The 144,179-nt window shown below is 44.2% G+C and overlaps 3 protein-coding genes across 8 annotated transcripts in view; 1 reads left to right on the top strand and 2 right to left on the bottom strand.

Annotated features, from left to right (window-relative positions):
* The window catches only part of PPP1R3B (protein phosphatase 1 regulatory subunit 3B), a 15,020-nt gene extending 12,444 nt beyond the window's left edge, over positions 1-2,576 (bottom strand). For 2 of the 5 annotated variants that reach the window (XM_035140904.2, XM_035140902.2), the window contains exons 1-2: positions 2,324-2,462; positions 987-1,087 (exon numbers count right to left, since the gene is read on the bottom strand). Coding sequence is in view for 3 of the 5 variants with exons in the window: in XM_035140902.2 (XP_034996793.1) it covers positions 987-991 (5 nt within the window). In the remaining 2 variants the exon portion in view is untranslated. Of the gene's footprint in view, positions 1-986; positions 1,088-1,761; positions 2,082-2,323 lie in introns of those variants that run through there. The other 3 variants (XM_035140905.2, XM_035140903.2, XM_035140901.2) reach the window with 2 other exon arrangements.
* Positions 2,577-36,315: 33,739 nt separating this feature from the next.
* On the top strand, positions 36,316-111,771 carry TNKS (tankyrase). 2 transcript variants are annotated; one of them, XM_035140373.2, is made up of 28 exons: positions 36,316-36,916; positions 44,295-44,519; positions 46,652-46,747; positions 62,474-62,510; positions 63,182-63,257; positions 69,587-69,757; positions 71,758-71,852; positions 72,995-73,061; positions 74,173-74,359; positions 75,215-75,336; positions 78,543-78,634; positions 78,732-78,810; positions 83,567-83,738; positions 86,125-86,204; positions 86,788-86,933; positions 88,366-88,531; positions 93,109-93,328; positions 93,525-93,634; positions 94,572-94,760; positions 95,457-95,694; positions 96,550-96,632; positions 97,128-97,248; positions 97,821-97,918; positions 99,236-99,310; positions 100,449-100,554; positions 101,680-101,866; positions 102,562-102,718; positions 105,357-111,771. In XM_035140373.2, exons 1-28 carry the CDS (start codon positions 36,361-36,363, stop codon positions 105,441-105,443), a joined length of 4,038 nt encoding a protein of 1,345 aa, XP_034996264.2. In that variant the 5' UTR covers positions 36,316-36,360; the 3' UTR covers positions 105,444-111,771. The 2 variants fall into 2 exon arrangements, with proteins under 2 accessions (XP_034996264.2, XP_034996263.1); XM_035140372.2 differs by lacking the exon at positions 69,587-69,757.
* Positions 110,315-133,176, bottom strand: DUSP4 (dual specificity phosphatase 4). The gene is made up of 4 exons (XM_035097269.2): positions 132,552-133,176; positions 124,542-124,678; positions 121,075-121,294; positions 110,315-118,563 (listed from the first exon to the last, which is right to left on the bottom strand). Exons 1-4 carry the CDS (start codon positions 132,925-132,927, stop codon positions 118,178-118,180), a joined length of 1,119 nt encoding a protein of 372 aa, XP_034953160.1. The 5' UTR covers positions 132,928-133,176; the 3' UTR covers positions 110,315-118,177.
* Positions 133,177-144,179: the final 11,003 nt, after the last annotated feature.

Below are 144,179 nucleotides of genomic sequence, written 5' to 3'. Positions count from 1 at the left end.
CAGAGAAATCAGCGGCTTGTGAAGCCTTATTACAGGAGATTGCAACCAACACAGCAATTGGCAAGTGTTTCTTACATTCATAATTATATAGACAATATAGGGCGGCACAGAGTTAAATTTTTTAACTTTTTTCATGGTGGTGTGCCTCGTGATTTTTTTCATGGAACAAGTGTGCCTTGGCCCAAAAAAAGTTGAGAAACACTGGTTTACAAGGTAGAAATGTCCCACCATGCATAGGCTATCAATGGCTACTAAACACGGTAGCTTGTGCTCTACCTCCACTATATAACAGTTGTTGATTGAGAACCGCAAGTCAGGAGATTACTATTGCACTCAGGTCCTGTTCTCTTCTATCTGCCTTTGGTTGCACAGCTTGAGGAGAAGGTGCTGGTCTATTTGAGGCTCAAATTGGTACACAAATTGCTTCTTTTTGGTACAACAATTGGTACAATAATTGCTTCTTTTTCCCAGGGAACTGTACTTCTAGAAGTAGGGATTATCAAAGTTCTCAGCAGAGTATAACCCTCAAAATTATTTGGGGGCAATTCATGACTACCAATATTTAAAAAATTCCTTCAGTAGCACCTTAAAGACCAACTAAGTTTTTATTTTGGTATGAGCTTTCGTGTGCATGTACACTTCTTCAGATCATACCAAAATAAAAACTTAGTTGGTCTTGAAGGTGCTACTGAAGGATTTTTTTTATTTTGCTTCGACTCAGACCAACACGGCTACCTACCTGTAACTGCTACCAATATTGTTCAAGTCTATCCCTGACCCTGCAATGGCTTTTACAGCCTGCAATCCTAAACCCATTCAACCTGTAAGTATACCTGATTGAATTCAACAGGGGCCTGCTTACTTTTCAGTAGGCGCTACAAAACTGTGCTGTTAAATGAGCTTAGAAAAGCGAGAAAATGGATACTGAAAAGGTTCCTCCTGTGCGCAAATAAAATAAAATTATAATAGTATTCTGTTTTACATACCTCATAAGGACAGAGGTGGTTAGCTGTAAAGATGCTGCAAGATGATCTGGGCTGGAGGTGCACCCAGATTTCACAAGGCACAAGCGCTATAGATTCATTGCCTGGAAACAGCAGGACAAGGCAGGGTTAGCAGAACTCCAAAACTAATGCCAGGCCCCACCCCTTCCTCCTCCTTTACATTCATGCCAACAAGGCAACCACCTTCCAAGTTCTACAGAGATCAAAGATATAGGCAGAGGTACCTATATCATATTCATATTCACACACCCCCTTGCACACCTTCTTCACACAGGAGTGGATTCAGAGAGGAAATGTGTCTAGAGGTAAGATTGCAGGCTAAATTCCTAGGCAAACTTGAAAGCCCTGCTGAATTCAATAGGACTTCTGAGCATTAAGTGTTGGAAGGCTTTCGATAATCTCAAAGCAGGGGACAAACGGCACCTTCTTGTTTTCCAAAGTTTCTAGTCGCAGTGGCTTCAGGCAAAAGCAGGCATTATAAAATATTGTAAGCCAATCTGCACCATTTTTTTAAAAAAGAAAAACAACCTTTGCTACAGAAATTATCTCCGGCAGGTGCGCCTCTTCGAAGATAAACCATTCACAGCCCCGGTTTAAATTTTAAAGGTCCTCTCAGGCATGACTCATGCGACCTGATAAGGCAAGCTGTTGTCAGATCGGGTCATCTCTACCCTATAAAAGGAAATCCTGAGAGGGAGGTCGAAAGAGACTCCAGGTTCGCGCCTTCCAAGGCCGCTTTTGTTCCACGACGACTCACCTTTACCTCCACTGTGAAAGCAAGCTCGGCGCTTTCATTCCCCGTGGTTTTTTTTTTTAAGGACTGAATCAAAAGCGGAAAACAAAGAGCACACAACAAAGCAGAGTCCCACTCCCCGCTTTCATAGCTGCCTCGCCAGGTGCGCAGAGCTTTAGCCTCGGGGGATTCTCTCTCTTTTCGCGGCTCAGGGAGCTGCAAGGCTGGATCCAGCTCAAGAGCTGAAGAGATGCTTCCTTGTGGCCCCGATTTCAACGGGACTTGCTCTCTTCCAAGTTGCGCGCAAGCCTATTTGCGCTTCCTCGGAATCCACACCCACCCTCCCTCGCGCGCGCGCACACCCACCACCAGGCAAGCGCGCATAGGACCGCCGCAGCCCATTCCTGCGCACGGTTACGCGGAAACCAAGTCCCTTCTCTGCATAGGATTATTTTTTAAAAAAATGCATTCCTGACATGGCTCGCTTGGGGGCCGACCTCGGAAGCAACCGCTGGACAAAGAGAGAGAGTGTTTGTGTCCTTCCTGGACACCTGGTTCGCCGCATTTTCCCCGCCCCACCCCATACCTGGAGCCGCAGGGCCGCGCACCGGCTTCCCGTGCTTGCAGCAGTTTCACAAGCTGTCCAATTCGGGTCCCCTGCACTGCGCGGATGCGCCCTGCCCACCCGCCTGCCTGCCTGCCTTGCTCGGCCGGGGACATTCGGTTCCAGCGCGCACGCGAAGCGAGCGCCCCCTCCGCTCCCTTAAGAGCGACCTGTTCGGCGGCCAGCAGCCCCGGCAGGGGAGGAAGCAGCGGCGCGGCCAATGGACGGCCTCTTAACCCGCCCTCCGCCAGCCAATGGCGGCGCAGCTTCCCCGTGAGAGACCAGGAGGATGGCGCGTGGACGCCAGGCTGGCGGGGAGGGAGCGGCGGCAGCAGCCCCGGCAAGTGATAAAGCGCATCTGTAGTGCACGGGGGGCTGGGAATGGGATGGAGCAGAACAGCCTGTGCCAAGCGGGGCCCACTTCCACCCCAGGCCCGCGCGCGTTTTAAGGCCTTCTCTCAGACGGAGGCGTTGCTCTTTGGTGCCCAAGGCCTCCCTTTTCCTAATAAGCACAACAGACGTTGAAGAGCGCATTTCCTTTTCCCAACTGGACGCACAACAAGAATCCTGGGAACTGTGGTTTGATCAGGGTGCCTGGGACCTGCAGCTCTGGGTGGGACAAGCTAAACGTTCCCGAAAATGTGTGGCGCTGGAGTTGTGCGACCCTATTTGAAGTTAATAATAATAATTATTTATACCCCACCCTCCCCAGTCAAAACCGGGCTCAGGGCAGCTAACACCAATAAAATTACAATAAAACATAAAAAGCAATTAATTAAAATACAGACTAAAATACAATAATAAAATTTAAAATGCAGCCTCATTTTCAGTAGTCCATAAATCCAAGCCATGAGGGAGGAAAACACAGGGGTCAGACGAAGTCCAGCCCAAAGGCCAGGCAGAACAGCTCTGTCTTGCAGGCCCTGCGGAAAGATGACAAATCCCGCAGGGCCCTGGTCTCCTGTGAAAGAGCGTTCCACCAAGTTGGGGCCAATACTGAAAAGGCCCTGGCCCTAGTAGAGGCCAATCTAGCCACCTTATGGCTCGGGATCTCCAGAGTATTGTTATTTGTGGACCTTAAGGTCCTCCGCGGGGCATACCAGGAGAGGCGGTCCCGTAGGTACGAGGGTCCCAAGCCGCATAGGGCTTTAAAGGTCATAACCAGCACCTTAAACCTGATCCTGTACTCCACCGGGAGCCAGTGCAGCTGGTAAAGCACTGGATGAATGTGATCCCGCGGCCGGGACCCCGTAAGGTTAAAAAAAGTTTTAAAAGTTAAAAAAGTCCCCTCAGGATTCTCTGGAGGAAAGTACCTGTGTCAAATATATATGGTGCCTATGCAGCCAGTGTTTCCCAAATGTGGGTCTCCAGCTGTTTGTGGGTTTTTTTTGGGGGGGGGACTACATTTCCCACCATCCCTGACCATTGGTCATGCTAGCTAGGAATTAATGGGAGTTGTAGTCCAAAAACAGCAGGAGACTCAAGTTTGGGACACAGTGAGCCCAGAGTGTGATCTGCATGGGAATTTCATAGCAAGTACAGTACTTGTTTTTCGTTGTAAAGGTAAAAAAAAAAAGGTAAAGGACCCCTGGACTGTTGATATCCCAGCACACGTGGGTCTCTTTCCAGGACAGCTTTCATTCTCCCAAGAAGCCTGTGAGGTGGGTTTCTCTGGGAGTGGACCAAGGTCACCAAGTGAGCTTTTCCCTCACCACCCCAGTGTTTTTAGCTGTTCCTTTTTTATCTGTAAACTGCCTTGAGTCCCTGTCAGGGAAAAAGGCAGGGTTACAAGGGACCCAGGTGGCTCTGTGGGTTAAACCACAGAGTCTAGGGCTTGCTGATCAGAAGGTCGGCGGTTCGAATCCCTGCAACGGGGTGAGCTCCCGTTGCTCGGTCCCAGCTCCTGCCCACCTAGCAGTTCGAAAGCACATCAAAGTGCAAGTAGATAAATAGGGACCGCTCCGGCGGGAAGGTAAACGGCGTTTCCGTGCGCTGCTCTGGTTCGCCAGAAGCAGCTTTGTCATGCTGGCCACATGACCCGGAAGCTGTCGGTGGACAAACGCCGGCTCCCTCGGCCTATAGAGCGAGATGAGCGCCGCAACCCCAGAGTCGGACACGACTGGATCTGATGGTCAGGGGCCCCTTTACCTTTATAAGTGGGGAAAGATTCAAACCTGGGTGTTCCCAATACTAGTCTTGACATTCTAGTTTAAGTATGGGCAAAGGGCTATAATAGAGATAATAAAGCGTGGAATTGGCACCACATCTGACCCTGCCTTTTCTCCACATGCCACAATCTAGGAGGGAGGGATAACATTAATCTTTGTCACGAGCAGTCGAGTATTTTGAGCTAGCCCTGACTGAGGGTTATTTTTACATCCCAGCTGGAATAGCTCAGTCGATCGAGCATGAGACTCTCAATCTCGGGGTAGTGGGTTCATGCGCCACATTGGGCAAAAGATTTTTGCCCAGTGGGACTAGATACCCTCATGATCCCTTCCCACTCTACAATTCTGTGATTCTGTATACCCAGAAAGCATTGTAAATAACTGCCCAGGGGCCAGATGTCTGATAAGATGGCAGCCGCAATACTTGCCAAGATGAAAGACAAATTGAGCGCTGGATAAATTTGGTGTAGCTGACTGTCAATGTTTAGGGGTTTGTGTGAATTCCAGGCTCTTGCACCTAATGCCAACCCATGTATGTGCCATCAGTTTGCATTGATCCCTGTTCTGAGGAGCTTACAGTGATTTGGTGTAAAAACATCTGAAAACGACCAATGGACTACGAAGTTTTCAGGCAAGGATTGCACCAGAGTGGAAGGCAAATAGAAGCTGATCTTGTCAACAAAGTGTAGGATGGATGGGTCAAGAAGCATGCCAGGATCAGAAGCAAGGAGTCAACCTTTGGAGTAAGCGGGGAGGCGGGGAGAGAGAGAGGGCAAGAACTGCAGACAGGAAAAACAGGACAAATATCTGGAAACAGGGCTGGCCTGGCCCTATCATTTGGCAGAGTAAGGTGGCTGCCTCAGACGGCAAATGCTGCCAGATGGCAAGTGGTGGTGAGTTGTTGCAGGACAGAACTCTGTGTGCTGTGCAACCTGCCCTGTAACCCTTAAGGTAACCTGCTGCCTTCATGTGGTATAGGATTCTGCCCCACCACCAGGGTTGAAATAAGATTACAGTATTATTATTATTATTTATTACATTTGTATACCGCCCTTCATCCAAAGATCTCAGGGTGGTTCACAACATAAAAGACAAAAGAAAACCACAAAATAATTAACAGAAACAAAAACAAAACAAAGCGATAACACCCTCCAAAAAAACACATTTAAAAGGCTGGGTTGAAGAGGAACATTTTAGCCTGGCACCTAATAATGTATATAATGAAGGCACCAGGCAAAGCTCCCTGGGGAGAGCATTCCACAAATGGGGAACTACTGCAGAAAAGGCCCATTCTTGTCTTGCCACCCTCCAGACCTCTCATGGAGGAGACACATGAAGAAGGGCCTCCGATGGTGAACACAGAGTCTTGGTCGGGTCATGTGGAGAGAGGCAGTCCTTGAAGTATTGCGATTGTTATGAAAAAATGTACCCCAAAAATGCGTTGCCTTTTAGGAAGGACAGACGCGGGTCGGAAGTTCAGCTCCGCCAGGAAAATGACAGAGACCACACGATGCTGTCAGGAAAAACAAACTGATCCTTTTATTACAGAAAAGAAAGAACTACAGCTGTAGGGTCCCTGCCTCAAAGAATGTAGGAAGGGAACCCCGGGAAATGGTGAACCTCCCTCTTATACCCTCCTGTCCCCACATGAAAATCCCTTTACTGGGAGGGAGGGGAAGGACAAGGAGGATGGGTGGTGATGGGATTAACTGGGTGCAGAGACGACTATTTCTTCATATGGTGAGATGTCAATCGCTCTCCTCCCGTTGTTGATGAGTTTCCCTTTGTTTGATCAGTCTAGATGGGAATTGAGGTGGGGCCGTTCCTGGCGATTCCCGAGGGGTTGGGGTCCATCCGGCAGGTGTTTTCCTCCAGGTCATGGAAGGATGGACTACGTTGAAGATGACATTCTGTTTGAATAAAGTTGTTCCAGCTAATCCCTCTATTGTCCATGTGTCCTTGAATGGGTATAGGGTGGTAGTAGGGCAAGGTTCAGGTGGGTTCATACAGAAAATATACCTGGAAAACATACCTAATACAGGGATTTCTAATTAAAAGGTAGCAGTCCTGACATATACAGTTCTAAGATATAAAACAGTAATTCTAATACATAGGGATACTAGGAATTCAAATGCAGAGGGATACTAGCCTATATAAAGCTGCAATTGTAATACTGAGGGAGCGTTGGAAGGCACATAATGAAGAAACGTATAGTGGCTACATTAATGGATGCGCATAAGGGTTTCACAATAAAAGGCACCCCCCATATGATTTTATAACACGGTCCTGAGCCTTTTTAAGGCTTTATAGGTAAAAAAAAGTCAGTCTTTTGTATGCAGAATAGCGAGAAGGACATCTTTCCTTTGCCGCAGGTAGCGAAACCTATTGGATCAGTGTTATGTTGAACCCAGAGACTATGCAGCACAGAGTTATGGAGAAGACCTGGAACGAGAACATTGCAGTAATTCAAAACAACTCTTCTCTTTGGCATAGACTTGCCCAGTCATTAAAATAGACTTTTTTTATCTGGCTTTCAAGCGTTCATGTGGGCATTGGAACCCAGCCTGTTTTGATTTGGCCTTGGCAGATTAGCTTCCCAGTGTCTTCCAATGTTCTGTCCAAGTAGGACTGGCATGTACTATTGACAGTGTCCACTGCCCTTTGGACAATGAAAAGGCCCACAGTGTGTTGGTAAGGGTGGTGTGATTTCCCTGGAACAATAAATATTAAATGCTATATTATGATGCATATGCATCTATGGCCTTTTAAACTGTGTGTGTGAGAGAGAGAGAGGCAGATTTTGTTTGTTACTACGATATGTTATTTTTGTGTTTTTATATTGTAAATTACCCTCTGATCTTCAGATGAAGAGCAAGATAGTAATGTAATCAATAGTAGTAATACTGTATCTTTCCCCTTTTTTCTTTTTTAAACTGAAAGCAGCCTCTTGGGTTTCAGCAGCTGTTTAACCCTTTCTTTTTGGGGCTTCTTTGGTGCTCATAATTCCCCTCCCTGCTTTTCACCTCCTGCAGGGAAACAAAAAATCAGGCATCTGCTTCTTCTGCCCTGCAGGGACAAAAGCAATTTATCTTGTGTGGATTTGAAAGAGGCAGGGAGAGCGAACGATTCAGAAGGGAAGGAGCCATTTTTCCATGGAAACTCAAAAGCCACAGTGGCTGCTTCAACCTGAAAGGAGAATAGAGGAAGCAGACATAGTGCTGCATGAAAGGTCCATTGTGGCCCTAAGTTCTCAGGTGTTTGAATTCTGCTTCCTTATTCTGAAAACAGTTTGAGTTAAAGCAACATTTTAAATGGCATTTTTACTATGCTAGCAGTGTCATAACTGTAGGGAATCTCTTGAGTAAATCTGTGCTCCGGGGCCTGTTGATAAAGATGGTAGGTATGTTTATTGAGGACATCTGTTTAGGCCAACTAGAATGCAGATGGCCAAGACATATCACTGGGACATCCTTCTCACTACCTAGAGCAGGGGTCAGCAAAAAGTTTCAGCAGGGGGCCGGTCCACTGTTCCTCATACCTTGTGGGGGGCCGGACTATATTTTGAAAAAAGAGAGAGAGAACAAATTCCAATGCCCCACAAATAACCCAAAGATGCATTAAAAATAAAAGGACACATTCTACTCATGGAAAAACACGCTGATTCCCGGACCGTCCTCACGCCGGATTTAGAAGGTGATTGGGCCGGATCCCGCCCCTGGGCCTTAGCTTGCCTACCCATGACCTAGAGGTCATTGAAGCTTGGGTATATATTTGATGGACATCCTGCTGTCTTAACTAGGCTTCAAATGAATGCTCTCAGTCTTTAGTGTTCTGTGTAAGCTTCTGCTCTGGAGTATTTTTGAACTTGATGCCCTCCAACCCACTGGCAAGGTTATCACATATATTTATTCCTGACTGTAAATAGCTAGGGCTGCCAACAGTTTTCCTGTTAGGTCTTTAATGCCTTTAATGGATGTGTTAAGGGCAGGCATTCAACAGCAGAATCACACCTCAGCATGGAGGTGCCATAGCTTAAGAGTAGATTGGCCAGGAAGCCATGAACTCCCTAGGTGGCCTTTTAGTCAAAAAAATACAATATAATAGAAAAGAAACAATAGAAATACAGTTAAAAATTAATATAAACATTTAATGTTTGACTTCCTTTAGTAATGTATTCTTTTGAAATATTTTAAGATATACCGGTAGATATATTTGTTAACTTGGTTAACAAATATAAATGTGCACCTTGTAGCTGACCTCCTTTGTAATGTTTTATTTTGAAATATCTAAGATAATATTTTATTTCCATGTTAATTATGTTGCTTTAAAGATATACTTTGTATCTGGCTTTCTTCAGTGCAGTAATGCTTTATTTGATGTTTTAGCGTGTTGTAAACTGCTTTGAGTTTAAGGGTTTCCCCCCTTAAAAATATAAAGCCGTATAGAAATGAAATGAATATTAGCAATAATAATGTGGGCATGTTGTGGACCACCTGAATGAAGCTTGTGGACCACTGGTGGTCCACTTGACTACAATCTGGGAACTCCTGGCATTGTGGCGAGAGAATAGTGTTGAACTAGTTCATTTTGTTGAACTAGGAGTGGGGAGACCCAGGTTCAGTCTGCACATATTTGCTACCAAGGAGTGTGGTGGAGTCTCCTTCTTTGGAGGTCTTTAAGCAGAGGCTTGACAGGCATATGTCAAGAATGCTTTGATGGTGTTTCCTGCTTGGCAGGGGGTTGGACTGGATGGCCCTTGTGGTCTCTTCCAACTCTATGATTCTGTGATTCATATCAGCTGTGAAACTCTCACTGGGTGACCTTGATCCAGTATCTATCTATCATCTATCTATCTATCTATCTATCTATCTATCTATCTATCTATCTATCTATCTATCTATCTATCATCTATCTATCTGTCTATCCATACCTGATGTTTCATAAGGTTATTGTTTGCGTAAAAGTGGGTGGATGTCAGGGACTGGACTGAAGGGGACAAGATGGAAGGGGAATTGTGGAGATTGCCCCCCCCCTCTTCTCCTGAAGTTTCCAGAGAAGAGGAAGGCAGTATTGATTTACAGCAAGGGTTTGAGGAAGGTCACAGCGCAGAGACAGGCGAACAGAAGAGTTGGGAGGTGTTAGGAGAAGGGGGAAAGGAGGCAGAGCCAGAGCAATTAGCTGACACATTGTCACTGGAGAGTATTTCTGACCCCCCCCCTTCTCCCAGAACTTGGCTTTCGTTAAGAGTGCAAGAGCAAAGGACCCAGAGACAGTTGACCACGGGTGGACACCTTACGGGGAAATGCTGTTGCTAGGAAGGGAGGGAGGAGGAGCTCAGTGGGAGCAATGCCATTTCTTCAGCATTATCGATAGGCAGACTGCATTCTTTGGTTTCTTGCTATGATGAATGAATAAACTCATTAGAAAAGACTCTTGTTTTTCTCTGCTTCTTGTTTTTCTCTGCTTCTTGCTGCCACTGAGGGAGGGATATAATTCCCGAAGCCTGACAGTGGGTGGGAAGCATGTGTGTCTCTTTGGAGCTCGTTAGAGAAAAGGTGTGAATGTACAGTACTTAGTCCTGTAGACTAGATGGACTCTGAGTTTCTCGAGCTTCCTGGGATACAAATGGGATCTGAAAGAAGGAATCTCTTTGCCTCCTCCTCCTAGATGGCTCTGTTGCAGTGGTGTAGCAACCCTTGCCGGCAGTCGGGATGTGTCCCACCAATTCCTGAGATTGCCCAAAGTTGTCCATCATTTTTTGGGAGATCGCTGCCGCTTCCTGCTTTAAACCCTTCCAAAATCATTAGAGGACTTAAGGTCCTTCACATCTGACCTCGGCCAACAGGTATATTTACCCATTTCATCACCACTAATCAATGATCATTTTAGATGGATGAGATAATAATTTATTCTTGAAATGTGGAAGAAGATATTCTGCTTTAAAGCTTTTAAAGTTCAAACTCATGTACTATCAGAGAGTTTTCCTCTCATTGCTTTGTCAGAATTTTCATTCTGCTGGGCATATTCTGTATCTTAATTTTTTGGCCTAATTCTCTGGGTCGGTGCAAAGAGATTTCTGCATTGCATCATAATGAACAACTGCCAGCTTTCTGAAATCCGGCAGCTATTTAAAGAGTGGCCAGATCAAACAGGGCACTGCCTCAAAGTCACTATTTGTGACTGGAGAATAAATTGACAAGGTTTCATTCACCAACACAGAGCTTGTACTAAATTGATATCTACGTGGAGGCTGATTAGTCAATTCTAAACAGGGGTTGCATAACATGAGCATGTCTTTTAAACAAACATTATTTGGTTCCAATGATGAACTGACTTGCTAATAAAAGGTGGGGGTGGGAAGAGGCTGTTCTTCCTCTGCGCCGTAAAACGACTGAGATCCTAGCATGCTTTTTCAAGTCAGTAGCTGGAAAACTTGTTCAGAGTCTTAGTGAAGGCAGAAGGCCAGGCAGAGTGGCTCTCTTACACCTTCTCATTGGTGGCCTTGTGTCTGCAGAACACAGAAAAACACATTCCTGCCACTGACTACTAGTGGAAAGGATAAAAACAGAACTTGTGACATTGGAGGAAGAAGGTTTGTTCCCTGGTATCTAGATGCCATAGCTGTCAAGTTTTCCCTTTTCTCGCGAGGAAGCCTATTCAGCATAAGGGAGAACTTGACAGCTATACTAGATGCACCAATGATTTGACTTGGTAGAAGGCATCTTCCTGTGTTCCTATGGACAGCAGAAGCCAGTTCCTGAGCAGAAGTAGACTCCCAGACCCATGAAAACTGGGCCTTGAACTTTCATCAGCAAGCACCCTTAAACATGGTTGGTTCCAATGGAGGATATTGAAGTGGAAACATAGGGGAAATGCTACCAATGACTCTCTGGACTCAGTACTCTTGTGAGCCATTCTGATCCTACTGGATTTGCCTCATGCTTCCATTATTAACTGTAAAAAGGTCATGTTGAAGCTACTATACTGCAGGACATAAGGGAAGCTGCTCTGCCTCAGTAATAGAGAACAGGCACCCCCCCCCCCGGAAGAGCGATTGACTATTAAACCACTCTGAGAACTGCAGGTTTGTGAGAGGAATAGGTGTCTTCTAATAACACACGGGTTATTAGACATGGGTGGCACTGTGGGTCAAACCACAGAGCCTAAGGCTTGCTGATCAGAAGGTTGATGGTTCGAATCCCCGTGACGGAGTGAGCTCCTGTTGCTCGGTCCCAGCTCCTGCCAACCAAGCAGTTCGAAAGCAAGTCAAAGTGCAAGAAGATAAATAGGTACCGCTACAGCAGGAAGGTAAATGGTGTTTCTGTGTGCTGCTCTGGTTCACCGGAAGCGGCTTTGTCATGCTGGCCACGTGACCTGGAAGCTCCCTCGGCCAATAACGCGAGATGAGCGCGCAACCCCAGAGAGTCGGTCACAACTCGACCTAATGGTCAGGGGTCCCTTTAATAACACAGGACTGCAATACCTCAAGGACCGCCTCTCTCCATATGAACCGACCAGGACCCTGCAATCATCTTCTGAGCCCCTTCTTTGTGGGCCTCTCCCATGAGAGGTGTGGAGGGTGGCAACATGAGAACAGGCCTTTTCTGTGATGACTCCCCATGGGCGTACCCAGGATCAAAGCTAGGGGGGGCACACCAGCCACGCCCCCCAGCCACCCGATTAGCTAGCTGGCAATGACGTGGCCAGGATCCCCCCAGGAGGCATGGTCAATGTGCACGCCCCCAGAGAAAAGGGGGCCGTTTGCAAGGCAGCACACGGAGCCACCTGCGCTTGCACTCCTGCCTTGCCTTCTCCTTTAATGGCAGCAAAGCTGCCTCCATTGAAGGAAACCTGGACCTGGGCTAACATCAGCCCACACTCTTTCAAGTCACAGCGAGCACAGCACAGAAAGTGCTGCCCCACAATGCTCCATGGCACTTCATTTGCATGTATGCAAGCAGGCTGAGGCGGAGCACAGCAGGCAGCGCCCTTGCCTGTCCTCTCCAGCTGCCCTGCTTCTAGGGGAGGGCAGCTGCCCCCCTGCCCCATGCTGGGTACGCCTATGTAACTCCCTGTTTGTGGAGTGCCCTCCCCAGGGAGGTTCTTCTGGCCCCTTCATTATACACCTTTAGGCGCCAAGCGAAAGCAACAACATTCAGGAATTTTATTCATTCAGGAGCAACATTTCTCTCCCCTCACTAGTGCTACTCTAATAGCCATTCTGTGCTTGTCTGGGGATACTATAGGCATTGTTGCACTCGAAGTTACTTCTTACCTGCACCTGTGAGCCTGCATGACTCTGCACACCACATAAAATAGATTGTGTAATATGTACTCTGATGTGATGAGGCAATGTGAGAATTTGCAAGATGTTACTGCAGACGAGTTCCACTTGAATTTGTTTGAGGATGAAACTCTACTTGGCTCCAAGTTCATACACCTCCCGCAATGCTTATCTGGTTGGCGGGAAGCCTGTGAATTTGCTTGTTAGTTATCATGTAGTTCCCTTGGCACTGCCAAGTCTTGTTGACCAGTGAAGCTCTCAGTCATGCCACCACTTCTGTCTTTTTTAAAAAAAACACCCAAAAAGCAGCTGTTACAAATGACTTATACTTGAATAACAGTCACATGGTTTGATGAGACTGCTAGTTTTTTTAAAGGGAGTACATGTAATTGAAGTCAGTGATTATTTTTTGGCACAATATTCTTGAAAAGAATATAACCCCAGTTATGCAAGAAAGCTAAATGCAGGATTTTCTGCTTCTGTAGCTGATATTTCTAAAATAAGGGTCATTTTGGCCTTCAGGGGGAAAAAATGGGCTGGTCAAAAAGCAAACAATACTAAATAGGCATTTTTCTTAGCTTCCTATGGAGCGTCTCCATACCTCAGCTAGGGGCATAGTTGGGGGGGAGGGGCAGCTGGCCCCCAATCAAGTAAATAAAAAAAATACTTAACTAAAAGTAGAAATAATCAGAATATTTGAAATTGAAATGCTCGCTGAGGTCACTTGGATGATGTGGTGCATTCTAGCGACGCAACTGGCAACTGACTGAGCGATAGGCGTAGCTTCCATGAACTGACCAATCGTGTCACAGGTAGGCCGGTTCTGGAAACTTCTCATAGTTTCTGGCATTTTCTCCTGAGCGCCTGCACCTGCAGGGCCTGTCTAGAAATGAATTGGAAGTTTCCCACAGGCTATACTGCAGAAAGCCCTCAGGTCTCCTGCATGGCCCCACAGTATGCCAACATCTTCTAGGCGGATTTAGAACAACGTTTCCTAAACTCCTACCCACTCAAACCTCTCTTGTACCTGCGATACATTGACGTGTTTTTTTTATCTGGACACATAGTCAACAGACCCTGGACACCTTCCACCAGACATTCAATGAATTTCACCCCACCATCAACCTAACAATGAACCAATCTATGCAAGAAATACACTTTTTGGACACTACTATAAAAATACAGGATGGTCGTATAGGCACCACCCTATACCGAAAACCAACTGACAGACAAACATATCTACATGCTTCTAGCTACCATCCCAAACATACCAAACAATCCATTTTGTACAGCCAGGCCCTACGTTACAGCTGCATCTGTTCCAACTCTACAGACAGAGACTCTCACCTAAGAGAACTACAGCAAACCTTTTTAGAACTAAAATATCCACCCGATGAAGTTAAACAACAGATCAACAGAGCCAGACTGATACCCAGAGACAACGTGCTGCAAGACAGACCCAAAGAGAAAATAATAGAACACCACTAGTTATCACATACAGCTCCCAAGTTAAAACAGTACAACGCATCATCAGAGATCTACAACCTCTACTGGACAATGACAGCTCTCTTTCTCAAGCTCTGGGAGGAAGACCTTTCATTGCCTACAGACAGACAGCCAATCTTAAACAACTCCTCACCCACAATAATACCACCACCAGACTTAACATGGACACTGGTACCAGAGCCTGCAATTAACCCAGATGCCAACTTTGCTGCCACATACACCCGAACAACACCATTACTGGCCCCAACAACATCAAACATATCATCTCAGGACTATTTAATTGCTCATCTTCTAAGTTTTCAAATGACTGAAGATTTTGACAGATTTTTCTGAGCACTTGGGGCCGAAAGAAAACCATTTAAAATAACTGTTGTTGAGACATTTCATTCCGAATTTGCTAGACGGAGCCAGACAGAGGATGAGGACAGGTGGATGTCCTGATCCCCCATAACATAATTCCTGGCTACGCTCATGACCTCAGCGGTGAAACACATACAGAAGGTCCCAAGTTCAATCCCAAGCATCTCTGGAAAAAAGATCTCTCTCTCAGATCCTGGAGAGCCACTGCTGGACTAGGTGGAGCCAATGTTCTGATTTCTTAAAAGGCACTTTCCTACCTTATCTTATTCCTAAAGCCTAGGGAAAGAAGTATCATGTGACATCGCTTCCTGCACCAGGAAACTGAGTGTGGTGGCTTTGCTTCAGACGTCTTCCTTTCCTGGACATTGCTGTGGAGGTGAAGCAAGGAGATACGGGGCTGCAGTTCTTGGCAACAGGCATGTTGCCTCACCTTGCCTTGGGCTATGTCTGAAAATTCCAAGGACCAGTAATGTGAAGACTTCTGCAGCAGCATCCCTGTGGGGCAGGGATGATAAACCTCTGGCCTTTGGGTGTGGTTGGATTCTATCTCCCCTGACCATTAGCCATGCTGGCTGGGGCAGAGAGCAGTTGAGCCCATTGGTGATTGTCCCTTCCTCCTGTAATGATGTTGGTTGCTTCTGTAAAATAGTGGGTAAGAAGGATGAAGACACAGCTCTCAAAACAACCAGCTCTTTATTCTAGCTCTGAGTCCAGACTGAACAGTAGCTTAGCCAAGTGGCTTATATAGTACTCAGTAACTTGCAACAGTAATAAACTTCCCCTAGCTACCCAATCCGTGAACAGCACTCTCAATCCTTCATTTGCATGTTGTGGACCTGAGTGAGAACTGCAGCCACAGTGGGCAGGGTAAGAACTGCAGCCATGGTGGCCAGAAGGAGTACTGCAGTTAACTTAATACAGTACATAACACCCATTGTGGACCTGAGTGAGAACTGCAGCCACAGTGGGCAGGGTAAGAACTGCAGCCATGGTGGCCAGAAGGAGTACTGCAGTTAACTTAATACATAACAGCTTCCTTTTTTTTTTTTTAAAAAAATATTTTTATTAATTTTCCAATTAAAACCAATTATATCACATTCAATATTTCAAATTATACACATATATATATCAATCAAACCGAATGTTATGCCAAATCATCTAAATAATTTATTTTTGGGTTCCCATGCTTCAAGAAATTGGGAATTCCTCGCAACTGTCCACTGCCGTCTTATTTCTAAAGTTCAAATCGTCCTCCAAGCTCATAATATTCCAAATCTTCCCCTTACAGTCACCTAGATGTTTTCCACTTTCATCCGATTGTTCCAGCTGCTGAGATAAATGTCAAACGAAGTTTCACAGATGTTCTTTCTCCTGTGTGAGTTAATCAGTCCAGCCTCCCCATAAATCTTCTTAGTGGAGCTCCCTGTTGCGACGGAGTAGCAGCGCCATCTTAAAAGGCTCAAATCACTTTCATTTTCTCTCATAGCCATGAAGATTTACGATTTATTTATCTTTATAGAATTTACAGCTTTTTCAGGCAGGAGACCCAAACATCCAACCATGAACTCTTGGTAAATTAAAGGATCTCCTTGCCCTATAGCTGAACTTAGCTTCAGGTCGCTGCTCCAATTTAAAGTGCGTCACAGCTCATAAATCCTCCGAACGCGTCCAGAACTCCTTCCGTCTGACTAGGGGGGGGCTTTTCTCATCGGCAACTTCACATCTTGCTATAAAGTTCAACTCACACAGTCTTTTGCTTCTCTTTCACTCCAAACAAGCCAGGACATCGCGTCCGGGAAGATACGAGGCAACAATATGAAGAAAAAATAAAAACTTGCTTCCCTTATCGCTCCGTCCCCATCAATCCTTCTTCCAGATGCCGTACATTCTTTGACTCCTCTCGCTCAGCAGCATAAAATTCTCAGCAGTAAACAGCGCTTCTTCCCCTCCTTCTGAAGTATGTCCATAGATTTAAGCCTAATTATCTTCTTTAACCATGGAAATCCCCGCCATGCAGATTAGCGTCCGGGAGTCCTGGCCGTCGTAAGTGCTCAGCCCAAGCTCCCCCCACTCCAAAAACAGTCGGAGTGGGTCTGGGGGCATCGCGGGCCAGCGGCCCCTCTCCGTAACCCCCGGAGAGGGTAGGGGGTTGCCATTTACTCCCCTAGCAACCGCCAAATTCCTTACGAAGGTCAGAGAGATGGAAAACAGGTCCGCCATTCCTGCAGGCGGAAACCGGAACCTAACATAACAGCTTCCTCACGAGTAAGTGGCTCCAAACTCCGTGGCTGGTTTTTACAGAGTTTTATTATATACATATGTACAAGACGGAGCATCAAAATCCATGACTGTTCTATTCCGAATCAGAATCCGGAAGCACTGACCGTCGGGACTTTCGCCAACAGAACACCCTTGTCACCTTGAATCTCTTCCTCTGCTCCCGCCTCCCCCCCCCACTGTTGGGATGATGGGGCTGGTGGAACGCCCTCTCCACCTGAGCTGCTCAGCTGAGGAGCCGGTGCTGTCTCCTCTGGAGCCTCCCCCTCTTGAGCGCTGTGGTCCGACCCCACAAGCCTTCCCTCTGGAAACCTAGCACTCTCAGCATCCCCAAGGGTCTGCACCGCTTCCTGAGCCTCAGCACCACCCTCCGAAGGATGTTGCAAGGCGCTAGCATCCCGGCTTAGCTGCCAAGTACCCCATTTTTCGTGGGGAAACCCCCAGATTTTAATCCATTTCCCGCTGGAACGGAGAAAAATCCCGGAAATCCCCCAGATTTCCTACCTGCCACGGAGCCTCCATTTTGGGTGCTGCTCTGACCATGTGTGGGCACTGGAAATAGGGCAGAGCGGCACTGGAAGTAGCTTCTACGCATGCCCGGCGGCCAGCTTGGCCCGGCTTCTACGCAACTTCCGGTGCCGCGCCGCTGCTCACCCCGCATTTTTCAGCGGTAGACTTGGCAGCAGGGCCGGCTCTAGGTAGACCCCCGGTGGCGCAGGGCACCACGGCGCCGGCCCGCCAGGAGGGCACCGCGAGCTGCGCCCACCCGGTCCGCCGGTTCGACAACCGCGCTGTGCCTGCCCACCTGCCGCGCCGCCGCGCAGCAGCCCCTGTGGCAGCCGCACTGCGCCCTGTGCTCTGCGCCCACCCACCCACCGCGCTGGGAAACGGGACGGGGGGTGCCGGAGGGATGCGTCGCTCCACGGCGCCAGGGGCGCTTAAGACAGCCCTGCTTGGCAGGTATGCATCCCGGGCTGCTTCTCCTTCGGAGAGCCCCGGTCCCGACTTCCTGGACTCTCCGCTGCCCCCTGGTAGTCCCCTGACACCTCCCTAGCTGATGCCGGGGCTGGCCTGCCCATGAAGCGAGATGAAGCAACAAGCTTTAGGCAACTGGGGGGATGAGGAGGTGGCACCACTCGCCCCTCACTGCCACTGCCACCACTGCACCACCACTTGCACCCGCCTCCTCCTCCTCCTCTGCATGCTGCTTGCCCACTGCTGCTGGGCGCCCAGGCGGTTGCACAGCGGAGGAGGAGACAGGCACCGGTAACCCACGCCGCACCACGCCACTGCTCCTGAATCTTCCATATAATGTGTCATTTGGCCCAGAGTTGGTTTTGCTCTGAATTGCCTGCTGGATGCCTCTCCTTCCTGCCAATAAAAATACTGGTTTAACAGCTCTGCCGTCAAATTTATTGCACCCATTAAAATGCTGGTATCAAATTGCAGCTCAGCAATGATCCCATGTGACTATGATGCTCGGCAGTGTGACTGATCTGGATAAGAATAGATGCTTGGAAAGTCGGAGGTGTAACAGACCTGCTCTTATTGTAGGCCCTCTTGAGTCATCTTCTTCCAAAGGACACGTCTACGTGGGTGACAGGGTCCTCCTGAGGCACAGCCCAAGGTGGTTTGTAGCAGCTTGTAAGACGATGGCACAAATACACATAAATGAATATGTGTCATTGTAATTATTGTTACTATTATTTAAAAAGTTGGGCAGCTCGCCCAATGCAAAAGGAGCAAGAATGTGGGCTGATGTACCTTTTGGGCAACTTATGGGCCAGGTGTTTGATTTGCAATGGAATGAACCACTGCGGGATTTTAGTGCCACACATGTGCAGTACGATAGCATGCACTGCTCTGTAGTCACAAGGAGGATTAGATCAACATCACTTTGCCAAATCACACATTCATTGGGTGCTATTTGTGGGTATATCATTTGCTTATATTTAACAGAAGCAGAAGTACATAAGTAGCATGGGCTGAGGTTCATCAGCAGGCTTTTCGTAAATACGGTACTGTTTTCCAATGTGGAATTTGTTAGGAGCTCTAAATAGCTCGGGATAGTTCTGCAGAATTTTATGAGCAGGCTATTTATGGAAAGGCATTTTGGTCAGCCAAGGGAAGTGTTCTTAAGAGCAAAACCCCGTCAGAAGAATACCAATGATAACAGCTGGGAATGGCATATGCTTTCTTTTGAAGTCTCTTAACTTTTTCACGGTCTCTCCTCCTTGTTCCTGTCTCAGAACCAATCTATGCAGTCAGCTAAATCACATGATGCAGAGTTCATTGGATGATGCCATTTCAGATTTCAAGGGGTTGAATGGCTGCCTATTTGTTTCTGGGCTAAATTTAAGATACTGGTTCTTAACCCTACATGACCTGAGCCTGCAATATTTGATGGAGAGTGCCTTCTCGCAAATATATCTCCCCATGTGTCAAGGCCCGTGAGTGAAACTTTTTAATAGGCTCGGGTGCTACAGAGCCATTATTTTCCTCAACAATAAATACCAGTAGGTCTTTCTCGGTAGTGGGAAACTCCTGCAGAGGGGTTACTCTGTGGCCAAAGCCTAGACAGCCAGATGTTGGTGAGGGAGGGCTCCATCAAGAGTTCTGCCATCAAACCAGTTCAGATACCTTTGACACGATCTGGTCTCCCTTCTCTTTTATTGAAGAATAACAGAATATTTTAATGCCACCATCACAGAGGTGTCTGCAGAGGTGATATATTGATTGAAAACGTATTGTATTGTACAGTGGCACCTCTACTTACGAATAACTCTACTTACGAATGTTTCTACTTATGAACGGAGCTCCGTCCGCCATCTTGGATGCGGTTTAGATAGGATTTTTTCTACTTACGAATTTTTAGATAGGGTTGCTTCGACTTACGATATTTTTCTCCCAGTGCATTCCTATGGGATTCGACTTACAATTTTTTCGACTTACGAATGTGCGTTCGGAACGCATTAAATTTGCAAGTAGACCATTGCACTGTAACTGTATTGTACCTTTTGAATTAATGTTTTGTTGGGGAGAAAACACTCCCAGTTCTTTCCCCAATGTGGCAGGAGCAGTTCTGATCTCTTGACATAGACAGACATAGACAGAACATAGATAAGTTCATTGTTGGAGGCAGTAAGCCTCTGAATACTAATTGCTGCGAATTGTAGGTAGGTAAAATCCTGTTACACTCAGCTCTAGCTTCTGAGTTTCCCATAAGCCTCTTTAACATTTTTAAACCACTTTGATTTCCCCCCCCCCTTACAGTCAAGCGGTAGATAAATTTTATGGGAGGGGGGGAAAGGCATCTGACTGCTCGTTCTGAGGATAGGATGTTGGAGAAGATGGGCCTTTGGCTTGGTCCAAATGGTTCTTCTTATGATTTTTGTTCCACCTCAGTGACCATTCATGAGCCACGAGCTTGGGCCTACAACTAGGATGATCGCTTTAGCACACCCCAAAAGATGACTGATTTGCATTAAAGACTGCATATGCCAATGTATGAATATAGATGCAAATATGGAATTAATTAGTTCAGTTTAAATATAACTGACTGCAAGAAGATCAAACCTATCCATTCTTAAGGAAATCAGCCCTGAGTGCTCACTGGAAGGACAGATCGTGAAGCTGAGGCTCCAATACTTTGGCCACCTCACGAGAAGAGAAGAATCCTTGGAAAAGACCCTGATGTTGGGAAAGATTGAGGGCACTAGGAGAAGGGGACGACAGAGGACGAGATGGTTGGACAGTGTTCTCGAAGCTACGAACATGAGTTTGACCAAACTGCGGGAGGCAGTGCAAGACAGGAGTGCCTGGCGTGCTCTGGTCCATGGGGTCACGAAGAGTCGGACACGACTAAACGACTAAACAACAACACAAATATAAATATAATACAGTTTCACTATTGTGGGAAATACCTGGACAATTGACAACAGCTAGACAGCCGTCCTGTGTAAAGTGGGACATGTTGCCACCCTGCTAACAGCACTGTGCAGAAATGACAAAAGCAATAACTGTTCAGATTAGATGTAAAAAAACAAGCAACACAAAAGCAATACGTCAGCAGGATCTGAGCAAAACAGAAAAACCCAACCAGACATAAATGCCAATATCAGCTCATGGTTGAATTTCCATTTCCCATATATATATATATATATATATATATATATATATATATATATATATATATATATATAAACTTCCTTGAGGCTCAGGGACTGTCACCACATGGTTTGCCTGTCTGTGCAGATGGGTTTTCCAAGATTGTGGGAAAAGGTTATCGTATGATTATAACACACATTGCATCATGATTGGCTTAAACTGTAATAATAAGCCTCTTATTTATTTTGGACCTGTAGCAATCAAACAGTTTGATAGTTGTCCCAGGCATCCTGAAACTTCCCACTCCTGAAAAAGTCCACCCTGGACCCATTGTTGCTTTGTGACAACTACCGGTACTGCCCCATGGCAAATACCCCCCTCCTTTTATAGGGAAGTCAGTTTCAAGGGTTGTGGCGCACCAATTGCAAGTACTCTTTTGGTGAAACAGATTATCTTGACCCATTTCAATCTGGGTTCAGGCCTTGTTATTTATTTTATGGCATAAAATTTACGCACCACTTGATTATAAAAGACCCTGAAGCGGTTTGTGAAAAGATAAAAACAAGAAAATCAAGAAAAAATTTGCAACAGTCCTTTAAAACACACAAAGGACCTGCTGATGGACCTTTATCTAGAGAAGGACAAGGGGAATGTCGCCCTGTTACTCTTACTTGAATCTCTTAGCAGCTTTTGGTACCTTTAACCATGGTACCCTTCTGAACTGTCTTAGTAGGATGGATATTGGAAGCCCTGTGTTACAGAATAGTTAAGGGGCTGCAAGCCTATGCACATCTTTGAGGGTGAGTTCCATTGAACTGAATACTTTGGATTGTGCAGTAATTTTCTCAGCCATTGTGAAACAAATTATACATGCCTTGTTATGCCAAAAAAATAATTTCTAAGGGTGGAAATCAACATAACATTATGGTGAGCATTCTGTCAGAGCTGTGTTCTAACCCCCCCCCTGTCCTGCCCCCTTGCCCGTGTGCTGTTCCGGGGTTTTCCAGAGCCCCCTAAGCCAATTTGTGGGGTGGGGAGCAAAGCGCGGGGAGAGGAAAGCCCTATTGCTCCAGCAACAGCCCTTGCACGGGACTTGCACTGACAGGATTGGTTAGATGAATCCTGCCCAATCATTCCGTTCCAGAAGATCAAGGCTGCAGCCAAGAGTGTGACAGATTCTTAGGCTTAGTGCAGGATGATGGAGAAGAATGACATACCCTGAGGGCAAAATTGAAATCTTAAATCGCTTTAGAATGGCAGGTGTGAAATGCCTCACAGGAAGCCACATGTTAAGGCTGCAATCTTATGCCCACCTACCCAGGAGTTAGCCCCACTGAACTGAGTATGTGAGTGTCACATACTTCTGGGTAGACGTGTAAGAAGGTAAAGGTAAAGGTAAAGGACCCCTGGATGGTTAAGTCCAGTCAAACTTGACTATGGGGTGCGGTGCTCATTTCGCTTTCAGGCCGAAGGAGCTGGCGTTTGTCCACAGACAACTTTCCAGGTTATGTGGCCAGCATGGCTAAACCGCTTATTGCGCACAGAACACTGTGACGAGTGCCAGCACCCACGGAAACAGCGTTTACCTTCCTGTTGCAGCGGTACCTATTCATCTACTCGTGCTTGAATGCTTTTGAACTGCTAGGTTGGCAGGAGCTGGGACAGAGCAATGGGAGCTCACCCTGTCCCGCGGACTCGAACTGCTGACCTTCCAATCGCTAAGCCGAAGAGGCTCAGTGGTTTCGACCACAGCGCCACCTGCTCCCTCCTTCTTACATGCGTAAGAACCACACTGTAAAAGCGACATTGCCATTCTCCATAATTTATTGGATGTGATTATTCTCCATAATTTATTGGATGTGATAATTTATTTAGCTGCTGCAGTGTGATGCAGCAGCTTAAAAAGCCAATGCAATTCTGGGCTGCATCAATAGGAGTATAGCATCTAGATCAAGGGAAGTAATAGTACCACTGTATTCTGCTCTGGTCAGACCTCACCTGGAGTACTGTGTCCAGTTCTGGGCACCACAGTTCAAGAAGGATACTGACAAGCTGGAACATGTCCAGAAGAGGGCAACGAAAATGGTCAAAGGCCTGGAAACGATGCCTTATGAGGAACGGCTTAGGGAACTTGGGTATGTTTAGCCTGGAGAAGAGAAGGTTAAGGAGTGATATGATAGCCATGTTCAAATATATAAAAGGATGTCATATAGAGGAGGGAGAAAGGTTGTTTTCTGCTGCTCCAGAGAAGACACGGAGCAATGGATTCAAACTACAAGAAAGAAGATTCCACCTAAACATTAGGAAGAACTTCCTGACAGTAAGAGCTGTTGGGCAGTGGAATTTGCTACCAAGGAGTGTGGTGGAGTCTCCTTCTTTGGAGGTCTTTAAGCAGAGGCTTGACAGGCATATGTCAGGAATGCTTTGATGGTGTTTCCTGCTTGGCAGGGGGTTGGACTGGATGGCCCTTGTGATTCTATGATTCTATTGGCTGGTGGCAGAGGGTGACGTTTGTAAATGCTCGAGAAGGGTGAGTTTATGGTAGAGGAAAAAGGTTGGAGCGAAGTCACCGAATGAAAAGCCCAAAGAGTGCACCAAAAGACAGACACCCAGACAAAGCTGGACCATTGTTGACAAATGCAGCAGGGATTCTGACATGCGGCATAAATGAAGGGAAGGGCTTGCCTGGTCTCTCACCATGCCTACACTTATGGAATGTCTCAAATTGCCAGTTCCAATATTTACCTTACTGTAATAGCCACAGGCCTCATTGTGCTACACCCTGTGTAAACACCTAGCAGGAACCAGCCCCTATTGAGAAGCACACCCCCTCTGCAGGTTGGAGTTGCTTGGCATAGAATGTGGCTCCTGTTATGAAAAGCCAGAGAGTATTCCTCCACCCGCTACAAAGGAGCTGGGGAGGGAAGGTGTCAGGAGGAGATCAAAAGTGCAAGTGCTGTGCGAAACTTGGGGAGAAAACGATTAGGGGTTATAAATGGTATAGAAGTCCGCTGAGAAAAGTATCCCGGAAAATGCACGGGGGAAGTGAAGATCTGTGCTTAAATTCAGAACATCTCTCGGCTTTGGTTTTATTGCTTATTTACACAGCAAGGCGATCCTGCGTATCAGTGGATATTGTGCGCTGTGAATTAGAGGTTGAAAAAGCAGCTCAGGGCTCATGAGTGGTGGCTGGAGATTTGGAGTTCATGGGAAAGGGAAGGCCCCCCCCCCCCGTTGAAATGCAGAGGAAACCCAATGCATTGAACAAAGGGTCACTAAGCTAAGGAAACAACCATGGTCTGTGTATAATTTTCTAGTAGGTGTGATGAATTAAATGTATCTATTTATCTATCATCCAGGATAAATTAAATTATATGGAAGCAGATGCAGTAGATTTCCCTGTCCTCAAAAGAGGCAGCCTGTTGCATTACTATGAGCCTGCTCTAGACCTAGTCTAGACCTTTCTGGAGCATACTCAAAACAGTGCAGAAACACAGGGGTAAGTCTCTCTCAACCTTGATGGCAGAAAGTGAGGAGGAATTAAAGAACCTCTTAATGAGGGTGAAAGAGGAGAGAGCAAAATATGGTCTGAAGCTCAACATCAAAAAAACTAAGATCATGGCCACTGGTCCCATCACCTCCTGGCAAATAGAAGGGGAAGAAATGGAGGCAGTGAGAAATTTTACTTTCTTGGGTTCTATGATCAATGCAGATGGTGACAGCAGTCACGAAATTAAAAGACGCCTGCTTCTTGGGAGAAAAGCAATGGCAAACCTAGACAGCATCTCAAAAAAAGCAGAGATGTCACCTTGCCGACAAAGGTCCGTAGAGTTAAAGCTATGGTTTTCCCAGTATGTATGGAAGTGAGAGCTGGACCATAAAGAAGGTTGATCGCTGAAGAATTGATGATTTTTAATTATGGTAATGGAGGAGACTCTTGAGAGTCCCATGGACTGCAAGAAGATCAAACCTATCCATTCTGAAGGAAATCAGCCCTGAGTGCTCACTGGGAGGACAGATCCTGAAGCTGAGGCTCCAATACTTTGGCCACCTCATGAGAAGAGAAGACTCCCTGGAAAAGTCCCTGATGTTGGGAAAGATGGAGGGCACTAGGAGAAGGGGATGACAGAGGACGAGATGGTTGGACAGTGTTCTCGAAGCTACAGACATGAGTCTGACCAAACTGCGGGAGGCAGTGCAAGACAGGAGTGCCTGGCATGCTCTGGTCCATGGGGTCACGAAGAGTCGGACACAACTAAACGAGTAAACAACAACAAAGTCTCTTTGTTATTTTTATCCAACAGTGATAGAAACAAAACGTCAGATACTGGAATAATATTTTATGGGGTGTCAGTATTTGGTGGAACACCAAATTATTTTGAGAGTATCTGATGGAGGAGGAGGAGTTTGGATTTGATATCCCGCTTTATCACTACCTGAAGGAGTCTCAAAGCGGCTAACAACTGATGAATTTTTAGCATCAAGTTTCATACTGGGGAATTTGAAGGAGCAAATTCATATACAGAGAGAGGGAGGGAGAGAGGACAGTTTTGCTTCTAATGACTGTTTTGTAATTTTGGAACAATTAATCTGTATGAAGGATGGAATTGATGCAAACTTCTGAGAAACCTGTTGTTGTTTTTTGTCATGAGAGGATAATAGTTGAGTATTGTGTTTAGATGGTATTTGGGGTGTATTTTAATGTTTTTGTTGTAAGCCGCCCAGAGTGGCTGGGAAAAACCCAGCCAGATGGGTGGGGTATAAATAAATTATTATTATTATTATTATATTATTATTATTATTATTATTATTTGGGGTGGGGGTCTTTCAGGTGATGTTCTACCTACCCTGTGTGCTGCCATGTTTTCTGGACAATTCAGCTTAATGTATTATTTCTTTTCCTTCCCGGTTTAATGCAGCAGAGCTGACTGCTGGTTTAAAAATATATCCCAGGACCTTTTGTGCTAGGAAGGTCACTTGGAATTAAAAAGGGGCCTCCGAAACCAAATTCCAGCTCCAACACTGCTAGGCAGGAGGAGAAAAGCAGCCTGTGAGCATTTGAATTCTGAAGTCTCACATCTTGACTGTCTGTTATTATCCCTGCCTGTGTATATTAGCCTGAGTGGCGCTAACGTTTTGTTTTAAGAGAGAGCTTTCCAATTCTCTTTTGTTCTTGGATGGCATGAGATGCTAACCCCTTGGAAATTTTCCAGACTACCCATTTCTGGGGTACATTTGACCAGTCCAAGAATGTTTCATGAGGGCACTTTAAAGTGTCTCTTACTTTCAGTTTTCTATAAATATGCCCACTTGTGAAAGGCAAGTTCAAAGCAAAATCCTCTTGCAGTTAGTTCCTTTGGCTTGGCCAAGCTATGTGCAGCACAGGGCCTTGCAGAAGAAGGAAATACATACACGCTTTTGAATGTGAGCCTGGCCAGGGAGCTCTTCTAAAAATCATCACTGGCGTCTTGACGGCAGATCTGTTATCACCAAGTGTACCAAGGAAGTACAGTGGTACCTTGGTTTAAGTACACAATTGGTTCTGGAAGTCTGTACTTAACCTGAAGTGTACTTAACCTGAAGCAAACTTTCCCATTGAAAGTAATGGAAAGTGGATTAATCCGTTCCAGACGGGTCCGCGGAGTACTTAAACTGAAAATACTCAAACCGAAGCGTACTTAAACCGAGGTATGACTGTATTAAAAACAGCTTTCTTTGGTCTTTCTCTTTCTGTTGTTGTTGCTGTTTAGTCGTGTCCGACTCTTCGTGAGGGTTAGGGTTGCCTGTTTTTCCAGTGGTTTCTGAAGCCTTTAGTGAAAGCTTGCTCTGCAGAGGTTGGTTAGTGATAATGCTGTCCACTCCAGGGGTGAGAAAGCATGTCTGAGAAAGATGGGCCCATTCAGGCCCCTAAGCTTCCTCTTTCTCATTATACATCCCCCTCCATCAGCCTGAGGGCCTCATTCCTTATTGCACAACCCTTTGGGAGCCACATACTGATAGTGGGTGGGGCCAGAGGCAAATGTAGACAGAGTAAGGGATGCAACTCTTAAACACATGCGCACACACCTCCATCACAGCATGCAAGAGGCATTATCAGGAGGAGGACACAATCCACTCAAGGAAGATGTGGAGTAAGACCAGTGATGGGTGTAGTCTGGGAGGGCCATGTTTGTTCCTGGAATCTGAGCTTCCTGACCCCAGCTCTACTCCTTCCAGCAGTCAAAGTTACAAGAGCAAACCAGGCTGCTTTTTCTCTGGCCAGTGCCAGACCCTCCAAGTGTCCCTATCTTCCAGGGACAATACTGAATATATTGTTATGAAAAATGTACCCCAAAATGTGTTGCCCTTTAAGAAGGACAGACGCAGGTCGGAAGCTCCAAAATTTGCACTAAGTTCAGCTCCGCTGGGAAAATGACAGAGACCACACGATGCTGTCAGGAAAAACAAACTGATCCTTTTATTAGAGAAAAGAAAGAACTACAGCTGTAGGGTCCCTGCCTCAAAGAATGTAGGAAGGACCCCGGGAAATGGTGAGGCTCCCTCTTATACCCTCCTGTCCCCACGTGAAAATCCCTTTACTGGGAGGGAGGGGAAGGACAAGGAGGATGGGTGGTGATGGGATTAACTGGGTGCAGAGAGGACTATTTCTTCATATGGTGAGATGTCAATCGCTCTCCTCCCGTTGTTGATGGGTTTCCCTTTATTTGATCAGTCTAGATGGGAATTGAGGTGGGGCCGTTCCTGGCGATTGCCGAGGAGTGGAAGTCCGCCCGGCAGGTGTTTTCCTCCAGGTCATGGAAGGGTGGACTATGTTGAAGATGACATTTTATTTGAATAAAGTTGTTCCAGCTAATCCCTCTATTGTCCGTGTGTCCTTGAATGGGTATATGGTGGTAGTAGGGCAAGGTTCAGGTGGGTTGGGGTCATACAGGGTTCATACAGAAAATATACCTGGAAAACATACCTAATACAGGGATTTCTAATTAAAAGGTAGCAGTCCTGACATATACAGTTCTAAGATATAAAACAGTAATTCTAATACAGAGAGATACTAGCAATTCTAATACAGAGGGATACTAGCTTATATAAAGCAGCAATTGTAATACTGAGGCAGCGGATAGATTTTCCTAGAGACATTGGAAGGCACATAATGAAGGAACGTCTAGTGGCTACATTAAGGGATACACATAAGGATTTCATAATAAGAAGACGTATAAAATGAGCAGACATATAAGCTAAGAAGGCATATAAGGGGACATATAAAAAGGCAGGGTTCATGGTAAGAGAGCATAAAATGGGCTGCATTATTAACTTGAGTAGAAAAGTGTCACTTTGGATTTGGGCGGCTTTTCCCACCCTTCCTTCTGGAGACATTGTTTCGTTCTGGGCGGAGGGGAGGTGGAGAGGGGAAATGTGTGAGTTTATGGCATAGTTGGGAGATGTTTGCATATGCTGATCCTTAGGGCAGGGTTGCATCCGAGCGGGAGGGGTGTGGGTCTCTGGAGTGGAGCAGAGGTGAAGAAGGTGGTGTTGCGAGGGATTCTGGGTAACTGCAGCTGTCAGGTTCGGTCACCCCTCTCTGTTCATTAGTAATGGTGTCCTGCAACCCCCCCAATATGATTTTCTAACAGTATACAGGAGCCGTTCTGGTTTCTGATTTGATTCCAGAAGGTCCCGCTTTCCCTTGGGACGTCCCTATTTTCATCGGAGAAAGGTTGGAGGGTATGGAGTTATGTGACCCCCTGAGCCATGGAGAAAAGTAACTATACAATCTTTAGAAGACATATGAAGGCAGCCCCACGCAGGGAGGTTTTTAAATGTTTGATTATGTTTTTATATATTTTGGAAGCCGGACAGAGTGTCTGGGGCAACCCTGTCAGATGGGTGGGGTATAAATAACAAAATTATTACTGTATTACAATCATTATGGAATAGGTAAAGGTAAAGGGGCCCCTGACCATTAGGTCCAGTCGTGTCCGACTCTGGGGTTGCGGCGCTCATCTCGCGTTATTGGCCGAGGGAGCCGGCGTTTGTCCGCAGACAGCCTCCGGGTCATGTGGCCAGCATGACAAAGCTGCTTTCTGGCAAACCAGAGCAGCACACGGAAATGCCGCTTACCTTCCCGCCGGAGCGGTCCCTATTTATCTACTTGCACTTTGATGTGCTTTCGAACTGCTAGGTGGGCAGGAGCTGGGACCGAGCAACGGGAGCTCACCCCGTTGCAGGGATTCGAACTGCCGACCTTCTGATCAGCAAACCCTAGACTCTGTGGTTTAACCCACAGCGCCACCTGGGTCCCACAGCGCCACCTGGGATGGGTGGGGTATAAATAACAAAATTATTACTGTATTACAATCATTATGGAATAGGACACCCCTTTTTTCATCAGAGAAACGTTGGAGTATGCCGCTGACAACCCTGCCACCTCTTTACTTCCTTCAGGTGCTGTCCTATCAGCTGAGTTGCTGTTATTATTCCAATGCAAGGTTGCCACTTGTCTTACTGGCCTGGTGGCTCCTGAGTCTTTAATGACAGCCTGCAGTGAGAAAATCTAGCAGATGCTGCTCTTTCCAGGAACGGAGGGAGAGAATGTGTGTGGGGTGGGGTGGGATTTCTCTGGTTAAATCTCTGCACCTAAGACTAGTGTTGAAGCACAAAGGGAAGGCTGGGGGGGCGGGAAGAGGACCCCACATTCCTTAACATAATTGTGGAGATGGGGGGGGGCAGAGGCTTGCCAAAGGCCGCCTAGTACTTTCCACTGGCCAAGGTGGCCTTTGAACTGGGACCATATGTGATGTGGATGTACGCTTCTGCTGGAGGCAAATAATGCTTATTATTCCAGAGAATTGGAGGAAACCTTGAAAGCAAGACTGATCACTTGTGATAAGTGCACACACCCCCTCCCCCCCCCAATTTTTGCAACTGTGCTAGGAAACAAGCCTGGCAACTTTCCATATCATCTCAAAAGCTGCAAAACGTGTTCCACCAGAAGCTGGCTGTGTAGGACAGAAGAAATGCCCGTGTGTCCAAGCGATGCCTCTCTCTCTCTCTCTCTTTCATCACCTTTCATCTCCTCTCCTATAAGCTACAGCAGGGGTCAGCAAAGCTTTTGTGGCTTGGGCCGGTTCAGGGTCCCGCAAACGCTGTGGTGGGCCGGAGTGCACACACATGTGCGCACGCATGCACAAACACTATTTCTGGCGCTCCTTCCGGCACGGAGGATGCGTGCGCAGCTTCATGCAGCCTATGGGAAGTCGGCCAGCGCCGTGGAAGACGGTCCCCGCTCTGTTCCGTGCCGGTTTAGCGCGGCACATGGGAGTCGCTTGTGGCCCATGGGCCTTAGGTTGCCGACCCCTGAGCGACAGTCTTATTTCTTTCCATCGAATGGTGGTCCGTGCAGCCAGCTAGGCGAGATGAGGCTGCAGATCCAGATGGGCACAGCACTGTGAAGAGAGAACTGCTAGGTGAGGTGGCTGCAGTCATCTTCCTTGTCCACAAAGAGTCCAGCCTCCCCACTAGTACAAAGATCCATTCAGAGCAGGAGAGTAGAACATGTGGTGTTTTCCAGTACAGTCATACCTTGGGTTAAGTACGCTTCAGGTTGAGTACTTTCAAGCTAAGTACTCCGCGCACCCGTCTGGAACGGATTAATCCACTTTCTATTACTTTATTTATTTATTTTTAAAATAATTTTTATTGGATTTTACATAGAGAAAAAAAAGAGAAAGGAAAAGAGAAACGAAAAATTTGAGCGAAAAAAAGAGAGCAAAAGATACAAAAATGCAAAACAATATCATCACATCTTATTTCTTCAAAATTCTTCACTTCCCCTTCTTGCCATCCTATTATAATTAACTCATAACATTTCCAAATCTTAACTAAACATTAATTCACTTTCCATTACTTTAAATGGGAAAGTTCGCTTCAGGTTAAGTACGCTTCAGGTTAAGTACGGACTTCCAGAACCAATTAAGTACTTAACCTGAGGTACCACTGTACATTGATTATTGCCTTCATTTTATGGATCAATGGTCTCAATAGACAGTAAAATTCATGTTAAATTGCTGTTTTAGGGGGTGTTTTTCATCGTGTGGAACGGATTAATCCACTTTCCATTACTTTCAATGGGAAAGTTTGCTTCAGGTTAAGTACGCTTCAGGTTAAGTACGGACTTCTGGAACCAATTAAGTACTGAGGTACCACTGCAATGTGCTGCTGGGGAACCTTGCAAGGCTTATTAGATCAGTGTTTTTCAACCTTTTTTGGGCAAAGGCACACTTGTTTCATGAAAAAAATCACGAGGCACACCACCATTAGAAAATGTTAAAAAAATTAACTCTGTGCCTATATATAAATCGAATTTTTCCATTTTTCCCACGGCACACCAGGCAACATCTCGCGGCACACTAGTGTGCCACGGAACAGTGGTTGAAAAACACTGTATTAGATGATATTCAAAGAGAAGATCACTATTGACAGGCATGCTTTCTTGAAGGATGACATGCCTGCTTCCACTGAACTTCTGTAACATTTGGCATCGGTGAGGGTATGCGCTCTTGGTTCAGCATGCGTTCCAAGAATCCTGGACGGTGCCCTGCATGGGCAGAGCATGCTTTTCCCTCCCTCCCTCCCAGATATGCCCCAGGACAATCTGTAACGCACTGACAGATGTGTTCAGCAGACAAGCTATTGTGGAAAGAGATCCCCGGAGGTGGAAAGTCTGAAAACCTCTCCCTTAACAAAGTTTTAACTGTATTTGGTAAGGGTTGCTGCCGGGAACTGCAACTCTGGGGGAAGTAAGCAACAGCGCTCAGAATCCTTTTTAAGAGGGGGAATGTGCTCTGAAGGTGGGTGGTTGTGTGTGTACGGAGCTGTAGCTCAAAAAAAGTTACTGTTGGAAAAGGTTTGGCTGAGTAAGGATGAATAAACTTAACTAGTAAATGCAGTAAGGCTGCCTCCATGTGGTTATCTGAGTAACGTGATTAACTTTTGGCCTTGGCTGTGGACAGCAAAGATAAAAGAAAGACTTGTATCTTTTTCTTTCTTTCTTTCCATTATATATTTATTGGTTTTATAAAACGACACATACAACACACACAAAAACACAAATTACACAACAAAACAAAATAAAAACACTACAATAAGAAAAAGATAACATATCAATTTTCTAGCATAAATCTTTATCAACTTTCTCCATTCCCTCCCAACTACGTTTCTTTATATTACTTCCTTAGTACTTTCCAAATCTTGATTCCAATCTTTTTAATAATGATCTAAACCTATTAATACTCTTAATGACTTATCAATACTATAAATCTCTTAAACTTATCTCAAAATACAATTCTATTCTAATTAAATCTTAAAATTCAATACAATGATAACACTTAACTAAATCTTAATGGGACCCAGGTGGCTCTGTGGTCTAAATCACTGAGCCTAGGGCTGGCTGATCAGAAGGTCAGCGGTTCGAATCCCTGCGACGGGGTGAGCTCCCGTTGCTCGGTCCCAGCTCCTGCCAACCTAGCAGTTCGAAAGCACGTCTAAATGCAAGTAGATAAATAGGAACCGCTACAGCGGGAAGGTAAACGGCGTTTCCGTGTGCTGCTCTGGTTCGCCAGAAGTGGCTTTGTCATGCTGGCCACATGACCTGGAAGCTATACGCCGGCTCCCTCGGCCAATAATGTGAGATGAGCGCGCAACCCCAGAGTCGGTCACGACTGGACCTAATGGTCAGGGGTCCCTTTACCTTTACCTTTAAATCTTAATACATAATAGACTTGACTAACACTCCTCTACAACCTCCTTTTACTTCCAAATCCTTTGCTAAGGACTACTAATCTTACAATTCTTTTCTAAATAAACTTTAAATTTCTTCCAATCTTCTTCCACTGATTCTTCCCCCTGGTCCCGGAGTCTCCCAGTCAGCTCAGACAGTTCCATGAATTCTATCAGCTTCATCTGCCAGTCGTCCACCGTGGGTATATCTTCATTTTTTCAATTCCTTGCTAATACAATTCTAGCTGCTGTTGTGGCATACAGAAAAAAAGGTAATATCTTTCTTGTATCATCAGCAATTGGTTTCAACTTTGCATTTCGATCCCTGTTGACGGCCTGAAATATGTGAGGCTGAAATGTATCTTGTGATTTCCCCCCACCCCTTTTTGGTCCATTTTGGATGCTGAACCTTTATCTTTGTTGTTGGCATATGTCTGTCTCCAGAGACAATGGAGTGTGCCTCGGGAGGTGAAGCCAAACCGCGGCATCAGCAGCACCAAAGTGACTACCCAGGGTGCAAGCCTGGGCAGTGTGTATGGAAGTCCTGGGTTGTCTGGAAGACAAATTTGGCAGGGGGCAGGTTGGGGAGAGAATTGATTAATTAATTATACCCTATGCTCCTGAAGACAACCCCCCGCTTCTCTACATTTTGCAATGTATTTCTGTGCACTAGCAATATTTTTTTTTTAAATGTAAAAAGTTGCATACAAATTTCTTTCTGGTGTATGCATTGAAAAACATGTATTTCACATAAAGAGTACACACAGCAGGATGGAACAGGGTGCAAGGAACCTCTGAGTTCCAGTGAGACCAAAAGCACATTGGAATTCTCTGCCTGTCCCTTCCCTAGTAGAGAACACCCCCTGGTGACTAATATTTTATTTCTCACACAATTCCCCTTGCAAATGATGTGCCGGGATTCCTCTCCTGGGCAAAATTAAAGGCATTCCCCCCCCCCCTGTTAAGTTTTAACTGTTAGAGCAGCAAGTACGGTATTGTGTTATGCTGCTGTCTGCCTCAGAGTAAGTCTGTAAATGTCACTCTCAAATAATTTTGTTTTCTATAGATGCAGGCGTTGGTAAACGGACAACTGAGGGATGAGGAATTTGCTTTTAAAAATGGATGTTAATTAGAGATAAATCTGTAAAATAAGCAGAATGAAAAAGGGGGAAGAAATGGAAATATATGAGAAAGAGACTGGGAAGCCAGGTTTTTTTGGGAAAAACATATTAAATTAGCTTTAATTTGGTGTTGATGTGTTATAAATTTGAAAAAATTAAGTGGCAAAAGAAGAAAGAAAGTGAGGTTTGCTGCATAAACCAGCACTAAACCAGCACACCACTTTGGCACCAGTTTGCAGTCAATCGGACTATTGGGTTTTGGGGTATATTGACGGCCCCCAATTTGAATGTCAATTTTGGGGCGGTGCAAAAAGTGGGGCTTGCAGCTCAAAATGGCACCAAACCAGCACACTACTTTGGCACCAGTTTGCAATCAGTTGGACAAAGTGGGAGGTTTGGCCATTTACTTGTGACCCCTGTTTGAGTGTGTTATAAGAATTTTAAGGTCTCAAATAAAGAATATTCATAAATGCGACACAGGTGGCGCTGTGGTCTAAACCACTGAGCCTCTTGGGCTTGCTGATCAGAAGGTCGGCGGTTCGAATCCCCGTGATGGCGTGTCCCAGCTCTTGCCAACTTAGCAGTTCAAAACCACACCAGTGCAAGTAGATAATTAGGTATCACTGTGGCGGTTTCCATGCGCTCTGGTTTCCATCACGGTATTCCGTTGCGTCAGAAGCGGTTTAGTCATGCTGGCCACATGACCTGGAAAGCTGTCTGTGGACAAACGCTGGCTCTCTTGGCCTGAAAGCGAGATGAGCACCGCAACCCCATAGTCGCCTTTGACCGGACTTAACTGTCCAGGGGTCCTTTATTTTTACCTTTTTTATTCATAAATGCACACATATCTAAATATATGAATCATAAGGCTGAAATAGTATGGGAGAGCAATCCTTAAGACATTTTGACTCTCCCAATGACCTCAAATATAAGGGAGGCAAATGGGGAAAGCCTTCCCATTGTCTTTTTGATTGTAAATCCTGTCTTAAGGGCATTATTTGTGTATGAATACGGGGAGCCTGTGACCTGGAGTCAGGAACTAAAGCGTTAACCATCACAAAAGAATGGCTAAACTGCCCAGGTAATGCAATCAGTGACAATTATCAGCTATCCTGGCAGACAGGATTTCTGCTGTATACCACCTCCTTCTGTGATGCATGTATGATTTTTTTTGGGGGGTATGGTCTTGGGCTACAGGGTGGGCAACTTCAATAGTCTATATAAGGGCTTGCGCCCCATTGTTCAGGGTTCCCCTCCCTTCTGCTTGTGGTGAGTGGGGACCCTGTTGCAACAGTTTATTTTCCTTCAATAAAGGTCAGGCTTACTAGCCGCTTTACTTCTCATTATACCAAGGCTCTGGTTGGCCTTTGTTATTTTTCTCATACTGACAGAGAACCCACTAAAGGACTCTATTTGGACTCTGAAATATCCCAAAAGGGAAAGGGAGCAGTTTTTTTTCTCATAGGAAGTGTAAATTACTCATTTCGGAGAGCAGCACAAAACATGAGGTTTGCAGCAAAAACTGCAGAAGACTAGCACAAAACTTTGGCGCCTTTTTGGAGTCAATTAGACAAGGTTGGCTTTATTGGCATTAACTGGTGACCTCGATTTGCTGTTGTCAGTTATTCGATTTGGGGGGGCGGCACGAAACACAGGGTTTGCAGCACAAAACTAACACAAAACTTCGGCATCCAGAATTTCTGGGTCACACACTAATGAAACTTGGATAGTAAACATCCACAGGAACAAAGAGAATCCCAGCTTTAAAGGCAAAATAATTCAAGCAGGCAGGAAAACTCTCAAGACTGCATGTGCTGAAGTTGAGATTGCAGTTATCTTGTTGTAAATTAATTAAGTTTGGAATTGGACTAAATAGGTTTCCGGCATCCCCTCCAGGCCTCTGATTTTATAGCCCTTCCTATAGAAGTGGCCGATAAAACGAGGTCAAACCAGCTGGGCGAGCTTAATCTAGCAGATACCCCTTTTTTGTGAGAACGAGACTTTGCATAACTAAAGAATTGGCTAAGTACAGGTGAAATGGATAGCGGGAGACCCTTCTGATGTCATCTGAATGTGTAGGAAAGAGAACAAAGAAGAGAGTCCTAAGTCCTGTCTGTATGTTTTCTTGGAACAAAATAAATAAAAAAATCCTTCAGTAGCACCTTAAAGACCAACTAAGTTTTTATTTTGGTATGAGCTTTCGCGTGCATGCACACTTCCCTGTTCAGCAGGCAAGACCTGGGTCACTTTTAGGCCCCGCTCAGGGAACCAGTTCCCTACGCCCTTCCGTAGCCATCCCAACGCGTGACGTCACGTCCCCCAGCCTGGGCGCTGATTGGCTGCGAGGAGGCGGAAGCGAGGGCGGGCGCTCCGTCGCCGTTGCCGCAGTGACAGGACCGGGCCGCTCTTAAGAGCTGGGAAATGGCGGCGGCATCGTCGTCGCGTCGCTCCCAACAGCAGCAGCAGCATCACCTCCCTCCTCACCACCCGGCTGCGACTCCCGCGTCGCCGCCGCAGAGCCCCAGCCTTCCCCCCCTCGGAGCTTCCCCTCAGCAGAGGCCCAGCCTAGCCGGACCCGAGGGGGAGGCTCACGGGAGCAGCGGCCGGGAGGCGGCGACGGCGGCGGAGAGGCCTTTCTCTCCGGAGAGCGTCTGCGAGGCCGCCGGGCCTCCTCCTCCTCCGGGCTCCGGCGCCAGCAGCGCCGCCAACAGCAGCAGCAGCAGTAGCAGCAGCAGCAGCTCCGGCTCGTCGTCGTCGTCCTCGGCCGCTTCCAGCCCGGCCGCCGCCGAGAGCCCCGACCCGCCTGCCCCTCCTCTGCAGCCGCCCTCTGCGCCCGTGGGAAGCGGCACTTTCCGGGAGCTGCTCGAGGCCTGCCGCAATGGGGACGTGACCCGCGTTCGGCGCCTGGTGGATGCCACCAACGTCAACGCCAAGGATATGGCAGGGAGGAAATCCACCCCGTTGCACTTCGCGGCAGGTGAGGGGGTCGCCGGGGGTGGGGCGAGGCGGGCCGGGTAGCTGCCTGGGGCGCGTTGCCCCGAGAGGGTCCTCTGATGCTTGCGGGGAACCACCCCCTTGTAATGCTGAAGTGTGCTTAATCGGAGAAGGGAATGCCATTGCACCCCAATATTTCACTTCCCCAGAATCTGCACGAGGTTGAACATAGTTGCAGAAGAGGCAGAAAGGCTCTTTACTTTCTCAAAGGGATGCTCCTTCCGCACAGATCAGAAGCGGAGAGGCTGTTTATAATTTGACACCCTGGCGGCTGGCTTCCTGCTGGTGGGTGGGAGGGTAGATGGGCCTCCGCCCTGCTTGTTGTGGTCCACTCTGCTTGTAGTGTCTGGATCAACAGCTCCTCCAGGCCAGATTCCGAGGGCTGCGCAGCAATCGCGCACCTATCCTGTATGTGTGTGTGTCCCCCCCCCCCCCCACAGGGGCATGGAGGTGGTAGTTGCCCTTCCCAACTGGGAGAATCGGGCCCTCTGACACAGATTCCCACTTCCCTACTGGGGGGAAATGTGCAACTGAACCGAGGGGCAGGAGGTGGTGGTTGCTGCCTCCCTGGGGCAGCCATCCACCCCCCTGCTCTTTTTCACTCACTTTCCCCTTTTCTGTGGGTGGCAGTCTCTGGAGGATGGGGCCTAGTATATAAGTAATTAAGCAAGGGGAGGAGTTGCTGCTGCCTCCTCCTGCTCTGTTTGGGCAGTCCAGCAGGGAGGAACGAACCCCTTCAGGGAAGTGCTGCCTCTGCCCAGTCTCCCCCCCCCCCAAAGGAATAGCAGGGAGAATTGGTGATTACTTAGCTGCCCAGAAGGAATGCCCACCTGTTCGTTCTCTCTCTGCTAATATTGGACTTACAGCAGGGGTGATGAGGGAAGACAAGAAGGCCTTGAAAGTTCTCTGACTGTGGGCCTGCTATAACTAAGCCACCTTGGAGAGGTGAATGGTCATGAGCTTTTTAAGTTCTTCATTCGCCACCTCTTAAAGGACAAAGGTGTAGAGGTCCATAGGCCCTTGGTGTCAATTTAAGGTGAAACATCAGATGCTTCTAAGGGCCACTTCACATGTTGCAACACTACTCCTATTAATATTTCAGGTGTACACCGTAAAATGTTGATGAAGCAATCAGTTGTATTCTGTTGGTACGGGTTTTAGCACAGGAATAGTGAATGCGTTATCCTCAAGATATTGCTGGACTCCAGTTCCCATCAGCCCCAGCCTGCTTTTCCATCGGTCAGGGATGATGGAGGTTGTAGTCCAAAAATATCTGGAGGGCCCCACGTTGGCTACCACTGCATTCTGTGGTTGAGGTTTTAATGATACCTTAGACTGGTTTTTGTGAATTGGAATCTGTTATTTTTCTCTGCAGATAACTGCTGCCATGAGTTGTACACTCTGTGTGAGCACTTTAGTGGTGGCATGAGAAACTTGTGTGAGATTGCTGCTCTTGTCTACAAATGTACAGTGTGATTTATTGAGTTTGCGGAATACGGAGGGAGAGTTTGCATGAGTTACTTTATCGGCCTATTCATGCAAATATTATATAACATAATATTATTTATTACATTAGTCACTTTGTAGCAAAAAAGTCTCAAAGTTACTTAACAAGATAAAATAAGGAATAAATAAATTAAAAGCCAAAAATCTAGCAAATTATGTGCAATACAAAATTCCTAAAATGCTCATCTTACAACACAATAGGAACAAGAAGTCCCACCCCACCCCCACTAAATGCTGATGAGCATCATTTTAGAATGCACTGGGGAGATCATTCTACAAATCAAAAGGCCACCACTGAAAAATAAATTTGTTCACATGAACAGTTAATTGTGGAAGGGGGGTTATTGGGTTGTTGTTGTTTTATTATGATTATTTACTTCGTGGTTTTATATTCTGATTTTATCCTGTGAATCTCCCTGAGACTTGCGGGTATAGGGCAGTATAGAAATTCAATAAATAAATAGGCTAATTGTGAGAACTGTCTCAGAGAGCCAGCACATCTGCACCTCCCAATTTAGTGTATTCTTGTTGGCAAACTTCAGCTTTTGTTGCCATGCAATGTATGAAGAGGCCCTAATAAGTACAGAACTAATGATTCTCTTTTCTCAAAAGTATTTTTGAAAGGGACCCTGAGGGTCATCTAGTCCAACCCCTGCAAAGCAGGAATCTCAGCTAGATCATACATGGCAGGTGTATGCAACTCTGGTATCTAGAGTAGATCCACTGAGATGAATGGACCTAAATTGGTCATGTACATTAATTTCAAAGGGTCTAGCCTGAATGACTTAACACTAGATACAGTACAATCCAAATTTATGTACTGTAGCTTTTAGATTCAAGAGGACATCAGACCAGTATCTGGTGTTTACTGTACTTCATATAAAATGTTTACTTTAATACCCAACCAGATAATAATGCATTCTGGTTTTAAAGGATTTATGTCAACTGAAGAAAGTGTTCAAAAAGTTGGTTTAAAAGGGTTACATGAAAAAATTGGTGCAGATCCCATTGGTATTTATTGGATTTCCTGAGGTGACAAATAGGATGTGTCTGACTTTAATGAGCTCAGCTTGGGATTTCCAAGTGTGTTTATACCAAGTTCGTGGAGCCTTTTTTAGTACCAGGGGCAACTGACCCTTGCGGAAAACATCAATTGGCTGTGGGTTAAACCACAGAGCCTAGGGCTTGCTGTTTAGAAGGTCGGTGGTTCAAATCCCCGTGACAGGGTGAGCTCCCATTGTTCGGTCCCTGCTCCTGCCAACCTAGCAGTTCGAAAGCACCTCAAAGTGCAAGTAGATACTGTAAATAGGTACTGCTCCGACGGAAAGGTAAACAGCATTTCCATGCGCTGCTCTGGTTCGCCAGAAGTGGCTTAGTCATGCTGGCCAGATGACCCGGAAGCTGCCTGCAGACAAACACTGGCTCCCTCGCAGTGGCGTAGTAATAGGGGGGTGCGCCGCCCCGGGCAGCAGGCTGGACGGGGCTGACCACCTCCGACGGCCGCTGCTGCGCGACGCGGCCGCTGCCATGAAGGAGAAGCCCTGATGCAACCTCACTCCGCGGCTTGCTTGCGGGGTTTGCCGTAGCACCTCCTGTGCGCGCTGCGCGTCATGACGCGCAACGCATGCGCACAACGGAACCCTTCGGGTTTGCCGCCCTGGGCAGCCAGGCGGGTAGCTATGCCGCTGCTCCCTCAGCCAGTAAAGTGAGATGAGTGCCGCAACTCCAGAGTTGTCCGCGACTGGACCTAACGGTCAGGGGTCCCTTTACCTTTACACAACTATTAGTCAGGTAATTAAAAGTAAAGGGACCCCTGACCATTAGGTCCAGTTGTGACCGACTCTGGGGTTGCGGTGCTCATCCTGCGTTATTGGCCGAGGGAGCCGGCGTGCAGCTTCCAGGTCATGTGGCCAGCATGACAAAGCCGCTTCTGGCGAACCAGAGCAGCGCACGGAAACGCCGTTTACCTTCCCGCTGTAGTGGTACGGTACTTGCACTTTGACGTGCTTTCGAACTGCTAGGTTGGCAGGAGCTGGGACTGAGCAAAGGGAGCTCACCCCATCGCGGGGATTCGAACCGCCAACCTTCTGATCAGCAAGCCCTAGGCTCTGTGGTTTAACCCACAGTGCCACCCACGTCTCATAGGCAGGTAATTAACTGTATTCTAGTCTCTTATACATTCATACCTCAGGTTGCGGACCTGGAAGTGTTTACTTCCAGGTTCTGCCGTGCACACATGTGCAAAAGCATTCTGTGCGCTTCACGCATGCGCAGAAGTGCTCTATTGGCGCTTCGCACACACGCTCTATCACCACTCTGGATACGTACTTTTCGGGGTGCGAATGGCACCCCGGAACGGATCAGGTACGTATCCAGAGGTACCACTGTATCATATAAGTATCATAGGTTCATATATTGTAATGGCTTGGAGATAATACTGGGGTTTTGCTCAGCTTCTCAGGTGGGGATCAAGTGATTAACCTAAACAATATAACTACCACTCTTAGAGAGGGGGGCCAGTGAAGACACACACCCGCTCCTTCTATGAATTAGTACTTCTGTTGGAGCAGGAAAGACAGGTGAGGGGGGAATCTTGGAGCACTTTCCAGTAGCAGCACTCAATTGGTTGCTGTACTCTCTGGCCCTTTTTGGAAGGAAGTGGCTCCCTAGAAATGCTTAGAGGATGGTTGAGATTAAACATATGACTGCATCCACCTTATAGATTAGAAGTTCCCCATCCCTGGTGCAGGTCCCTTCTCTTCAAGGAGACATATGTTCAAATCTCTACTTAGCCATGAGGCTCACTGGCTGGCCCTCTCGGCTTATTCTACCTCATGGGGTGGTTGTGAGATAAAATGGGGGGGAGGAAAGCATGAGCACTGCCCCGAGCAATTTGAAGAAGATTTTTTTTTGGGGGGGGGAATGTAGTGTCTCCTGCACTATACGGATGACTGTCTTCTGGTAGGCCAATTTTCCTTTTTCCTATTCTCTGAACAAAACTTCTTGTAGCTCAGTCTAGCAGCTGAACAATATGAGGAGTAAACAAGTTTTTCTTTTCCAAAAATAGCTATTCCTTCTTTCAAGTAGGTTTCTCCCAAACATAGGTGGCCCTAATCCCACACTAGTTATCAAATTTAAGAATTCCTGAAAGGCATCCTTTTTGTCACCTTCTGTTTTGGAACTCACAAACAATCTTGACAAGAATTGGAAACTACTGTTTATTAGGTTATATGTGATGTCTGTTTTTTCCAAATCAAATTCATATTTCTGCTTGCATTACTTATTTTTTTGTAAGTAGGTACAGTTTTACTCACTATTTGTAGTTACAGGTAGGTAGTTGTGTTGGTCTGATGTAGTTGAAACAAAATTTAAAAAATCCTTCCTGTAGCAGCTTAGAGACCAACTAAGTTTGTCATTGGTATGAGCTTTCATGTGCATGCACACTTCTCACTATTTGTAGTTGCTATTTAAAAATGATTTTGTTTAGAGTCAGACCTTTGTCTAGGACAGCAGTTTTCAAACTTGTCATGGACCCTTTGAAAATGAGTGTGGGCCTCGGTGGATGACTTAAACATTTCTCTTCAGTGCACCATCAAAACCAGTGCAGTATTATGAAAATCATGATCGTTGGGTACCAAAGGAATAAAACTGGAAAATTGTTTGTCTCCTTTATATGCAGGTGCCAAAACTAGACAATCCCAATCAGTAACTTTTCGGCAGTTTAAGATATATGGCTTCATTGACCAATAACTAAGGAAGCTGAACATGTCTGGTACACTAAAATTACAGGTTGACTCAAAATACAGGATTGGGCACCCAGACTATGAACCCTAGACCTTGTTACCCTATGCAATAAATTCAGTACAGTGGTACCTCGGGTTGAGTACCCAATCCGTTCCGGGGTGCCGTTCGCACCCCGAAAAGTACTTAACCCGAGCGGTGTTTTAGCGCACGCGCGAAGCGCTGATAGAGCGCTTCTGTGCATGTGTGAAACGTGCAGAATGCTTCTGGGTCCGACGAGTACACAACCTGAAAGTACGCAACCTGCAGTGTGCTCAACCCGAGGTATGACTGTATTGGCCTAGCAAGCTTGATCACTGTTATGTAAAAAAAAAATTAAATCAAGTGCAGCACCAAGAACAAATATTCTTACCAATTCTGCATTATTTCCACAGTCTACATAAATGCCATCGTAAGCCACCAAGAGCTTCTGGACTAGGGCAATTTGCAAATAAAAATCTTAGTCAAATCCAGTACTAGATAATTTAATCCTGTGCTCTTGGCAATTAGTAGCTAGTTTGGTATATGTTCTGGGGTTTCAACCCTGAAAGGCAGAGAAATGTGGAGCTCATAACTACAGAGTAGGCAGATTTCATTTTGGGGTGTTGTAGAAATAGAGGCAAGTAAAAGTGCCATTATTAAAGCTGTTAGCGCTGTCTCATTTGGGTTACAATACCCATCCTTAGTCAATTGTGTTCAGAAATGATGAAGTCAGATTACAGGTGCACATAATAGCAACTGGAGCAACTGCTGAATGAAAAACCTTCAAGAGATGAGTCTGGAAATAAAGGGGTCTCTTTATCCTTTTTTTTTTATAAAAAAAGTGGTGAACTGTGAGAAGAGAACAATAGTACTCCACATATCTCATAGGGTTTTTTGTTGTTGTTAAATTTTCTAGTGTAAGAACTAATGGTTTATAATTATGGTTTCGTCCTCAGGCTGAGATTATGCAGTAAGTGATGCTACTTGCTCATAATCTCAGATACAAAGAAATCCTCAGCCTCATAAACAACACTGGGCATACTCAAAGAAGAAGGTACTAGTCTCATCATTAAGTTTGGTTGTGTATGGGAGGCTGACGCAATTTTCCAGCACTATGGTCAATAGGTCACCCGGATCCCATTGGAGAATACTAAAAGAACTGCACCATCTGCAGAAGAATTTTGCTATATAGAAATAGAGAAGCAAATATATTAAGCATTTCACAGGACTCTTAAGCAGGGGTCTTGTGTTTGCTGCCCAAAAGATCATTCTAGATGCCCCATTTTCTTGAGCATTGTTATCCCTGATGGCATGGTATTTTAGGCTATTCAGTTCTGTGTCTGTCCTCGCCTGCACTAAAATAATTACTCATATGACTCAAAGGTGTGCCTTGGAACAGTACTTTTTCAGTGCCCTCTTATACCCAGTGGTGGAGGAAGGGGGGGTGCAGACTCGCCCCGGGTGTCATCACTGAGGTGTGTGTGTGACATAATGAGTTAAAAATAAAAAATTGGACTCCCGAAACTTTTTAGGAGTGACGTGGTAGCTTAGGTGCCTGCTGGTTCTGCGTTACCTAAAACGGCAGCGTGGGACTTGCGCCTGCCTACTGCCTTTCCCTCAGCCGCCCTACAGCTGAGGGGGAGGAGACGGAGAGCTAGCTACACCATTGCTTATACCAGTGCTGCATTGATAAGATAACATTTTTGTTATTTAGACTGATAGGAAGAAGAACTTGCTAAAATGGCAGTTTTATCAGGGATTTAATTGGGGCTGTTTCAGTAGAGGAAAGGATTGAATCCCTGTCCACGTGTTGTGTGATCCTAGTCCAGATTGGGACTCCCTGTGGTTACGTCTTGAAAACCACCACCAAATACACAGATGCCAATGGAAAAATGTATTTACTATTGTGATTTGGTCTTCTGTTGGTACATGCAGGTAGGAAGGAGCTACCCTAAACTACATGAAATTAGCAAGATAGTAATATTCATGAATGCAATCTAAGTCTTAGTTTGCACAATGTACTAGGTGGACTAATATTTATTTGTTCTAAATGTTTGTATATTTTAACATTTAAAATTATTTTTTTTTTGCAGGTTTTGGAAGAAAGGATGTAGTGGAACACTTACTACAGACAGGAGCCAATGTCCATGCTCGTGATGATGGTGGATTGATACCTCTTCATAATGCCTGTTCATTCGGTCATGCTGAGGTAGTCAGCCTGTTGCTGTGTCAGGGTGCAGATCCAAATGCCAGAGACAACTGGAACTATACTCCTCTGCATGAAGCTGCTATCAAAGGCAAGATAGATGTGTGTATTGGTAAGTGCATCATTTTTTAAAAAATTCTTTTTTCAGCGGTTTTCAATAGTATTATATCTTATGGGCCCATAGTTACTACCGTATTTACTCAAGTCTAATGCGCCATCAAATCTAACGCACACCTGAATTTTCAGAACCTTGAAACCAAAAAAAGTATTTGCTGGCGAATGTAAATGCGTCGTCAAATCTAATGCGCACATCAATTTTTGCAACTTAATTCGGCCCAAAAAGGTGAGCATTAGAATCAAGTAAATACAGTCACTTGTAACAATAATACTGATACCAAAGCAAAAATATTCAGGTGCTACAAAATATCTGAAAAGGCCTCTTCGCATCAGTTCCTCTATATTTTCCAGCAATTTATTATGTACTATACAGAAAAGTTACCGGTAACTGATACAATCTTCATTTTGGCTGGTCATTAACTTCCTTGGTTCTTTGTTTTTTGATGAAGGATTCTGATTATATCTCCATTATCAGCTCACAGGTATTATCCCCAGATCATGCATAAACCTCTTGTGTTTATCTTTCTTGCTGCAGCCAGATTGTTAGTGGCCTCCTGTTGGAAGTCCAAATCATCTCCTTCCTGAGAGGAGTGGCTAGCGAAAGATCAGAATATCTGACACATAAATAGAGAGTCCTTAAGTGTTCTTTAAAAAACATATCTTTTTTATTTGACATGGTATAAGTTTTTTCCTATGTTAACTCTGTCGAACAGCCCACTAAACCCCCTGCAGATAAATGTGGAGAGGCTTTATTGAGAGCTGAATTGCCTCTCTCTCTCACACACACCCCTTTTTTAAATATGTGGTAGTTGAATGTGGTATTGAATTCTCAATTGTTTACAAGTTTTCCTTCCCATTGCATTTATCGTTTTATTTTTTCTATTTCTGCATGCATTTGTATTCAGGTCACTTTTAATGACACGTATCACTTTTAAGGTATTTTTGTATTGGTTTATATCAACAAATTTCTATTTTTTTTAAAAAAAGAAGGATTTTGGTCAGATAAATTATTAATCCACCCTAAAGAATAAGGGAGAAAAAAGGAAAAGCAAGCATGAGTCTTAATTATCTGGAATTCATTTTGAAAGAAAAAGAAATATACATGGCTGCCTGCTAGTGTAAAATACTGCAGAATACTTCAGTTTATTGCTTTAGTTTCATGCTTTCATCTGTAAAGGAGTGTAATAGCTAGTATATGAAAAACTGAGCTGAACAAAAGTCAGCATTATTAATAATCCAAAGACAGACAACTTATTGTTATTGCTATGCTACCACCACACTATGCTATGTATAGCCTTTGCAGATTTACAGTCTAATAATTGTCTGGTAAAGCTTTGTAGCTTGCTAGCCTTCTGGAAAAAAGATAACTAGGGATGCAATTCTGTGAACTCTTTTCCAGTAGCTAGGCCTGTTGAACTCAATGAGACTTGTGTCTGAGTAGACATGTATAAGATAGCACTGCAAATCTATGTAAGACAACTATACTTGATGTTCAGGAACTGCGTGGCTAACTCCATGGGCCAAATGGGACTGCTTTTTTCTTTGAGCAACAACTGCCCCCCTCCCCTCCCTTGATAAGATACTTTTGAAATATGTTTCAAAGTCAATTGAAATGTGAAAATGGAGGGGGAGATGCTCTCATGATTGTGGCCTTGTGTTTGTGTGTGTGTAATATATTATATGGGACGCGGGTGGCGCTGTGGTCTAAACCACTGAGCCTAGGGCTTGCCGATTGGAAGGTCGGTGGTTCGAATCCCCGCGACGGGGTGAGTTCCCGTTGCTCGGTCCCTGCTCCTGCCAACCTAGCAGTTCGAAACCACGTCAAGTGCAAGTAGCTAAATAGGTACCGCTCCGGTGGGAAGGTAAACGCCGTTTCCGTGTGCTGCTCTGGTTCGCCAGAAGCGGCTTAGTCATGCTAGCCACATGACCCGGAAGCTGTCTGTGGACAAACGCCGGCTCCCTCGGCCTATAGAGCGAGATGAGCGCTGCAACCCCAGAGTCGTCTGCGACTGGACCTAATGGTTAGGGGTACCTTTACCTTTTTAATATATGGTTACTGGGACTATTTATGGCCAATGTATTCATTCTGCAAGTCAGTTTTCAGTGCTTTCCTCCTTCTTTGCACAGTGCTACTGCAACATGGAGCTGATCCAAATATTCGAAACACAGATGGGAAGTCGGCCTTGGATCTTGCAGATCCCTCTGCAAAAGCTGTACTTACAGGTGAGAAGTATCCGGGTTCTTTTTACCTTACCGTGTGTAATCAGTCTCTTAAACTACTCCCTAATTTTTCTACTACAAAACAGCACAAATGTACATGGTATGTTTACAGATTTCATTGTAGTACTTAGTGAGGACCAAATGTTATAAATATTATTTATTTCATAAAGTTGCTTGTTGTGCTTCCTTCCTTGCGACACTCTACAACTAACTTGCAGTTAATGTATTTTGGTTTAACTGTAGTGATACCGATATCGTTTTTCTATATATTTACATCATTTACTATAAACCATTTCAATCCTTTACAACATATGCAGAAAGGAACTGATGATCATTTGTAGAATTAAAGAGAAAGTAGCAACAACGGCCAAATATGCATATCATGATGTCACTGTCTTTCTTGAGAGAGTCTCACATTTTGAGGCTGTAAAGGACAGAGTACTGAGTGAAATGTTAGGAATATACTGTAGTTTATTTTCTCATCTCTGTTTCTTTATTCACTTGCAAGCAAAAGGGAAGTCATTTGAGACTCATGGGGAATAGAAATGAGGGATGATTTTTTTATTTACGTGAGGATGACACAGTAGCTTGCTAGAATTATTATGGAAAGAAGAGTTTTGAGTCTGCAAATTATGTGAATCCCTGATGACTTTTCTCATCAGAATGATTAATTATTTTTTTAAAGAATACTTATATATATATATATATATCCCACTTTACAGCTCTGAAAGACTTTCATAACTCTCAAACTAAAATCATGCTCAAATTGAGTATAGGAACAGAAATTACAAGGAGTCCATATGGAACCGAGATTATTTAAGGCAGCATTTCTTGCGCTTGCCCTTTAGGGTGTTACACCAGCTCCCACCAAAATCTTCTGCAGCAAGGATGTGAAACTGAGCACCTGGGACCCATGCAGTTCGAGCAGGTGAAATACTCCTATGGATAATAAAAAAATGTTTCTTAATGAAACCAAATAATTTAGTAAGTTTTTGTCATTCCTTGGAGAAAATTTTCTATTCTGCTCTGCTAGAACTGATACGCTTGGTTAGTGCTTTAAGTAAGATAGCCATGTGTTCATTATTTGTCAGCACCTTATGGCTTCTGAAAAACGTTCTCTGCACTTTGGATCTGACAACTTAACTCTGTAGCCTGTAATTTTTTAAGACTGAGTGCTTAACCAGAGTGTGTGTTTGTTTTTGGCACCACATCTTCATTATATTGATATGGCACAAATACATCAGGCCAACAATTTGGGTTGCAACTAGAAACATATCAGTTACTGTACTTTTGTTAGCATTTACTGTTTGTTAAAAGAAAGGTGCTATTGTTGATTCCTGGAGTAACAACGTTGATTGGTCAGGAATATGGCTGAATTGCTCCATATGTATATTGCAAATTGTTTACATCCCTTTTTTCCACAAGGTACCTAGAAATGCATTTTGAAAAATAGAGGGTAAAATATCCAAGACCCCAATGTTTCTTCCTGCCTTCTATGTTCCCGAGTAGGCAATGAGGGTTGACTTTTGTTTCACACAAGCCAACATTCCAACACAGTTTAGGCCACTGTGTCAACTTCACAGGCAAAGTTCTATAATTGCATAGTCAGATCCCATGTCTTCAGCTGCAGCTAGTGAGTTCTTCAGTCTGATGCTGCTCATCTGCCAGGAAGGTAGAGAGATTGCTGATTTGAGGCTCAGCTAGTGCACATAGCATGTAAGAGAAGTCATCAGCCTATGTCAGTTGTTAGGGAAATTCCAGAAGTTAAAACAATTTCCTATTATTTATTTAAATAGACTGCAATAATGAATTCTGTATGTTTTGTTAAGAAATCAAATTATTTAAAGTACAGTTGATATGATTTGATCAAAGGGGATTATGAACAACCTCCTGTAGCATCTCAATTCACATCCTTGCTCTGACCTTTTAGCTAAGCTATGGTAGAGTCGTACTGTACTAAATTCGGCAGGTAGTGGCAGCTAGCAATCCATTGGGCTATTATTTTTATCCTTACGATAAGGTGAGGCATTTAGATGTCCAGTTAAATTGGTCTTCCAAGTGACCCCTATAATGTGCTGGGGTACAGAAAAGGCTAAGAACTCACTCATCACACATCCAGGTGAAAGAATACATGGAACTCAAGCCACTGAGGCCTCTGATACTACGTTTGGAAGACTCAAGATTCATATAAACCCTAAAGAGTTACATAGAAGTTAAGTCAATACTCCACCTTGCCTTGAGTCAAGTCTCTACTTGGGACCTCAGGCAGATCTTTCCCAGTCATTTATTCTGAGAGTAATACCTGGAGATCTCACTGAAGCAGTGTGCCGCTAACCGACACTGCCTTATTCCTAGCTTTTGTGATGCTGGTGTGAGAGAGAATCTGCTGTGAAAGGTATAGACCTGCACTATTTTCAGATTTAAGTGTTTTTGTGCTGTTAATTATATCACCCTTCAGTTTAACTTCCCTCTCAGTCTTTTTATCTGTTTTTAATGAAGGAGTTTATGTTTTGGCAAATCAAAATGAAAATCCTGATAATGTGAATTTTTAATACTACATCTGTTCACAGGAGAAAGAAAACGTGCATTCATCAGCTTATAACAAAGGAAAAAGAAAAGCAAATGTTCCCAAGAAAGCACGTTGCTAGGTACTTAAAAAGATTAAGGGCACTGGTCCATAGGCACACATTAGCATATGCTAAATTATTTGTATAGCAGCAAATTGCAATCTAAATGCCACAGAAGGCAAGCCAAGTAATTTCCCATCCAAATCACCCCACATAAATTATTTAATTAACATGCACCCCAACCCAGATGATCCCAAATCATTCCTCTTCAGTGTATTTACCCCCAATTAATTTCCCAACAGATTTCATTCCAAATGATTTTGGTTTCCCTACATTTGCCCCATCTTCTACAGTATAGCTAATCTTAATTTATTCCTCAAATTTATACATTACCCAGTAACAAAGATCACCCTGCTCAATTCAGTTTCTTCAGATCCATTACCCATCCAGAAAAACTTTGAAAAAGATTTGAGGCTGTGGACTAATTTCTAGCAATGCCGCTGTTCCCAAGGAATAAATGCTGGGGAAAGGGAGAAAGCCCTACTCAAAAACTGCTCCAATGTTCCCTAGCTTACTTATTTCACACAAAAAGGGTGGGTGAAGTTTTTGCCACTTTCGTTAACCTTAAAATACAACCTTTAAAATGTGTCTCAGAACCAATTAGTTTTATTATATTTTGTTGATATAGCAAACTAAAATATCTACTTTTTGAGATTTGTGTTACATTTGTTGTGCTTGGGGATCTTGGAAATGTATTGCTTCCCACTGGAGGCTACACAAAGTAGGAGCATGTATTTTGAGGGGCAGAGGGAGGGTGATTCAGGGAGGGGAGATAGCATCACTTCCGGAAGCTGTACATCCCAAGGGACTCTCTGCTCACCTCTGCTCAGATCTTGCGGGTCTGCCCTTGCCAGCCTGGTGAACCTTCTGGAGGTCACCAGGATGGCAAAAGATGTTATAGACTAATCTATATTCTTACAAGTGACAAATAACTGCTAACAACCTGCTGATGTCCAATTAAAGACATTTTGATTTGTTACGAGTTTTAATCTACAGACCTTGGACAAAGCATTCAGTCCTGTAGAACTTGGAAAACATGCAGTGGATTTAGTTGTGAGGAACTCTGGCCGATAGGTCATGCTCAGGGTAGACCTTCTTTTGGGAAAAAGTTACACTTCTGAATTCTAGCAAAAAAGCTGTTTGTAACTTGATGAACACAGCAAACCTGTGCCAAGGGTAGGGAACCTTTGATCCTCAGATGTTGTTGGAATCTTAACATCCATCAGCTCTAGCCAGTGTGACTAATGATGACAAATGTTGAGAGCTGCACCCCAACAGGGTCACAGGTTCCTCACTCCTCTTCTCTGCCCTCAGGAACGTCCTCCCCACAATACCCATCAAATGTATGTATGCATAATTCCTCGTGATCTTGTTCTGAAATCATGAAATATAAGTTTTGCTAAGAGGTATTGGCAGTATTGTAACTTGGGTAAAAATAAGTGAGGAATCGCAGCTAAGGGTTTTTATATTGGCCAAGGTACGACTTATGGTTCTTGGTTTATTTACAGCGTCCTTGGAGTAGCATTTTAAATTTGCCAAAGTGTTTTATATACTTTGATTCTCACAACAACCCTTTAAGGTAAGGGCATAGTGCAATTTTATCAAAACATTTATTCATATGCAGTCGTTCCACAGCTAAAGCGCTCAAGGTGGCTGCAATTTCAAAAAGAAATGCATAGTTCAATCTGTTACAAAAATATACCGTAAGAAAATGTTAAACAGTCATAGACAATAAAGGGCAAGTGGAAATAGGCCAGCAAAACAGGGAGCAGGTCTTGTAGGTAAGATGAAACAACAGCACTACCACCTTAAGGACTATCATATAGATTATTGCATAAGTTTTCTTGGGCTAGAATCTTCATCAGATGCATCATTCTTGGTATTCCTTGACCTTTATATGCAATATTACTGTTATACACTTAAAACCAATTCATCTTGTCGTAGCTACCGTGTTTCGCATATTATAAGACACGTCTTATATTTATTTTTTCCTCAAAAAAACACACCATGGCTTATTTTCAAGGGATGTCTTATTTTTTTTAATTAAGTACCGTACTTTTGCAGTCCGAGGGCTTCGAGCACAGTGAGCTAAGGGTACTGCCAGGTCCCAGGGCTTCGGGCTTCACGCGCCGCGGCTCCTGCCGGCTCCCGGGGCTTAGTGTTGCTTCAGTTCGGGTCCAGCCAGGTCCTGGGCTTCGCGCGCCGCGCGCTAAGGCTCTTGCCTGGTCCCAGGACTTCGCCGCGGCTCCTGCCAGCTGTCTTGAGCTGCGGGTCCAGCCGGGTCCTGGGGGTTAGCGTGCACGCGCTGAGGCTGTTGCCGGGTCCCAGGGCTTCGCCGCGGCTCCTGCCAGCTGCCGTGGCTTGAGTTGCGGGTCCAGCCAGGTCCCGGGGGGTTAGCGCGCGTGCACGCTGAGGCTCTTGCCAGGTCCCAGGGCTTCGCCGCGGCTCTTGCCAGCTGTCACGGCTTGAGCTACGGCTCCAGCCAGGTCCCAGGGGGTTAGCGTGCGCGCGCTGAGGCTCTTGACGGGTCCCAGGGCTTTGCCGCGGCTCCTGCCAGCTGCCGCGGCTTGAGCTACGGGTCCAGCCGGGTCACGGGGGTTAGCGCGCTGTGCGCTGAGGCTCTTGCGGGGTCCCAGGGCTTTGCACAGGGGAAACCGAGGCTCCTGCTGGGTCCCGCGGCTTCGCCTCTCGCTCGGACAGGGCTTTGCGCTAGAGCTTATTTTCGGGGTATGCCTTATTTTTCACCAACCCTTGGAAATCCTGTCATGGCTTATTTTTTGGGGATGCCTTAAAATATGAGAAACACGGTACCTAGGTGGTGAACAAAAGATGAGAGCTAGTCTCATCTGGAGTTGGGAAGACATGCAGACTTGACTTGTTCTAAGTGTTGTGTTCAAAGCTATGGCTTTCAGGGGTTCCCTGGAAACCTAATGGGGGAACAAGATCTGTTTGACTGTTAATGCTGCGAGTCCTTCCACCTTATGCTCAGCCTCTCTCTGTAAATAAAATCAAAGATGCTGCATTCTCTTGTGACCTTCATTCTAAGAAAATCAAAACCCAAGGTAAGCACTGGCACTCCCTGAAGTCTCACATTGGTTGGAGATTGCATTACACTGGCAGCCTCACTCCTAAAGGAGTGGGAGAGAAACGTATTTCCTCCTTCTGAAAGCATCACTAACTAGTTGTTTCTGTGTCAACATACATGTACTTGTGCAGATCTTTAGACATGTGCAAAGGGTGCTTAACTTAACAAAATAAACTGGTTTCACCTCTTTAGCAGTACCTTCTACTGCAGAATCTCATTTGACGGATATAAAACCACAAGCCTGGAGGGGACCCATGATGTCGTTTAACCCAACTCCGATCCTTTATTAATATCTTTGCTAGAGGCTTAAAATGCCTGGGCTATTTTTTTCCATTTCTACTGTAAGCAGTGGCTAGTAGGATATCCCTTTGAACATGTACCACATCATTTAAAGTAATGGCACACCACAGCAACACTATGCAATGGGTCTATGGCAAAGAGGAGGAATTTTAAATTATGGCTCCATATCAACACCCCCTGCTGGGCTGAATTTTCTGAGTGGGTGTTTGGCTTGTAATTCTATATAATGAAATTAATAGTGAACTATAAATGAGGGGGGCCCACATTTTATTGAAGATGAAATTATTATTTTGGTAGACTTGGTCTGCTTTTACAGCCTGACAAGTTGGCTATCCCCCTTTGAAGAGAAAATGTTCTATGAACATGCTAGCAGCAGCTATTCAGACAGTGAAATGTGCTACAGTGACCTAGCAAATTGAATTAAAATGTTAGATGTTATCATCTGCAAAGAATTGTAGCAATAAATGGTCAATCATCCTGATTCCAACATCTTCAACAGTAAAAGAAGTGATGTTAGGAGTGTATTACAACCGTGAACCAGAGAACTGCTGCTGATTTGCATGTAATTGCAGAAAATTGTAGCAGCTTGCATTTTTTTTTTAATGAGGTGATTGCGAGGACATAGCTGATGGAGAGCTTGTACTCTTTCCTGTGATATATTCATAATTCACTGTGTGAGTCTAGACATAACAAATATTTTAGAGACAGTAATAAAATGTGGATTTACATTTAGATATCAAAATGACGGTTTGCACACTAACAAATTTTCAGCATAAATATCTGCAAAGAAGTTAAAAGTGGACATCTTAATGGAAATGCATAACATAATCTGCTGAAAGACCAATGTTTCATACCAATGTTAATTCTTAACCTTTTTAGCTATATGACCAGTTGAGATGAATGGGAATGAGTTTAGAAATCATGGTATTTGGCATGATTCAGAACTTATTAACACATATGTTTGAAGGGTTCTGATGAACATGTGAATGTGGATTTTGGATTTTGTAGTGTTGTTGCTTGATCTGTCATCACTCTGTAAAAGCCTTTGCTATTTCTGTTCCTCCTCCCATGGCCCTTGTTCAACTGTGTTTTCAGTTGTCTTTTACTTCCTTGCAATTTCTGTATTGTTGTCTCTGGTTTTAGCACATCTCTTTATATACAGGTATATTTCCCGCCACGACTTGGGGCAAGTTGTTTTTGCCTGCTTCTAACAACTCAAGGTCCTCTGGCAGTTTTGATCATGCGAAAATCCATCACATATTCCCCCTCTTTTCTCTATAGAGTAATGAGCTGTGGATACAGGAACTGCTTGTTTATATACAATCACAATAGTGACATTTTATAGTTGTTAAAAACCTCCTGGTAGCTCTAATCCACCCAACCCCAGTTGTTGGTTAACTTACCGTGATACCATGGAATGTTTACATACACAAATATCCCCCCCCCAAAAGCCTGGGATCTTCTTAAATGCAACTGTGTATCCTTCCTCTGCTACTGCTGTTCTCTGTCTCCATTATGCTGCACTATCCCAGATGTGGGATCACCTGTTGACAATAGGAGAGTCAGTTGGTATAGTATTATAACAATTTACTGTCACAAATAGTGCAGCACCAAAGGCTTTAAAAAGTCACTGTGTTGCATTAGATTTATGGCATCACTGTCTCTGTTTTTCTTGTTAGAATAAGACAGAACTTTAAACTATTTGGTGCAGCCACAGTTCATCCACAACTTCATTGTAATGAGCTGCAGAAGGTGTGGATATAACTGATAGAGCAGTTTTGATATGATTCTTATGCATTGTACAAAATGCATGTGGATCTATTTTAGCAGGGGTGGCGTGACAAGGCTCTCTGGGCCAGCTCAACTCCATGACAACCATGGGATTGTCCCACGTTGTCACTGGCCGAACACATGGTTAGGACATACCCTTGATTTTAGTCTGCAGTTCAGGTCATGGGGGGTAGTCTGGATTATTTTGTTGTTGTTGTTGGTGTGTCATTTAACCCTATTGGAATGGTCAGACCATCATCTGTAGCTTGGTATTGCAGTTTAGATCCTCACTGCATAGTTGAGGGACCCTGGATACTTACAGAATCTAACAGATGCATGAATGCTTTGGGAGATTTTCCAGAAGTCATATTTGACAATCATGTTGAGGTCTTGGTCTTGCTATAGAATGGCGAGATGCGCTGGGCTGTAGACACGATTGCTCTCGAGTGCTCTATCCAGCACTGTGGATTTCCAGTGGGTCCCTGCTTGTCCAAGGATATTTTTAATATATTAAGCAGTTTATAAAGGCTAATTAATTAACAGCACATATCCTTTTGCTCCCCTGCCCCCAAGACCCACAGACTTTGGCAGCAATGACAAAAACAAAAACAATTAAATACAGCACTGGGGTGGATGGAGAGGTTTAAGACTCTCTGTTCAACTGGTGCTCTGGTGGAGATGCAGTTTTCCCCTTCTGTCGCAATACTAATAATCTGATGAGTGAAGAGGGGACTGCAGATGTCCTAACTGCAGAGGGGTGGCACATGAAAAAAGTGCCTACCATAATGATATTAAATTCTGACATAGGTAAAGGTGGTGGTCTCTGAGGTATGGGATAAATGACAAGATACCATCTACCTCAATGCTTAGATAATGTTTTCAAAGTTTAATAAGGGGTAAGTGCTCATCCACCTTACCATGAATCTTCATGGAGGCTTTTAGACTATGCCCTGGTCATTTTTGTTTTTAAAGGCCCATGGCATAGCCACCTTGCTGAAGCCAAGCAGGACTGCATCTAGGAAGCAGATGTAATCAGCTTTGAGTTGCATGATGGAGAAAGGCAAGATATACACACACTAAATAAAATACAGCTACCCCATAGCAGTGCTCTTACTTTTAAGAATGTTTTCCTTCAGCGCTCTCATTTTCAAAAGATAAAATGCCAAACAGGTTGTTTCCCTGCAGCAAGGCCTTCACTGCTGCAGGTCTCTCCTTCGTTATGTTGCTACAATTCTAACACTACTGTATTGGCATTGGCTATTCCTAGCATTGAGCTAAGGCAGAAATCCCTCCCCATCCCCATGGTCATGTATCCTTCTTTGTTTGAAGGGCTGTCCAGTCCCTCTGGTTTAAAGAAGGGAGGCACGGGCCTTGATGTTGCCCACCAACAGTTAACATCTTGATTGCTTAGGCCACATGGTCTCAGCCTTCCTTGTCATTACAATCCACATCCAATGAGATGCATTGCATTTTTTAAAAAAATTCTAGCAATTGCTTCTAAATATGCATTTACAGTATACATACATATTAGCACATGCACATTTGTGTGTGTGTGTGTGTGTGTGTGTGTGTGAGAGAGAGAGAGAGAGAGAGAGAGAGAATGAATGGCCATTCTATTCCCCTCAATGGTTGTTGGCACCAGCCCTAAAGCCAGCAACCTTGTTCTTCATTTGCCCTTCTGGAGTGATATAGCTTACAATTTTGGGTGCATCTTCCCTTAATTCCTTGGTTCTGTTGGCAGGCTGCCAACTCATGAGCCTGGGAGACACTCCACTCCAGTACTTCCTATATGCCTGTATAGTTTGTAAAATGGCTTCTGTTTGATTCACTTTGCAAGGGAAGACGAGGAGGCTTCTTGAGGCCTGCCTGAGGGGGAAAGTAGCTGAAGAAGTTAAGTTGGTCATCTCAAGGGAGTGCATGTTGCAAGTCAAATGTGCAGGACATGACCCTGGGCAGTACAATCCAGTTAGTACAACAAGTGCCCCAGTCAGTACAACAAGTGCCCCTTCAGGTCCATTATTCCAGTTTAAAATCCAATCATGCTAATCAAGGAGTCGCCATGTCAGCTAAAGCAACGAAAGAAAACTCCATCAGGAGTAGTAGTGGGGTAGGAGAACTGAAAATAATGCCAATATATTTCACATCTGGCAAGCAATGTGTCTCTTTGGTTTCAGATAGTACATGGGTAGATGATTTTTCAGGGCACTCTAGAGGCTATGGTGGCTCATCTACCAGAAGTAATGTATTTAGTGTTAACTCTGGAAGTTTATACTCTATTCTGACCAAACTAAGCACCCTAGAGCAAAAGATACGCCAGGAGACCACAAAGCCATACGAGGTTTTGGAAAACATGACTGCCCAAGAATTATGCATTTCTTGTATCAAATCAGTTTTGGAATTTGCTCTAAAGCCTTCGGTTACAAGGGGCTATAAACTCCAGGTTTCCCAGTTAAAAATGTTATGGTTGCCTAGATCCACTCTACCTGTAATCACTTGCTGAAGCACTCAAACTGCCAGGCCAGAATCTGTTGTCCTCCTTTGCTTTTCCACCATTACATCTGGTTTCTGCTCCTTTGGATACATTTGCTGTATTTCAGGCTACCTCAACCTCGGCCCTCCAGTTGTTTTGAGACTACAATTCCCATCATCCCTGGCCACTGGTCCTGCTAACTAGGGATCATGGGAGTTGTAGGCCAAAAACATCTGAAGGGCCAAGGTTGAGGAAGCCTGCTGTATATAGATAATCCTTTTAAGGACTTCATAAAGTCTTCTGCTTCCTGATGGCTGAAGCAGAGTTCTTTTTTCCAGTTGCCAAGAAGCATTTTTTAAAGGGCTCCCTCCTGCTTACTGTTCTTGCTCCTGGCTTCAACATGCCCAGGTTCTCTTTCCCATTGCCCAATGGTGCTTTGATTGGTGATTCTCACTCTCTATTATGCCTTCTGGAGACCCTTTACTTAAAAATCACCTGCTCTTTCTGCCCCCCCCCCCCGTGTGTTCGTTCATTCGTTTGTTCGTCAGTCACCCTCTGGTCCTCCCTTCCCAGCTGCTCATAACTGTGCCCTAGTTTGTAAAATGAGTCGACAGAGAAATGAGTCCACCACTGTTCTTCCTTAAGCAGCACTGACCTCCACCTCCTCAGCCTTCCTTCTCTTACACCCTGTGTGCTTGCTCTTTCTTGTATGCATGTTGTTAGGTTAGTTGTGGTTAGAATCAATTGGCTAATTCCCTCACACTAAAGCACTATGTATTGTTACTGAGTGATCATCATTGCCATAAAAGAGATGCATTGTTGCTGAGCTATTCCTCACTGAAGTGTTAAATATGAATATTTTGATTCTCTCCATTTTAAGACCTGTGTGAGTGTAAGTTTCTGAGTAAATCTGCCAATGCACTTTGTTGCCATTGTCTACATATCCTAATTCATTACTCTTCTAGAACATGCATATGTAAAACAAGTGTCTCCTGAAAGCCTAAGTATACAAATAATTCTGCCATTCATAGCTATAACCATCCTTATGCTGCCCTTTCATATATGAATATATTAATTAATGGATCCAGTTTTCCTGGCTGGCCAGGAAGAGAGTGATCTGAGAGTGGAGGATATCAACATCAGTCCCTTGTTATGACTACATCACTTGTTGCTGAGATTTTGACTTTCAGCAGCTTACCTTCTCCGCAGAGGCAGGGCCCCTATTTGGATGGTCTGCTTTTGAAGGCTGATGGAGCAACTTGGTTTTCAGATGACTCTGAGCCTCTTACATTGCCCAGAGGAGGCAATAGAATGAACAGTGGCTTGCTGCCTCTTGTTTGCCAAGCATTTTGAGGCTAAAGTCTTGTGCATCTGCTGGGATCTTGGCTCTGCTGTTACAGATGAATCTCAAGAGGTGTCCAGAGCACTTTCTAGTCCCCCTGTTCTCGATCAGTTTCAGTTTGTAAGGATGTGGACAAAGTGCTTGGTTTGCTTTGGTCATCCACTTGTGCCCTTGCTGATAGCAAATACCGTATTTTTCGCTCCATAGGACGCACTGTTTCCCTCCCAAAACGAAAGGGAAAATCTCTGTGTGTCCTATGGAGCGAAGGCGAGAACCGCGCACAGTGGGAAACGGACTCTCTGGACGCCTCCTTGACAGTGGGCGGGGAGGAGAGCTCCCTCCTCCCTGCCCGCTGTCAAGGAGGTGCCCCAGAGCCGGTTTCCTGCGTTCTTCCCCGCGAATGGGGTTGGTGGGGAGCAACCAGCAGCATCTCCTCTACCCCCCCTGCCTCCGCCGTGATTGGCAGGGGCGAGGGGGAAGCAGGATCAGCCCGAAATCAGGCTTTTCTGCCCCCCCTCCGCAATCGGCAGGGGAGAGGGGGAGGCAGGATCAGTTCCGCTCCCCTTCTCCTCTTTCACAGGGGGGAGGGGGAGGGAGGAAGGGGCAACCCCAACGCACGGCTTCTTTCCTTCCTTCTTCTCTCTGTTCCCTCCCTCCCTCCTTCCCTTTCTCTTCCTCCCTCCCTCTTCCACCCCTTCCTTCCTTCCCTCCCTCCCTCCTTCTTGAGGCTGTCCTCAAGGTCTGCTTGCTTTACAGCAAGGCGAGAGGAGGGATGGACGGGAACCCCTTCCGCCCCTCCTCCCAGCCTTTTAGAGGAGGAAAACAAGAAAAATATTTTTTTTCTTGTTTTTTGCCTCTAAAAATGAGGTGCGTCCTATGGAGCGAAAAATACAGTAATGGACCACCAGCTGGACCAGGGAGGTGATTAATGCCTCATTGCAAATAGGGGGTAGTCCATACCTACCTAAAGAAGGTGATGGTAAGACCACTCCTAAATAAATCCTCAATGGATTCAAAAAACTTAATTACCGGTATCTAATGTCCCCTTTGTGGGGAAGGTTCTTGAGTGTTTGGTCATGGGCCAGAGCCAAGCTCTCTTGGATGAAACCAATTTTCTAGAACCAAATCAATGGGGGTTTAGGCTTGGTTTTCACATCGAAAGTGCTTTGGTCCCCCTGTATAATGACCTTTGTCAGGAGAAAGTCAAAGGGGTGTGTATTCCTGTTAATTCTCTTTGATCTCTCAAGATGTGTTATGGTATAGTATGGTATGGTATTATTCTGGAGTGAATGTCCTAGTTGGGGTGGGCAGCACCACTCACATCTACATGAAACCACTGAATAAGGTCATCTGGAGTTTGGGAGTGGTTGTCAGCAATATGTTGATAATAGGCATATCAGTTTCTCCTTTAGATGTGGCAGTGGACTAGGTGAGAACCAATAAACTGAAGCTTACTCCAAATCAGTATTGGTGGGTTCTCTAGATTGGCTGGGTGGGCCCTCGCCTGTTCAGGATGGGGGTTGCACTCCCTTGGAATGATTAGGTGCACAGCTCGTGGGTACTTATGGAACCACTATGCTTGGCCTTAGTGGTCAAAGTGCTTTCCATCAGCTTTGGTTGCTGGCCCAGCTAGACCCCTATGAGGATAAGGATAGCCTAACTTCTGTGGTCTGTGTCCTGGCAATAGGTTAGATTACTGCAATGTGTTATATGTGGGGTTACTTTTGGAGACTGTTTGGAAACTGCAGCTGGTGTAGAATTGAGTAGACTGATGGCTGACCAGAGCAAGATGGACTGATCATATAAGACCAATCTTGGCACAAGTGCATTGTGTACTAGTAGGTTTGTGGTCTCAATTCAGGATGCTGTTTGTGACCTATAAAGCTTTATGTGGTTCAGGGCCTCAGTATACCAAGAGCTACCTCTTCCACATGAATCAGTCTGGACCCACATTCATCACCTGAGGTTCATCTCTGTGTGCCCCTTATGAGGGCCTTCTCAGTGGTGGCTTTATCTTTGTGGAATGCTTTTTACTCTTAATTTGCAGGGGAAAGGCTCTTTTGCTCATTTTTTGAGTGATGTGGGTTGATTTGGATCCACCCATTTGTGTACTGTGTACAGTATTATGGATGAACATTTTAGGTGTTTATTTTATTCCTGTTCTTGTACTTGGCTTTAATGTTTTGTTTTTATATTGCAAGTTGCTTTGTGTTACTTTTTTTGTGAAAAAGCAACCGACAAATAATAACGTAGTTCTTTGGAATCATCCTGCAGATTGAACAAAGAAGCTTGTGCACTTTCCAATTCTTCATGCTTCAGCAGGATATGGTAGACTCTGAAACATGTTGTAACTTCGTTTTGTGTTGTGGTACTAGCGAGGTTGTTGAATATAAAGCAGGAATGCCAGTGATCCTCAAAATGTGCAAGTGTATTTCACCTAGAGATAAAAGGTTGTCTCCTTCGAATAAAAAAATTCTATTTCTGTAGCATCGTTAGCAGTTTGTATTTACATGTGAATAGTAATGTTTAGTGTTTCCACTTAGGTGCTGCATACAAGGTTATAACTGATGGCCAGGATCCAAAGTAACAGCTGGACTAGTTCCACGTGCCTAAGGGGAATTTATTGAACAGCAGAAAAAGTTTGCTGACCCCTGGTGTAGACGATGATGGGCTAGCTAGGCCAATGGGCTGACACTGTAAGGCCACTTCATAGGTTGAATCCTATGAAGACAAGTCTGTATTTATTCTTCACAGATATAGGTTGCATTTGCATCTAACACTGAGCCCAAACTGCATGCTTTCTTTTAACTATAATTTGTATGAGGTGTATTGCTAGTGAATGCAGTCTGAGTGCTCCTGTTTCCTCCTCCCTTCGTTGAGCTGGGAAACAAACTATAGAGTTACTTCTGAGCAAGGATTTGTGCTTTGTTTCTCTCGCACTGCAACGAAGGAGCCCATGTTTTGTTTTTGGTTTGTTTGAGAGAAACAAATCATGAATGCTGATTAAGATGTGATGTTAAGCCAGCCACTTCATGGCTTGTTTCCCCACCAACTAAGGACAAATTACACAGTGTGGCTTAGTGTTGTGCATCTGTGAATAGAAATTATGAGTGTGCTCTCCAGATATCCCAACATTGATATAACATTCATTCAGTAGTTGTGTCTGTGCATGTGGATTTGTGCAAGTGTCCCTGGCAGGTGATTTCAATGGACGTGTTGATAGCCATAATTGTAAAGTGCAATGGCTTTTAATTGTAATATTGCTGTGAGTGACCTGCAGAGCGAAAGGGCAATGTTAAGATAGCCTGGATACTGTAGCTGCTATTGTGAGGATTATTTTAGTTGTAATTTCCTGACTTTATGGCTTTTAAATTGAGGTATACTCAGCATTTCCCAGTTCAGGTTTTTGCAACTTTAAAATTTGAACTCCTGAGGGTTCAAATAATACTTTTCAAATCAAAAATGCTTCAGATATTCCACGGAACCCTTGGCACTGGGAGTATAGCTAGAGTTCAGGACATGCATTTAGAATTTTGCCCTAAGATATGAAAACAGCCAAATAACCTTTTAATGGTAGGTTTAAAGTGCAGCCTTCTGAATGCTTTTGCCCTTCCCCATCTCTTTTGATGCATTGCTTTCCTTAAGGCCAGAAGCATGCTCTTATGAGGCAGAGGCTTAGGAAGTTCTGACGTAAAGCAATTGTTTTGCAAGATTCTGTCAAGCTAGAAATGGATTCAAGGGTTTGTGGTTTTACGTTTTTCTTACGTTTTCATGCTATGCTAGTATGCCCTGATACAGTGAATAGGAAAAGTGGGGGAGGATACATTGTATTCAGCTGCCATGCTGTTATCGGAGGGATTGTTTCTAGATACAGGTTTAGCATTCATTGGTTGTCTGAAGAAAGCCATTTCATCCGAGGATTGGACAAGAAGCTGCGTCAGTTTGCTGCCCGTCTCCAAGGCAGTGGTGATGCTTCCTCCACAAGCTGGCTAACGTCACAGCTCCATCACCCAGCGGGGTGTGGGCTCACTCTCCCCCCTCCCCCGCTCTGTTTAATTCTGTATTTGCTTCCTGCTGCATTTCTTAATCTGTCTTCTGCCAAATGCTAACAGCATGATATTTTGCAACCATTTAGGTGAATACAAGAAGGACGAACTCCTGGAAGCTGCTAGGTAAGTGCCTGCTCAGAATACAAATTGTTTTTGAAGGGAGGATGTAGAAAGCCGGGATGAAAAATGGGCTTTTATGATCGCTGTCATTCTGTCATTACCCTATTATGAAATTATGCAGATAAACAAGCCTTGTTAGCATGGGTTGCCTTGGATTTTAGCCACTTGCAAAAAGCAAAATAATGTGTTTCTTTGTAATCATGCAGTATGATGGGGGTGCTTGCATTTTGACACAATGTACTCCAAATTTCATTTATGTTTAGAGAGTAATCATTTTAGAAAGAAATAGTATATTAGGATATTTTCTCTTTATTTTATACCTGGAAGGCATATCTTGCGTTTTCTTATTAAAGCCCATCATAAGAAACCTTGAGCAAGAGCTCTGAAGCTATTTATAGTGTTTTGGGGAATGTAGCAAAAATAGATGTTTGGGAAACATCTTTTCAGCAGATACATAAAACCAAGTAAAATATAAATTAAACATTAAATTAATGTTAATCTTTTACTCGGTGTATTCTTAAAGGAAATGTTTCAAGTGTCTGTTTTTTGCAATTTGAAATGCATATTAGGTGGTTCTTTGAACATGCCAGTATATAGAACAGTATATAATGTGAAACTCCATTTCAAATATTTTATAAGGGGCTCTCCCTCTTTCTTACTTCTCTATCATGCAGGAGTGGTAATGAAGAAAAACTAATGGCTTTGTTGACACCTTTAAATGTGAACTGCCATGCAAGTGATGGGCGAAAAGTAAGTCTGTGCATATTTAATACATTTTTGTCATTTTTTTCCCCTGACAGCTAACCTGCATGCCCTGTCAATTTGAAAATATTTTTAACCCATCACTTATGTGGAAGTGTTGTAATTCGTGTCTATTAACTATGAAATTAAATGATGCTATGCTTAATATTGATGGTTTGTGACAGATTGACAGAGGCAGTGGACCGTGCAGTTGAAATCATGCTATTTGTTTCGAATGTCAACTATTGGGCTATGCTTCAGATAGTTCGGCTATAAAAAATAAACTGCATGTTTGGGTTGTTAATAGCTGTAAAATAACAGTCTGTCTAGTATTTTCTTTTTCGTAGCATTGTTCAGTTAAGAAAGGTTAGCAGTCCAAGCCCCTACTACTATGCTTAGCATAGCTAATTCCATATCGGTATGATTTGTGCCTATTGAATTCTCTTAACTTTTGATATTTTTATGCTTTTGATGTCTGGCTGCAGCTTTATATAACGCGAATGTTGAATGAAATGGATTGGGTTAGAAGGGGAAGGGAAGAACCAACAATGACAGGGTACCAGCCAGGCTTTATGACATGTTCTCTTAAATTACATAATGTGCATTTGGCCATTTAATTTTGTTGCTTAGCTATAAATTTTTTGCAATTGGTATACTGGAATTTGCTCTTGGGACTGACCCAGGTCCACACAGATTAGGAATTGTATCCTTCGGTGACTATTTTTAGGGTTTGCCAAAATCTTCACAGCATAGTCTCAAACAGGGATGACCAGCTGCTTTGGCCTGCAAGGCTGGATCATTCCTGCCCAATCTGAGCTGGAGAGGGAAGACTCATAGAAACTGGGGCAGGTTGTGGCCCTTGGTCTCTCAGTTGGTTGTTTTGGAGCTAAATCTTTTTAAAAGAAGTTTATTAATTTGCAATACAAAAAGGGCCAGTTTAAACATTTTTTTTGGTACAAACACTACAAAGCAAGGCTCAGGTAAGTGGCATTTATTTCAATGTTTACAGCTCCTAAGTTTATAACTGCTTATATTTGATGGGGCCATGCCCTTTCTTTTTAATGATGTTGTCTGTGTAATCTGTAACTGAGCTAAAATTATACCCACCAGATTCTTGATTAGTTGTACTGATTTAAAACTTGGCGGCATGCATTGCTTTTGTGTGTGTGTGTGTGTGTGTGTGTGTGTGTGTGTGTGTGTGTTTATATATATATATATATGTGTGTGTGTGTGTGTGTGTGTATATAGTTTTGTTTTTACTTATTTGTTAGAGTGGCCGTCAGTTGCTTTTACTGTCACAGTGAATTGTGTACACTATTCCCCCCCCTCCCAATTTGTCAGTAACTAAGTACTTATGAATCTCCTTAGAACTGTCTGTGCAAGCAACTTATATTTAGAAATTATTCAGATGATTTGTAGTACTGTATCATGGGGAAGTCTTAAGTAATGATATGCAAGTATTTGTGTTTATTTAAAGAGGGGTTTTTTTTTATAATCAGTATTCTTAATATAGAATTCCTGAGCAGAACTTTTTTGTGTAGCTAAACCCCCACAGATAGTTAAATGAGGCCCAAAACAATATGCCATCAAGTTAATGGTTAATGGTTCAGGAATGAGTATATTTGGTAGCTACTGTTGAGAGCTCCTCTGTTGAGAACTGTTCCTACCGTGTGAGGGATCTTGGGGTATCCCTACAGGTCACCAAATGATTAGTTCTTTTTAATCTATTACTGTAACTGTGAAGGCACCATTCAGTTCTCCCCCCTATCAAAATGGCTTATGTCTTCTCTGTTGAAAGTATACTCTCCAAGATTCAAAACTCTACAGGACTCTGACCTGTTCACAGATAATCCACCTGTGCAGCGATTGCCCTTGCTTCTGTCAGAGAATAAGTCACATATCGCATAGGGAACAGTGCATATGTAATGCTTTTGAACCTTGAACCTTGATTGGGGTTAGGGAATGCTGCTGGCTTTTTCATTGACCGAAGGAATGTGATTTTGAGACTCTTGCCTTTCAAGATGTTTCATTCTGTGATACTGCTGGAGCCTTCTGCTCCTTTCCTTCATCTGCCATCCCCAAGGTTCAGTAGTGTACCAAACTGGATAAGTGTCTCGTTGCTCTGGCTTCACCATTAGTATTAGGTAAAGGTAAATACTACCATTAGTATTAAATCCACCCTAAAAGCCACCAAAATCAAGAGCTGGCTTTAGGTAGAATTCAGCATGGCACTATTACAAATGTTCTGTCTACGCAAGCATATCAGCTTGCCAGATGACTCCCCATGTGCTGTTCTGGGGGGGGGGGTTCTCCCCCCCCATGCCATGGGGGGCACATCGGGGGGGGTGATATAGAGAGGAAAGCCCCATTGTGCAAGTGGAAGCCCTTGTGCAGGGCTTCGTTGAGGTTCGTTGGGTGAATCCCGCCCTTCATCTATGAGTTTCAAGACTCCACTATATTAGGCAGGAAATACCTAAGTTGAGTACCAGGTTGCATTCTGCCATCTTTCCATGTCTAAGCATCCAATTAGGCCATAAGGATAGGCATTAACTAGGGGTGTGACCTTTTTGTTGGCCTAGTAAAGATTGCATTCATGTGGATTTGAAATTTATCTGGGAAATTCCCTTTATTAAAACACACACACACTCCCTTTACCCCTCTCTATTATGTTCAGATAAATGAGTAAAATGGTCTGAGCTTCAGATACTTGATATCGTTGATATAGGAAGATAGGCTAGGAGCTAGCCTTAATTTTGGGTCAGGAATCCCACCAATCAGAGTAATGACTGCTGGCTGTGAAAGATTCATGTGCACAGCAGTCATTACTTAAAACAGCAGTGTTTGTGCAACACAAACTGGTTCTAGGCACCAACATTAATTGCTTAGCTGAAATGTGAGGATGCGCTTTTTTTGTATGCAGCTATAAGAGGCTGTAATTCTTCAATAAAATCTTCAACACTGAATATTGTATAGAATTTTGAAGAAACATATATACTGTTGAATTCCATCATTCAAGCTCATAACCTACCGGTACTGAAGTTGTAGTACCTAATATTCTTTGTTTATTAGTAATAACAGCTAGAGGTTGGGGTTTTGCATGGAAAAAAAATAACTCCAATATACTATAAATAAACCTATCAGTCATCCTATATATTTTTAGAATCTATTTGTGCAGTTTTTTGTATTATTTCTAATGAACCCATAACCCTATTATCTGTCAATGAACTGAATTGTAAATGAAGAATTGGCTAGTATCTGTGTTTGAACTCAGAATGCCAAGTGATGAAACATATTGGCAGGAAATCAATGGCAAATATGCTCATCAAAGAAAAAAAATTAAACAGTAACACCAGGAAAAATAAATTCAATTAGATAATTCAGTTAGACAAGCTATGTATATTGTGTTGACACAATACAGAAGAAAATGATACAAACTCATTTTTACATTACCAAACAACTTTTACAATATTGCATTAAAATAAATTGCCTCTGCATTACTCTTCAAAAAGATCTTGCAAAGCTTAGCTCTGCATAAATGCTTCTGTGTGACATAAGGGAAGCTTTCATAGTGGGCAGCAATGGAACCACAGCTATCCCTTTGGAAGCAGTAATATACAGCAAGGCTAGGAAACAAGAAGTTACCCAACTCCTTCTCCCACCAGTCAAAGCCTGCAAGGCCAATGGTCTGGGATAACGTTGTTGTAGTCTGACAACATCTGGAGGGCTGCAGGTTCCATATCATTGCAGTGATGACCAGAGTAAAATGGTAGTTACTTATTCCAGCTTTACTGCTGGTGCTCAAACTATCATAAAACACACTATAACAACATCTGCTAATTTATTTACTTCAGAGCAGTGGGATTGTCATCAGTGTTTGTTTACACTGGATGAGCGTTTAGACCAGAAAAGGTTTCAACGTGGGATCTGTTTGTGTAGATTGGCCCTTACTGAGCTGCAGTTCTCCAGACTGCCAATTCTTTTAAAAGTTCTCCCCATCACCCCCTTAAACCTTTATAGTGCAAGTTCGGACCTCTGGACTTGCTTAACTGTTTGCTTTCTGTCATGTTAAAGTGTGTTTCTGGAACTTTCTGCAGTGTTGTTTCATGGTGCTGGAAACTGGAGAATAAAAGCAGCTTGATACAGAAATTAATTTCCTTTTCATGCTGTGCATACTTAACAACAAAGCCCCTAAACATAAATGGAGGCCCATAGGGAGATGCAAGACCAATGCAGAGCCAAAAAATAACTCATCATGCTTTCTGCAAATACAAATGAGCCAACTGAGTGCATCTTATTTCAGAAGACAGAGCCTTTATAGTATTTCACTACTTTCCTTAACTATCACCTGGAGAGAGGGAGCCATTTCATCTTCTTCCTGTTGCCTTGTATGAATTGATGCAATGTGGGAAAATGACTAGCACGGGAAGTCTTAAAAACCTTTTCAATTCTGCATGTGAGAGTAAATAGGGCAAGTGTTTCCTTTCTCTTTGCTGTTATAAATCCATATAATTACAATGAAGTATCTAAACCCAGAAAATCTTTTGTATAAACTTGAAAACAAAACTAGGCACATCTGTATTTGGAGTGGTTTTGGACACTTCATGTGGGGATTGGGGGGGGGAGGAAGCTCTTACCTTCTGTTCTTGGTTATTCATATAACCTACCCTACTTGGGTATCATATATTGTTCTTCGTCCAAACCCTGTACCCCTTTTATCCTTCAGCAGCCCTGTAATGGTACATGTAGTTTGAGAGACATCAACTGGCCCAAGGTCACCCAGTGAGCTTCAGGACTGATACAGTTACTGCACCATACTAGTTAGTTCAAATTCAAATTCAGATATGAGAAGTCACTGTTTCTCCTATTCACCATTTTATATACTGTTCAAAGCCATTCTTTGCTTACAGGCTGTAATTCTTAATTCTTGAGGAAAACAAACTCAAGTCCCCATTTTGGAGTAGTTTCCCATTGTGTTTACATTTAACTACCATAAACAGGATTCTGGAATGCAATGTTTGCTTTTGTTTGGCTTTTAGATGTTGATGATGCAGTTGGAAAAGCTAATGGATTTTTACAAGAACATTTTCTGTTTTCCAAGCATTGTGTGTTTCTTACCCTTAAATACAAAGTAATTTGAGAAATTTCACTCTTACTGGTTACCTACTGAAATGGAAACTGGAAGATTCTCGTCAAACCCAGCAATAGCATTCTGTATAACCACCCCAAATAACTTGCGCTAGACTGCTTCCATTAGTCCCCAGATGACATCAATACATTATTCTACAGTCAGGAAAGGATCTTCATTTGTTTACACAAAGATCTTAAAGAGGATCATTCACAATGCTGGAATACCCGTGGAAGTGATAGGCTACTGTGGTATGAGCTGAGGTGGCATAATGGTTAGATTGAGTGTTCAGCTAATACAAGGAAGATGCCACTCAGCCATTCAGCTTACTGAGTAATCTCTGCCAGTCACCATCACACTGACTTCACACACACACACACACACACACACACACACACACACACACACGGATGGCATTACCACCCTCCTTCAGTTCCATGAAAGAAAAGGTGGCATATAAATGTAAGACATACTAATACAAAAACAAAAAACAGCCTTTCAGTTTGAGCAAGGAAAAATGTTTCTTTTGTCATTCTTGTGATGTTTAAGCCCTTCATTGTTTGTCTCATCTGTAAAGTAAAAAACAAAACAAAACACCTGCTAATGTACACATTCTTACAAAAGAGTGCCAGTTTCTTAAACTTGTAAAGTGGGTGGTAAAGCTGTTTGGGAAGGCTAATTATGATGATTTTTCAATACTAGATACTAAATTATTTTAGACAAATAAGAATTTGAAAAATCAAGTAATGCAATGTTTCACTTTGGAATATTTTAGGTGTTCAATATTTGGAAGGAAGAGTTATAGGAGTTCATAGGAGACTATAGTAATGTTTGTTTACTGTTTACCTATGGTAGTCACCTCATATTTACCCTCAAACGAAATAATGCTTAAGGCATTATATTTATCATTTTAAAAGGGCTGTGTTTAGGGCAAAAATGCTGTCCTTTTGCATCACATTAGTAATGCAGGGGTCACCAACCCTTTTGAGCCCCTGGGTAGGCACACTGAGGTTGATGAGCAATGTGTGTTCTTGAACATATGTGTAATACATTTGGTTACTTCACTTATGGAGCGCCTGCCAGAATGTTTTTTTGCATCAGATTCTGATACAAATTAGATGTGCTAAGATACCCAGTTTGTATCTATTAGAAACTGACTGGTGGTGCCATGGTATAAACTCTTTACAATCAAAATACTTTCTCCCTTCTGCAGTTCTCTTTCCATAGGCAGAGATCTGTTTCCAACACCAAAGCTAAAAAGGCTACGATCACCATATTTCCCTCCACAGAAGATGTCCACTCCAGGTTTTCTGGTGACCAGCTGTTCTCTAAGAGCACCTCAGTTTTCCTGCACGAAACCGGCAGGGAATCTTCATCCTCCTTGGTGTTTATCTTTAAACAATTTGCTTCAAACTGTTTCCCCCTTTCTGGAGTGAGAAGTGAGGTGTGAGGGGAGAGTCCTGCTCTGAGTGTCCCTCTGCTGTAGATGCTGCCAAAGAGATTGGAGAAAAATTATGCTGAGATGATGTCACAGGGAAGAGTAGCAGATGAAGGCAAATACAGAAATGGGAAATAAAAAAATTGAGGGTAGTAAAAAAGAGGTTTTAAAATGCTGCTCCCAGAAGCAGGAGCTGGCGTGGAAATTTAATAAAGCTGCCGGCAGGGAGAATGCTGACAATTTAAAGAAAAATAAATAAATGCCAAAGGTTAGCACTGGTCACACTACAGAGCTTGCCCCAAGCATGCATGTGTTAGGGTGCATATAAGGAGCCTACACATGGCAGCTGCTCATTCTTAATTTATTCAGTGCAGACAAGCTCATCACATGATGCACCTTCAGTGTGTGAAGAAGACTCTTGGGATTTATCCTAGCCAGAAACTATACCCTAAGTCGGTTCACCAGATATAAACCCTTGCTTGCCATAGCAACTGTAATTGCACCTCCTGGTTGCCGAGCAGGTTTTAAGTGTATCCAGTTGTGAGAGGACCATGATGGGACAGCAGGGTCACTTAAACTGTCTGGGGCTAATTTCCCCAAAGCTGGAATGCAAGAAGTGTTTTTCATTAACTTTGGGGAAGCTAGACTGATTTAACCTAGAGAATGTTAATTAAGCTGAGACTTGGATTTGGTATTTGCAATCAGTGAGAGAAGTTGAAAGTAGGGCAACCACTTTTAAACAATTGATCTGTTCAACAGATTAAATACCTTGTACATCAGTTTAAGGGACGCAGGTGGTGCTGTGGGTTAAACCACAGAGCCTAGAGCTTGCCGATCAGAAGGTTGGCGGTTCGAATCCCTGCGATGGGGTGAGCTCCCATTGCTTGGTCCCAGCTCCTGCCAACCTAGCAGTTCGAAAGCACGTCAAAGTGCAAGTAGATAAACAGGTACCGCTAGAGCAGGAAGGTAAACGGCGTTTCCGTGTGCTGCTCTGGGTCGCCAGAAGCAGCTTTGTCATGCTGGCCACATGACCTGGAAGCTGTACGCCGGCTCCCTCGGCCAATAATGCGAGATGAGCGCCGCAACACCAGAGTCGGTCACGACTGGACCTAATGATCAGGGGTCCCTTTACCTTTACATCAGTTTTAAAAAAACTTGATCTCTTGGGTAGTGGTAGCTAGATATGTCATTGGAAATATTCAGTCTGTTGATAAAATGCATATAATGTTACTGTATATTCCTGCGTATAAGACTACTTTTTAGCCCAGGAAAATCTTCTCAAAAGTCGGGGGTCGTCTTATATGCCGGGTCGTATTTCTTATACGGCGAGTATATCCCAAATTCTATATTTTAACTGGAAAAGTTGGGGGTCGTCTTATATGCCCAGTCATTTTATATGCCGGAATATACGGTATATACAATGTTGTTATAACAGAATCTGCGATGTAGCCTTTTAAACTAAACTTATTGAACATTTGTAAATGTTTGTTCTGTCTGTCTAAGATGAAAGTAGCCAGTTTCTCTTTTGTTGTGAAAGAAAGCAAATGAACACACTCAAAATGGACAGTATTTTAATGGTTAAATAGTGGATAGAGAATGCACTTTTGATAGATTAATAGGGAGCTACAGAGAAGGCAGCAGCCAGAAGAATTTCTTTAATCTACTGGGAAAAGAAAACAGAGGAAGGGGGTATATTATTGATGATAAGTTTATCCCTATGCCCACTTCAAGTAGCCTATGCATGCAAGCTGTTCTGGTGTTTTGAGGCTGCCGCTCATGTGAGGTGGTTCTCATAGGAAATCTGTGCAGAACATAGAAGGTGCTTTGTAATTGCTCCCCAGCCAGAGTTGCCATTTCTGCCTGCAGTAGCTGTCTGTGTGGAAACTTGCCTTACTCAAAGAAAGAGTCTTAATTTCATTCTTTTTTGTTTCTGCCTTTTATTACAGTCTACTCCGTTACATTTGGCTGCAGGATACAACAGAGTTCGGATAGTCCAGCTTTTGCTTCAACATGGTGCTGATGTCCATGCGAAGGATAAGGGGTACGTAAGACAGTACTGTATAATGAACTCACTGGCTTTGTTAGCGCTAGCAAAGCAGGTGGATACTAGTGAAAGGGCCTCTTAAATAGTTGCACCTAATTATGAAAATAACCTTCCCACAAAGGCTTACCCTTTGGGCAGCAGTAAAACCTTGGTTATTCTCCCAAGCATTTCAAATCTTGTAGATGTTACAATGATGTACATTTGGAGTAAAGTTTTGAGATCACAAAATTGATTATATATCACACGCAGCAGCTCCCCGCCCCCAGTGGCTTAGAGCAGTGGTTTTCAAACTGCATTCTGGGGGAGGTACAATGGTTCCTCGACAGATATGTCTGTGTTGAAAGTGAAGGGAGATAAACAATGCATTTTTTTCTAGTGTGGTCAGGGTGTTTCCACGCCATATTTTATTTGTCACACCTTTACAAATTAGTCTGTTATATTTTGTAACAATTTTCTGTTCTTCTAAAGTTTTCCTTTGTGCTCTGACCTCATTTTTGCATTCAGGATTTTTTTTTAAAGCTCCTCTTCTCTTGCTTGTGAAGTAGTTGGAACCTTTGTACAAAGGCAAGGAAGAGGCGCATTTCAAATGTTGGAATAAGATATAGCAAAGTGCTTTAAAAAGTGGCTTGCAAATAGGGCTCAGAAAGGATTTTAAAAGTTGGTCATGTGGAACAGCTGCTGTGCTGCCTCTCTGGATGAGTTCAAGCAATCTTACCGTCTGTGCCAGGCATCCCCAAACTGCGGCCCTCCAGATGTTTTGGCCTACAACTCCCATGATCCCTAGCTAACAGGACCAGTGGTCAGGGATGATGGGGATTGTAGTCCAAAACATCTGGAGGGCCGAAGTTTGGGGATGCCTGGTCTATGCATCAGAATTCCCATTTGTGCAGGCCTAAATCATGTGACTGATACCCTGCACGAAACTGGGCAGTGCAGTGTTGCTTTTGTTACATGCTCAGATTTTCATAAAATCCTGCACCTGGCTAGAATCTATGACCAAGCATCTGTTTGAATAATAATGTATTGAGGTTAAATTACATTTTACATCTTTAAATGTCTCTTGCTGCAGCCAATTTGGTTCTAAGTTGCCTAATTATTACTTTTTAGGTAATGCAATTTTAATGCTTTATTTATTGCAGTGGACTTGTGCCCCTCCACAATGCATGTTCCTATGGACATTATGAAGTTACAGAACTGCTGTTGAAGGTAACGTTAAAGAGAAGTAATTCCTTAATGTTACGTAATTAATTGAAGGAAATAATTAAGTGTGCTGTCATGTTTACTATTTGTGTGTTGTTCTTTATTGTGTGATTATTTGTATTTTTAAGTTAAATTGTGTAAGCAGCCTTGCAGACCCCGTGAACTAAATGTGGCAATAGCAATATAAATGTCCATATGTATGGAATACGGTATGTCTTGTGGGGGTCTTTCTGTGTAGTCAAACAAATGAAAGAACAATGTTTGAGGGACACACATTTCTCATCAATGAGGCCATTTTTCAAACAATAGCATATGATTAACTGAATTTGTGTGTGATTGTGACATATTTGTGATTGCAATATTACACCCTGAAGAATACGCTGTAAAAATTAGGTGTTACACTATCCATAACATGTAAATTTGCTAAATCAATGGGGCCCCTTTAACTGAAGTCCATAATATTTTTTTTATTATGCCATCTTATTAAAAACTAAGGGAAAATAACAGACCTGGTCCACATTCCACACATATGAGATAGGAGAGTATTTCCCCCATATTACAGAGACTGGGTTACGTCTAGCTAAATTATTACGTGATTGGAGTGACTTCTGCTCTCCTTCTATGCAGCCCCCTCACTGCCCCATATATATCTGCTCCAGAGGGTTTGGGAAACACCCCCAAGCAGATTTGGAGGGTTGGAGGAGGAAGTTCTGTTGTGCAAGTGGAAGTCATGCAATAATTTAAGTTAGATACAACCTATTACTTGCCACAAGCCAACCACTGTTTGTGGCTGAGTCGAGGTTCAAAATAGGGTGTTTTTTACCTGCTATGCTACACCAAGACTTACTGAAACTGACATATTTTTTTAAAAAAAACTCCGTAATCTCATGTTCTGAGAGAGACTCTGGGCTTTCAATAAACATTTGTAAGCAGCAAACCTGGAGCACATTCTTTCTATCAAGTGCATATTATTTTAACATGTATTAAAATATCGATTCATTATAATCAAAGGTTTCATTAGATGACACCTATTCTGTTTAGCACTGAAAGTTAACTGTGGTACTGACACTACATAGAAGGATCTGTACAGTTTAACTCTTATTCTTTCCTTACTTAGCATGGTGCCTGTGTTAATGCGATGGATCTTTGGCAGTTTACTCCATTGCATGAAGCTGCTTCTAAGAATCGTGTGGAAGTTTGTTCTTTGTTACTCAGCCATGGTGCAGATCCAACGTTGGTCAACTGTCATGGAAAGAGTGCTGTTGACATGGCCCCAACGCCTGAACTGAAAGAGAGGCTTACCTGTAGGTATCATTAGGGTGCAAAATACTGTATTTCACATCTAGAAAGGCCTCTTTGTGCTCTACAGAGTGTGATATTGATCAGATAATTCAGCTCCCCGTAAACCTCAACTTTTTTCTTCTTATTTTAAAGCAAAGATGGTTGCAAAGATCATTTTGATGTGGGAATTTCTGGTGAAATCTCAGAGGGGTTGCTGTGTAACATTTTGAGCAGTCATAGGGTAGGGTTTCAATGCCTGGAGTTCCTTCCCCTCATCATGACCAGCAGAAGCAGAATACATTGTTCGAAATAATGAAAACTACGTAATAAATTATGCAAACAGAGAATAATCATGCGAGTTGTTTGTGTAATATTTATTTATTTACTTTGCTTAATTACTGCCCTTATAATATCTGCTTCATATGTGTTAATAGATTTCGCTATTGTCACACAATTTGGGTCACTTTGGGGACAACATTCTAATTTATTTCAGGCATTAAAAGTCAGTTCAGAAACCTTTCCTTGCAACCTTTTTCTTGTTAATCTTCTCTTATCAACATATTTGGCAGATCAGAAGTGTGTGTGTGTGTGTGTGTGTGTGTGTGTGTGTGTAGTCCTTTAGGCAGCATTTATACAAGTCACTGAGCATCTAAACTAATTTTGCATTTAGGCTGAGTGGCATTGAAATAGAAACCCCCCTTTACCTCTCAGCCCAAGAATGTTGTTTTGTCTTCACAAGCTTCACTTGAGAGAACGCAGTAGGACAGTTCTTAGTGAACTATGTGGAATTATAGTGTCCCTCTTAACTGTTGTTTGGCTTTTCTGAGCTAATGCTGTACAATTCTGACAGTCATGAATATTGTTTATTTCCCCTGCAGATGAATTCAAAGGACATTCCCTACTACAAGCAGCAAGAGAAGCTGACTTAGCCAAAGTAAAGAAGACACTTGCCTTGGAGGTCATTAATTTCAAGCAGCCACAGTCCCATGAGACAGCACTGGTGAGATCATAGAGTCACTCTGCTTGCTTTAGGCAGCATGTAAGGTTTTGTATACATAATTGTGGCTGAAGTTATCCCATAGTTAAGATCGGCGTTTTCAAGGTAAATCTAGTTCAGCCCATCACATATCTAATGATGCTTGACCTGCCAGTGACTTAATGCTGAGCTAAGGAAGAACCAGTCGTAAGCATCTTCTTTCATGTTTACACCATTTGAGCAGGGATCTGAGAATTCTGCCATTCATAATTAAATGTTTTTCACTTGACTACTCTGCTTTGAAATGAATAGTTTGATCCCTCATTACATGTCAGGGGACCTCCGTACAGGAAGCCTCCGCCTCTCCTGTTGACCAGCACTTCGCCCAGTGAGAGCAGCAGCAGCGGGTCAGGTGGGGAGAATGAGGAAGTTAGTGGGTTGGAGGAGTCAGGGCTCGGCTATGCTAGAGAGCCATTGCAACGCCCTGACCAACAGGTGGAGGGGAACAGGCAGCCGTTTCCGGCGCCACCAAACGTAAGATCAGGAGGAGGCGTTTCGGGGTGCCCAAATTCTTATGCTGGGCACGTAACAGGAAATGTCCACTCCCGGATTCTGTGAGTGACTGAGAGGTCATGTTTTCTGCTATCTCTGCACTGTAAATACTATGCACAATAAAACTCTTAAAGACAGAGAGGACTTGGGCGTCTTTACTCAAGAGTAGCCGCAACAGCACCATTACAGTACATCATGTATTTTTGCAGCTGTAATTGCTTCAGCAGCTTTCAAAATCTGCTAGAGTAAAAAAAAAAAAGGGTTGCGTATCTGTGGGCATGATGGCACAAGCTGTAGCCTGTGCTGTGAGAGGCAAGGGAGGCAAGCAAACCAACTAATTTAGCTCCTCCCTTTATCCTCCCAGCTGCCACCAAGTGGATAACCTGCCTGCCTCCACTAAACAGCCCTTAATGTCTGGAATTTATTTAGTGGCCCAGCAAACTTTCTATATCAAGTAGTGTGGTAAGGCAATTAGTGTGGGGCAAACAACAAAGCCTCTGACATGTTTAACCCAAATTTAGATTTTATAAAAGATTTTGTAAGGCGGCAATGTAAAAAATAATCGTGACGGTCTTTATTCAACAGTAATGATTTAAAACAGTTTGAACAAAGCAGATAAAATGAAAATAAATAGGAAAACAAGTTCATCTAAACCTAGTCCAGATTGTTTCCCTACCAAGTTGATACTTTTATCAGGCAGTGTCCATCTCTCTTATTCAGGATCTTCTGTTCCTGGAATCTGGATGCGTAGCTGTCCTTTAGCTTCCTTCTTTTGAGTCTAGCTCTTTCCTATTTCACCAGCACTGTTCTCACTCTTTCTAAACTCCATTTGCCAGCTTTACTTACATGCATTATTTCAGGTGACCAGTCAGAAGGGCAGTAGAATTCTGCTTGAGATTCTTTTTCATAATTTCATCTGATTCATGTTTAGGTTTCATTTGCACCTCACGTGTTCGCTTCATGCAATGAACTTCTGACCTGCCTGGTTATAGAACAGAGAGCGAAAAGCAGCCATTTTATAACCGAAAAGCAAAAGACAAAATGGTTGAAACAGTTTCATCCTTCCACAGTTGGAAAGACACGACTGTAGAGCGCCAGTTCAAATATATCATAGTACGTCCTCTAACAGCGACTGTGCTGAGGTTAAGGTGAGGGATCATATTGTCCCTCTCACCAGCCCCTCCTCATTGGTGCTCAAATTCCCTTTCCAGTGTTTGCATTAAGGGCTACGTCTGCATCACCAAAGCAGTGTGTGATCTTGTAACCCAGGGGTAAGGAACCTGTAGCCCTCCCGATAAAGTTAGACTTCCACCAGCCACAGCCAGCATGGCCAGTAGTCAGGAATGATGGAGTTGTGGTTTAGTTGCATCTGCATTGCTGCCAAGTATCCCGTTTTTCGCGGGAAACCCCCGTATTTTAAACAGTTTCCTGCTGGCAACCCGGATTGAAAAAAATCCCGTTAATCCCCTGGATTTCCTACCTGCCAGGGGGGCTCCATTTTGGGTCCTAGCGCCGCCCGATTTCCGGTGCCCAGACATGGGTAGTGCAGCACCGGAAGTCGCTTCTAAATTCGGACATGTGTAGAAGCGACTTCCGGTGCTGCTCCACCCATGTATGGGCACTGGAAATCGGGTGGCGCCGTCACCGGAAGTTGCTTCTATGCATGTCCAGACATGCATAGAAGCGACTTCCAGTGCTGCGCCGCTGCTGATCCCGCATTTTTCAGCAGGAGACTTGGCAGCTATGAAAATCTGTAGGGGCACAAGTTCTCCTTCTCCCAGGACCAGCCCGTCCGTGAGACAGCTGCCTCAGGTGGTAGAACTCAAGGTCAATGTCAGAGAAGTGCCTGTGAAGGCTTCCGCGTTCTGATAAGATCTCGCAAGAGCCCCATGAAATCCCCCTGGGCTCTTGCGAGATCTTGCTGGAAGCTGCAGCCACACAACCCCAATAAGTGATGCTTTGGCGGGGGCGCATGACACCTTCCTGTTTTGGCTCAGGTGGCAAAGCGCAGTGGGCCGCCCCTGCCAATCTCTGGGATACATTAGACCTATCCCAGAATATCTTGTGCTTTCTATTATAGCTTTGTACTAAATACATATGAAGTAGGAGCAACAATTCATGTTTTACTCCAGGGAAATGGAAAGCGTTTGATGTCTCCAAATTATTGCATTACACCTCAGCACACACACACACACACCCCAAAAAGCCGTTATAGGTTCTAAGTGCACTTTTTGCATTCGTACTAAGATTTTCACATGAGAACAAGTTCAAAATATGATAGTACAGTATGTGCAATATATTTTATGTATTACCTGGTGTCCACAGAAAGGACACGTGCATATAGAACGATGGACATTGCTGGAGCTCTGCTTGTCAATTTGTTGTGGCGTTTCCTACAGAGGAAGCAAAGCCGTGACTCCATTTAAGTAGCAGATTGCATCTTCGGCACAGGGAATTACTCTGGCACATAAAGGGCTACTTGAACTTAAATCACTTGCATACATTTCTGCTTTGAACCCCTGACCCAGTCCTGCAACCTAAGAAGCAACTTCCTTGTTGTACAGTATTACGATTTATACGGGTTAACTGCAGCCTTCTCATCTTGTATTTCCAGCATGTCCTTCAGTTTTGATTTCCAACCCTTGGCTTAAGTTTTCCCACATTGCCTTTTTTTGCAGCACTGTGCTGTGGCTTCTCTTCACCCCAAACGGAAACAAGTCACTGAGTTGCTGCTTCGGAAAGGAGCAAACGTCAATGAGAAGAATAAAGAGTATGTTTTCTTCTTTTAAAACAGCAACGTTTGTGTTTAGATGAAATGGACACATTCTGAAACTTAAATTTATTTGTATCTTTCTTTTCCAAACTAGTTTCATGACACCTTTGCATTTTGCTGCTGAACGAGCTCACAACGACGTTATGGAAGTTCTTCATAAACATGGAGCAAAGGTAAATATTGGACTATGCCTAATTTTCCACACCCGTGTTCTTGTGTGCTAGTCCTACAGGTATGAAAAAATAGGGAAACATTTACTCTGATAATTTATTTGTGGTTCTGTGGAAATGGTGGAGGTTCAACTCTCTGCTTCTTTTTACACAAACAAATGTAGCTGTTACATTTTCGTTGATTCCAACTTTGATAGTTGGAAGTAATTATTTGCACCCATTTCCTCTCCAGACATCTGAACAGAAGTCTGGGTCTGCTAGCATGAGGTTTTGGAGAAGCTTGTTTGTCATACGTTCTTTGACTTTGTAATCTCTGCTTGATATGATCCTGGTAAAAGTCTGTCTTAGCTTTGAAGAATTTACCGGGATAAAATGTTCTCCTTGTATAATTTCCTGCCAGGCTTTTAAAGATTCAATTTGGATGAGAGCTTTGATATTAGACAGGAAATCATAGGGTGCTTTCACATCTGAAGTCTGCAACTCAGACCATGATAATATTGAGTGTTATGGAATAAGAAGAGCTGCAATATGCCTTTTTTCAGCACACCTGTTAACTATCTCTGCACTGAACCATCACAGCTACATTTCACCCATTTCATTGTTTGGCACTAATGTCCTAGCTGCAGCTGGGCCACAAAACTCATAATCTACCCACCTTTGTCCTGTCTAAATTTACATCTTTTTGTTCCAATCAACCAGTGTATAATCAAATAAAAATGCTAATTCAAATTGCTCCTGATATCCAAAGTGCTTGGGCACATGTAATGTTTACATATTTTTCAAAGATAAAATGTTTTTCAAAGCCTATTGGGCAAATTATTGTCACTGAGGCTCTTTCATTAGCTGTCCTTTTCAAGTTCCTTTTTCCCCTGTTTCTTTAAAACACAGAGGTGCAATTTCATAAATTAATGGATAAATGTTGTTACATATACTTCATTCTTACTTGAGTATAGACTTGTTAGTTTAACTTGTTTTATGTCTTCTTTAAAGTGCAAGTTTCAAGATGGCTTATAAAGTGAGGATTTCATATATGTTGCCAAGGGTCCCCAACCCGTGGTCCATGAAATTTGTTCAATTGGCACGCAGCATGCCTGCATTCATATTGATTTTTAATTGTATTCTATTGCTTCTTTTACTTCTTGAATTTCTGTGGCATTCAGAATATAATACAATATAGGAAATAAAAGAATCCATAAGAATACAAATAAAGATCATACAGCATCTAGCATTGTGCATTACAATTTCTATAACAGGTAAAAAAAAAAACCTTTCAGTGGCCCACCAAGACAATCAGTAATTTCCAAGTGGTTGATGGGCAAGAAAATCCATCGTGAATGGTGAATTATACTTCTGCTTCTGTGTGTTTGGGGTTCTTCAGAGTCTTTTCTGGAAATATGGTGACAGGAGCCATATTTTTGGCTGAGGTATGGTCAGTTTATTATTTGAGAGTATTAAATAGAGAAGTTCAGATAAATAGATCTTGGGTGTAGTTCACAAGTGGTTGCCTTGCTGGCACAGGCAAATGAAGCCTCTAAGGCCCCAGGATACCAAGGCTTCAGGAAGCTGGATAGCCCATAGCTTTGCAGTAAGCACCAGCCTTGCAATAGTAGCAATGGTGGCTCCTATTCTTAAATGGGTATGTCCAGATTTGCAGTTCTTAAGTGCAACATTTGAGGCTTCTTGGCGTCTGTTGTATGGCCTGGATTGAGGGGACCTTGAGTGTGGAGGAGGGGAAGAGAGAGAGTTTGTGGTTTGCATTCAAACCCCCAAACAGTTAAGTACGGTATATCTTCTTCATTTTATCTTATTAGAGAGACATAACGTATATCAACAATTCTTCAATTATGTCAGACAGATGCATTTTAATTTAGGAATCTATTATATAGAATTGCTATTCTCCAGACCTCTGTTTCTATATTTGTTCCAAGCAGGTTTAATAGGATCATAAAATACAGTGATATACAGAATCGTGAATGTGTAGTGTGTTATGTTCCAGAATTTTGAACCAGCTGTTACCTTTTTTTTCTGTGGGGAAACATTTTAGAAAAGAGCCTTTGTGTTCACTGAAATGGCAGAATTGTTTACTCAGGCTGCTAATTAAATGACTTCCCCAAATTGCCATCTAATAAAATTTCAGAAGTGGGGATCCTGTATGCTGATTAAAATAATGTATCTGGCCACTGGGTTACAGGCAAATAAGATTGTTTGAGTAACAGCGTCTTTTGAACCCAATATAGAAGCCTTCACCCACAGCTCCTAACCATACACTTGAGAGAGTAGATGAGAAATGTACCTCCAAATGTTCTACCTTTCCATCCTCTACCTCTAGAAAGTAAGGATTTAGGAAGCACTGAGAATTTGAAACAGGAAGGAAATCAGTAATAAGAGGCCCTGTCAAAATAGTCTTCAGTTGCTGAGCTATTACAGATGATTGGCAGAACATAGGACACAGTTATAGGTGTGAGTGCTGTATTGCCACACTGGAGCAGTAAAAAGTGCTGAAGTAAAAAATAATTGCTCGGTGAACAATGACATCCAACCATTTTGACTTTCAGTAACATTACCCATAGGGAAGGGACTTGGATGTAGTGAAAATAATTCATTCCAATGGCAGACTCTTACTTGATAGACCTGGGCAACATGACTTTGAAAGTGATGTTAGTATTGCTTATTTTAGCAGGTTTAAAACATGTGACTCTCAGGTCTGCGCTGATGTCTGTCTGGTGCAGCTGATAGACCTGTCACTTTGTAAGCTGAAAGAGCTCTTCACAGTCTGCAGAGCAATTCATCACTGCATCAACATAATGTGCACAACAACAATCAATGTGACTGCCACTGTGGTTTTTTTTGGGGGGGGGGGTTGGTGTAGCTTTAGCGAGCAGTGTAACTTGTGTATATATCGTTGGGAAACCAGCAGTGGGCTGATGAACGAAGCTTTCATTCCATACCAGGTGAATAGTCGTTTTGGTATGTTAGCCCTCAGCCAGTTCTACTTAGGTCAGTTGGAATGTTGGCGAACTACAGATTTTGAAATTTGCAGGGTGCTGAATTGATATGTTTGAAGGGATTTTTTTGTTTAGGTTGATATAAATTTAATATGGAGGAACCAGATACTTCAGGCAAGAAATGTGGGTCTGTATGGTGAGGGACTTCTGGCCAGGGTCTCTAAGAAGCCACCTCTACCTACACTTGGGGAACTAGGAGCTATCAATTTATACTTCATTTTCCATAAATGAGGTATGCAGTGTGTGCTGGTTAGGACAGACAGTATGGCAGCTAAAATGCATATGTCACACACAGAGAGAGGCAGTTGATCAAAATCACTCCTGAAGGAAGGAAACTATTCTCCTGTTCTCTTATGTAAACACCCACAAGGGCAAAAACATTGGAAAAGGCTAATTTGTAACCTTCATCCAGATCGGCTTGGTTAACCCCAGTGGAGTGAGCCTTAACCCAAAGATATTTGATCAGATCTGATTCAGTTCTGGGGACTGATCATGCGTCTTTTTACCTCTTCTTCCAACAAGAAGTTGTCCAGGTTCAGCTCAAGTTTTCAGGTAGGAGGAGAACCCGTTGCTGCCCTAAAGGCAGATTAGTCATGCAGTTAACTTTGCACTTCCCTGCCATAACCTCTTGTTCCAAGAGTAATCTGAAAAATCAGGTGTAAGTGTTAATTGGCCCAAGATTGCTAGCTATAACACCTCTGATACCATGAGAGATCTTGACAGCTCAAAGGCAGCTTTGCAGGATGTGTCCTTATTCACATGGTTGGGATGATGTCAAATGGTTCATAATGGCTGTTGGATTTCTGACCCGGAATGCACTGCAATGTCACATTCTTGTGCTTGTTACCCCCCCCCCCTGAGAAATTCTGAATTTTCCTGTGAAGTTCTGCTCTTTTCAAGGGGAGCAGGGTAGCCAGACCCACCCTTAGTGAATGTGCTCATACATACGGAGGTCCATATATTGTAGCCTGAAGTGTATGCCTGGAGAGGAGAGTCAGTTATGTACAGGGATCCCCTTTCTGGCCCTGTGCTTAAGTTCCCTTGATATCTGGGCAAATTGTTCATCCTAAGTGGTAGGAGAGCTGGGAGTTGGGTTGTGTGTGTTGTTTGAAGAATATTTAGCAACTCTGGTTAGTGTTTTGCTACATATGAGTACTATGCTATGCTTTGATCTGCTCTTCAGTTTCCCCCCTTTTCTTAGCCAGACAGGTTCTTCTCTCAGATTGATTATTTTGACTACAGGGGAGAGTCCTTCCTGTAGGCACAAAAATGGAGACTCGTCTGTCAGAGCAAAACCCTGTTTAAATACTAGCTGCCCCCTGTCTCTCCCAAAACACATTTCACATATAAATCCAGCATTTATGTTTCCATTTGTTACAGTAACTGGATATTATTTAATTTGTCAGCAGAATTGGAAAGCATGCATTTATATTGCAGTTAAATAAATGTGTGTTTATTGTACATTTAAATTTATGGTAGCCTTTTTTTTTTTTACCTTGGTAACAATTTCAGTTAATCACTTACTTCATATGAAATAAACGTGCCTTCAAAGTAATGTGGAAGAACTTAATTGATCCTTTATTGTCCTGCTGTGTTACTGTTTAAACACAACAGGAGGGGTAATGAAATTAGTGTTTTATAGTCTTGATTAACTTTTTCCCTTCCACCCACAGATTGTGAGGTAAGGTAGATTGCAAAGCATTTATAAGCTCTATCTGGGTTAAGCATATATATATATATCTTTCCCCCCTCAGATGAATGCACTAGACACACTTGGACAAACTGCGTTGCATAGGGCTGCTATGGCAGGTCACCTGCAGACATGTCGCCTCCTGCTGAATTATGGTTCTGACCCCTCCATCATCTCCTTACAAGGTTTTACAGCAGCGCAGATGGGCAACGAAGCAGTGCAGCAGATATTGAATGGTAGGTGTTAACTCAGACGATAATGATAACCAATGATGTGCATTTGTAATTTGCAGGAAAGGCTGATTGGTTCTTATTTTAATTAAAATAAAATTGCTTTGCAAATGAGGCTCAAGGCAGCGACTGAAAAGGATAAACAAAATGACACACTGAAAGAACACTGAAACAATGTGACTCTATTTACAATGACTGTTAAAAAGTCACTGTAAACAAGCTCTGCATGAGCTAATTTCAGACCTGGGAACTCTTTCCAATGTTTAATTATGCCAATTCTCTTCATACTTTAGTCACCCCCTCCCTCTCCCCCTCCCCTCCTCCTGCCTCCCAGACTCTTTTTTATGATTTCCTTTTACTGAGCTTGTTTTGAATCTTTTACATGCATCTTGTACCTACTTGCCCTTGGGGTAGGCAAATGGGAAACTTTCCAGTTACCGTAGTTAACTCATTAGGTGGATTTTTGAGAGCTGCTTTTGATGTTCCAAAGCTAAGGTGATTCTAAGACCACAGTTCATATGGAACTGGGATTATTTAACAGCTGGAAATATGAATAGCCAATCTTGGGATTGTAGCTTTTATAACAACAAAGAATCTTCATATGCACTGTTCTGGCTGGGGGATCAGAGAGAGGAATGGTAAATGCAGCAACCTGTCCAGCTGTTCAGATCAGGACATAAATGCTTTAAAATCATAGCTTCTAATAATAAAAGCTGCAGCTCCACTTGAATGCTTTATAATTCTTTTCAGAGAAACATATCCCTTCAAGAAAATAAGTATGTTATTAAAAAAATGTCCAGTTTACTACACCAAAAGCCAATTAGCCCTTTTTATCCATATATTTAAAATTCCAGCCAGCACAATATTTTGTGCAATGTCCACAATCATGCATTCATACTTAAGATCACGAAGTGGAACGTCCTTCCCTCTTCCCTCCCCTTCATCCCCCTGAAATCTGTGGAAGGGGAATGTTTATGTGCCAGTAGTGTCTAGCCTGCCAGAAGACATTCACTATTAGATTTCTTGGGTTGTTTTGTTTTGATTATGTCTTTTGTGTTTTTCTATCTTGTATATTTATTATGTGAACCGTTCTGAGATCTATGTATTAGGGTGGTATACAGAACAAACAAACAGACATTTCCCTTTGTCACGTCCATGAAATTGGTATTAGTTACGCGACCTTCACCAGCAGATGCCATGATGGGTTGCAACAATTTGAAATTCAATATCAAAATCAGTGAACACGTTAGACATTATAAAGTTCTTTACTATTGCTAATTCTTACAGCTCCATAAGATCAGCTTTGCTGGATCAGACCATGGGCCCATCTGGTTGAGCATCCTGTTTTCACAGTGGCCAACTAGATGCCTGCAAGAAGCCCTCAGGTGGTCTTGAGCACAACTGTGCTCTGCCAGTAGCTGGGAAGCATAAGCGAGGCATGGAGAGTGCATGAACTCAACAGTACTTAGCATAATTTGTTGCTGCTGCTATTTTGTTAATGTTTTTAACATTATAAATGCCGTATTGATTGGTTATTCATACAATATTATGCTGTAATTGTGATGTTCAGCTTCTTTTTTAGTTTCTGTTTTGTTAATAGTGTTCTTAATATTATAATTGTTTTATTGATGAACTGTTGATGATTTGTGGATTATTTTATATATTTTATGCTGTTATTTGCAGTGTTCTGTTCTGTTATTGTTAAGTACAGTGGTACCTCGCAAGACAAAAATAATTTGTTCCGCGGTTCGTGCCATCTTACGAAATTTTCGTCTTGTGGAAACAAACGGCAGACGGCAAAAAAAGCGGCCAAAAAAATAATAATCGTTTTGCGAGACACGGCCATAGAAAGCTTCGTCTTGCGAGGCAACAAAGAATCGCTAGACACTTTCGCCTAGCGAGTTTTTCGTTGCGCAAGGCATTCGTCTTGCGAGGTACCACTGTATTGTTTGTAAGCCGCTTTGAGATTCATTTGAATGAAAAGCAACATAGAAATCCAATCCATCAGTCAGTCATTGCTCACTTTCTCCCCCCCTAAGCTAGAAATACTCAAATGTTATAACCTTTCCTCATTGGAGAGTTGCTCCAGCCCCATGGTATGCCCCAGTAAGTTCCTCATATGGGGACTGCAGCTGACATGTAATTATGGTCCATTGAACTCATGGGGAAGGTGGGATTTATAGAATTGTAAAGTTGGAATGTACCTTGGGGGGTCATTTCGTGCAACCCCCTGCAATGCCCAATGTGGGGTTTGACTCTGAGATCAAGAGTCTCATGCTCTACCAACTGAACTGGGAACGTCCTGGTTTGTACATAGTTCATATTTTTGCTTAAAAGTTGTTTCTATAAATTCAACCTGTTTATAATTTATTTATTTTTGTCTCTTGTGTAGAGAGCACTCCTGTACATACATCTGATGTGGATTACAGACTGTTGGAAGCCTCTAAAGCTGGAGACTTGGAAACTGTGAAGGTAGGTTGGAGCAAATAACATCCCGTGTGTTCCTGTATATTACTGTCACTGATTGTGCGATCTGCCTAAAAAGATAGGAGGAAGTATTTGGCACCATCAAAATCAGCCCTACCTTTTGTGCATGATGATTCCATTTTGGGTGCATTATAATGCGCGGCTTGCTGGTGGGCAGGTGCGTTTGTCTGCTTTAGAATCAGTGGGATTAAATTGATCACAATTGCAAATAGAGCACAGTAAGACAATTATGACTCAGACCAGCTTGGATGTCACGATGAACTATGGCTTATTGTGAGTAGACTTAAAAAATCCTGTCTTACTCAAAAATATTTTGAATTGGTATTCTTTAATGCAAGAGAGTCACTTCATGGTTTAAAATTTAAATAAGCAATTCAAGAATTTGCATCTCTAAGGCAGGACATGGCAATAGCCACTGAGGCGAAAAAAAAGAAAAGAAGAAAAAGCAGCAGCAGCAATGAAGCCGCCTCCTTATTTTTACACTTTTGAGAATGTGGTAACTGCTTGAAAAGGTCTCTTTCACGAGTTCCTTTATGGCTGTTTTTCCTTTTCAATTTTCATTTCACAGCAACTTTGCAGTCCTCAGAATGTGAACTGCAGGGATTTGGAGGGGCGCCATTCAACCCCATTGCACTTCGCTGCAGGTTATAACCGAGTGTCAGTCGTGGAGTACTTGCTTCATCATGGAGCGGATGTGCATGCAAAGGATAAAGGGTAATCTGGGATTCAATTTACGGTTTTGTGTGTGAATAGAATAGCTTCTTGCTTTCCAAGTGCTTTTGCTTCTGTGCTTTTCAGTACCTTATTCTTCAGCTGTATGGCCGCAGTCCAAAGGTTCTATTTGTATGCTCCGGTTTTGCAGCCAACAAAGGCAAACTCTTGATTAAATTTCAAACTGTTGGCCCCATCCACTACTGCCAGATGCTGGTTTTTTTTTGGGGGGGGGGAAGAAGATTGCTGCTTCTGGATCTCATGAGGAAAAGGGGTTGGGTTTCGTCAATGTTCTGATGATACCTGACTCCAAAATCCGGGGCAACTACATGTAAATATTAAAAGAGCAAGAGAGGCAAAATAGATTTCCTGCAGTCCACTCCTAAACTGCTGAGGAGCAATCCACCATAGCAATCGGAGGAGTTACAGTCCAGATGTGGCTCACCATCTCAGTGTGGAATAGGTCTAAGATGGAATGCAGGCAGGAGATTTTCTGTGCAATGTGTGTTGGAAGCCTGGGTGGTTTCCCGCAGAAAAAACTCTTATTAGAAATATCAAGAGTGCAGAATGCTGCATAAAGAGCATTAATTGCCAATTGTCCTTTTTAATACCAGGAGTGGGACCTGATCCTCCAATGGTTGCTATTTTCATGTAGTATAACCAGGTGCAGATTGTTGTGTAAGAAGCTACTCGGTGGCAATACTCTGTAAATACTTCCAGGTAGTGGCCTTAATAAATCATTCACCATATAGAACAGCTCCAACACTGGTTGATGCATTGGGTTAAAAAAATACCCCTCTTTGTTGCCATCATGACCATGGTGATATATATGCAGTGGCTATCACAAATATTCACTGTTTCTAGTCTTATCCCTTTGGAGCAGTCGCTAGAACATGTTACTAAACGTATAAGGACGCGGGTGATGCTGTGGTCTAAACCACCGAGCCTGTTGGGCTTGCTGATCGGAAAGTTGAATCCACATGACGGAATGAGCTCCCATTGCTCTATCCCAGCTTCTGCCAACCTTGCAGTTCAAAAGCACAGCAGTGCAAGTAGATAAATAGGTACCGCTACAGCAGGAAGCTAAAAGGGGTTTCCGTGCACTCTGGTTTCCGTCACAGTGTCCCGTTGCGCCAGAAGCTGTTTAGTCATGTGACCTAGAAAGCTGTCTGTGGACAAATGCCAGCCCCCTCGGCCTGAAAAGCGAGATGAGTGATGTACCACAGTTGCCTTTGACTGGACTTAACCGGCCAGGGGTCATTTACCTATTTTACCTTTACCTTTTTAAGGTTTGAAGGTCCATCATTTGTCAGAGACAGTTAATGTCATCATTTGGAAAATAAGAACGCTGATTTATCTTGAAGGATAACTACAACTTTTACTTACTTCTAGATCCTGACATATTAAAAACTGACATGTTTCTTTCTTTGATTAGTGGCTTAGTGCCCCTCCACAATGCTTGCTCATATGGACACTATGAAGTGGCAGAGTTATTGGTGAGACACGGGGCATCTGTCAACGTCGCAGATCTGTGGAAGTTCACACCACTACATGAAGCAGCAGCAAAGGGAAAATATGAAATATGCAAGCTCCTTTTAAAAGTATGCAACTTACAATTTCTTTAGACTTTTGAAGATGTGAGAAAGAGTTGAGTAACAGCAGGGCTTTATGTGTTAAGAAATGGGGATCAGCTTCAACATCCAGCCTGACGATGAGTTCTAGAGAACATGCTTACCGGTTGTGACATTTTGTCTGTTCTAATAAAATTTCAAAATCCAACTGGATATTGAAATTCTCCGACTATTGAATTTTCTTCTACAAAAGAGCTGTCATCTAATGGAACCTTTGGCACATGGTACCGAATGCAACGTTTTTGAGCTAGACTATTGTTCAGTTGGTAGAGCATGAGTCTCTTAATCTGAGGGTTGTGGGTTCAAGCCACACGTTGGGGAAAGATTCCTGCATTGTAGGGGGTAGGGCTGGGTGAAATCAGCTTTGCAACATCGCAGTGTGTCGCCAGCCAAACATCGTGGTTTGGCGATATACTGTGGCCTTGAAAAAACAAGATGCATTGGCCTCTGCCCACGAGACACCTGGTGAAACTGACTCAGCTCTCACCTTGAAAGATGACCAGTGGTCAGGGGTGATGGGAATTGTAGTCCCGAAACATCTGGAGGGCAGAGTTTGGCTACGCCTGCACTGAGTGAAACCAACATCATGGTCTGCTCCTCATACCGCTCCTGGGCGATATATTGATAATATCAGCCAGGCCTAGCAGGGGGTTGGACTAGATGACCCTTGTGGTCCCTTCCAACTCTAGGATTTTATGATTTCACGATTCTATGAAAATCAGATCAGAAACAATAATAAAAATAAAAATTACATAATTAATTCAATTGTATTTTTACTTATAGGTTAGACATGGTACTTTTCTTCAGATTTACAGGCTGCCCCCCCATTTATGTGGGGGTTATGTTCCAAGGCCCTGTGCGCATTGATGAAATCGCACATAATTGAAACCCATTGAGAAAGCCTGCAAACCTGGTCCGCCACCATTCCACTCATTCATGTTTCAGTGGCATCTTCTGGGTAACCTCTGGGTTCAGCGCAATGCGTGTATACACAGTCGCAGGCACATGGGGCTGCCTGTATAGTATCTCTGCAAACTGGCATACATTTGCAAATAAAATCAGCAGTTTGTATCAGCAGCAGGCCATGGAAAAATCTGAACTCATAATTCCTGGTTTCTAATTCATTGAATGTTAGCTGCAATAATTAGGACAAATTGTTAGAAGTAAATCTGTTGAGGTCGGAGAGGCAGCACATTAAATTTCTAAATGTAGTATTTATGTTTATGCTCTTAACAGAAGTACTGTAGTTCCTTCTACAGCTTAGTTGTAGTATTTTTCTCCCTTTCTTCCCCCTTCCCTCTCCTTTATCAGTTAAGGTCATGTATCACTCAAATTGCCACCATTGTGAAAACAATTTGAGTCCTTTACTGGTGTTTCATATGTTTGACTCTAGACTTAAAAATGAAATTGCTCTTTATGTCTACAGAAAGATATGCATTGCATCAAAGCCTTCCCTCCAGAGTCCATAAAATGTTAGAATTTCCTTTTGGTAAAGTTAACGCCACAACTTTGGCTCCACTGTGTTTAAGTGAGCATGTGCAAGTCCACCATTTTGCTTCAAATGTTTCCAATATAAGCACCACTTTTCTCCCCCTTGTCTCTTGTGGGGAGCCATTTGAAGCTTGTCCAAGCATTTTTAAAATGTTCAGAGGATAGACTCTCTATTTGCTGGATTTTCTGCCTTGAGTGTTAAGAAGATTGGAACAATTGTTTAATCCAGATCACCATTTTGATTCCAGCAGTTGTCATCCATATTATTCTGGGGAGCTTAAAAGAGGGCACTAATACCCCTAAAAGAGGGCACTAATACCCCTTCTATAGTTTCTTTCCCAGCAAAGAATGGGATGTCACCGACCCTGCACCAGTTATACAGTATTGCTAGCTTGCTAACCAGGTGAATGGGTTCTACATATTTCTGTTATCCCCACAGCTTGTGGAAGTGCAGACTTAGGTGCTTCTAATGATCATCTGTTTGGGGCTATTTTTGCAGGAGGAATCAGCTTAGTGGGGGAGGGAGTGTCCCTTCCTGCATAGCTGTCAACTTTCGGGTTTGAAAATAAGGGATCAGCAGCAGCCTCACCTATCCCAGGGACAGTCTATGGCAGGCACCCCCAAACTGCAGCCCTCCAGATGTTTTGGCCTACAACTCCCATGATCCCTAGCTAACAGGACCAGTGGTCAGGGATGATGGGAATTGTAGTCCAAAACATCTGGAGGACCGAAGTTTGGGGATGCCTGGTCTATGGTATATCTAACAATCCAGGATAGCAGCAGGAAACTACGCTGGAATAAGGGAATTTCCCGCAAAAAAGGGAGGGTTGACAGCTATGCCCTTCCTGGTCCTCCTCCATCAAATTATCAAGATAATTATTTACAATGTGAAGTTGTGCCTGCAGCTGTCAACATCTACTTCTGCACTGTTGTGAAGCAATTTCAGGGCAGGACAGGATTTTCTTTGAAAAAATCACAACACCTGTAGTCAGACTTGTGGCTAACTGATTAAAATTTTTTCATGGGCTTCTCACAGTTTCCATGGTATCAGCATTTCTGTTCTTGGGAAGTCTCTACCCATAAGCCATCCTTCTTTTTGCATTTTTAAAGTCTTCAGGAAGGTACCGTGTTTCTCATATTATAAGACATGTCTTATATTTATTTTTTCCTCAAAAAAACACACTATGGCTTATTTTCAGGGGGTGTCTTATTTTTTTCCTCCTCCTCCTGCCGCGGCCGGCATTGCTAATGCGCCTATCACTATGTCTTATTTTTGGGTATGGCTTATATTCCTTGAATGCTTAAAAATCCTGCTATGGCTTATTTTATGAGTATGTCTTAAAATATGAGAAACAGGGTAGTATGAAAATTATAAAATCTGCTTTTACTACTGGGCATATTTGAGGAGAATTGATAATTTTAAAGAAGCAGCAATCAAAATAATTACAAAAACTTTTCTCTTTCCTCCTTCCTTTTCTTTGAGTTATATGTGGAACAAATCATTTAGTGAAGATACTCATCTTGTAAGGACTCGTAGCATACAGTAATGCTGTTTTCCTAAAATAGTGGGTGATATCCCTGTTTGGGTTGCACCTCCCACTCACTTCAGAAGGCAGGGCTATGTAATTTGCCTTGCGTGAGAGAGAGAGCACCCCTCCCAGTGTTCAGGCATGCCTACTCCTGCAGACAGGCTCAGGTAATGTTTGTACCTTCCGCCATTTTCTATTTATGATTTTATTCTATTTGCCTTGCCTTCCTCCCAGCTAGTCTGACCTGCCCTGAGAAGAGGGATTGGGGGTGTGTGTGTCTTGGCTTGGAGATCTCCCTGAGAGGCAATATAGAAAGACATTGGGGCATCTTAACACCAGAAAGATGATAGACCAGTGCTATTGTTAGACTTGTCCAAAGATCGATTTGAAAGAGCATTATCAAGTTGCTGCTAGAGCAGGCATCCCCAAACTTCGGCCCTCCAGATGTTTTGGACTACAATTCCCATCATCCCTGACCACTGGTCCTGTTAGCTAGGGATCATGGGAGTTGTAGGCCAGAACATCTGGAGGGCCGCAGTTTGGGGATGCCTGTGCTAGAGCTTTGGCTTGTTGTAATCAACTGCTGAGGGGACAAAGTTTTCCCAACTGGACATTTTGCTTGGTTCTTGATGCACACCTTCATTTAGGGGCGATTAGTCACATGCAATGAAGTGTGACTAGAACTGCAGCCAGGACCAGTTCATTTACATCCTAATGAGCTATTTAATCTGGTTAAAAGATGTAAAATAAGTAAGTGGATTAAAGAAGAGAAAGCAGATCTAGTTCTGTTGCAGTGAACACATTTCAAGCTACCAGAATCTCACGGTTTTAAGTACTGCATTTAAAGGAGATTCTCTTCGCTTGTGCTGTGATAAAACACAAGGAAGTGAATGCTTAGATCTTCCAACAAAGGGTATTTGGGTGTTTATAAGGATATGTGTTTGTAAGAGGGAATATTAAGAAGATAAGATTGACAGTAGCAGATTGAGTTTTGGATTTTAAGGTTTTCCTGTGGTACATCTGAAAGAGAGAACGGTGTGTTGGATAATTATTGATTGGAGATTTCACAGAGTTTATGAGCTTCAAGGCAGAATAATGTAATAAGCTCAAACACAGTGCTAATCTTAGGCTTAAGAAACGAATAACAGAATAATTTATTGAGTAGTGAGGGAAAAATGCATCTCTTTATCTTGAATGTGTGGTATATGTTAAAATACGTTTGCCCGCATATTCTCTACTGGCATATACTATTAAATACATTAGGGTCTATTTTAAGTAACACCTGCTGGTATTTATATATTCTTTCTTTTGGTACTGCATTACTTTAATATAGTATTAGAGGGGTATACACTATTAGTTGCACTCTTGAGTAGACCTATTTTGGTTTTACTTCTCTAGAAATATTAAACTCTAAAACAGTATATACTGTTCTGTTTTGGGGTCCTGTGGGGGAGGGTGAAGGAATCGGAATCTTAGCCAGCCCTGCATTTTATTTCTGCTAGTAAACAGTAGAAATGTTGTTTATAGCATGGAGCAGATCCAACAAAAAAGAACAGAGATGGCAACACACCTCTAGACCTCGTGAAGGAGGGGGACACAGATATACAGGACCTGCTGCGAGGTGATGCAGCTTTGCTGGATGCTGCCAAGAAGGGTTGCCTGGCACGAGTTCAGAAATTGTGTTCTCCAGAAAACATCAATTGCCGAGACACCCAGGGACGAAACTCAACTCCGCTGCATCTTGCTGGTAAGTGGTTTGTCAGGCTTGCTTTATCACAGCCACATAATTTATTCACCCAAAAATTGTCTTGGAAACGGTCCCAGCTATTTAAAGAACCATACATGAATGCAGCAGGAAGCGAGAGGTTCTCCGTTAAAAAATACAAGTGATTTTTCTGTTAACTGCTGGATGTTCCGTTGATGCTTTGTTTTTCTCCATAAAGCCGGTTACAATAATTTGGAAGTTGCGGAGTATCTTCTGGAACATGGTGCTGATGTCAATGCTCAAGATAAAGGAGGATTAATTCCACTACATAATGCAGCATCCTATGGGGTAAGCATTATTCATTAATATATAGATTTTCAAGATTCTTGCTCCACCTTTCTGTAGAATAATCAAGGCACTTACAATGCAAGAAACAAAAAACAGCAAATAATAATAACAACAATAAATAATAAAGAAAACAATCTATACCCCAAAGAAGGTGTAGCAGCAATATACTATAAAAGCTTGCTAAAACTGGTACAGGTGTAGAGTATATTGGTAGCTACTAATTACTGCAGTAATTTAATTTAATTTAAGTGCAAAGCCTGTCAAATGGGAAACAGAAACGTCTTTCCAGGACTGTTAATTAAAATAGGGTGAATAGACCATTTTTATTGAAACTGTTCCCTGCATGCATATAGCTATTTGATAAGCTGGGGGTGAGAATTCAGCACACTTTTGCACCTGGCCAAAAATCTGAGCAGCAGGGGAATGATAAGATTCTTTGTATGATGTGGCAAAAAAAATGCACATGACTGTTTTCTAGTGATCACATGACTACCATGATAAGTTACCCCTTGATAAATAGTCATCAGTATTTACCAGTGGACTGGTGAAATCCAGATCAAAGTATTGGGGAAGGACAAGTTCCTAGTTTCCACCTTATCCTGCTCCCTTTGTTTCATATATGCAATCAATAAGCAAGCCTTTTTCCATTTCTTCTGTTCCCATCTTTTTATGTAGAAATGGAAAAGGGCTTCCTTATTGATTGCAACTAAGAAATGCCCCCTTTAGGGAAACTCTAGGTGACTGAAGAACTAATTGCAGGAGCCTCAATATACTGCAAGTGTGTTAAGGAGCTTCCAGTACTTAATACGTCCATCCATCCATGCATAGCCAATCATTTAAGAATGCTTTCTTTTGCACTTCCTTTATGGGTGATGCCTGCTTGCTATTCGACTCTCTCTCTTTTTCCCCCTCTCCCTCTCTCTCTCCCCACCGGCAGCATGTGGATATAGCAGCTTTGCTGATTAAGTACAATACCTGTGTAAATGCCACAGATAAATGGGCATTTACCCCATTGCATGAAGCAGCACAAAAAGGAAGGACACAGCTGTGTGCCCTACTTCTGGCTCATGGAGCAGATCCAACGATGAAGAACCAAGAAGGCCAGACACCTTTGGATTTAGCTACAGTAAGTCCATTTTGAAAAAGAAACAGCTGTTATTTCTATGCTGCAGATCACTAACTAGTACAATGGTATGCTCTTAATCAGCCACATTCATATCCTGACCTTTCTGTTAAGGAGCCCAGGGGGCAGATGTAAAGTTGGCCCAATTTTATCCGCTCAAACAACCTTGCGAGGTCAGGTAGACCTCATAGTGATGGACATGAGCCTACTTCTCTCCAGCCCAAATCCAGCACGTGATTCATTACACTACATTGACCGTTGTTTCAGAATTCTCTTGTTTTACATCAAGAGCAGGCAGAACTATGACTTTTGTACAGATTGTGCATCTTTGTTTGTAAACCCACCATTTCGTCCAGGCAAATTCACGATGTGTTCGTTCATTTGGTTACTATTGGACAATTGCTTTCCATCTTAAATTAGATTTTGATCCTTGAACTTTTATATTGAACTTTAAAAACCAAGTGATGGCACCTGAAATGTGAACACGCGTAAAAATAATCTCGCAGCAGAACTTAATGCTTCCAAATTTGGTGTCCAAGGCTGATGGTATTTAACATTCCCAAGCAGATGCCAGTTTAAAGAACAGCTCGAAAATTGAAGTAATTGAAATACAAATGATCTAATCAGGGTACATCTTCAAGAAACAATTGAACGCTGGTTCTAATTTTGTTTTTTAATATGTGATGTTCTTGTTTTCAGGCTGATGATATTCGAGCCTTGCTGATAGATGCGATGCCTCCAGATGCCTTGCCAACCTGCTTTAAACCTCAGGCTACTGTTGTTAGTGCCTCTATCATTTCGCCAGCATCAACTCCATCCTGTCTCTCTGCTGCCAGCAGCATAGACAACCTTGCAGGACCTCTGGCAGAAATAGCAGTGGGAGGGGCATCCAATGCCGGTGATGGAGCAGCAGGAACGGAAAGAAAAGAAGGAGAAGGTAAGTTTGCTGACATTGCGAAGCACTCGGGCTACAATCCTGTGCACGCTGACTAGGGAGTGAGCCCCCTGGTACCTAGTGGGACTTATTTATATTTATTCATAAAAATATTTCTATATCGCCGTATCACAAAAAAATGTATCAAAGCGGTTTACAACAGTAAAAACAAATATATGTAGGATTGCACTGTGACTACTGTAATCTCTCATATTATCCTAATAAGTTTGCTTCATCATGTTGTCCAACTGTAAAATAAATTACAGAGTCTTGGGATTTGCTTTAATCAAATGAAACTTCATTTTGAATCAATAATCTTCCTGACTTTTTGTTAGCAGTTGATTCCTGGTTTTTAAAAATATTTTTAATTAATGAAAGATGTGTTCTGATTCTTTCTTTCTGCCCATAGTGGAAGATTGACTTGTAGAAAGGAACACATTAAAATATAACCAAAGTTGTAAGGCTTTAGAAGTAGTGATGATCGTTAAGAGGGGATTAATACGTTTGTGTAGTTTAACTACTAACAGTTCTGAGTGGCCTCCTCATGCGAGTGATGCAATATCATAGGGTGATACTGATAGAAAAGCAGGCAGGGAGCATTGAACGTGCAATTCCTTATAAGAGAAGCAGAGAAATATTCTCTAGCATTAACCTATACCTAACAGTTTAAATGTCACAAACAGAATCAAAGTTTCTGAACCTGCTTTTGGAATCCACTTTACTTTCAATGAAAGCTTTCTCAAAGTTAGATTAGTTTTTGCATTTAAAAATTGCATTTTGCAATTGATGTTTGGTAGATTGTTCAGTATGTGTTTGCATCCTCTTGTGAAAAATACACTGCTTTGTCTCTGATTGTAGTTGTTGGACTTGACATGAACATCAGTCAGTTCTTAAAGAGTCTTGGTCTGGAACATCTTCGGGATATCTTTGAAACAGAACAGGTAAGAATCTGCTCGCTTCCACTATTTTTTAGTCTTATAATACACCTAGAATAGTAGGAGATATTGTCTAAGATTGGAGCTAGTTTTGTGTGTGAAGGGGCCTTTGGACTTTAGTTTCCAATCAGCATAGGCATTTGATAGTTTTACTTTCCCATTCGTTTCAGTAGGGGTAAAGGTAAAGGGACCCCTGACCATTAGGTCCAGTCATGACTGACTCTGTGGTTGCAGCGCTCATCTCGCGTTATTGGCCGAGGGAGCTGGCGTACAGCTTCTAGGTCATGTGGCCAGCATGACAAAGCCGCTTCTGGCGAACCAGAGCAGCACACAGAAACACCGTTTACCTTCCCGCTGGAGTGGTACCTATTTATCTACTTGCACTTTGACGTGCTTTCGAACTGCTAGGTTGGCAGGATTCAGTAGGGGTAAATCGGTAAAAAAGACAGACTCCTGTCATAATGTAAAATACTTGTTTTTGTTCTTTTCTGTGCTTCTCAGATTACCTTGGATGTACTGGCAGACATGGGACATGAGGAGCTGAAAGAAATTGGCATCAATGCCTATGGGCACCGTCATAAGTTGATAAAAGGTGTAGAGAGACTTCTAGGTGGGCAGCAAGGTGAGTCTGCTAAAGCATCCTGCATCAAAATCAATTGGAGCTTTGTCTACAAACAGTAAGCGCCACCCTTCATCCGCTATAGAAATCTTTCAGGAAGTATTTAGGTAATGAGCGCTTTAGGCAACTTTGTCCATTCGTTTTTGGAGCCTAATCTATTAGAGAACCTCAGGCTTGATGTTGCCTGATGGACTTGAAGGCAACAAAGAAAAGAGCACCAGAATAAAATATAAACCTCTTTTTAAAAATGCAAATGACATGAGAGGGTTTTATCTTCCTGCCTAAGTCATGGCCCCAATTCACACAAAATCAAGCTATTCCTATTGCCACCGTGTCGGAAGCACCCCTTGTCACCAACCCTTCCCATGTGACATCACCATTGCCCCTTTCCAAACAGCAATTCCTCTTATGCTCCTGTCCCAAGGAACCACCTTGGTATTCCCAAGGCCCTTTCTCTTAACGGTTACACACACTTGGCTAAGGTATTGTGCAGTATGTACTATCAAGAGAATTGAGGGCTGTAGAATACTTGTAGAATGGATGCTGTACTTCAATATGCATGTTCTATTTTTCAGGCACCAATCCTTATTTGACTTTTCACTGTGTCAGCCAGGGAACTATCCTTATAGACCTTGCTCCTGATGACAAAGAGTATCAATCTGTGGAAGAAGAGGTAATTATATCTGTAATGACATTTGGGACTGACTCATTAGTGAATGTATTAAACTTCTTAAGGATGCTTCCACACCAGATAGAGAACTGAAAGTTGGCGATCACCTGATCGTTCAACAGAGAGACTAGTAATTTAATTTACTAATTACCAAAACCTTCTGAAATTGGTACATTATACCTCTCTGTTGCAATGTGAGACACAAAATGATTTCCTGAAAGACACAAGTAATCTAACACAGAGCAACACATGGGAATGGAAGGTTGTGGCATGAAATTTTGTTTCTCCCTTTACTTGAATCCATCTTTTACTGGAGGAAAATTCCATTGGCAGACAGGAACCTATCTATGTTTGTAAATGCAGTTTGTATTGTGCTGATAGAGATGCAAAATATCCTAGGGTTAATTTTGTACCTCTGTTTCCAAAACCTGCATAATTGTACTTTAAACATGCCGTGGCTTAGGGCTATGTTGAATGCTTTGTGTTTCTCACCGTCTAGAGATAAAATGAGCATTCCTAATTACTATGTCTATGTTTTAAATGCCCCAAACACTAAGGCTGCTGGATAGCTTCTCGTTGTTAATACATTTGTAGCTGGAGCCAGTCAGGGCCCTGCCCTCCTAGGCCAGGAAGAAAAATCCCTGCCAGGTAGGGAGCAGGTCTTCCAGGACTCACAGCCAAGATGGTCTCTAGAGGGGTAGATATGAAAAAGAAAGAATCCCTTCTGTGAATAAAGGTTTATCTACCCGCTCTCAACAAGGTTAGAGGGGAGCAAGTACCGTAGTGGTAAGCCTGATAGGCTTCTCATTGCCCATAACTCAGCGCCAGTTCTCATTCACTAAAGGGAAACAGTATTCAACCCTTTATCTGCTGTTCTCATCTGGATAGATGCCCTTACAGCCCCATGAGGGGTTGAACCTTGTTGGGAGCAGATAGGAGCTTGTATTAATTGAAGGAGTTCCATGAAATGAGGATGGGAGCAACTCGGGAAAGTTCCTTCTCTGTAACAAACAAGATTTGTGGGCATTGGTATCTCTTATTCATTCTTTTACTGAAGGAAAAAATTGCAGAAATGCCCACCTTTCTCTTCTCCGTTGCTGCCTCCTTCCTCAGAAGGATAGGAAGAAGAGCAAGAACCGTTTATTCACAGCTTGCCTTTCTCGGCCGGGGAGATAAACACGGCTTCTGCATTTGTTCCCCCTCCACCCAGCCACAGAATGTAAAAGGCAATAGATGTAAACACCAGATTAAGATGCAGGCCGTATTTCTGAGATGTCCCCTTCCGGGTGTCTTACTGTACACCACTTGACTGTTTTACAGATGCAGAGTACCATCAGGGAACACAGAGATGGTGGCAATGCTGGGGGGATCTTCAACAGGTATCATGTCATCAGGGTAAGTTTCAAGGACCTTGAAAGCCTTCATATGAAACAGCTACCAATTTTGCTGATAAAGAAATCCTTGCCTAGCAGGATAGAGGACCCTTAGGTCCTTTAACTAAAGCAATTGCAGGAATGGATGGAGTACTGGTGAGAATTTGAGCAGCAGCTTTGAACAGTAAGCTTTTACATTACCTTTTAGACTGGGGGGCCATAATTAAGGAAGCAGGTGAAAAGGGAGCACAAAGTAGGTGGTTTAGTTTAGCCATATATTTACGAGGCTAATATATTTCCAGTTCAGGATCTTCATAAGTAATCACACCTAGTGCTCCTCCTGACCTTATTTCAGTTGTGTCTTATGGCCCTTCAAGGTTGGGAGAAGCCAGTTCAGTGGTGCTCATTTCCCATATCAAAGAGTGCTTGTTGCCCCTGCCTATATCCACTTTAAAGGTAAGAGCTGCAGCAGCACCCACTGCTTTTAAAGTTTAGAAAGAGTGCCACAGCAGCCTTTGAAACCTGCTGGAATAATGTTGCCATATGCCTTTTCTCCCTGGGGCCAAAGGTGTTTGGTCCAAGACATTTCTTCTCTGAATTATACTACATTGTACTTAACACTCCCTGGAGAACATACATTAGTAGATTAAGTATTTCTATTCTGGAGGAATCGTGGGTGAAGCTACGGCTTGTTATGCAAGGCTACAAAAGGGGATTATTATTATTATTATTATTGCAATGATATAGTAGTCTATGGGTTGGATCCAGATTTACATTCTGTAAATGTAATGCCTCCTTTTATTTGTGCACATGACCCAAATTCAACAGAGGCTCCCACTGGAGGAAGGATTGGGGGGCAGTTTTCACCAGTTCCTGCTGCAGCTCTGAGTACCACTTCCCCTTCCTTTCCTGAAGGATCCCCCAATTCTCTGGAGCGCCTTTTCATGGGATTGCAGGAAAATTTACCTCTCCTCTTTTTCATTCAGTAGAGTGTCATACAAAGAGAGCCAGCCCTAAGATCTCCCTTATATTTAGAAATACTGTTTTCTTTTGTTTAAGGTAATCCCACATATTTTTAAAAGGTCAGTTTATATGGAAATATTTTCTCTGGAGTTCTGTTTCTCTGGTTCAGTTATTGCTTATCTTTTATCCTTTTAAAGATTCAAAAGGTGGTGAATAAGAAGCTGAGGGAGAGATTCTGTCATAGACAGAAAGAAGTCTCAGAAGAAAACCATAACCACCACAATGAACGCATGTTATTTCATGGTGAGTAGCCTCTCCTCATCTAGTCCAGGCTTCCTCAAACTCTGCCGTCCAGATGTTTTTGGCCTACAACTCCCATGATCCCTAGCTAGCAGGACCAGTGGTCAGGGATGATGGGAATTGTAGTCTCAAAACATCTGGAGGGCTGAGTTTGAGGAAGCCTGATCTAGTCCAACTCCCTGAAATGCAGGAATCCCAGCTAGTTCATATATGACAGATGGTCATCCAACCTCTGCTTAAAAACCTGCAAGGAAGGAGAGTCCATCACCTCTTGTGGGAGTCTGTTCCACTGTCAAACAGCTCTTATTTCAGGAAGTTCTTCCTAATGTTTCATCAGAATTTCCTTTCTTGTAACTTGAATCCATAAATTGTGTTTTTGTTCCCTTTGGGTTGTATCCAGTATTAGTCATAGACACAGCAGGCCCATTGAAATTAATGGACATTAGTTTTCTGTTTGGACAGCATTTCTTCACCCCCACTTCTTCCTATATTAGTTAAAAGTAGGGTGCCAGGAAAAATGGTGGAAGAGGCACTCTACCACTGTAGTCAAAGGAGCTTGCCAAAGATTCTGGAGAGTTTGCTCACTGGTGGCCACAGTATAAGGAAATACCTTTGCAGATGTTGAAAAGGATCAGAAGTCCATGTTGGTGCTGGTGGTGTTCAGAGATTTCTCTTATCAGAGAAAGGGATTGGTTGAGCATTAGTATTAGCCATGCAGTATGAATGACTATTTCTATTGTACAAGTGGACACTTGTGGGGGGGGGAGAGAACAGCCTTCCTTCTTTCTATGCAAACAAGCTTAAACTCTTTCCAACACTGGTGGTTTGTCCAACAACTTAATCAGTAGAAATGCAGAACTCTGGCTGTAAGTGGTAGTGCTATCTAATCCCAGAGAATGGCTAACAAATCTAGACAGCTTTGTTTTTATGTATATTCAGCAATATTTGAAGTAGGGAGCTTGCCGTTTCCTCGTATATATGGAAATCATAAATATGTACTTGGAAATCTCCAGTGTGGTTTCTTACCCATTTTGTGCATTGCTTCTGAGTTTGATTTAATTCATTTGCATTTGAACATGGAGGCTGTATACCACATGCATAAGCAACGTGTTTTACGTTCTGTTTCAGGGTCCCCTTTTATTAATGCTATAATTCACAAAGGATTTGATGAAAGGCACGCATACATTGGAGGCATGTTTGGAGCTGGGATTTACTTTGCAGAAAATTCCTCTAAAAGTAACCAATACGTATACGGAATTGGGGGAGGCACAGGTTGCCCCACGCACAAAGACAGATCATGCTACATCTGCCACAGGTGGGTTTCTGGCGACCTTTATCACCCCGTCAGTGTTTCTTTTTCTTTAAGAGTTCTTGGGAGCAAAAGTGCTGGTTGAGCATCAAACTGGAAATAGAAAGAAATGCTTTAAACATGTCCGGTCTTTCACCTGGAGAAATGTTTCTGTTGTGCACACTCACAAATTCTGTGTACTAAATAAAACCGTTGATAACAAAGTTTTGGCTTCACTGCCGCTTTGGCCATAGTCCAACATGCAAGTAGACACGGCTTGAGGAGCTAATTATTGACAGAGGACCTTCCATCAGATCTGCTGTTTAGCCATGCCTGCTTTCCTAGGTTAGCCACCTTATTTCTGCCCTCAGTCATGAATCCTGACACAGAGGAAATCTGAATTCTTTTTCGCTGCAGTAAACATTTAGTCATGATGTGTCGTTGGCTAACCACTCTGAAGCCATGGATTGTTGTTAGCTTGCTGGTTGTGGCTTTTCACACAAAGCAACTGGGCAGCATGTGAGAGCATGTTGCTTTTTCTAGATAAACTGCGGCGAGTCAGAAAGCCTGGCTTATAATGTGCAAATGCAGCCTAAAATAAAACTTTTGACTGCTCTAAGAACTTTGGGCATTCAAAATGAATAGCTTAAGAAGTTTCAGGTAGCTGCTCATCCCAAGCATTCCTTCTTGCTTTGTTCATCTTGTTTTCCTCCCCCTTTCAGACAAATGCTCTTTTGTCGTGTGACGTTGGGGAAATCCTTCTTGCAGTTTAGCACCATGAAAATGGCCCATGCCCCGCCTGGGCATCATTCAGTCATTGGCCGACCAAGCGTCAATGGACTTGCATATGCTGAGTATGTTATCTATAGAGGAGAACAGGTAAGCAGTGTGCGTGGTGCTTCAGTATACAGCTGGTGATTGATGTGCTAATTGACTGTACCAGTCAACTGATGCACACTGCCTATGTGTCAATAAAGACCATCAGGGCTGCCTCATGCTTTGCGCAGCAAGCTCATCCACTGAGTGTACCATCGGAGTGACAATGCTGTTTCCCGCAGCACATTTATAGTTTGCTGTCTTGGTTGGCCAGGATATATATTTGGATGTTTAAAGACACATGTGCCTTTCATGCTTCACATAGCGGATGTGCTTGCTACATGTTTCCTGCCACAAATGTGTAAAGCATGGATAGGCAAACTAAGGCCCGGGGGCCGGGTCCGGCCCGATCGCCTTCTAAATCTGGCCTGCGGACGGTCCGAGAATCAGTGTGTTTTTACATGAGTAAAATGTGTCCTTTTATTTAAAACTAGTGTCATTTCAGCCCGTTAAAAACGGGCGCTAGAACATATGTGGGCGGCCTCTTGGTGGCGGCGGCGATGGGGCAGGCCCAGGTGGAGGTGCTACTCTTGCCGCCGCCGCCCGAAGAGCAGCCAGCGCAGCAGGCTGAGGGAAGTGGCCCCGGCAGCAGCTACACTCTGCAGGGTGCGCTGCTGGGCAGGCCCGGCCTGGTGTCGGAGCCGGAGCACGGGGAGAAGCGGCCCCAGGAAGAGGGCGAGGAGGAGGTGGAAGTTATCCGGGGCAGCCTCGTCCTGGTGTGCGGCGGCCCCACGACGGGGCAGGCACTCGGTGTAGAGGGGCAGGCACTCGGCGGCAGCCGCCACCACCGGCAGCAAACCAGTCTCCTACACTGGCATAAGTCACCTGAGGAAACTGGCTCAGCTCCCGGTACAGAGCGCGTCTCGGCAGCGGCAAGGCCAGATCGCAACCCCGGCGCTCGGCTATAGGAAATGCCGGGGCCGCGGCGCCGCTTCCCCGTCACGGAACTCGTCCGCGGCGCCGCTTCCCCGTCACGCCGCTTCCCCGTCAAGGAACTCAAGAGAGGCGCCCGGCGGGGCTCCGCCCCCACAAAGAGGCGCAGCGGCGGCAGCAACGGCCGCCCGAGCCCTCAGCCCAGGGGAAAGGCGGTAGAGATAAAGGGGCGTGAGCGCCTCCCTCCATGTGCCCTCTCCCTCTCACACACAGGCACAAACCTCCCCCCATTCACCTCCTCCACCCTCGCTTCCCCAACGCGCCCTGCCTCCCGCAGCCGGCGCCGAGGGGGAGTGTAGGGGGGGGAAGCAGCCTCCTCCTCCTCACGCTTTAACGCAAGTGCAGTGAGGCGCTGTCTGGCTGAGAGCGGCGGTTGGAGGAGGCAGAGGGGGGGGAGAGCGTGTGTGTGTGTGTCCAGTCTCTTCGTCCAATCCCTGTGTCCCTGGAGCCCATGCGCAGTGACCCAGGGACACACGGGACAACTTGGACGCAGGGACACTTGGGCTTTATTATATAGGATGCACATCTGGGTTATTTGTGGGGCATAGCAATTTGTTCATTTTCCTCCCCAAAATATAGTCTGGCCCCCCACAAGGTCTGAGGGACAGTGGACCGCCCCCTTGCTGAAAAAGTTTGCTGACCCCTGGGTGTAAAGTGTGGTGCTTCCCTAATTAATTCTGATTTTCCTGTATGAGGACCAAGCCTCAACCCCTGCCTGGTTAACCCGAAAGGCTCCTAAAAGATCCACATTGTTTTATAATACATGCAACAAGAGATATCTCTTTGCCACTGGAACATTTGAGCATTTACCTGTGGTAAAACAAAAACATTTCATTGGGTTTCATTCCATCCATTTTACGGATTCATATTGAGTGGCATTTTTAAAGCCTCCCCCCCCCCAAAAAACCCCTCTCTCTGTTAGTGCTTGGGCCAGACACTCCCCCTCTGTCTAATGATGCAATGTTGAAATTGGGTAACTTCCCTGTATTACCACCCTGAGCTCCTCAGAGGAAGGCTGGGATATGAGTGTGATAAATAAGTCCCAGCGTGCTGCTTGCAGGAGGCAAAATAATGTTGCTCGTCTACCAGCTCTGAAAATTGGAGAAAAAAGACTCCAAGCTGTACTTGCTGGGCCAGCAGCTGCCAATGTGGTGGGTGCTTTAGAAAGCCTAACGTCCAAAATGTAGCTTTCAATCCCCCAGTGCCCTTTTGACATTCAGTTCTTAATGCTCTGCCCTTTCTCTTTAATAGCACTTGTTCAGATGGTAGTTTCTTTTTGAAGAAAAGGAAGAGCATAGGAACTGGCCTTGGGTGAGAGGGCTCCTGCTGCCTTTTGCAGGAGGGGGAAATGAGCAGCTGATAACTATGGTGGGCAGCATGGAGGGAACATCTTCCAGATATAGGATGCAATGTCTGGAGGGGTAGTGGAGACCGTCTGAGCATGGCACAGTGTTGCAGTACACTGGAAAAGGGTTGTATTCTGTTGGAAGCCACCTAGAGTGGCTGAGGCAACCCAGCCACCAAGTGTGCAGGTTACAACTAATACATTATTAATTATTATTATTTTATTAATAATTTATTTATTAGCATAATAGGGAGGGGTGGAATAAGGGAGGGAATCAACATGAAAGTGGGCTGAAATGTGATTTCTTTCTGAACCTCTGAAATGTAGTTTATTTTTTATTTGTATTTATCTTCTCGTTCTTAGGCTTACCCCGAGTATCTGATTACATACCAAATTGTAAAGCCAGATACTCCCTCACAGACAGCAACGGCCGCAGAGCAGAAGACCTAGTAAATGCTGTTTTGGTGAAACAAATCAGATGACTTTAATAACTTGCGGACTGGATGGATGACAAAAGTTTCAAAACATCAACGTTTTATGAAATGCTTGTCACCATGGAACTAAGTTGTATGTGTTTTATAAAGCATTGCTCTATAAACAGATGTGAGTAACGGAGACGTACTCAATTGCTACTATTCCTTTTGAGGAAATGTTTACAAAGGTTTGCCTTTTAACAACATATCTCAGGCTCACTTTCCCTGCAGTTGCCATGTGTGTGACGACATCATTGCTTCAATCTGGGTGTTTGGGAACATTATTTAACAAGCAGGGCTAGGTCAAGACCATATTTTTAAAAATAATTTCTGATGCCACTGCTCTGGTTGTGTGATGTGTGCATAGCTTGTATTGAACCCATGCCGCCTTCTCAGAGTTGGTTGTCTTTTTGAAAAGTCCTTAGCTGGCTATTTATTTTACTCCCCACCCCCACCCCCACCCCCCGCACTGTGTTACGGAAATGAGCCAGGCCCTTCTTGAGGATATTTTTGCACAAAGTCAAATTGACTAAAATCAATGAACAATGCAATAGGAATTTCTTGTCCAGGAAGGTGTTGGAGATCTAGTTCTTTGGTCTGGGATTCTTTTTGCACTTTTTATGAACTCTTCTTTTTTTATGTTACTCGAAGCGTAGTTTCAGGGTAGAAACCCGTCCTTTTGACCCTCTTGAGTTCCTCTTTCGACAAGAGGAGTTCATACTAGTATTCATGTAGCAACCTCATTTTAAAAACGCCCCTGTCTTTAAAATGTATGAGTTACTTTGCTAGGATGAACACAAACGGATAAATCTGTCCAAGAGAAAAAAAAATCTTTCCCACACAGGGGCTGTGAGAAAGTGAAAATTGTCCTTAAGCTTACAACGAGAAGAAATTCTAAACTGTTACATTGAGGACAGTCTCAGTCATGTGCTGTATCAGCAACTGTCTTCTGACGTGCAAATTGTGTTTTTTTAAAACACCAGTTGATCAAGTAGTGTATTTGCATTTATCTAATCCCAGAAGCCTGACAGTTATTTTCTCTCCATTAAATTTGTCCCCATAAATCTTGTTTGTATGTGAAGAAGCCTCTTTGTGACCACCTGTCTATTTTCAGAGGTCTAGCCACAAAAGTTTTCCAAGAGAAGCAACTTTTTTTTTTTAACAATGCAAAATAGCTTTAGGGGGGAAAGGAAGAAGTTGAAAATTAAGTAGCAATAGAGGTTTATAAATAGGATATGTAACAGAGGGATTACAGTGTTTGTTGTAGAAATATAACCGTGTAAAATCTTTAGTCTGAGGAGGTCAACAGCCAAAGAAGGTTTAATTCCTCAAATTACAGTTCTTCCATTAAAGGTTTTTATTATTATTATTCCTTTAGAGTGACAACAGCAGACTGTTGCAATTATTTTACAACATATACTGGCATCTGCTTGGAAATGGTGGCAAAAATATATTACCTGCTGACACAGCAAGCACAAGAACAAAACCCAAAAAACCTTTTGGAAAAAAATGTCTTTGCCAATAATAATCATGTAGACTTTGACATTGGTCAAGATCAGTACTTGATTCAGGCTGGCGAAATGACTTCTAATATTAAGGGAGACCAGATGAAACAAGCTTTGACAACTGTGAACCTTTCCTTTTGCTTCTGTTGTTCATGGCCACTTAAGTCTCGCTGGGTCTGTTGGCTTACAATGTAGGACTTTGAAGGCCAAAGCTGACCAAAATAGTTTTTCTTTTAATTAAGAAGGCGTGTTGGGACTTCACTGTTAGAATTCTGATTACCATTCATGTTGGAATTTATGTTTTTAAGCATAGCTGGGGGGATATGGCAACTGCATTGCAAGCTAAAAGGCTTTTCCACCAGCTTCACGTAGTTGTTAATCGTAACCCAGCCATACTTCATAGTTCAGTTAAATGGTTAACTTGGATGTGGAAGTTCAGTGTTCCTTTCTCTTGGGAGAGAGAAATCCTGTTTCTGTGGTTGTCTTTCTCCTCCAGTGTGCTAGTTCAACTAATGGATGTTTTAGATTTCATCTTGAGTCCTAACAGCCAGATTCTCAAACTATGGCCCCAATATTTTAAACTGCCCGTGTTTTGTAACTGATGTTTTGTGCAAAGTAAAAGGTGCTGTACGAGGAATTCCATTTGCAGTGGCTTTTGTCTTGTTAGTTACGTGATTCTGTTAACCCTTTCTTGGTCGGACCTTGAAAAATACGCATTGCATGTTTGCTCAAGTCTTCAGAGATATCAAAGCCTAAGATGGATAGTCTTAGAAAAATGAAATGCACACCTGGTGTTTACTGTCCTTCAGAATAACATGATAGCCACCTTTCTCTCATGCAGGAGCTGGTATTGCCCCAGAGAACTCACAAACCGGATTCTTATTTCAGAATAAATTCCATAATAATTATTTCAGTACGACTTCTTTCTTGCTCTGGGGAGAAGCGCGCCCCTGCCTTCCAACTGTGAAGTCGAAGTAACAAGAGTTGTGTTATCTTTAAATAAATGCGGTATCTCCTTGGCCATTGGGTTAAAAATAAAATTAAAAAAGCCATTCCCTACAGGATCGATCAAGAAGATGCTAGAAACATTGTACAATTTATTAGTTTCATCCTGCCTTTTGAACAAGGGATTACTAGTCCATGAGAGAGAGGGCTGACTCCCTGGGTTGAGAGACCCCAGAATTTAGTTAACAGGCCTCAATCACAGCATTATAGAAACACAACAGATCCCTAACAGATGTACTTGTATGATGCATGTCTTAGCAAATGAGACATTTGCCATATTGCATTCTACATTTTTTTTAGTATATAGCTGCAGATGTAAATGTGTGACGAAGCTCATGGTGATTATTTTGGGATGCCCAAGTCACACCATTTCTGCGATTGGTATGTTGCTGCTACAGCAGCAAGGTTAATTTGTTTGCCGAAAATGGGAGAAATGCAAGAAACAAAAAATTATTTGCAGAATTTGCCTTTTTTAATGTCACGTTGAATACTTGGTAGAAAAGAGATGTATAAATCTACACCATTAAAAAAATGTTTTCAGTGAACTCTCTAAGAATAGCTCTCTAAGAATGGCAAGTCCCTCTTTTCTGCCTAAATTGTCTGGGCCTCATGATCTTGGGGCAAAACATGAATATTCCACGAGCTATGATTTGAACTCCTGAAGTGGTGAGGATGTGTATGTATTTTTTGTTTGCTTTAAACCAGGCATAGGAGACTCTGATTTTGAAAGACGCGACAGTGCTGCTGGAAACTGTACTGTGCTGTTTCCAACTCTAAATTGTGCCTCTCCCCAGCTGCTGTAAGTCCAACAGCAGGAATAAAGCAACATGTGCCTCTCTTGTAGGGGTTGTGTTTTTTATTACGGATCCACAGGGCAGTTTAGAGCAATGGAATGACCCAAAAAGAAGGATGCAATAAAATCCTACTTTAAAGCAAAAGAAGAAGGGTAGATCAGTTACTGGATCTTCCTTATACAGGCGACTCCCCACTTACACAGGGGTTACATTCTGGGGCCCAATTGCGCATAAGTGAAATTGCATGAAGTGGGCAGCACCCTCTAAACACCCTTTAAATGCCCTCTCTGCTGCTGTCTCTTCAATCCAGGCAAAATACTGTACCCAAAAAATATCCACAACTAGAATTGAAGCTCTGGGGCTGGCAAGAGGCTGGAGGATGCAAGGGAAAGCCTCTACTGCTGTTGTGCTACCCTGCACATCAGCTGTTAGCCGGGGAGGCTGAGCAGCGTAAACAAAGGCCCACTATGCCTCCAGTCTCTTCAGGGCTTCCTCTGCTTTCACTGATGTCCTCTTCAGGCTCCCAGGAGAGTCTCCTTGCGAGCCACGAGGTCTCTCCTGCTCACTCCCATTATTTCCAGGTTTGAATTGAATTATTTAATTAATTGACTTAATTAAGGAGCCTGGGTAGCTCAGTTGCTTAGAGTGTGGTGCTGATAGCGCCAAGGTTGCAGGTTCGATCCCCATATGGGACAGCTGTATATTCCTGCATTCCAGGGGGTTGGAATAGAAGATCCTCGGTGTCCCTTCCATCTCTAGAATTCTAGAATTGTATTTAATTATTACCCAGCGCCGCACGTATACAGGGCCGTGCACAAGTAGGACACGCATTAAGTGGTGGGATGCCTGTATGTGTTCCAGCCCTTAAGAGAATGGCAGGAGAATCTGCTAGCAGGGCTACCATTAGGCGGAGGAGGTTTTGGCGTACCACTTAAAGGATCGCAAATCATCAGCTAGTCAATATTTTGACCACCGTGGAGGGGGAGGCTGTTGAATTTTTGGCCTCGCACATCAAAGTGTCTGCCAGGATACTGAATTACAGCCCATCACGGCGGGGGGGGGGGGGGGGGACTTGGGATGCTGTTTTCAGTGCTGTTAATATGCTTAATTTAGAAGTATACTTGGCAGCATTTTAATAATGTATTAAATAACGACTGGAAAAAATTAAAATGCCATGTTTGTGTGCCTGATGGATAACCACAATAGGCACGAGCAGAGCAACAGTGCTGTGGTTGGAGTTGATTACACATGCATTGCAAAGCATAAAATAGAGCTGATTGGTTCCCTTAATTCACATTTACAGCGGCCTTCTCAGCATGGCCAGAGGCTGCAGTCAGGTTCTGTCACATGGAAGCCTTGTATTTGAATGCGAGAGCTGTATCCATGGGCGCTGAAGTTCGTATTGCAAGCAAAATAGCTGTGAGTGCTGTGAGAGATGCCTGCCCTTAGCTGCTCCCCAGACGATGGTGTGTCGGCTGCTGTGAATGTGAAGAGAGCCAGTGAAATTGGTGGCTGAAGACTGCTGCATTTTGTGCTGCGTTCGCTTGCAGCCATCCTCATCTTGAAGCTGGTCTCAAATGTTAAAACGTCCATATGAATATGAGCTCTTAATGTTTCCACCCACCGTACATCTGATTATTGTGAATATCAATACCACTTCTGGTGCTTTCTGACACTCCCAAGTATAAATCTCCCATTCCCAGCTGGCTTCATGCATGCAAGAGGAACTAGATTTGTAGTTATTGCTGCAACACCCAATGTCAGTGACTGAAGCCTTCAAATGTTCTCTTAAGGAATTCTCCTAAAGGTGGGTTCCTCGCATATGTAGAAATGGCTCCCCAGGATTGTACCCAATAGGAGCAAGGCTACATGTATTCTGTGATTCTTCAGTAGCACTGAGAAAAGTCGCAGGATAGTATGGGGTGTAGGACTCCTGCTAACCTCACCTGCACCAAAACACAGTTTTCTGGTGCTTTATAGTGTGGGGGCAATTAGTCTGCTGAAATCAGAGTTAATTTCCAGAAATTAAGGCTTGGACTTCAGTATCCTTCATAGCTCCTTGCTAATCCCTAATACAAAGGTAGAACAAATAATGGAAAATTGTAGAACTGCATAAAACACATGGGAAATAAGATCATGCATATTTGCTTAGTACATAATTTAGACAAGCTGCAGAAACTGGATGCAGAATTTTAGTTTATTTTAGAATGGAATCTCACCCAGGTTTCCACCGTGTCTGCTTAGAGGTTTTGTGAAGCACAGAGTTGGGGTTTTTTCATATTAATAAAAAGGAATGCTTTTATTGGAGGAAAATGTGGCTGTGATCACAGAGGATGGTAATATTTTCACCTTGACTTCCTTCCATGGTCCTTGTGGTTTGTGGCTGTGAAGGTGGAAAAAGAAGACTAATTATGCATCAAAGTTGAAATGTGTCTATGGCGGTGAATACTCATTCGTGTTTGTAGCTTACTGATCGACCAGAAGGTAGATTTGTGTGTGTGCTGGTTCAGTTCAAAGTATTGGTTTGGTAAAGGGTTTAAAAGCTTGTCTGTTACAATGCAATCTCAACTTCCCCCCCTTTTTTGCAATTGGCAACTTTGCAGTAGCCATCAACCTGTGTATGCAACCCTCCTAACAATTTTAACACCTAGTTATTTCCATAGGCACTACCAACTACTAGCTTTGCATTTAAAACAAAAACAAAAAAACCTTGTATAACTTGCTTGCATTGCTAGCCTTGTGTTCTTAATACCTGTTGGCCATAGAAGAACATATGAAATCCCAAAATGGCCTTTCATTGTTTGTGACCTGGAACTGGGATGTTTATTCCCCGCCCCCCTCTTGCTAAAAAGAGGATATTAGAGTCTCTTAACTTAACCAATGTGATGGAATTTTGCATAAAGCCAATGTAACAACTTAGATATTACTGTGCTTTAACTTAATGTCTGACCTATAAGTACTTGTGACAGATTAAGATTCAATAAACACACTTTTTTAAAAACACTTTTTTGGTGGCTTTTATCATGGGTGGGGAGGCACCAAAGGTTGTACCACTTTCTTCAATTGCTTACTCCAAAGGCTGGTTGTTGCCAAAGCTGTGTGTACCCCTCTATTCTTTCCACATTGCCGCAAAGTGTGGCATTGGATGCACAAGCTCACTCCATTTCTTTTAAACTTTCTGGTTCTTACAGCTTATTCTACAGCGTGAACAACGCTTTCTGTAATCTCGGAAGACAGGAAGAGATAAATCTGTAAGAGGCTAGTGGAAGGGTTTGTCTCGTGTGGCTCCTTGCCTCTCCCTAGGACTAGCAATTAAAAAAGAAAAGAAAGAAAGAATAAAGCAGTAAAATATTGCAGGGGGAATTGCTGATATAACAATGCAGTCATCCAACTTCAAGGATCTTTAATCTGCAATAGTGACTGTGAGGGAATTAGGACAGGTGCAGTTATTTTTTAGTGAAAATAACATTTGCAGTAAAGCCGTTATCTAAAAGGTACAGGAGTTCTGAAGCCGATAGGGTTGTTCCACCCCGTTGTACAGTTTAGTCCAGGCATCCCCAAACTTTGGCCCTCCAGATGTTTTGGACTACAATTCCCATCTTCCCCGACCTCTGGTCCTGTTAGCTAGGGATCATGGAAGTTGTAGACCAAAACATCTGGAGGGCCGCAGTTTGAGGATGCCTGGTTTTCCTGACACTCAAATGGCATTCTGCAGTGTAACTTAGCTTTTTACTATCTGGGTAAATTCTATTTGTATTTATACATTAAGTGCAGGGGAAAAAATGCAGGGGCCTTTTGTTTTATGGTGCAAATTTTTACACCTCTCCACTTTAGCCTCATTTCGTCCCCCTTAAACTGTGTTCCAGTGTAGGCTAGGGTTCATTGATAAAATGAGGAATAGCAAATTCCATTCAAATAAACCAGCTTGTTCACTATTGCCATTTCCCCTCTCCAATACCATACCCAAGCAGGACCAAAAAGCTTCTTATTACTTTGTATGAAAGGAAACCATTACTGAAAATTTATTTCGCATGATCATTGTCAGACAATAAATTAAACACTTGATAACCTAAAACACACACACACGCACATGCATTTTAGACAGCCTATACATAAAAATATAAGAGGTGGGAGTTTGAGCTATTGCACTGGTGGGAGGTGTATCAAAAGCTCATTCATAAAGGTGAGTGGACTAAGCCACCTGCCTTCAAGGAGGCATCTTTGCTTCCTATCCTTTGGCCATGGAGAGAACAACAAACTAAACAGTGCCTGTGCAAGCAGCATAACCAGGAGACATGGGTGTAAGTCTGATTTAAAGCGTTGGGACTGAAAATTGAAGACTTCAATGTAATCATTCCATACTTAGATGAGCTGAGAAGAAAGGGCACAGGCCAATTTGCTTCCTCGCTTAAGGCTTGCTTGCAAGGGTACACACGTGGTTGGGGGCTGTAAATTGGCTTTTGCATTTGGGGTGAAGCAGCAATAGTAGCAGAACGTACGATGTGGGGAACTAAGGGAAGCCCAGCAGGTTTTATTTGAGCCGTCACACAATTTGCAGGGGAGCATTTACACCCCTTCCTAAAGGTACAGGGGCCCCTGACCATCAGGTCCAGTCGTGTCCGACTCTGGGGTTGCGGCGCTCATCTCGCTCTATAGGCCGAGGGAGCCGGCGTACAGCTTCCAGGTCATGTGGCCAGCATGACAAAGCTACTTCTGGCGAACCAGAGCAGCGCACAGAAACGTACCTTCCCGCTGGAGCGGTACCTATTTACCGTACTTGCACTTTGATGTGCTTTCGAACTGCTAGGTGGGCAGGAGCTGGGACCGAGCAACGGGAGCTCACCCCGTTGCAGGGATTCGAACTGCCGACCTTCTGATCAGCAAGCCCTAGACTCTGTGGTTTAACCCACAGCGCTAAATCCCATTGAAAATAAAAAGCCATTTCCCCTCACCCCACCCCATTTTGTCACGGTCTGGTCGACGGGCGGTTGAAGCCCTGACTGAGGACGTCAGGACCAGAGGCAAGATGGTGATGTAGAAGCAGGAACAGGTGCAGGGCTGATGGTCCAGCAGCAGGCAGTCGCAGGGTCAAGGAGCAAGGCGGACAAAGGTCTGGGAGTCGAGAAACAAGGCGTCAGCAAGGCAAAGGTCCCAGGGTTGAGGATCAAGGTGTCGGCAAGGCAAGGGTCCAAGGAGCGAGAGGCCAGAGGCAACCAGGCAGGGGTAGCGTTGCTATGGCCAAGAGCTGAAGGGAAATGCTGAGCTTTTATCCCTCCCAGCTCCTGCCACCAGGTGCAGTGAGGTATCAAGTGGCCTCACCTGAGTGACCACTCCTTGCTTCTCCAGCACAAGCTGAGGCAGGCCCCAGTCCTGCAAAGCACTACAGGCCCCAGAGCCTGACTCCTGCCCATACTCCTGACACATTTTAAGCAACAGATTGGCATTGTACATGGTGGTGTACTTTGAAGAGAGTGGACGCCTAGCAAGGAGCAGAAAACATGGATCACGGTAGCTTCTTCCTATGCCTCCATTTCTTCTGTGACAACCACAAGAGGGTCTGCCATCACCTCCTCCTCCTCTGACTGGACTTTGGTCTTATGAACAAGAACACAGTCACACAATTCCAGAGCCCTGTGCACTGGGACTGAAGTTAACTTTGTCTCTCTCCTCTTTGGTCTGCTATAGGGTATAGAAAGTGAGCTTTCTGCCAGGCTTGTGCAAAAGGGAAGCAGCAGCAGATTCTTTCAGAGCACCCCTAGGGAGTGTGTTTCTTGGGAGGCCGCCTTGTTTGATGGCCTCCCGACACTCAAGTGGTCAAGGGCAGCAGCTGGCTACCTCACCTGAAGCAACAAAACAGCTACGGATCCAGCCTACTTCCGGTTGCCGCCTCTCTGGAATACAGAGGCGGCTGCTTTTTAGGTGATGTGGTAGTACAACAAACGCCCCATACTGTACAGTGGTACCTCTACTTACGAATTTAATGCGTTCCAAACGCACATTTGTAAGTCGAAAAAATTTGTAAGTCGAATCCCATAGGAATGCATTGGGAGAAAAAAATCGTAAGTCGAAGCAACCCTATCTAAAAATGTGTAAGTAGAAAAAACCCTATCTAAACTGCATCCAAGATGGCGGACGGAGCTCCATTCGTAAGTAGAAACATTCATAAGTAGTTATTTGTAAGTAGAGGTACCACTGTACTAGATTTCCCATTGAAAGAAAAAATGGTGAAATTGAAGTTGCGGCAAGGAAAAGAAGAAGCGGTTCGGGAAATGAAAACAGAAATAGGATATTTGAAGGGAGGTGTGGAGAGAAGGAAGAAGTAGGGTGATGTTTATCAACCAGCAGAAATAAATGACTTAACTGCAAGTATTACTGAAGGCCTTTGTGCAGTTGAAACTGATCAGGAGCAGGTTCCGGACTGACGAAAAGAAGCACTCTTGTACACAATGCTGGAGCCACGACTGAGTGACGGGTCAAACTGAGTCCCCATGTTTAGGGAACAGGTATGACGAGGACAAAGAAGGGCTGGTCTGAATCCTTACGACCCACTTCAGAGAATCCCAATGAACACAGCTGACCCTCGATTAAGCCGTGCTTCCTACCTTTTACACCCTGCAGTATACAAGTTTGGTGAAGTTCAGCCTTAGGGTAATAAATTGACATATTTGACATGTTTCTTTGTTTGATTAGTAGCTTAGGGCAGTGTTTCCCAAGCTTGGGTCTTGCGCTGTTTCTGGACTACAATTCCCATCATCTCCGACCACTGGTCCTGCTAGCTAGGTATGATGGGAGTTGTAGTTCAACATCAGCTGGCGACCCAAGCTTGGAAAACACTGGCTTAGTGCCCCCTCCACAATGCCTGTTGATATGGACACTACGAAGTGGCAGAGTTATTGGTGAGACACGGGGCATCTGTCAACGTCGCAGATCCTTTGTCCTATGCCAGGGTTCCTCAAACTCGGCCCACCAGATGTTTTTGGCCTACAACTCCCATGATCCCTAGCTAGCAGGACCAGTGGTCAGGGGTGATGGGAATTGTAGTCTCAAAGCATCTGGAGGGCAGACTTTGAGGAAGCCTGTCCTATGCCCTTTTAAAATGTGGGTTTTTTGGGGGGGGGTTGTTGGATTGTTTTTATTTTGATTATGGATTTCGTGGCTTTATGTTTTGATTTTATTCTGTAAACCGCCCGAGACCTGCGGGCATAGGGTGATATATAAATTCAATAAATAAACCATCATCGTTATCATCTGTGGAAGTTCCCACCAGTACATGAAGCAGCAGCAACCGGAAAATATGAAATCTGCAAGCTCCTTTTAAAAGCATGCAACTTATATTTTTTTTAGAATTTTGAAGATGTGAGAAAGAGCTGATTAACAGCAGGGCTTTATGTTTTTTTAAAATGGGGATCGGCTTCTGCATCCAGCCCAACAACGAGTTCTGGAATTGCTTACCAGTTGTGACATTTTGTTCGTTCTAATAAAATTTCAAAATCCAACTGGATTTTGACATTTCCGACTGCAATTTTCTTCTACCAAATAGCCTCAAACCCGGTAGAGCATGAGAAACTTAATCTGAGGGTTGTGGGTTCGAGCCCCACATTGAGCAAGGTTCCTGCACTGCCGGGGTACTAGATGACCCTCATGGACTCTTCCAACTCTTGATTCTTTGCCCTAGGCATTTTCACTGCATGATATTCCTTCACTACCATGTGGTCAGATATAGAAGTAAGTTCCTTGCTATTTTATCCAATTGAACCAACACACCCACACTGTTCTTTTGCCCCACTTAACAAAATAGTGCCTCAATAATTGAAGTTGCAGCATGCAAACCTCAGTGACAAATCTGCAGCTCTCCAGATGCTGGATTCCCATCGGTCCCAGCCAGCATGCCTAATGGTCAGGGGTGATGGGAGCCACAAAGTCCTATCCCCCCCTTTACCCTACCTGATGCATGCCAGTGGATGCACTGTGTTTGTGAATATTTTATTTCATTTTTCTGTTGGAAGCTGCCCAGAGTGGCTGGGGAAACCCAGCCAGATGGACGGGGTATAAATAAATAATAATAATAATAATTATTCCATATTTGTCTGCACCCCACAGAAGGTAAACATCGAGAAATCCGAAAGCCAAAGAGTCAACGTGAAGTTCCCTTTTTATTGTCGGGCATCTTACTCTGCCTACCCCTCCAAGAGGTGGTCTTCCTCTGCATCTTTACTGTAGGGCTACTCTGACGCGCACAAGTATTGCTTAATTTTGGTGCTGCTTACGTGTAGCAGATCACAATATAGCTGATTAGAATGTTTCGCTTCTAGACATTGCTTTTTAAAAAATGCATTAGGAATTTTTTCCAGGGTACAGATTTCAGGTTGGGGGGACCCTAGATGCTGGTGAAACCAATATTGGATTGGGGCATGCAGTACCCAGGGAGAAGAGGCTACGTAAGCTAGCGGAGCCATCACCAAGCTGGCACTCTCCTGGTGTTGCTGAACTACAACTCCCATCATCCCTGACTATCGGCCATATTGGCTGGGGATGATGGGGGAGTGCAGTCCAACATCTGGTAGCTTATTGCCAAGGCTGGTAGCTTATTCCTCTCTAGAACCACAGAGAGCGGTCCATATAAACAGGATGCCCAAAATCCAAAGCAGGGGTTAAGAGTCATTTTCCTTCCAATGTATGCAGAAAGGGCACTGCTTATGCAAGGAACCAAGTGCCAACTGTGAGGAAATTCCACACTGAATATGGCGGGCGGGGTGTTCCGATTCCAGCTCTACACCAACATTTCCTAAACAAGTGTGTTTGTTACGCTTGGTCAGAAAACAAGCCATTTTCGATCCGATTCTTTTTACACGGAGCTGCTTCTGTGGAACCCAAGAACGGCTTCGTGAGGTAATACTCCCGCTTCAAAACCACCCTGGGTTTCATAATTAATAAAATATTATTATTATTATTTAATAGCAGCAACCAAAAACCAGGCACTTTGAGAAGCTGTGGCCTCAAACCCCATGCTTTAGGCCTCATATACGCACCAGGAACCAGCTGGGGAAATGCACTAAGAGGAACATTGGCAAAACAGTGAACTCCCTCCTCCTGTCGTGTGTCCCTCTCACTCTTCCCCACACACCAGAACGTGACAATTTCACAATTTCAAACATTTTTATATATTATATATATATATTAAAAAATGAGGTAAGTCATCTTGCCACAAAAAGACATGCTCCAGCATCCTCCCTCGCCCCACCCGAATATTCCAGCTGCAAGGATAGCTATTATTGCTCTGTCTCTGGGTGGACTCTGATTGGCTGCTGGGTGGGCAGAGTACGTTATTGCCATTATCAGTGGCCAATGGGGCTGCCCGGCTTTCTGTCCTTGGGTCACCCCCCGGGCGCAACCCACAGAGGCCTCCTCTAGCAAGTGGGAGAAGTGGTGATGGGGCTGTGGAGGTAAGGGAGGCTGCCGGCAGTGGAGTGCACAGCCACCGAGACCGGGAAACTGAAGACAAACTGGGAGGTGGGTGTGGAAGAGCTCTTCCCCCTTTCCCTCAGCGTCCCCGATGGGCTAGCGGCCTCAGCGGCACACGACGTAGCCAGAACCTGGGACTCGAACTGGAGGAGCTGTCCCATGAAGCTGAAGTTGGGGGAGATGATACTCCGGCGTTGCTTGACAAACTCGAAGGCTTCCTCGAGTTTCACCCGCTTCTTCATGATCAGGTAGGCCAGGCAGATGGTCGCCGATCGGGAAATGCCTGCTTGGCAGTGCACTAGGACACGGCCGTGGCAGGCCTTCACGGAGTCTGGGGGTAGCAGAGCAGAAGGGTCAGCACATGGAGGAAGCAATGTCAACAGGCAAGAATCTTTCTACAGACAGGACTGTGCAAGGATTTTTAAAGGATAGTTCATGGGAGGGCTCTAAAAAGTGTGATTGATACCTGGTCGCCCGTCTGAAGCCAGGGAAAATATCGAGTAAGATGGTCTTTTTAATAAGGAACGCGGAAAATTTATAACTTATCCTAAAGACCATTGCAAACAGTTAAAATCATTAGGACTGGAATATCACTTGTAGTTTAATGGTAAATTTTGGATACATTGGAGGGAGAAAAGATTTGGATTATGATAAAAGATGCAGGAGGGAATTATTAAAAATAGGACCCACAAAGGGGAGGAGGGAAGTCCAAGAGATTCCTTGGAATCTTGTTTTTATGTTGGGTGTTGGATATGTGACTGTTAAATTTTAATCTGAAAAACCAAATAAATTTAGAAAGATGGTCAGCAGTTAGGTAGGGATAGAGTTGCTGTATTTTGTAGAGCAAAAAAGAGGATGCTATGATGACTCTCACTTTAAATACCCCTACCATATACAGGCTATTGAATCTGTGATATATTGTTTAAAAGGGGCAGGAGAAGGGGAAAGTAAGCCTTCAGCCACCAGTTATATCTACGTCTCATCCAGAAAGCACAGCCAGAGGTATTTTGGCAATTTTTAAAAAATCCACCTGGATAAAATTTTTACCCCTGAAAAAGAGGACGTGTCCTGGCACAAATTGCAGAATTCAGCTTTTGTTTTTCGAGTGCATGAGGAAGGGTTTCTGTTTAATGTGGACCATGTAGCTGGACACACACACTGGAGCAAATGCGTATATTGCAGGAACTAATGGAGAAGATCTTCCTCCATTCTACCACTGCCAGAACAGCAGGGAAGGCAACCAGGGTGAGGTGGGGGCAGAGAAAGAGAGAAAATTGAGTTTAGAGCAGCGTTTCTCAACCGCTGTTCCGCGGCACACTAGTGTGCCGCGAGACGCTGGCTGGTGTGCCGCGACGTGCGGCGACGAGAAGGGCGATTTGCATTGTCATGTGCCTGGCGGCCGCCAATAACCAACATTGACCCGCCGGAAAGGAAGCCGGCCGGGTCCCGACGCGGAGCGAGCGCAGCTCTCAACAGCCACCACCACGGGAGGGTGGTTTTAGACAAACTTAAAGAAGTTGGCTGGATGAGCTCAACCTGAAACTTGCTGAGCAAAGGATTGTGCTGGCAGAGAAATCAGCGGCTTGTGAAACCTTATTACAGGAGATTGCAACCAACACAGCAATCGGCAAGTGTTTCTTACAGTCATAATTATATAGTCAATATAGGGCGGCACAGAGTTAAATTTTTTAACTTTTTTAATGGTGGTGTGCCTCGTGATTTTTTTCATGGAACAAGTGTGCCTTGGCCCAAAAAAGGTTGAGAAACACTGGTTTAGAGGTGTATGTGCAAGTGGAGAGAAAGTGGGGGGGGGAATTCTTCTCTGTCTCCAATTTTAATCTAAACCAGGGAAGAACTCTTTGGGCCATAATGCACACCTCGCCTTTACCATTAAGATCCACCTGAAATCGTATTTCCAAACCAGGAAATACAAATTTCAGCTACGTCACTAATTATTACGTATTTATATATTGTTGTTACTATTTTAAACATATGCATATACCATTTAATGGCGTACAGACATTGAAGCAGTGCACGCAATAAAAACCAGAATAAAACACAGGAATATAAGCTCTAGAAACAATACAAATATTCATACATGGAAGGAACAGATAATGGGAACAAAATAAAAAAAATCCTTCAGTATCACCTTAAAGACCAACTAAGTTTTTATTTTGGTATGAGCTTTCGTGTGCATGCATTCTGAAGAAGTGTGCATGCACACGAAAGCTCATACCAAAATAAAAACTTAGTTGGTCTTTAAGGTGATACTGAAGGAATTTTTTTATTTTGCTTCGACTCAGACCAACACGGCTACCTACCTGTAACTAGATAATGGGAAGAGAGTTTGTTTTTTCTTTGCACCAAGGCAGAATTGTGCCCAAACCAACTTCTATCGATTTCACTTTTTTAAAAAAAGAAAGAGTTGGGGGTGGTTGGGGGGCGGGGAAGGGAGCGGATGTGGCCCAGAGGCAAAGTTTGACTTCAGAAGTTCTTAGGCAGCCAAAGGAAAAAGAGGCCTACTGTTTCCTCAAATGCCTTAAAAAGGAAGATCAGAAAGGAATTGGGCCTAACAGCTCTTCACCATAAGCCAATAAAAGTATGAACTTAGACTGGGTCTATAAAATGGGCAGGTGTTTGGCAAGGAGCAGAGGCAGGAGGCTTTGTGATCCCTCAAGTGGACCACAAAACATGGCTTGAGGCCTGCTCAGATTTTCCTCTACAGTAGTTCACTCGAGTAGCTAGAGACCTGAACATTTGCTCCACCATTTGGAGCTTCGATTTTGAAGCCTGTGTCCCACCATCTCTGCCTCACCCACCCAGCCTGCCGAGATAAACGCACCTATGTATTCAATCGCTTCCATGAACCAGGAGCTGATGTCCGTTTTGTGGTTGTCTTCCACCGGGATGCATTTGTATTGAAAATGTCCTTCAAAGTGGTTTGGGCAGTCCGAGGAAACGTTCAACAAGGCGGTGATCCTCAGGGCGTCCAGCATGTCTCTCCGGGCGGCGTGATGCGCGCTGCCAAGGAAGAGGAATGGAAGGATTTCCACTGGGCCACCCTGCTCTCCAGGAGGGGAAGCAAGAAAGGAGAAAAGAGAGGAATCACTATGACAGGAAAAGGAACCGGCAGAGATGTGTAATGCTCACAGGATTCATGCGCTTCACAATGCCAGTGACATTACTGGACTGACAACAGGGACAAACTGTCCCCATTCACAATTATCTAGTGATTCTCTCTCTCTCTTTTTATAATATATTTATTGATTTTTTCAACAAACAACATAAAAACAGAACAAGAAAAAACACAATACATACATACACAGAATATCCACATTACAACAAAAACAAAAATATTTCCAATCAATCTTATAGCACATATCTCTGTCGACCTCCTCCATTCCCTCCCTACTACGTTGTTCTATATATCACTTCATTAATACTGTCCAAATCTTGATTCCAAACTTTTTAAATGATTATTTAAACCTAACTCTTAATACCTATCTATACAATAAATATTTTATACTTATCTTAAAATATAAATCTATTCTAATTAAATATTAAAAATTCAATACCATAATAGCACTTTTCTAACTCTTAATCCACAATACACTTAACTAACATTCTTCTACAACCTCCTTTTGCTTCCAGATCTGTAGCTAAATACTGCTAATCTTACAATTCTTCTCTAGATAAACTTTAAATTTCTTCCAATCTTCTTCCACCGATTCTTCCCCCTGGTCCCGAATTATCTAGTGATTCTCAGTCGTCACCAGAGAATCACAATAGCATTACGTTTGAAGCTTTCTGATCTTAAAGCTGTGGGACTCCCGCTTCCCCCCTCAAACCTGTGGAGGGCAAGGTTTGAAATGGAATTCGCTATACCATGTGGTGTTGCATATTCTGTAGGCTTAAGGTGACAGAGCAAAAACACAAAACAAAAAGGGTGCAGCAGGAATACCACTCTGAATTGCATTTAGTGATGCAATTTAGCTTGCTGAGTAATGGTGAGCACACAATTTCTAATCAGGTCTCGGGCATCTGTCTCTCTTGAGAGCACATGCCTCTATCCCAAACAAGACTCTGTATCACTTGCCTGCAACAAGGTTAAATGGCTTTAGAGCCACTTAATACAGTTTTGCCAAGATATCCATTTTGAAACTTTTTAATACCCCTCTTCATTGAAAATCATAACTCTCTTAAGACAACCTAGCCCTTTTGAATCATGCAACTACACTTGCGGGTGCTTTGTTCATTTCCACAAAATTTTAGTCCCAGAAGGCATGGGAGATTCCACTCCAAGGATCTCCAGATGTTGTGAACTGCATTTTCCATCACCTGTCCTTGGCAAATGGGGATGCTAGCTAGAGCAGATGGCATGAGTAACCTACAATATCTGGAGGGTGTTGGCTAGACTATCCTTGCTCTACTCCTAAGCAACGGAAGGCCACCAAGTTCAAATCCCCACACCATTCACTCTTGAATTACGACTGTGTGTCAGCCAGCATGACAGTAACACCCACAAGTACGGTAATAACAACCACTATTGGCTGTCTCCCATGTTAGTCACCCTTGGGAGTTAGAAATTAATGGACATGACTAATTTGCCCTATTTTTCCGTCTATAAGACACCCCCATGTATAAGATGCCCCCTATTTTGGGGGACTCAGATTTAAGAAAATGTGGGAAGATGGCCCAGTGTATAAGACGCCTCATAATTTTGGACATTATTTTTAGGGGGGGGGAAGCATAGTCTTATATATGGACAAATACGGTAGGCTCCTTAATTATAGTGGGTCTACACCTACACTCCGGAGGGAAGGTAAACGGCATTTCCGTGTGCTGCTCTGGTTCGCCAGAAGCGGCTTAGTCATGCTGGCCAGATGACCCGGAAGCTGTCTGCGGACAAACGCCGGCTCCCTCGGCCTATAGAGCAAGATGAGCACGCAACCCTAGAGCATAGCTGCCAAGTCCGGGTCGTAAAGATCCGGGATCGGCAGCGCGCGCATGACCGGCAACTTCCGGTGGCGCTTCGCCCTTCTATGGGCATCAGAAAATGGCGGCGCCAGCGCCGGAAGTCGCTTCCGCGCATGACCGGAAACACGTAAAAGCGACTTCCGGCGCCGCCATTTTCTGATGCCCATAGAAGGGCGAAGTGCCACCGGAAGTCGCGTCACGCAACTTCCGGTCATGCACGGAAGCGACTTCCGGCGCCAGCGGCGCCATTTTCTGGTGCCCATAGAAGGGTAAAGCGGCACCAGAAAAATGGCCGCCGGGAAGAAGCGAATTTAAGGGAGAATGCCGGGATTTATCACCAAACGGGAGACCGCCAGGAAACAGTAAGAAAAAAGGGGTTTTCCCGGCGGATACGGGATACTTGGCAGCTATGCCCTAGAGTCGTCCACGACTGGACCTCACGGCCATGGGTACCTTTACCTTTTACGCCAAATATGAATTGGTTGGTTGGATGCAACCTTATGGCTCCATGGCCTGCTACCGGTAGACTAAAAGCCACTATATCCAAACATCTTCAATGTTCAGCAGACAACAACAGGTGCCCACCTTCTCCCAGCAAGGGAGATCTATATACTGTATGGACATTCTCCTTGCTGGATTGGAATACACACCTGCATTACTTTGACACCACCACATTAGAGTAGCATCATTTTACAAATAAGAATGGGGAGAACTAGTACGGCCACACACAACGTATAGTCACGTCCTGCTCGCTGGTTTCTCACTGGCATCCAATTGGCCACTGTGAAAACCGGGGGCCAGTCTGCATGGGCCTGATCCATGTTCTTATACAGTACAGTGGGGCCTCGCAAGACAAATTTAATTCGTTCTGCGAGTCAATCCGTTTTGCGAAAAATTCGTCTTGTGAATCGCGGTTTCCCATAGGAATGCATTGAATTATTTTTTTTGCCCATAGGAACGCATTAATTAAATTTCAATGCATTCCTATGGGAAACCGCGATTCGCAAGATGAATTTTTTGCAAAACAAATCCGTCTTGCGAGTCACCATCAGATCGCAAGACGCATTCGTCTTTTGAAAAATTCGTCTTGCAGGGCATTCGTCTTGAGAGGTACCACTGTACTATCCAAATTGGGCCAGGCCATATTCTCCAGGGTGCGGAGATCTTGTTTAAAGTGCAAAAACAGACCTCCGTTGTTTTAAGGACAAACAGGTTGCCTTTGATTCTTACGGATAATACACCGACTGAGGAGACTGAATTCATATTGCCAATTCAGACAAGGGTCTCTGACAAGAGGGAGGGTTTAAACGGCAATAAGCCCCGGAAACCAACCTGGTCGTGTTGTGGTGTCCCACAGGAGTTGCAGCTGTGCTCAAGGTACTCTGCAGTCGCCACAATGGACGCAGCAGTAGGAGATTTTGTCTTTGTACAGAATTCCGGATATTCCGAGTGAAATCTCTCATAGCCACCTGAAAGATAAGCAACATCACAGTGTTAAGAGTGTTGGACCTGGGAGATCAGGGTTCAAACCCCAAATCGGTCATGAAGCTCACTGGGTGACCTTGTGCCAATCACAGCCTCTTGATCTACCTCGCGGGGTCGTTGTAGGGATTAACTGAGGGGAGCGGGGTGAGCCATGTACATCTTGGAGAAAAAGAAGGGCTATAAATGCAATAAATAAGCTCTTCTGCTTACCTGCTTAAGAAAGCAGGAGAAGATGGAGATATCAGTTGCCAGAAATCTCCATGCGGTTGCAATGGGACCCACGGCAGTTGCAAAACGCGCCTGGTGCCTGGCTAATTTCTAACAATGAATGCAACGTTGCATTTTCAAATATTCTCTAAGCTCTATTTTCTATGGATGACTTCATAGTTTCCTACCAACCAGGCTGCTTATCACTGAGGTCTCCAATGCTATCCATCTTTTAACAAAAAGCGCTGCTTTCTCTGCATCACAGGTAACCTCTGCTGAGAGGCCCACAAATCCAGCTGCCAGGTGGCCAACAGCTCCTCTCTCCCCTCTGGGGACTGATCCTGCTACATTTAAAAGGGCCTGGTCTAAGGTGGCAGTGGTTCGACTGGGCGTGCTTCCATTATGTTTTACGTTTTCCGAGCACAATTCAAAGTGTTGGTGCTGACCTTTAAAATCCTAAACGGCCTCGGCCCAGTATACCTGAAGGAGCGTCTCCACCCCCATCGTTCAGCACGGACACTGAGGTCCAGCGCCGAGGGCCTTCTAGCGGTTCCCTCACTGCGAGAAGTGAGGTTACAGGGAACCAGACAGAGGGCCTTCTTGGTAGTGGTGCCCGCCCTGTGGAATGCCCTCCCATCAGATGTCAAAGAGATAAACAACTACATGACATTTAGAAGACATCTGAAGGCAGCCCTGTTTAGGGAAGCATTTAATGCCTGATGTTTTAATGTATTTTTATTCTTTTGTTGGAAGCCACCCAGACTGGCGCAAAGTCTGTGGATCCATAAGTGTGCTGATGTCAGCTGGCATCAGTCGCTGTGATGTTCGGGCAGAAGAAAGCTTTTGAAGCTCCCAAATGATCGACCAGGAGGGAAAGAACATGCCAGTTGGCCGTGTGTCTCTGCCAGGGTCCTACTTGCGAGTAAGAGTATTATCCTAAACCGCATACCAAGAAAGTGCGGTTTGACAGCAGCCAAAAGACTGATATCGAATCATTGGAGATAATACTATGGCCTCCTTTGATCAATGGATAGAAGATACGATAACTCTCTCAACATACGAACAAGATTGCTTTTAGATGCAGATGGTGAATGGATAAATATAATGATATTTGGAATGCATTTATAAAAATTATCATGACTTGTGAATAATTTTACATTCCTTGGACTAGTCCTACTACTTATATACCCATTTACCATATTGTTATCAGTTGCAAGCATGTTTCCCCCCCCTTCATTTTATTTCTCCACTGAATTATTAAATAAAATATAAAAGGGCACTAGGAGAAGGGGACGACAGAGGACGAGATGGTTGGACAGTGTTCTCGAAGCTACCAACATGAGTTTGACCAAACTGCGGCAGGCAGTGGAAGACAGGAGTGCCTGGCATGCTTTGGTCCATGGGGTCACGAAGAGTCGGACACGACTAAATGACTAAACAACAACATAAAAGGGGGGCGGGGAGAATGATTCTCCAAGGGTGATCTAACCAGGTACTATACCAGGCACCCCCAAACTCGGCCCACCAGCTGTTTTGGGACTACAACTCCCATCATCCCTGGCTAACAGGACCACTGGTCAGGGATGATGGGAATTGTAGTCCCAAAACAGCTGGAGGGCCGAGTTTGAGGGTGCCTGGACTAAACATACAAAGGACTGCATGACTGGAAACAGAAGTACTTTGTGTGACTGCTGAACTGGCTAACCAACTGACAAACAAAATCCACCAGCCTGAGTAAGGAAGATTTATTCAGTAAGATGTTCAACAGACACTATTTGTTCCATTTACTACTCTTGGGTTTTGTTTTGTTTTAAAAAAACCAAGCCCTTTAACTTCTTGGGCAGATATAAACAGGGTTGAGTGTACTGTTGCATACTTAAAAGATCAAATTCTGTACCCAGGCAAGCTGAACGAATTTCAGTGTCCTGCATAAATTATGTGAACTGCGCAAATTTGAACATTACTGTATTTCCAATGTGGTTAGTCCCAGCCCACATGATGCAAAGTTTCTGAAGAAAACACTCAAAACTTTTATTCAAGCACCTCTCTAGTTTCTAATATTTTAAACTGGGTGGCAACCATATTTTTTTAAAAATAAAAATCTCGGTTGATTCTTGGTTTATTCTCAGCTTCAAAATGTACAACAGCATTTAAGATTGGGACCCGCCACTACAGCATCATTGCCAAACGACAGATAATGATAGCTGAACAAGCTAAAATACATTCCTGGCGATGTGTATCAAATTTTTAAAGACTCATTTAATTAATTACCTGCTTGGGTTGAGAGCACACTCAGTTTAAACTTTATACCGCTGGGAAGCATGCATAGTGCGGAGGCAGGCCTCTGTGTGCTGCTGGTAATATAAATTAGTCTGAAATATTTGGGGATTTTCAAACCACTCTCCACTTGATCTATCCCAGATCTGGCCTTATCAACACCCAAAACATTTTAATCACACTTGCGTACGATTGTTGCAACCACAAGCTTTTCCATTATTTTTCACTCATTCATGGCAGTGTCACAATTTTCCAGCAATCGCCGGCACATGGTACACTCTGTAAGACTTTGTTTCCTACTGAGTCAAAGGAAAGACAAGACAGGAATTCCATGGAGCTTTAGAGCAATAGCCCATCTCAGCTGATTCACGGGTTAAGTGACAAATCCGTCGCTCTAGGACACCAAAACGTAAACAGCGATCTGGATGATCGCCCGAGATTTGCACACTGGTCACTTGGCTGATCAAATATTGTCCGTTGATTATTACTTGACAGTCAAATATCCAAAGGAGCCATCATGCTTGAAAAATTAATCTGCAGCCAACTCCGCACAAATGCCTTTCAAAGCTGACTTTTGTGTGTTTGTCTCTGTATAATACGACTTATTTCTATTTTTACATCTTTCCCTAATTTTGTAACTCTAGTTTGACCATAATTTTTAAGGGTAAAAGCAAAAGGCAAACTGAATAAGCGAATCATTCACAGAAACAGTCCCTAACATCGCTAAAAACAGTGATAATTCATTGTATTTGTTGGAATGTCTATTGTTTCGCAGGCAAGTTTGTTTTTGCACTTAGCCTCTGTACCAAACCAATTAGGGCTGCCAGTGGGGAATCTGTGAACACAACAGCAGCTTTAAAGTCTCCCACCAGCAAAGTCTCAGAGCCCCCCTCCCCACCAACTTCCCCCTTGGTGATAGGTGATTATCTTTTTCTCCTTTGAAAAGGAAGGTAAAGGGACCCCTGACCATTAGGTCCAGTTGTGACCGACTCTGGGGTTGTGGCGCTCATCTCCAGTGCTGTCTCAAGCACATCGGGCACCCTGGCGCGGCGATCGCTTCGGCGCCCCCGCCCCGCCCCGTTTCTTGCCGCGGCTGGTGGGCAGGCGCAGGGCGCAGCGCGGTGCCCCCCTACCGGGCCGGCGCCCTACGCCACCCTAGAGCCGGCCCTGCTCATCTCGCGTTATTGGCCGAGGGAGCCAGCGTACAACTTCCAGGTCATGTGGCCACCATGACAAAGCCGCTTCTGGCGAACCAGAGCAGCACACGGAAACGCTGTTTACCTTCCCGCTGGATCCATATCTATTTATCTACTTGCACTTTGACATGCTTTTGAACTGCTAGGTTGGCAGGAGCTGGGACCGAGCAATGGGAGCTCACCCTGTCACGGGGATTCGAACTGCCGACCTTCTGATCGGCAAGCCCTAGGCTCTGTGGTTTAATCTACAGTGTCACCCGTGTCCCTCCTTTGAAAAGTACTTAGAGCTAAAAGAGGAAGTCGGAAGAGTGGCGTTCTTTCCCACTTCCTCTCTCTGTTCTTCCTGCTTTTCAAGACTCAAATTAAGCTACCAGATCTGATATTTACCAAGATCACTTGGAATTGCAAAGAGAGAAAGTTTATGTGTGTGAGCATGAGTTTTCCGGGAGAGGAGGGGAGATGATACAGAGGGAAGGGGAGAGGTGGTGCCCACAGCACTCACTCAAAATCCAAATGTGTCCTCGAGCCCAATTTAAATTGCAAAGGATCTTTTGTTGTTTGTTTGACCCAATCTCTTTGAGCAGGCAGTTACCAAATCTAGGACCCCCCACTAGCCCCCAGTATACACTGAGGCAGTCCTCAACACAGCAATTAAAACAACTGGCGAAAAAACACTAGACATCTAGGTGCTCAAGCAGGAAGCCCACTGATCCATTTTTAAATGCTAGGTGGCGCTGTGGGACCCAGGTGGCGCTGTGGGTTAAACCACAGTCTAGGGCTTGCTGATCAGAAGGTCGGCAGTTCGAATCCCTGCAATGGGCTGAGCTCCCGTTGCTCGGTCCCAGCTCCTGCCCACCTAGCAGTTTGAAAGCACATCAAAGTGCAAGTAGATCAGGGGTCCCCAGACTTACCGGGCTTCGGGCCGGTGCCCGCCGCGCCGACCGCGTGGCGGGCTGGAGGGCAGGGGAGTGCGCACGCAGTGGGCCGGAGGGCGGGGGAGTGCGCGCCCGTGCGCATGCGCACACGCACACGGTCGGAAAAAAAATCGCCGAAAATCGCTTGTGCGCATGCGTATGGGCCTCCCCCGACCCGGAAGTGCATCGGAAATGACCTCTTCTGGGTCGGGAGAGGCCCATACGCATGCGCACAAAGGATTTTCAGCGATTGTTTGCCGATTTTTAAGATCATCGCTGCGCCGCGCGCTGTAAGAGCGGGCGGCGGCAGCCATCGCGGGCCGGATTGGGAGGCCAACTGGGCCGCATCCGGCCCGGGGGCCGTAGTTTGGGGACCCTGAAGTAGATAAATAGGGACCGCTCCGGCGGGAAGGTAAACGGCGTTTCCGTGCGCTGCTCTGGTTCGCCAGAAGCAGCTTTGTCATGCTGGCCACATGACCCGGAAGCTGTCTGCGGACAAACGCCGGCTCCCTCGGCCTATAGAGCGAGATGAGCGCTGCAACCTCAGAGTCGGACACGACTGGATCTGATGGTCAGGGGCCCCTTTACCTTTACCTAAAATACAAAACAGAAAAGCAGCTTGCCTCTTCAGCAGTAAATGTCAATGCAGTGAAAGCCCCGAAAGAAACCAATAATCTGGATATATGGCATCATAGTCTTAAATCGCAATCTTTTTTTTCCATGTATTTTTATTCATTTTCAAATTATTATGGAACCACAGAGACAGGTAAACAAGAGCAAAAGTTCAGTAACATCTCTAAGTAAAAGCATTGCATACCAAACCCAAACATATTAAATAGCAACACTCAATCAAAAATCATGACAACCATATTTCTCTAGATGTCATGCGGCAAGACACATGTAAATCTAAAACTAAACTATATGAAATAAAATCCCGTCATACTGAATAGAAATTATGTGGATCTCCCTGTCCCATAGACCTGTCTTACGTTCTATGTTTTCTGCAACAACTAAATTCTAGAAATATTTAGACCAGGCAAACTTCGTCCCTCCAGATGTTTTGAGACTACAATTCCCATCATCCCTGACCACTGGTCCTGTTAGCTAGGGATGATGGGAATTGTAGTTCCAAAACATCTGGAGGGCCGCAATTTGGGGATGCCTGATTTAGACCATAAGGCTATAGTCAGAATTTTTTCAAGCATCATAGGGTAGGCAGAAAGGAAGAAGATACTGCTTGTTCTTCGCAGACTGCCAGAGCAGCAAACTACTGGCTTAAAATCACAACCAAGTATTTGTTTATTTTTGAGCCAACCTCACTCTCAAAAGTGACTTGAAACACACCAGAGACCGGCCATAGCTCCTACCTTTCTAGGAAATACCTGTGCCCAAGGCCTGAGAATGCCCTGCCACAATACTCGGCTGAATGGACCACACTGTATCTGACTCAGACCAGATCAGGGATAGGCACTAGGAGGCCAAAACACACCAGCCTCCCAGCATAGCTCCTGCCTGCAAATCCATCTTAGTCCCCAAAGCATGTCGCATGTGACTAAGCAGCAGAGGTCCCCAAGGCAGGACACACAGGCAACTGGGAGGGAGCAGCTGAGATGCCCCAAGGGGAGAAGATTAGCTGGTCCCTAGGGCTGCCTCTGCTGTAGGGAGAGGAGGCAAAAGACTCATCAGCCATAGACAGCCTATGCTATCTATGGATGCTTCTCAGCCCTTGTGGAATTCAAAACACGGTCTCCGTTTAAAGGTTAGGCCCTGACCATGGTACCCTGTTTCTCCAAAAAATAATACATAGCCATAAAATAAGCCGTAGCAGGATTTTTAAGCATTCAAGGAATATAAGCCATACCCCGAAAATAAGACATAGTGATATGCGCAGCAGCAATGCCGGCCACGGCAGCAGGAGGAGGAAAAAAATAAGATTGTGTCTTATTTTCAGAAAACACGGTAACAGGTTATTATAATAATAACAACAATAATTTATTATTTATACCCCGCCCATCTGGCCGGGTCTCCCCAGCCACTGTGTTATAAACACAGCTTCGCACGTTTGCAAAATAAGAAAAACCCTCCGCTAGCTTGGAATGCTTCCTCTACAATACATCGTTCTCAGGAGCTGGTGCCACCAAAAGCAAATTTTCTACAGAAACTGGTGCAAATATTCTTCCAGGGCACATGGAAACATATACCCAGGCATGGCACTAACTAAGGCTGTGTGTTGCTTTGTTCCAATTTTTTTTTAAAAAAATCCTTGAGGATGCATTCCCAGGTCTGGAGAAGGGAAAGGCCCTTTCCGGGACAATAAAGCACGATCTTTCCACCCACCCAGAGCTTTTGCAGTTCAAAAGGTCAGCAGCAGCCTTCATGCACACACACACACACACACAGCCCAGATGACAGGTCAGATGGGCAGGAAACAATCTCCGGATACAATTCAGTCTACTGTTTCCAAAGACCACACCAGGAGGGCCCGCGAAAGAGACTCCCCCCACCCGCACTCCGTGTCTGGGACGTCACGGATGTGAAGGAGGTTGCAAGAGGGCGGTAATAACTCCCTCTTCTTTCTGAGTACTGCATAGTATATTTAAGAAGCACATTTAAGGGAGGGGGAAACAGGTGCGACACCCAACCGCCACGGGAGGGAAACCACCTCACGGTTACGGAGCCTGCCCTGGTAATGAATGGCACAGGCAGAGTGCACGGCGCTGCATACAGGACAGAATCAAGGCTGCCTCTTGCCGAAAGAAATCTCTTCCTACTAGGTGGAGCTGCCCGCAAAGGGAAGGGGTCGCCCGCGCAGTTTGGCGGCAAGGGAAGTGAGTAGGCGAGGGTTGGGGAGCCAATCTGAGCCCTACCTCCAATAACTTAACGAAAGAGTGTTGTTCCCGGGGTTCAAGCTAGGTCCACTCTCAGAGCTTGAAATGGGAGTCGCATGTGGTGGTAGACAAGCATTGCCCCAAGAGGCACTCTTGTCTGAACGCTGCACGGTCGGGAAACACGGGCGTCAGAGAGAAGTGCGCAGGCAGGGCTCAGCACGATTCACAGAATCGTAGAGTTGGAAGTGACCCCAAGGGTCATCTAGTCCGACCCCCTGCAATGCAGGAATCCTCACAGCCACCCCTAGGTGGTCTCGAACCACCAACTTTCTGGTTAACCCATTCTTGCGCGCCCTTGGCTGGGTCCGCGCAACTCCTTATCCCCCGAGCGGCGGGGGTTGAACCCCCGGAGGTCTTGGGCCGCCCCCCGCTCACCTTTCAGTAGGCAGATGTCGGCGTGCTGCGTGTCCCTGCGCAGCGCCCGCACCACCAGCGCCACGGTGCTGTCCTCCCGCAGCGCGTCCGCCCGCCCGCTGCGCTCGTCGTACACCACGACGGCCGAGTAGAGTCCCGAGCGGAGGCGGGCGCGCACCTCGTCGTCGGCCGGCAGGATCTGCTCCAGGCTGACGGAACCCTTGGCCCTGCGCCGGACGATGGTGTTGCAGCGCACGTTGAGCGCGCCGCGGATGTGGCCCGCGCTGTGCGCCAGGAAAGGCCTGCAGTCCAAGAGGAGGCACTTCCCCTGGCCGAAGCCCCCGCCGTGCAGGAGGCGCTGCAGCACGCCGCAGTCCATCTCGCGCAGCTCCGCCATGGCCGCCGGCGCCACGCAGGCTCCCTCTTCCTTCTGCTGCTCCCGCACCACCAAGGGCCACGGCCTTAGCGCGCTCCTCTTGCGCGCAGCACCGCCGCTGATAAGGAAGCGCAGCTGCTGCCGCTGGTGGTGGTGGTGGCGACGGCGGCGGTGCTGCCCGCGCGTCCTCCGGAGCGCGTGGGAGGGTCGCTTTTACTACCTCGCCCCGCCCTCTCGGCTCGGCTTTCCCTCTCCCCGCCGCCGGGCCCCATTCTTGCCTCCGCTCGCCTTGAATGGAACGCGCGACGTCACAATGGGAGGAATCCAACGGGGCCCCGGCGCTTGTGCGCGCGTTCATTCATAATAATAACAAAGGAGGGGGTGGGGAGGGAAAGGAAGGAGGCGCGTTCTACTGGCGGCGGCCCCAGGCTTTGTGAATGGGAAGCGGAGCGCGGAGGGGTGGCGGCAATAGGGAACACCCAAGCAACTCAAGGGGCCGCTTCCTGGCTTTCTCTGTCATCCTGGCACGATCCGCTAAGCACTTGTTTCGTTCGTTTGCTTGCTGCCGCGTCAAGTTTCTCAGGAAAGCCCTTCTGTTTTCCATGGAAAGCAGCGCCGGGTCACGGCCTCAGCTTGCGCGCACATCCTGGCGCCGGGTTTGGGGTCATTTCTGGCTTTCTAATGGGCGCACTTGCATATGTGGCGGGGCGCTTCTCAGGTAGAAATGAGAGGCCCGAATGGTACGTCGTCACCCTTTTAAAACACGAAAAAGCCACTTCCAGTGAAGGCAAGTGGGAAGCGGGGGAGGGGAGGAGGACTTGGCCCTTTCATCTGTCGAATAACTTCCGCCCTGACATCAGTCATGTGTCGCCAATCTTTACTTTTCGATGCACGTTTAATTCTCAACATTCCTGGGTTAGATACTACAGTCCAAACGCCACTTACCTTGGGATTAAAAGCAACTGAATTCCATGGGGCATGGTTAGGATACATGGGCGTACCCAGGATCAAAACTAGGGGGGGGCAAGGGGAGGGGCCAAGGCACGGAAGGGGAGGGGCCACAAAGTGGGCGGGAACAGCAAACTCACGCTCCGCCGGGCTGTGCCCCTCCCTAGAAGCAGGGCTGGTGGGCGGAGGCGGAGCCCAGCCCAGCGGAGCGCGAGTTCAGCGTTCCCGCCCGCCGCGCCGCGCTCTCTGGTTCCCCGCCGCGCTTGGCCTTGCCAGAGGGCGCGACGGGGAGCTGGAGGGAGGGCGCAGCGCGGCGGGCGGGAACGGCGAACTCGCACTCCGCCGGGCTGTGCCCCTCCCTAGAAGCAGGGCTGGTGGGCGGAGGCAGAGCCCAGCCCAGCGGAGCGCGAGTTCGGCGTTCCCGCCCACCGCACCGCGCTCCCTGGTTCCCCGCCGCGCTTGGCCTTGCCTGAGGGCGCGCCGGGGAGCTGGAGGGAGGGTGCGGCGCGGCGGGAATGGCGAACTCGCGCTCCGCCGGGCTGTGCTCCGCCTCTGCCCACCAGCCCTGCTTCTAGAGTAGGGCAGCTGCCCTAACTTGCCCCGTGGTGGGTACGCCCTTGTTAGGATAGTAACTTGACTTTTTCCAGTCTGTTCTAGTTGTATTAAACACTATTTATAATACTTTACTGATTGGCAGGGTGATTTTTTTTTTAGCCAGAACTGAGTTCCGCCTCCTTTTTTGTGCATTCCGGCATCTATAGTGTCAGGCTTCGGGCAGCATGATGGAGGCAATGTTGTAATGCGGCCGCAGCCATGCGCAGCCCCCGAAAAAAGTCTTTTTGTTTTCTCCCTAAAACATCTTTGGCTCCCCACTAAAAAAAAGCACAACAACTTAGGGTTGTCCATAAAATAAAATAAAAACCACTGCTGACTGGTTATATTTGTTGGTCTTGTAGTTTATTGTATAGCACTTAATCATTAATATTTTAAGGTAAAGGTAAAGAGACCCCTGACCATTAGGTCCAGTCGTGACCGACTCTGGGGTTGCGGCGCTCATCTCGCGTTATTGGCCGAGGGAGCCGGCATACAGCTTCCAGAGCAGCACACGGAAACGCCGTTTACCTTCCCACTGTAGCAGTAGCTGTTTACCTTCCCGCTTGGAGCAGTACCTATTTATCTACTTGCACTTTGACGTGCTTTCGAACTGCTAGGTTGGCAGGAGCAGGGACCGAGCAACAGGAGCTCACTCCGTCATGGGGATTCAAACCGCCAACCTTCTGATTGGCAAGCCCTAGGCTCTGTGATTTAACCCACAGCGCCACCCACGTCCAATATTTTAAAGTACTGTCCTATAAAATAATAAGATTGAACCTGAGACTGAATAAATCTTATTGTTGTTTATTTCATTGATGCCTCATGATGCCGAATTTTGCCTTAGTCCACATCCAGCCAAATTTAGTAGATTGCGTCCCAATTTCTTGCCAGTATTGGGACCAATAAGGGATGTGGGTGGTGCACGTCAAAGTGCAAGCAGATAAATAGGTACCGCTCCGGCAGGAAGGTAAGCGGCATTTGCGTGCGCTGCTCTGCTTCGCCAGAAGTGGCTTAGTCATGCTGACCACATGACCTGGAAAAACTGTTTGTGGACCAATGCCGGCTCCCTCGACCAGTAAAGTGAGATGAGCGCCACAGCCCCAGAGTCTGGACTTAACTGTCAGGAGAACCTTTACCTTTATTGGGACCAATGGCAGCTCACTCCTGGAGGAGACGGGTTTTCACCAGGACCACCACACTCTGGGAAAGAGTTGCTCACCACCATATTTTTCCCCCACTCAGTTGTCCTGATTTGCTGCTATTTAACCAAGAAAAATATATACACAAAATACACACATTTCCTGTCATCTTTAATTTGGACCTAAGCTGAGACACAGTAATCATTAAAAACAAAACAAAACAAAACACCCCAGAGGTTTCTGAGCTTTCAGAGTTTGTCAGAAGAGAGACTTGAAAAAATTTGAACACGGGACTGAATAATCTGCACTCCTGGCTTCTCACCAAAAGCTCCCTGGATAAGATGATCTTCCTATTGCATTATTTAATTAAGATGTCATGTTGCCCGATACATTTTTAATACCTTAATTTCACTTTAAAGGCACACTCGGTCCTAGGTGGCTCTTCGCTCATGAATGAGGAGACTGAATCACATGAGCACACGAAAGTCCATGTGAACTGACCTTCCAAAGGATTTTGAGATCTTGAAAGGGCATGGCTTCCTGGCAGGCTTCTGAACTGGCACATCTTTTTGTAGAAAGTGATGGTGGATAGAGGCCAAATAGGGACACGACCCAAATACTTAGATGTCTCCCCGTGAAATCACTGGTCCTTAAAAATACTTAAAGTGTTGAGCTTCACAACCCTTGCTTCTTCAGCTGCTACAAACAGAGATATTTCTCAGGTGTCTGGCTAGAGACTATAGTGAGGAAGCCAGGAAAAGACTACTTCCAGGTACTTATTTGGGGAGCTGCCTGGCTGGGTGCGTGTAAGCCAAACATCAAGAGCTAAATAACTCTTTGCCTTTGGCTCAAAGCCTGAAACACTGAAAAAACAGAATTAGGCATGTGCGGATGAAGACATAATGTAGTAAATATTTTCACGGAAATGAAGCAGGATTTCTGAGGAGCAGAGAATCTATGCTTATCAGGCAGTATAGATAATATTACATTACTTAACATTTAATTGCCAGGTTAGATTTAAGTGAAACCTGAAATTGCTGGGTGTCTGTGCATTTTTTTATCGTCCTCCTTGCTATTCCTGACCTAAACCCACAATATGTAGGTCTTCGTTTGGAGTGCAGAACACACAAACACATAAACAAACAAACCTTACAGAAATGTCAGCTATCGCTTTGAAGAAAGCCTGCTCTCATGCTGAGGCCTTGTCTTATTAACCTCAGAGTGCGTGAGAATGTTTTCAGCACCTGTTCTGCAACTTCTGTCATAAGCTAGCTTGCGTTCTTTTTCCCCGAGGGAGCGACTTTGACTCTGTTGAGGCGATGGGAAAGTTCAGGTCGATTCATAGCAGTTACGTTTTAGGAAGTCACATGGTTTGCCAAAGTGATGTGTTACTCTCTCTTACACCATAAATAGTAATTACCTCGGGGATTCGTACTGAGATTTCACAAAGCGGGGAGGTTCCTTTCCGCACCTAGTAATTATAGTGTGCACCAAGTTCTCATCAGCCTCTCAGGGAAAGTAAAGAAAGGTGCTTATGAGAAGGGAGAGCTACATCGCTCACAAATCTATAATGAAGAGGAACCTGTTGAACTTCCAGTTTGAAGCGAATGCATATAAAGGTATATAGATTTAATATGTGTCACGATAGCTTCTATATACAGTGGTACCTTGGTTCTCAAACTTGATCCATTCCAGAAGTCCATTCCAAAACCAAAGCGTTCCAAAACCAAGGCGCGCTTCCCCATAGAAAGTAATACAAAATGGATTAATCCGTTCCAGACTTTTAAAAACAACCCCTAAAACACCAATTTAACATGAATTTTACTATCTTAACGAGACCATTGATCCATAAAACAAAAGCAATAAACAATGTACTGCAGTCATGCAATCAATCATTAAATAGCTAAACTGGGTTCCACACAGTCACAAAAACAAAACAAGAAAGCCACAAAAATGCAAAATAAATAGCAAAAACAGACAGACCGCAGCGTAGCACTCAAATCAGAAGCATAACACTCAAAATGGAGCACGTTCAACTTCTGAAAAAAGTTCACAAACCAGAACATTTACTTCCGGGTTTGCAATGTTTGGGTTCCAAGTTTTTGAGTATCAAGGCGTTTGATAATCAAGGCATTTGATAATAAAGCCAGTGTGGTGTAGTGGTTAAGAGCGGTAGACTTGTAATCTGGGGAACCGGGTTCGTGTCTCCGCTCCTCCACATGCAGCTGCTGGGTGACCTTGGGCTAGTCACACTTCTCTGAAGTCTCTCAGCCCCCCCCCACCTCACAGGGTGTCTGTTGTGGGGGAGGAGGGGAAAGGAGAGAGAGAGAGAGAGAGAGAGAGAGAGAGAGAGAGAGAGAGAGAGAGAGAGAGAGAGAGAGAGAGAGAGAGAGATGCATGCATCTTACTGGATATGAGCACTTTTAAGTCCTGAAGAGTAGTATTCAACTAATGCTGTGTACATACTACCCTCAAAGAATTATGGGTACTGAAGTTTGTTAAGGATTGCTGGGAATTGTAACTCCGTGAAGGGTAAACTACATTGCCCAGAATTCATTGAAAGAATGAATGTGCTCCAAAGGTATTGTGGGTACACAGCCTAAATTCCACACAGAGTGGACCTACTGTATTGAAATAAAGAACTCTTAGTCATATTCATTAACTTTTGTGTGTCTGCTCCGAGCAAAACTTAATTGAATACCACCCCTTGGTTTCAACCAGGGAAAGTTACAAAATGTGTGTTTAATTCCCCCACCGAAATCAGAGAGCTATAGAAGTCTTCAAGGACAGCTAGAAACAGCTTGGAATAGAACAGCATGTTTAAAATCCAGCTCTTGAATGTCTGTGTTACTTTCCACAATCCATTTCAGGAAAGGGTCTTCTTTGTCCCATGCAGCACAAAATCCAACAATGTGGAAAAGCCCACAGTCTTGAGAGCCAACCAGGAAAATATCTTTTTTCACTGAGTTTGCTTTTGGAGCTACCCGATTCATGATCCTCAGCCGTGATCTGCCCAGATTCTGCCCGCTTCTGTTCTTGAGTGGGCCAATACAACCTAATCTATCCTGTCTCTGCCTTTGGCCAGCATTTGATATAAAAAAAACCCTCTGTAGTTGTGATAGCTACTGCAGCAGCACCCAGCGCGGATGGGAGAAGATTAGACCCTCCAACAGTTCCTATTTTCCAGGGACAAGTCTCAGATTTACAGAAGACGTCCCGGTTTCTGATTTGATCCCGGAATGTCCCGCTTTTCCTTAGGACGTCTCTATTGTCATCAGAGAAATGTTGGAGGGTTTGGAGTTATCCAATACCCAAGACACATCTGAAGGCTGAAGTTTTTAAATGTTTTATTATGTTTTTCTATATGTTGGAATATTTATGTTTTATTATGTTTTTCTATATGTTGGAAGCTGCCCAGAGTGGGCGGGATATAAAGAAGAAGAAGAAGAAGAAGAAGAAGAAGAAGAAGAAGAAGAAGAAGAAGAAGAAGAAGAAGAAGAAGAAGGTGGTCCTTATTTTCATCAGATGAATGGTGGAGGGTATGGGAGATGCTAGTGGTAGAATGAGGAGCTTTTTTGCCAGATCCTAGAAGCCACATCACTCTGGCATTAACCAAATTTTAATAATAAATAAACAAGGGAGCCACTGCATTCTGGAATTGCATTGCCCCACTTTCAACAGACATACCTAATTCTGTTCAGACTTGAGCTCTGGGAAAACTGGTTCCGCTTGTCTGCAGCAGAAGCTGTCTCTGAGCCATACTGACCAGCTAAGTTCTCACATCTCACCACTAGCTCTGCCCCGCCTCATATCACTTTTCAATTTCATTTCAATTTTTTTAAAAGGATGATCCCAATATTGTTGTTTTCAGATACAAGGCAACAAAGGACATGGCTGCAGAAACCTACAGAATTCCTTTAAAGATACATTTGTGAAAAGGTGGAGGTATGTGGGTCATGAGAAGCGTGTGGGGCATGTGGAGAAAGACCAGATTGTCCGATGATCATTCTCTGGAAGTGTGGAATGAGACCGGCTCAAGCTGCAAATGTGAGGCAGGAGTGGGTGGGGAGTGAGCGCTGATCTCTAGGTATACACTCCTACCTTCACTTTGGCAGGTCCTATGACTAGGTCCTATGAGAGCTGGACCATAAAGAAGGCTGATCGTCGAAGAATTGATGCTTTTGAATTATGGTGCTGGAGGAGACCCTTGAGAGCCCCATGGACTGCAAGAAGATCAAACCTATCCATTCTGAAGGAAATCAGCCCTGAGTGCTCACTGGAAGGACAGATCCTGAAGCTGAGGCTCCAATATTTTGGCCACCTCATGAGAAGAGAGGACTCCCTGGAAAAGACCCTGATGTTGGGAAAGATTGAGAGCACTAGGAGAAGGGGACGACAGAGAATGAGATGGTTGGACAGTGTTCTCGAAGCTACGGACATGAGTTGGACCAAACTGTGGGAGGCAGTGGAAGACAGGAGTGCCTGGTGTGCTCTGGTCCATGGGGTCACGAAGAGTCGGACACAACTAAACGACTAAACAAAAACAAACATGAGTAGATTTAGTTTTGCCGCAGGAGTAGGGAGGAGAAAAGATATTCCTGATGCATTTCCCCAAAACAGACATCACAAGTACAATGAAGGAGCTGATAGCAAAGTTCACCGCTCTTTTATTGTCTTCTTACAATGCGAACCTGATCACCTCTGCCATCATCTTGCCATGTGCTTGGTGAATATGGACCTTGCAAAATTGTCCTGCTGCCTGCTGTTTATCCCAGGGCAGTTTGATGACACCCAAAAGCACCCTGCCTCCATCAATATTATATATTCATGCAAACACTTGCATTTTTCTCATCCCAAACTTGACTCCGGTGAAGTTGGACCAGCAGCTCTTGCCTGGACTTGACCCTTTCAGGCCTTGCAGACAGTGAACCCGCAGAGGAGGAAAGAGATGGGGCCGTGCCTGTTGTGGGAAGCAAGAGGTAAAAGAAAGCAGAGAAACCAATGCAGATCTTAACTTTGGATGCTGGGATAGTTTGTACACACACACACACACACACACACACACACACACACACACACACACACCACTTTCATCCAGGCAAGCAGGAGGCATGAACAAAGTTCAGCAACACACTCTAGCCAGGCAAAAACTCTGGATGCAAAGCAGGGACAATGATTGGTGTGGCCTGAGGACAGTTCTAAGGGCCAGACAGAAAGGCCTCGAGGGACGCATTGAGCTCCCTGACCTGAGGTTCCCCACCCCTAGGTTAATATAAACTTGGTTATTGAAGAAGGCTTCGTTGCCAAGGCTGCAAGGCTAACTGTATCTACTCAGCAGCAAATCCTACTGAATTCAATGGGGCTTACTCCCAGGTAAGAGGGGTTTGGATTGCAGGCTAGGTTGGGCAAGACAGATCAAGCTTGCTTCTCACTCCCTGTCAGAACTCTGCTCCAAATGTCCACATGCCCGGGGAATGTGGAAACAAGGGAAAGGGCACGATGGCATCTGCCAGCTGACAGAGCCACCAAGGAATTGCACCATTTCTTTATTGTTATTATTTTAATGAAATATCCCACCCTAAGGAATTGCACAGTTTCTGTCTGAGCAAGAATCTTAGCCAGGGGAAATCAGCCTCACTACATTATTCTGGCACTGTCATATTGGATCTTCCTCCAGTCTATACTTTCACTCACATGATTTGTGTGTGTTTTTAAATTTGTAAAGGCCTTTGTATTGTCTTTTTAGCCACTCTGGAATATGGTCCTTTGTCTGCACAATAAAAATATAATGCAAGAAATAAAAGAACAGCACAATTCTGAAATTACTCCCCCCCCTCCTTCTTGTTTTACATATATGCCCACCATAACTTTTTATAAAGTAGGGCTGCCATATGTCCAGATTTTCCCGGACATTACCAGGATTTCAAAGGCGGAATTGACCTCCAGGGGGGGGATTTTCGATAGGCGGCGCTTTGTCCTGGATCTTTGGCAAGTCAGAGCTCAACAACTTTCGGGGTGTCCTGGTTTTTACTTTTTGAAATATGGCAACCCTATATAAAGCTTCTATTAAAAGTTCAACTGTATATTTTTGCCCGTGGAAACCCTAATATGTTATAATTCAAATCCTTGATAAGATTATTCCATTACTGCCAGAATGTATCCAGGACTCACAGATATACTGCCTCTGAACTTGGGGGCTCCATTTAATTATTGGAAAACAATAATGGATAGGTCTTGCCTCCATGAATGTGTCTAAAACTAGACATCCTCTTGTCTTCATTCACATGTTTTAAATTACTTTTCCACTAAAACTCTTGTGCTGCACTGGAACTTTGAAATATACTGATGCATTTGCTTGCCGCAAGATGATTCAGGGGTTCCATAGTATGAATACTGTACTACTGATCACACAATACAGTATGCCATTGTATGCAAAACTGCGTGTGTATCTTTCATGTCAGGGCACGCTGCATCATAGAATTGTAGAGCTGGAAGGGACCTTGAGGATCATCTAGTCCAACCCCCTGCAATGCAGGGATATTTTGCCCAACATGGGGCTTGAACCCATGGCCCTGAGATTGAGAGGCTCATGCTATACTGACTGAGCTATTGGGATGTCACTGACTGGTAGTGCTTGTTTTGTTCGCATGCAGTACACAGGAGCCGCTGGATTTTTATGCAGCGCTCAGCATTCCTGAGAAACATTTCTGTGACTCCAGCAGAACACAGCAAATTTCTCCGAAAGGATCGGAAGCAGAACTAATCTACCGGTAATTTTGGCAGCAGATAACTTTGATAGAGTATGTGATAGAAGGAATATATTTCCCTCAACTAGGCCGAGACTGGAAACAAGCTCACATATTTGTGAACTTGTCACTTTGCACCTCTTCATTCAAAATCCATAGGCACATTGTTATAAGAATTTTAAAGTCTTCTATATATTTAAAATAGATGTTCATAAATGTACCAACAGGCAAACACATACAAATATGTAAACCACAGGTCTGAAACCCACAGAAAAGTCCCGGAACCATTTTCTCTCTCCCAAAATGACCTCAAATATTTCTCTGCAAGGTCGAAGGAAATGGGAAATCTCCCCATTGTCTCTTTCACAAATCCTGTCTTAAGGGCACATTTAAGATATGAACAGGGCGTAGGGTTGCCAGAGTCAATAGAGGACAAGACTTCTGTGCCTTTAATTGCCCTGCTCTCTTTTGAGTCTGGAAACCTTAAAGAGAAACCAGCAGACCCTTTGTTTAATCTCCAAGCCAAAGGGTCTGCTGGTTTCTCTTTAAAGTTTCCAGACTCAAAAGAGAGCAGGGCAATTAAAGGCACAGAAGTCCTGTCCTCTATTGAGTCTGGCAACCCTAACAGGGCGAGCCTGTGACCTGGACTCAGGAACTGAGTATTTACCATTACAAAGGAATCGCCAGACTGCCCAAATAATGTAATCAGTTATCATTCTCAGGTAAACATGAAGCAGACTGGGTTATGAAAAAAACAAAACAAAAAAATCCCTGCTTCTTTCTTTCTTGTTACTTTTGCAGGGGCTTCTTCCTGGCGTGCCCCTCTGTGACATGTAAGGAGTTCTCTGGAGGAATGGGGGTGATACACACATCCTGCTGCCCAGCCAGAAGTCTGAAGGTGGAGGAGTCCATAATTCGACCACCTCCTCCTGCCTCAGGCGCAAAAAGGCTCCTAGAGTGGGACCATTGGGAAACACGCACTCTCTACAGCTGCACGCCCCCCCCCTGCTCCACCAACAGGATTCCCTTTGGATACCAAAGGCTGAGGAAAAGGCTTACAAAAGGTCATCCTGCTCAAAAGGCTGTAAAAACCCTGAGCAGCAAAGGAAGCAGAAGGTTAGCAGTCGCTTTGGAGTTCAGGCGGTAATTTGTGCAAAGGAAATGCCTTTTTTTTTACTTTGTCTGCAAAAGTGCTGAAGTGCCACAAAAAAGGTCCAGCTATAGATCTGAGGGCAGCAGCTTCCATCAATGGAAGGGGTTTTAACTACCACAGACCCTCCAAGTGTCCCTATTTTCCAGGGACATCCCTGATTTAGAGAAGTCATCCCGGTTTCCAATTTGATCCCGGAATGTCCTGCTTTTCCTTAGGATGTCCCTTTTTCATTGGAGAAATGTTGGAGGGTTTGGAGTTAATCGACCCCTGAGCTGTCTGAAGGCAATCCTGTACAGGGAGGGTTTTTTTTTTAAAAAAAAGTTTCATTTTTTATTACGCATGTTTTTTATATACGTTGGAAGCTGCCCAGAGTGGCTGGGGCAACCAATTAAGATGTGGGGGGTATAAATAGTAAAATTATCATTATGAAATGGGACATCCCTATTTTCATCAGAGAAATGTTGGAGGGTATGGTACCCTGAGCTTATGTCCGTAAATAGTCTTCCTGGCTTTGCCCAAACTTTTAAAAGCAGGAAGAGGGGTTTTTATTTGCCCTGAAGGAACCCCCTTTAAGGGACGGAAAGCTACTCTTAAGGGCAATGCATTTCCTTCGCAGCTAATCCAAAGAGCTGCGTGTTATATTGCTGCCGCCAGGGAAGCAATCAAGGAAGGAATTCCGGGGGAAATGAATTG

Source organism: Zootoca vivipara, chromosome 16, assembly GCF_963506605.1.
Source record: "Zootoca vivipara chromosome 16, rZooViv1.1, whole genome shotgun sequence".
NCBI classification, from domain to species: domain Eukaryota; kingdom Metazoa; phylum Chordata; class Lepidosauria; order Squamata; family Lacertidae; genus Zootoca; species Zootoca vivipara.
The sequence above is the reverse complement of the archived record's forward strand: the minus strand, read 5'-3'. Positions and strand labels throughout refer to the sequence as shown.

Coding starts and splice junctions, on each gene's coding strand:
- DUSP4 (XM_035097269.2), bottom strand. CDS start 132,927: ATGGCGGAGCTGCGCGAGATGGACTGCGGCGTGCTGCAGCGCCTCCTG. Junction 121,295..124,541: donor GGACACCACAACACGACCAG/GTTGGTTTCCGG, acceptor CCTGGAGAGCAG/GGTGGCCCAGTGGAAATCCT. Junction 118,564..121,074: donor GGAAGCGATTGAATACATAG/GTGCGTTTATCT, acceptor TGCTACCCCCAG/ACTCCGTGAAGGCCTGCCAC.
- TNKS (XM_035140373.2), top strand. CDS start 36,361: ATGGCGGCGGCATCGTCGTCGCGTCGCTCCCAACAGCAGCAGCAGCAT. Junction 62,511..63,181: donor GAACTCCTGGAAGCTGCTAG/GTAAGTGCCTGC, acceptor TCTATCATGCAG/GAGTGGTAATGAAGAAAAAC. Junction 93,635..94,571: donor ATAATGCAGCATCCTATGGG/GTAAGCATTATT, acceptor CCCCACCGGCAG/CATGTGGATATAGCAGCTTT.